The sequence below is a fragment of the Manis javanica genome, chromosome 2 (assembly GCF_040802235.1).
Source record: "Manis javanica isolate MJ-LG chromosome 2, MJ_LKY, whole genome shotgun sequence".
NCBI lineage: Eukaryota > Metazoa > Chordata > Mammalia > Pholidota > Manidae > Manis > Manis javanica.
This window is the reverse complement of record NC_133157.1, coordinates 99,653,560-99,797,738: the sequence shown is the minus strand read 5'-3', so window position 1 is coordinate 99,797,738 and position 144,179 is coordinate 99,653,560. Positions and strand designations below refer to the sequence as shown.

General features: G+C 40.5%; 1 long non-coding RNA gene across 2 annotated transcripts; it reads right to left on the bottom strand.

Annotated features, from left to right (window-relative positions):
* Window positions 1-28,071: 28,071 nt before the first annotated feature.
* On the bottom strand, window positions 28,072-107,202 carry LOC108397020 (uncharacterized). Of its 2 annotated transcripts, none has more exons than XR_012127920.1 (3): window positions 107,087-107,202; window positions 34,851-35,767; window positions 28,072-32,213 (listed from the first exon to the last, which is right to left on the bottom strand). It is a non-coding gene; the product is annotated as an uncharacterized lncRNA (long non-coding RNA). The 2 variants fall into 2 exon arrangements; XR_012127919.1 differs by lacking the exons at window positions 28,072-32,213; window positions 34,851-35,767 and adding exons at window positions 35,810-37,248; window positions 40,010-40,075.
* Between the last annotated feature and the right edge of the window lie 36,977 nt (window positions 107,203-144,179).

Here is a 144,179-nt window from a genome sequence, read left to right as displayed (position 1 = left end):
CTTCAGAGTGTCCCATAGTTTTCAGGGTATATAGGTCTTTCACTTCTTTGGTTAGGCTTATTATTCCTAAGTATTTTATTCTTTTTGATGCAATTGTGAATGGACTTGTTTTCCTGATTTCTCTTTCTGCTAGTTCATCGTTAGTGTATAGGAATGCAACAGATTTCTGTATATTAATTTTGTATCCTGCAACTTTGCTGAATTCAGATTTTAGATTTAGTAGTTTTGGAGTGGATTCTTTAGTTTTTTTGTGTGTACAATATCATGTCATCTGCAAACAGGGACAGCTTAACTTCTTCCTTGCCTATCTGGATGCCTTTTATTTCTTTGTGTTGTCTGATTGCTGTGTCTAGGACTTCCAGAGCTATGTTGAATAAAAGTGGGTAGAGTGGGCATTCATGTCTTGTTCCAGATATTAAAGGAATAGTTTTCAGCTTCTCACTGTTCAGTATGATGTTGGCTGTGGGCTTATCAAATATGGCCTTTATTATGTTGAGGTACTTGCCCTCTATACCAATTTTGTTGAGGGTTTTTATCATTAATGGATGTTGAATTTTGTGGAATGCTTTTTCAGCACCTATGGAGATGATCATGTGGATTTTGTCCTTCTTTTTGTTGATGTGGTGGATGATGTTGATGGATTTTTAAAAGTTGTACCATCATTACCCTCCAGTGATGAATCCCACTTGATCATGATGCATGATCTTTTTGATGTGTTTTTGAATTTGGTTTGCTAATATTTTGTTGAGTACTTTTGCATCTATGTTCATCAGGAATATTGGTCTGTTATTTTCTTTTTTTGTGGTGTCTTTGCCTTGTTTTGGTACTAGAGTAATGTTGGCCTCATAGAATGAGTTTGGGAGTATTCTCTCCTCTTCTACTTTTTGGAAAACTCTAAGGAGGATGGGTATTAAGTCTTCACTAAATGTTTGATAAAATTCAGTAGTGAAACTATCTGGTCCAGGAGTTTTGTTCTTAAGGTAGTTTTTGATTACCAGTTCAATTTCTTTGCTGGTAATTGGTCTATTCAGATTTTCTGTTTCTTTCTGGGTCAGCCTTGGAAGTTTGTATTTTTCTAGAAAGTTGGCCATTTCTTCTAGGTTACTCAGTTTGTTACCATATAATTTTTCATAGTATTCTTTCATAATTCTTTGTATTTCTGTGGTGTCTGTAGTGATTTTTCCTTTCTCATTTCTGATTCTGTTTATGTGTGTAGACTCTCTTTTTTTCTTGGTTAGTCTGGCTAGTGGTTTAGCTATTTTGTTTATTTTCTTGAAGAACTAGCTTCTGCTTTCATTAATTCTTTCTATTGTTTTATTCTTCTCAATTTTATTTATTTCTGCTTTAATCGTTATTATATCTCCCCTTCTACTGACTTTGGGCCTCATTTGTTCTTCCTTTTCTAGTTTCATTAATAGTGAGTTTAGACTGTTCATTTGGGATTATTCTTCTTGCCTGAGGTAGGCCTGTATTGCAATATGGTTTCCTCTTAGCACAGCCTTCACTGCATCCCATAGATTTTGTGATGTTGAATTATTGTTGACATTTGTCTCCATATATTGCTTGATATTTGTTTTTATTTGGTCATTGATCCATTGATTACTTAGGAACATATTAAGCCTCGATGTGTTTGTGGTATTTTTCATTTTCTTTGTGTAATTAATTTCTAGTTTCATACCTTTGTGATCTGAGAAGCTGGTTGATACAATTTCAATCTTTTTGAATTTACTGAGGTTTTTTTGTGGCCTAGTATATGATCTATTCTTGAAAATGTTCCATGTGCACTTCAGAAGAATGTGTACACTGTTGCTTTTGGATGGAATGTTCTGTAGATGTTTGTTAAGTCCATCTGTTCTAATACATTGTTCAGTGCCTCTGTCTCCTCACCTATTTTCTTTCTGGTTGATTTGTCCTTTGGAGTGAGTGGTGTATTGAAGTCTCCTAAAATGAATGCATTGCATTCTATTTCCCCCTTTAATTCTGTTAGTATTTGTTTCACATGTGTAGTGGATCCTGTGTTGGGTGCATAGATATTTATTACAATTATAACCTCTTGTTGGACTGACCCCTTTATCATTATGTAATGTCCTTCTTTCTCTCTTGTTACTTTCTTTGTTTTGAAGTCTATTTTGTCTGATACAAGTACTGCTACTCCTGCTTTTTTCTCCCTGTTAGTTCCATGAAATACCTTTTTTCATCCCTTTTACTTTCAGTCTGTGTATGTCTTTAGGTTTAAAGTGAGTCTCTTGTAGGCAGCATATAGATGGGTCTTGTTTTTTAATCCATTCAGAGACTCCATGTCTTTTGATTGGTGCATTCAGACCATTTACATTTAGGGTGATTATTGATAGGTATGTAGTTATTGCCATTGCAGGCTTTAGATCGTGGTTACCAAAGGTTAAAGGTTAATTCCCTTACTATCTAACAATCTAATTTAACTCACTTTGTGTGCTATTACAAACACAACCTAAAGGTTCTCTTTTTCTTTTCCTTTTTCCTCCTTTTTCTTCCTCCTCCATTCTTTGTATGTTATGAATCATATTCTGTACTCTTTGTCTATCCCTTGGGTGACATGTATTTAGTCTTAGGAACACTTCCATCTATAGGAGCCCTCCAAAATGCACTGTAGAGGTGATTTTTGGGAGGTAAATTCTCTCAACTTTTTCTTATCTGAAAATTGTTTAATCCTCCCTCAAATTTAAATGATAACCTTTCTGGGCAGAATATTCTTGGTTCAAGGCCCTTCTGTTTTATTGTATTAAATATATCATTCCACTCCCTTCTGGCCTGTAAGGTTTCTGTTGAGAAATATGGCAGCCTGATAGGTTTTCCTTTATATGTTATCTTTTTTCTCTCTCTCTGGCTGCTTTTAAAAGTCTATCCTTTTCCTTGATCTTTCCCATTTTAATTGTTATATGTCTTGGTGTTGTCTTCCTTGGGTCCCTTGTGTTGGGAGATCTGTTCACCTCCATGGTCTGAGAGACTATCTCCTTCCCCAGATTGTGGAAGTTTTCAGCAATTACCTCCTCAATGACACTTTCTATCCCTTTTTCTCTCTTTTTCTTCTTGTACCCCTATAATACAAATATTGTTGCATTTGGATTCATCACACAATTCTCTCAATATTCTTTTATTCTTAGAGATTATTTTTTCTCTTTGTGCCTCAGCTTCCTCGTATTCCTTTTCTCTAATTTCTATTCCATTTACCGTCTCTTCTACTACATCTAATCTGCTTTTAAATCCCTCCATTGTATGTTTCATTTCAGATATGGAATTTATTAATGGTTAAATCTCTGACTTAAATTCATTCCTGAGTTCTTGAATATTTTTCTGTATCTCCATGAGCATGTTTATGATTTTTATTTTGAACTCTCTTTCAGGCAGATTGGTGAGTTCAGTTTCATTTGACCCTTTTTCTGGGGTTTGTGAGATTTTGGTCTGAGCCATGTTCTTTTGACATTTCATATTTCTCTGTGGTGCCCACTAGTGCCCAGAAGCTCCAGTCTCTGGAGCTGCTCAGCCCCTAGAGTGAGGTTGGGGATCATAAGGAAGTGGAGCTAGTGCCTGGGGGGAGGAAAGATCTGTTTCCTGATTCCCATCTGCTGGGCCTGTCTCCAGTATTAGAACCAGTGGTCCAAGCACACAGGTGGAAGCCTCTGTGCTTTGCATCTTTAGCTGTTGTAGGCGGGGTCTCCCTTTGGCTGGCCTGATGCCAGCACAGTGACTGCAGGTTTGTGAACAGGTGTTGGCAAGCTAGGGGAAAGCCTCAGCAGGCTGCATGTCACAGTGGGGGGCCTCAGAGCTGAGTAGGCAGCCAGGGGGATGGGGCACCTGAAACTCCTCAATGTCCCCGACCAGCTGGGCATAGTGCACCCAGACAACCTTGTCCAGCTCTCCCCTCACCCGTGCAGCAAGCTCCGTGCTGACCCTGCTCCTTCAGCAGCCCTCTCACTGCTAGAAAGCCTCTCAGACCACCTTCCTTTCCCTTGTCCCAGAGCGGCTGGGTGTGGATCCCCTCCTCCACAAATGGCCGTAATCTGTCTCTCAAGCACTCCACCTGTCTGAGCTCCCCAACTTCCAGAGCAGCACACAGTGTAGGTTTCTGCTCCCAAAGCAGACATCCAGGGTTGGGTGTTCACCAGTCCCAGGCTTCCAACCCCTCCCCTGCTCCATTTCTTTTTCTCCCTCCAGTGAGCTGGGGTGGGGGAAGGGCCTGTGTCCCGCCTGATAAAGGCTTTCATACGTTACCCTGTTTCATGAGGTCTGCTCTGTTCGTGAGGTCTGTGTGCAGTCTGGTTCAGCCTTCTTCTTGTTGTTGTTTTAGGGTTAGTTGTATCAATTAACTATATTTTCATACTATCTGTGGTTTTGGGAGGAACCTCAGCCTCACCTCTCACACTTCCATCTTGAATATCCTCAGCTTAATTTTTATAGACAAAAGCCTAATGAACCTGAGGGGGAAAGCTGACATAACACAGTAACAGGATATGTCCCTAGCACATCTACTGCTAATGATGTCTACTTATAACTCTTGCTATCTTCCCTCACACACATGACTTACTTTCTACCAGACTCAGCAAGAAAGATTACCTCTTAAGAACTTGGTTTTGGAATTCCCAGGATCTTGATATTCCTGTAGCACACTGAGCTGTAGAGTGAGCAAATGGAAATGAATGTGACAAACTTCTAAGTAGAAAACTCTATTCCCTGGATTCCTGAATCTCCCAGCTGTGATCCAGAGGGGTGCCCATTTTGAGTATTTCTTCAGTAAACTTCCTTATTCTTTCCCAGTCTCTTCCTTGTGCTCTAGCACTACCAGCTTTGTTATGAAGTGACTCCATTTTTCCTGTGTGTTCCAGAGAAAAGATTGAAATGACCAAAGGGATAGACCAAAGGTCCCATGAAAAATGTTTAAAGGGATTGAGGTTGCTCCAAGCTTACTTAAATTTCATCTCCTTCATAAAAATTTATCTGATTACCCAACTGAGGATGCTTTTCCAGTTCTCTGAAATTCTAAAACCCTTGGAATATATTGCATATTCTGATTTTTAGCTTATATTCTTAGGCATCTTTTTCTGGTTGCTCTTGGTTTAGAACCTCATCTTCCTACCCAGAGGTTCATCTTTGCATGTTTATGGATGATAGTTCCCAGGTCCCAGGGCTGCTGAGCACCCAGAATGCTGGACACAGGGACTCAGTTAATATTGGTTCACTTGATCTCAGAGAATTGTCTTATTATTGTCTTCAAGACAACAAGTTTTAGTTAAAGAAAAGAGAGCCATTTTTAATGTCCACAGAGTACTAAACAAAAGGAGTTTGATATAAATCCAAGCAGAAGAGATTTCTTCAGTTAGGTCCAGAATATATGTAGAAGACATTCACAGCTGCTTGGTGAAAATAGAAATGCTTTGTTCTGCAGAGAGTTGGTGATTAATGGGATATTAACATAAAGTTTCTTGGGTGCATGTAAGGCTACTCCCCTACTGTTTGACATAAACCTACCTAAATCACAGGGTGGAAGTATAAGTGGCCAATAAAATGCTTAGAAAATAAATCCAGCAGAAGGAAATATTTTTTTATAAAGCAGTATTGAGATTGCTTTGCAATAAAATAGACATGAATAAAATGTTACTATTCAAAGTTTAAATAAGTTCAATATATTTGGACAAAGGTACACATTCATATACCCAAAACCACAACATATAGAACATTTTCAAATATCTGAAAGGTCCCTGTTGTTCTTTCTTAGTTAATCACAACTCGCCCCCAAGCTCCAACTGCAGGCAACTAATGTGCTTTCTGTCACTATAGGTCAGTCTGCTTTTTCTAGAGTTTCATGAGTTGAATCATAAAGTACATGCATTTTTGTGTGAGGCTTCTTTCACTCATTGCAGTGGTTCTGAGATTCATCTATATCTTTGTATGTGCCAGTATTTTGTATATTTTTATTCCTGAGTAGTATATCATTGTTTGAGTGTACCACATTTTGTTTATCTGCTAACAATTAATGAGCATTTGAGTGGTTTAGTTTTCATATAGTGGGAATAAAGCTGCCATGAACATTCATGCTCAAGTCTGGTTTATTTCTCTTGGATAACTACCTAGGGATACAATTGCTGGGTGTTTGGTGAGTATATTTGTAACTTTGTGGAAAACTGTCAAACTGGTTTTCAAAGTGGTTAGACCATTTTAGATCACTATATGAGCATTCCATTTGCTCTCCATCCTTGCCAACATTTGGTATTATCCTCTTAATTGAGCCATTCTAGTAGGTATGTAGTTCTGTCTCATGATGTTTTAATTTTTCTTTATTCATGAATAATACTGTTAAGCATCTTTCATATGTGTGTTGGCCTTTCATTTATCCTATTTTCGAAGTGTCTGTTCATGTCTGTACCCATTGTTAAGCTTGATCATTTGTCTTATTATTATTACATTGTACCAATACTTTATATATGCTGTATATAAGTTCTCCAAGAGGTGTAGCTATTGCAGATATTCTCTCCCAGCCACTTCCTTGTCTTTTCATTTTCTTAGTAGTGTCTTCTGAAGAATAAATGTTAGAATTTTAATTAAATCTAGTAGTTTATTTATATTTTATTTTGTGGATAGTGACTTTTGTATTCTATGAAATTATTCCTTTTCCAAAGTCACAAAGATATTCATCAGTGTGTCCTTTTAGTTCAGTGGACAGAAAACTTTCTCTGTAAAGATATCTTTTGGGCTTTAAGGAACAAATAATCTCTGTTGCAACTACTCAGCTCTGCCATTACAATACCAAAGCATCCATTCATAATACATAAGCAAATGGGAATGGTCAGATTTTGCCAGTGGGCTATAATCTGCCAACCTGTATCAGAAGCTTTATAGATTTAACTTTTATATTTAAGTCTATTTCAGAAAATATTGAAGTATGATGTGAGTCAAGGATTGATATCCATTTATTTTCTACATTTTTGGCATATATATATATATATATATATATCTCCATACAGCCCATTAACATTTGTTGAAAATACTATCTCTTCCCTTAAAAGGAATATTCACCAGGATCAAGTTGGATTTATCCTTTCAATGCAAGAATGCGTCAGCATATGCAACTCAATAAATGTGATACATTGCATTGACAGAATGAAGAATAAAAACCATATGATTTTCTCAATAGATGCAGAGAAAGCAAGCATTAGACAGAATCCTTTCATGATAAAAACTCTCAACAAATAAGCATAGAAGGAATCTACATCAACATCACAAAGGCCATATATGACAGGATCAAAGCTAGCATCATACCAATGGTGAAACGTGAAAACTTTCCCTCTAAATCTGGAATAAGATAAGAGTGTCTACTTTCACCACTTCTATTCAACATAGTACTGGAAGCCCTAGCCACAGCAATTAGGCAAGAAAAAAGAAATAAAAGACATCCAAATCAGAAACAAAGTGAAATTGTCTCTGTTTGCAGATTATATAATCCTATCCATGGAAAACCCTAACAACTCCATGAAAAAAGTGTTAGAACTAATAAACAGTGAAGTTGCATGATACAAAATCAATATACAAAAATCAGTTGCATTTATGTATACCAACAATGAACTATTTGTAAGAGAAATAATGAAGACAATACAACTTACAACAGCATGAAACACAATGAAATATTTAGGAAAAATTTAGTCAAGAAGGTGAAAGACCTGTACATTGAAAACTATAAAACATTGGGAGGTGTCTCAAGATGGTGGGGTGGGAAGGCAAGACAGAAACCTCATCCCACATACACACCAAGGAATCAACTACAGCAAATACAACTAAATCTGAAAATGAACTGAAGACTACAGTTATAGACCACCTACAACTGGGAAAGAAGAAAAGACCACACAGAAAAGGATAAAGTGGAAGAGACACCATTGAACAAAACCCAAGCCCTTCCCCAATCCCAGCCCTCAGGTGAGAGGAAGAGAAACGGAGTAGGAAGGGGATAGGCACCCTGGAACTTTGCACACCTGGCCCAGGAGATCTACCCTGGGAACATAAGTCCACATTGCACTGGGTTCTGGTGATTAATAGGACAGGACACCAGGGACAGTTGGAATACTCTGGGAGGCTGAGACACCAGCTGCCTGTGGAGTACAGGCATTCTCCACTGGTTCGACAGAGACCCAGCATAGAGGCAGCAGTTTGAAAGACGTGCCAACAGGAGCCAGAGGGGTAAGGGTTGGATGGAACTATCTGCAGAAGAAAGGGAAGGTGGATGATACCTCCCCAGTCCTCCCTCAGCCCAAGAGGTTGGGCACTCTTAGGAGCTCCAGATGCTCCATCCCACTTCCTGATGTCTCAGCCACAAGGTGTATCCCTGTCTAACACCAATGTCCACCAGAGTCAAATTTTGCTGCCTGGTGGGCAGAGGGAGACTTCCCAGCTTTCACAGCTTTGTTTCAGCCCAACTTGGGAGGCATCTGCAGGAGCCAGCTCTGAGAGCTCCTGCCTTCCCTACAGATGGCCAAGCCCAGTGCTGTGCACCTTGGTGCTGCTACAGGGTACCCGCTTGACTTGCTGCAGCAGATGTGCATGTCCACTGTTTGATTAGCTGTCTTTGCTGCCCCTGGTGTGGCCTCCCACCATGCTACCTGCTGCCTCCCTGCCTCTGCATGCCCTACCACTGTTCAGCTCACTGCTACTGCCAAGTGCCTGCATGTCCACAACTGGGAGACTTTCCACCATCCCAAGCCCATGTACCCTGCCATTGCACAACTCATCATGCAATTGCCCCACCCACCACCCAGTCAACCCAGTAACTCTATCATTGTTGTGGGCCAGGCAGAGTGTGGTCCTGCCCACAAAGATCCCAGCAGAATACCCTGTTCTGATCACAAAGGGCCAGCTAAGGGAAATTGAGATAAACTTCAGCAGACAGACAGAAAGGTGACTCAGCCCATTGCTCAACAGCAACTGGGGCTCCAATGGCAAAGGAGAAACAAGCAATGGAGAAGAAAGAGTCCTAAGCTTCTGGGCACCACAGAACATTCTCTTCATAAAGCCACTCCTCTCCAGACCAGGAAGCATAGCAGATACATCTAATACAAAGGAAGAAACACAGAAAACCTGACAAAATGAAGAGACAGAGGAATATGTTTCAAACCGATCTACATGATAAGACAACAGAAAGGGGCTCAATGAAACAGAGATCACCAATTTTCTTGATAAAGATTTCCAAGTAAAAGTCATAAACATATTCACTAATCTACAGAAATGTATTAAAGATCTCAGAGAGGACTTCAACAGAGATACAAGAGCTGAGGAATACAGTAACTGAAATGAAACATACAGTGGAGGGAATGAATAATAGATAGCTGCAAGTAGAGGAGACAATCAATGAGATGCAAATTAGAGAACAGGAACACAATGAAGCTGAGGAACAGAGAGAAAAAAGGATCTCTAGGAATGAAAGAATTAATTGTAAGAGAGCTGTGAGACCAATCCAAATGAAACAATGTTTGCATAATAGAGGTACCAAAAGGAAAAGAGAGAGACAAAGGCACAGAAAGTCTCTTTGAGGAAATAATTATTGAAAATTCCCCAATCTGGGAAAGCAAATAGAGTCTCAGGTCATGGAAGCACAGAGAGGCCCTAACTAAAGAAAGCCCAGGAAGACAACATTAAGATATGTAATAATTAAATGGCAAACATTAAGGATAAGGAGAAAGTATTGCAAATGAGAGAGACAGAAAAAATTACACATAAGGGAAACCCTATCAGGCTATCAGAAGATTCTCAGCATAAAATTCATAGACCAGAAAGGAGTGGGAAGAAATAGTTAATGTACTAAAACAAAAGGACCTTAAACTAAGAATCCTCTACCCAGCAAGATCATGATTTAAATTTGAAACAGGGATTTAAAAATTCCCAGATAAATGGAGACTCAAAGAATTTATAACAACTAAACCAGCATTAGAAGATATGCTGAAGGGACTGTTGTATATGGAAATGTTCCTAGGGCTAAACAGTTTTCACCAGTGAAAATAAGTCCATGGTAAAAGGTAGTTGACCAATTAATTATCAAACAAGTACAAAATTAAAACAAAACCAAAACAGCAAAACCAATGATACACAAAATAATTCAAGGAATACATAAAAAGTGCAGATTATGACATCTAATACATAAAGTGTGAAGGAGGAAGAAGAAAAAAAGTACGTTTAGGTTGTGTTTGAAATAGAGCAATCAGCAACTCAATATAGACTGTTATATAGTCAAGAAGCTATCCTTGAACCTTTGGTAACCACAAAACTAAAGCCTGTAATAGATACACAAAAAATTAAAAAAGAGGAATCCAACCACAACATTAAAGAAAACCATCAAATAACAAGAGAAGAATATAAGAGAGGAAGAAAAAAAACCAGAGAGAAATTATAAAAACAAACAACTAATACAATGGAAAAAAGTACATACCTGTCAATAATCACTTTAAATGTAAATGGACTGAATGCAACAATCAAAAGTCATAGAGTAGCAGAATAGATAAAGAAACAAGACCCATCAATATAGAACTTAGAGGAGAGTCATTTCAGACTCACAGGCATACACAGACTAAAGTGAAGGGATGGAAGAAGATATTTCATGCAAACAATAGGGAGAAAAAAAAGCAGGAATAGCAGTACTTATATCAGACAAAATAGATTTCAAAACAAAGAAAGTAAAAAGAGAAAAGAAAGACATTTTGTAATGATAAAGGGGTCAGTCCAACAAGAGTATATAACCATTGTAAATATCTGTGCACCCAACATAGGAACGCCTAAATGTGTAAAACAAATACTGAGAATTAAAGGGGAAAATAGATTACAACACATTCATGTAGGAAACTTTAACACACCACTCACATCAGTAGACAGATTAACCATACAGAAAATAAATAAGGAAACAGAGGCACTGAACAATACATTATATTAGATGGACTTAACAGATATCTATAAAACATTCCACCCAAAAGCAGCAGGGTATACATTTTTCTCAAGTGTGCATGGAATGTTCTTTAGAACAGATCACATACTTGGCCACAGAAAAAACCTCAATAAAATTCAAAAAGATTGAAATTGTATCAAGTAACTTCTCAGACAACAGTGGTATGAAACTAGAATTAAATTACACAAAGAAAATTAAAAAGCCTACAATTATATGAAGGCTAAACAACATGCTTCTAAATAATCAATGGATCAATGACCAAATTAAAACAGAAATCAAGCAATACGTGGAGACAAATGAAAACAAAAATACAACAGTCCAATATTTTTAGGACACCACAAAGGTGTCCTAAGAGGGAAGTACATAGCAATATAGACCTACCTCAAGAAACAAGAACAATTCCAAATAAACATTCTAAACTCACAATTAAAGAAACTAGAAAAAGAAGAATGAATGAAAACAAAAGTTTGTAGAAGGAGGGACCTAATAACGAGCAGAGCAGAAATAAATAATATAGAGAAGAATAAAACAATAGAAAAAAATTAATGAAACTAAGAGTTGGTTCTTTAAGAAAATAAACAAACTAGATAAGCCCCTAGCCAGACTTTTCAAGAAAAGAGTCTACACACATTAAACCCAATCAGAAATGCAAAAGCAATAGGCACAACACATACCACAGAAACACAAAGAATTATTACAGAATACTCTGAAAAATTTTATACCAATAAATTTAATAACCTAGAAGAAATGGACAAATTTCTAGAAAAATACAACCTTCCAAGATTGACCCAGGAAGAAACAGAAAATCTGAATGGGCCAATCACCAGCAATGAAATTGAATTGGTAATCAAAAAACTCCCAAAAAACAAAACCCAGGACCAGATGGCTTCACAGCTTAATTCTACCAAACATTTAAGGAAGTGTTAATACCCATTCCTCTTAAAGTAGTCCACAAAGTAGAAGAAGAGGGAATCCTTCTAAACTCATTCTGTATGGCCAGCATCACTCTAATACAAAAACTAGGCAAAGGCACTACAAAGAAAGGAAATTATAGACCAATATCCCTGATGAACATAGATGCAAAATTACTCAACAAAATATTAGCAAACCAAATTTAAAAATACATAAAAAGGATCAACCATCACAACCAAGAGGGATTTATTCCAGGAATGCAAGGATGATATTTTATTAGTAAATCAATCAGTATCATATACCACATTAACAAAAAGAGGGATAAAATCCACATGATTATCTCAAAAGGTGCTGAAAAGGTATTTGACAAAATTCAACATCTATTCATGATTAAAACTCTCAAAAAAATCAGCTTAGAGGTACATACCTCAACATAATATAAGACAAACCGACAGCTAACATCATACTCAGTCTCAAAAAGCTGAAAGCCTTTCCTCTAAGATCAGGAACAAGACAGGGATGCCCATTCTCACCACTTTTTTTCAACACACTACTGGAGGTCCTAACCATGGCAATCACACAACACAAAGAAATTAATGGCATCCAAATTGGTAAGGAAGAAGATAAACTGTCACTACTACTTGCATATGGCATATTATACATAGAAAACCCTAAAGATACCACTGAAAACTATTAGAACTAATAACTGGATTCAGCAATGTTTCAGGATACAAAATTAATGCACAGAAATCTGTTGCATTTCTATATTCTAACAATGAACTAGCAGAAAGAGAAATCAGGAGAACCATTCCATTTACAATTGCGTTAAAAGAATAAAATACCTAGGAAGAAACCTAACCAAGTACCGGCACAAGAACAGACCCATAGACCAATGGAACAGACTAGAGAGACCTGATATAAACCCAACCATATATGGTCAATTAATATATGATAAAGGAGCCATGGACATACAATTAGGAAATGACAGCCTCTTCAACAGCTGGTATTGGCAAAACTGGACAGCTACATGAAAGAGAATGAAACTGGATTGTTTTTTAACCCCATACACAAAAGTAAACTCAAAATGGATTAAAGACTTGAATGTAAGTCATGAAACCAAAAAACTCTTAGAAGACAACATAGGCAAACATCTCCTGAATATAAGCATGAGCAACTTCTTCCTGAACCCATCTCCTCGAGAAGGGGAAACAAAAGCAAAAATGAACTCATGGGACTAAATCAAACTAAAAAATTTCTGTACAGCAAAGGACATCATCAACAAAACAAAAAGGCATCCCACAGTATGGGAGAATACATTTGTAAATGACATATCCGACAAGGAGTTAACATCCAAAATATATAAAGAACTTACACCCCTCAGTACCCAAAAAGCAAATAACCCAATTAACAAATGGGCAGAGGATATGAAGAGACAGTTCTCCAAAGAAGAAATTCAGATGGTCAACAGACACATGAAAAGATGCTTCACATCACTAATCATCAGGGAAATGCAAATTAAAACCACAATGAGATATCACCTCACACCAGTAAGGATGGCCAGCATCGAAAAGACTAAGATCAACAAATGTTGGCAAGGATGCAGAGAAAGGGGAACCCTCCTACACTCCTGGTGGGAATGTAACCTAGTTCAACCACTGTGGAAAGCAATATGGAGGTTCCTCAAAAAACTAAAAATAGAAATACCATTTGACCCCAGAATCCCACTCCTTGAAATTTACCCAAAGAATACAACTTCTCAGATTAAAAAAGACATATGTACCCCTATGTTTATCGCAGCACTTTTTACAATAGCCAGGATATGGAAGCAACCTAAGTGTCCATCTGTAGATGAATGAATAAAGAAGATGTGGTACATATATACAACGGAATACTATTCAGACATAAGAAAGAAAGAAACAAATCCTATCATTTGCAACAACATGGATGGAGCTGGAGGACATTATGCTCAGTGAAATAAGTGAGGCAGAGAAAGACAAATGCCAAATGATTTCCCTCATTTGTGGAGTATGACAATGAGGCAAAACTGAAGGAACAAAATGGCAGCAGACTCAAAGACTACAAGAATGAACTAGTGGTTACCAAAAGGAACGGGTGTGGTAGGGCTGGTGGGGAGGGAGGGAGAAGGGGATTGAAGGGTATTATGTTTAGTGCACATGGTGTGGGGGATCACGGGGAGAGTAGTGTATCACAGAGAAGGGCATAGTGGATCTCTGGCAACTTGCTGCACTGATGGGCAGTGACTGCATTGCGGTTTGCATAGGGATTTGATAATATGGGTAAATGTAGTAACCACATTGTTTTTTCATGTGAAACCTTCATAAGAGAGTATATCAATCATACCTTAATAAAAAATTTTTAAAAAAGAAACCCAACCAAGGAAGTGAAAATTAATACTCGGAAAACTATAAGACATTCATGAAAGAAATTAAAGAAGACCCACATAAGAAGAAATCTATCCCATGCTGACAGATAGGAAAAATTAATATAGTCAAAATGACCATCTTACACAAAATAATTTAAAGATTCAATTCAATCCCTGTCAAAATACAATAGCAGTTTTCAATAATCGTGCACAAATAGTTCTAAAATTCACATGGAAACAACGAAAGACCCCAAATAGCCAAAGCAATCCAGAGAAAAAACAAAAATGGGGAAATTACACCCCCTGACTTCAACCTATACCATAAAGCCACAGGAATCAAAACAATATCGTACTGGCACAAGAACAGGCATGGGGGAGATGTGGTGATATGGGTTAATATAGTAACTGAAATTGTTCTTCATGTGAAACCATCATGAAAGATTATATAAATTATACCTTAACAAAAAAATAAATATATAATAAAAAAACTAAGCTTATGCAAAGAGATAAAAAGCATCAAAATTGGTAAGGAAGAAGTTACACTGTCACTATTTGCATATGACATGATATTGTACATAGAAAATCCTAAAGAATCCACCAAAAAACTAGTAGAACTAAAAACTGAATTCAGCAAAGTTTCAGGATACAAAATTAATACACAGAAATCTGTTGCATTCCTATATTTTAATAACAAACTAGCAGAAAGAGAAATCAGGAAAACAGCTCCATTTACAATTGCATCAAAAAGAAAAAAATACCTAGGAAGAAACCTAACCAAGTAGCTGAAAGATCTATACTCAGAAAACTGCAAGACACACATGAGAGAAATTAAAGATACCAATAAATGAAAAATCTCTCCCATGCTCATGGATAGAAAGAATTAATATTGTCAAAATGGCCATCCTACCCAAAGCAATCTACAGACTCAATGCAATCCCTATCAAAATACCAACAGCATTCTTCAATGCATAAGAACAAATAGTTCTAAAATTCATATGGAACCACAGAAAACCCTGAATAGCCAAGGCCATTCTGAGAAAGAAAAACAAAGCTGGGGGGATTATGTTTCCTTACTTTAAGCTCTATTACAAAGTTATAGGAATCAAAACAATTTGGTACTGGCACAAGAATACACCCATAGATCAATGGAGATAAACCCACACATATATGGTCAATTAATATATGATAACAGATTCATGAAAATACAATGGGGAAAAGAAAGCCTTTTCAACAACTGGTGTTGGGAAAAGTGGACAGTTATATATAAAAGAATGAAACTGAATTACTGCCTAACACCATACACAAAAGTAAACTCAAAATGGATCAAAGCCCTGAATGTAAGTCATGAAACCATAAAAGTCTTAGAAGAAAACAAGCAAAAACCTCTTGAACATAAGTATGAACAATCTCTTCCTAGCCATGTCTCTTTGGACAAGGGAAACAAAATTAAAAATAGTCAAATGGGACTACATCAAGCTACAATTTTCTGTGCAGCAAAGGACACTATCAGCAGAAAAAGAAGGCTACCTATAATATGGGAGAATATATCCCTAAATGATTTATCTGATAAGGGATTAACATCCAAAATACATCAAGAGTTCATATGTCTCAACTCCAAAAAAAGAAAAAAAAACAATAAAAAACGGACAGAACACCTAAACAGACATTTCTGCAAAGAAGAAAGAGATACAGATGGCCAACAGGCATATGAAAAGATGCTCCACATTGCTATTCATCAGGAAAATGCAAATCAAAACTACAATGAGATATCACCTCATATCAGTCAGGATGGCCGCTATCCAAAAGACAAGAAATAATAAGTGCTGGCGATGATGTAGAGAAAAGGGAAACCTCCTACACTGTTGATGGGAATGCTAGTTGTTGCTACCACTGTGGAAAGTGTATGGAAGTTCCTCAAAAAACTAAACACAGAAATACCATTTGACCCAGTAATTCCATTTCTAGGAATTTACCCAAAGAAAACAAAGTCTCTGATTTGAAAAGAATATGCATCCCTATGTTTACTGCTGGATTTTTTACAATAGCGATGATATGGATGCAACTTGACTGTCCATCAACAGATGAATGGATAGAGAAGATGCGGTACATGTACACAATGGAATATTATTCAACCATAAAAAAGAAGCCCTATGATTTGCAACAACATGGATGGATCTGGAGGGTGTTATGCTCAATGAAATAAGCCAGGAGGAGAAAGACAAATACCATGTGATTTCTCTTATTTGTGGAATACAAAAACAAAGCAAAACAGAATGAACAAAGCAGTAATAGACTCATAGACACTGAGAAGTGGCTGGTAGTAACCATTTGGTGGGGTGATTGGAGTCAGTGGTGGAGGAGACTGAGAGGGATAAAGGGGCACAAAAATTCTCAATCATAATGTAGGTTTGTTAGAGAGAGAGTAGTACAGCATGGAGAACATAGTGATTCTGTAACATACTCCTTTGTTGACAGATAGCAGCTATACTAGTGGGGTGGAGGATTTAATAATATGGGCAACTGTTAAATAACTGTGTTGTATACTTGACACTAATATAAGATTATATATCAACCATAATTCAATTTATAAAAAGAGAACTGTAAAACATTGATGAAAGTAATTGAGGATGGCACAAATAGAAAGATGTCCCATGTTCACAGATGAGATAAAATAATATTGTTAAAATGTCTATACTATCCAAAGCAATCTATAGATTCTGGGCAATCTCCATCAAATTTACATTGGCATTTTTCACAGTAATATAAAAATAATCCTAAGTCTTATGGAACCACAAAGGACCCTGAATAGCCAAAGCAATCATGAAAAAGAACAAAGCTGGAGGCATCATACTTTCTGATTTCAAACTGTATCACCCATCTATATTGATCAAAGCTGGCATAAAAACAAACACATTGACCAATGGAACATAGTAGAGAGTCCAGTTGTAAACCCAAGCATATACAATCAACTAATCTTTGACAAGGGTGCCAAGAACACATGTTGGGGAATAGATAGCCTCTTCAGTAAGTGCTGTTGGGAAAACTGGATAGTTACATGCAAAAAATGAAAACAGACCCCTATTTGATGTCCTTGTGTTGTAGAGGGAGTGCTATAGCTGATGTATTAAATTAAGGATGTGCAAATTATGACCTGCTGATTGAGGAGGCACAAGCCATCCACATGTGGTCTATAGGTAATTCCCTCAGCATCTGAGTTCCTACTCTGGGGAAGTGAAAAAAAGACCCTGGAACCATTTTGACCGAAGGCACAGTTTCAATACACTCACACAAAGGAATTAAAGTCATAGGATTTATTACTTATATATCCTAGAAATATTGGGGGATGGGGTGCAATGAGCCGTCAGAAGAGCAGTCCTCCATTCCAGGACATAAGCTAGCAGGAGATATCAGGTAGCAGACACCTGTTTCTTGGGGTAGTGGTCATTGACTTTTCACAGGCTCAACTCTAAGCAGTTCTCAGGAAAAGTAAAGTGGGAACTTGGGGCAGGAGTCCTAAGCTTGGGTCTTTATCTAAATGTCCAGACTCTGGGTGTGAGCAGGGTTGTCATATTGTAAAATGTATGGGCAGCAATTCATCAGCTGTTTTCTCATCACAACCAATTATAAAAATTAACTCAAAATTGATTAAAGACTTACATGTAAGACCTAAACTATAAAAGCTCTAGAAGAAAATATAGGGGAAAATATCCCTGGCATTGGTCTTAACAATGATTTTTTTTTTTAGTATGAAACCAAAAATATAAGCATCAAAAGCAAAATTAAACAGGTGGGACCACATCAAACTAGAAAACTTCTGCACAGCAAAGGAAACAATCAACAAAATGAAAAGGCAAGCTAGGGAATGGGAGAAAATATGTGCAAGCCATATTATCTGATAAAGTTAATATCCAAACTATGTAAGAAACTCATACAACTCAGTTGGAAAAAACAAATAACCTGACTAAAAATGGGCAAGAGACTTGAACAGATGTTTTTCTGAAGAAGGCATACAGATGGTCAAAAGGTACATGAAAAGATGTTCAACATCACTAATCATCATGGATATGCAAATGATAATGAGATATCATGTCATACCTGTTAGGTGGCTTTTATCAAAAAGACAAGAGATAGCAAGTGTTGATGAGGATGTAGTGAAAAGGGAAACTTTTTGCATTGTGGGTAGAAAGTAAGTTGGTACAGCCATTATAAAAAACAGTATGGATATTTCTCAAGAAAATAAAAAATAGAACTATCATATGGCCCAGCAATCCCACATCTGGGTATATATGTAGAAGAAACAAGACAGCATCTCAAAGAGATATCTACAGTCCATTTATTACAGCAGTATTCACGATAGCCAAGTCATGGAAACAACCCAAGTGTCCATCAGGAGATGAATGGACAAAAAAGATGTGGTATGGGTTATGAATTAGCCATGAGAAAGAAGGAAATCCTGCCGTTTGCAACAATATAAATGAGCCTAGAAGACATTATGCTGGAGGACATTATGAAAGAAAGAAGGAAAGAAAGAAGGAAAGAAAGAAGAAAGAAAGAAGAAAGAAAGAAAGAAAGAAAGAAAGAAAGAAAGAAAGAAAGAAAGAAAGAAAGAAAGAAAGAAAGAAAGAAAGAAGGAAGGAAGGAAGGAAGGAAGGAAGGAAGGAAGGAAGGAAGGAAGGAAGGAAGGAAGGAAGGAAGGAAGGAAGGAAGGAAGGAGGGAAAGAAAGAAAGAAAAAAAGAAAGAAAGAAAAAAAGAAAGAAAGAAAAAAAGAAAGAAAGAAAGAAAGAAAGAAAGAAAGAAAGAAAGAAAGAAAGAAAGAAAGAAAGAAAGAAGAAAGAAAGAAAGAAAGAAAGAAAGAAAGAAAGAAAGAAAGAAAGAAAGAAAGAAAGAAAGAAGAAAGAAAGAAAGAAAGAAAGAAAGAAAGAAAGAAAGAAAGAAAGAAAGAAAAGAAAGAAAGAAAAGAAAGAAAGAAAGAAAGAGAAAGAAAGAAAGAAAGAAAGAAAGAAAGAAAGAAAGAAAGAAAGAAAGAAAGAAAGAAAGAAAGAAAGAAAGAAAGAAAGAAAGGAAGAAAGAAAGAAAGAAAGAAAGAAAGAAAGAAAGAAAGAAAGAAAGAAGGAAAGGAGAGGAGAGGAGGGGAGAGGAGGGGAGGGGAGGGGAGGGGAGGGGAGAAGGAAAGAAAGAAGGAAAGAAAGAAGGAAAGGAGAGGAGAGGAGAGGAGAGGAGAGGAGGGGAAAGGAAAGGAAAAAGTCATAGAAACAGAGAGCAGGAGAGTGGACTGGTTGTTGCTAGGGTCTGGGAGAGTAGGGGAAATGGAGAGATGTGCTCAAAGGGAACTAGCCTTCAATTATAAAATGAATAGGCTCTGGGGACCTAACATAAAGCAGGACGACTATAGTCACTAATTCTGTATTGTATACTTGAACTTCGCTCCAAAATTTTTCTCACAAACTCAGTCCCCACACCAGCTTGCCATATTAATTCCATCATACTGTCTTGTCACCGAGGAACATTGTTTCTCCTTTGCTTGACCTTGAATCAGTCTTTTCCATCAGAATAACCCTATCACATTACAACTGTCAAAGGGAGTTTTCAAAAAGAAATTGAAAAGGATGTTCCAAACCTGAAAAGCAAATGTTCTCTATATGAGAAAGATCTTTCCCTAATCTGACCTCATGACCTCAAGATACCTTCTTCAGGCTTTTCCAACCTCCTGTGACTTTTGGATAAACTCTACAAGTTCAACCTGAGGATGTTCTTCTTCAGCTCCGGGCTCATTCTTCCTTCCCTAATGGCAGCTGCCCTGTGCATAATGAAGTTAGGTTCCCTCACTCCTGCTTCTAGAATCAGCTCTCGTATTTCTTAGCATGATCTCTGCTTGTCTGTGATCTGCCATGAGAGCACAATACTGAGTAGGAACATGCCTTCCAGCTGTCTGACCATCCTGTTCCACTCAACATTGATCTAAATGTTTCTTCCTTCTGCTGAATTTGTCCAACTGCTCAGACAATTAAGAAGTTATTTATTCAAGAGGTCTGCAGTGTCCAGATTCAAGTTGTTGTTTTCTAAACAGTGGCTACTAAATGAGCACCTGTGCTTATTTGGATCTGATCGCTCCACACACTTCCTATTCTGTCCATTAAAGGATGAATCATGTGTTTATTATTAGAGGCACACCCCCTGAACTGTGTTCAAATTATTAGCCCTATATGAGAAAAAAGGAATGGACATAGAAGTGTCTCCTTTTTGCACAATACTCTACACTCTCAGTTGCATGATCTCATTTCTCAGAAACCCTACTTGCTTGGCGACATACTTGCTGTTACCTCTACTGCAGTGCATGGAGAGACAGGAAGGTTTGGGGCCAAGCAATTCACCCAAGGCCCCATGGAAGGTCATCTGTGGAGCACAAACCCAAAGGCTGGCTCCTGCTTCCTGGCTCAGCCCTCCCTCCACCTCTACATGCTCTTAAATTACAGTGAGTCAGTAGGGTGGCAGTAAGGGAACAGAGTTTGGACAGAAGACAAGGAGGTGCTGACATCAGGGCCTGAAAGGAAGCCAAATGAAGGACTCATTCTCATTGCTCAGAAGGGATGAGGATAACATTGACGGTCCTTCGGGACTGAAGGCATTTGTCTCATGCTCACACAGAGCTTCCACCCCAGGATTCTCCCACCCTGGCAGATCGGGGGTTGAAGGTTTGGCTCAGTCTCCCCACTCTCTATCAGCCTAGAAGCTTCCCCCGCCAAAAAGCTGCTCCTTTCTGGTGTAATATCCTCGCCCTTTCTGCTTCTCTCCTTTCTGTCTATAGAGTACATGGAGTGCAAAAATGGCTTCAGATGCTCAGTTGTTCTCTGGAGGACAGGAATGCCTCTCCTGCTGGTTTTGTACTGACCTAGGTTTTCATCAGGGGGCTGGTGCCCATTGCTCAAGAGAAGAGGGGAGCTGGATTTTTTTCTAGTGCATTTTCAAGCCCTTACAGAGAACTATTTCTCTGGAGGGGAAAGGGTGATTATTAGTAGGAAGAAAGAGGTCATATCTGAGCAAGTCCAAACATGTCCTGCAGGAAACTGGCTCAGTATTTCCCCTAATTTCCTCCAGGGGAAAGAATTTGCCAAAGGTGGATCCAAGGTCAGACATTGGCAGCTGCCTTCTCTACTTTGAATGAGATTTTTGTGGTTCCACTTGGTTTTGGATCATAGGCAAAAAGGGAAATTGATGTTTAAAACTAACATGACAGGAATACCATTTGGGGAGAGGCCTAATTATTTGTACAGTTTCAGAATTGCAATACAGACAGCAAGGGGATCTCAGTAGTAACTAACATTTATAAGGATTATTATTACAAAGCAGCCACCACATACTAGGTACTCTACCATATCAAATATATATAAATGTATAAATTCCCAACAAACCATTAAGTAGGAATGAAATTCTTCATTATATTATTAATATCTTCTTAATATTCTTCTTTATATTCTTATTAAAACAAACAAACAAAAATCAGAAACAATTGCTCAAGCTCAGCAAGGCAAAATAACTTGCCCAAGGCCTAAAGTTTGTAAATAGAACAATGAGAGTCTAGAATTAGTTCTGTTTGGTCCCCCATTTTTAGTGCTGTGATCAAAGTGCTTATTACTTTAGCATTACAACACCAGGGCACCTGTGTCCCAAACTGAGCTTCATACAGCAATTGCATCTCATTGGGGTCACCATATATTTCAAACAATGAGAGTTCAGTAACTCAGCTACCTCCATTCATCCAATGGTGACAAAGCCGTGGTGAGTTTGATTTGCAATCGTCAGATTTATAAAAGCTTATTTACCAGTATACTGACTGCTCAGGATGACTTCACCTTTTTTGAGCATATATAGATGCATTCCTGAGCAAGATCAATCTAGCAGTTGGAGGTAGGTAGGACTGTAACAGACAGAAGTGGAAGATGGAGTGAACAGTTAAGAATAAAAGCAATGACTCTAAGAACCAGCACAATAGAATAAGAAAACTGATACTTATACTAGCCAGACCCTGCAGATTAACAATCCACCTGCTTGGCAGCTTTCTAACCTTGGGGGAAGCAAAAAAGGAGATTCAAAGATTTTTGAGGTTTCCAGCCTGGTGATTAAAAGACAGCCGATTCCAATTTAGGGAAGTAACTAATTAGAGCATGAGGTGCATTTACATTTGGACAAGAGCACTTTAAAGTTCAAGTAAATCCAAAAGAGGATGACAATTTAGCACCTAAAATTGCAGGTTAATTAGAATAAAAATATTTTCAGGGAGCACTGCCTCGATCAAAATGTACTGGGAGAAGGAATTGTGACTATGAGTTGTTTGTAGTCCTTTCCAACCATCCAGCCCCATGCCAACCCCATTCTCAGCAACCTGGATTCTACTGTGACTTCATGCCATGGCATTTTAACAAGCTTTGGTTGACTGCTGTAATAAAACAAATTTCCAGTGGTCCCTTTCTTCTCAGCCCTAGAGGAGTATTTCTTGTCATTGAGGAATACTGTCTTTCTTTGGGGGAAGATGTTTTCCTACTTAGTTTAGATACTGCGTGTTGCTATAGTGCCCATCTATCAGCTTCTGTCTGACCTAGTAGGGGTAGAGAAAAGAGACCCCAGAAGAGGGAGCAGCAGCCATGTGATATATTTGGTTGGTGTTCCAGGGACTCTGACTTCAGACACAGTTGGGAAAAGAAAAGAGGTTACGTACTGTGGGAAGAAGAGATGACTCCCTTCCCCACACAGAACTTCCAAACAAACTGGAAACGTTTGCAGGCCAGGCATCTTGCCATGAGTCAGGTTCCCTGAGGTTCTCAGACTACATGTCCAAAAGCCTTGCTTGGCTCCTTCTCTTCTCTAATCTGCTTGAGATTCCTAAAAGAAAAATCCCACTATGGTGGAAAACATAAGGACTGAGTAGGTGCCTCTCAGTAGGTGCCTAGATGGGAGCTAGGAAGTCTTTCTCTTGATTATAATTGTTAAAGACCATCACTTGGTCAGAACTACTCCTAGGACCTCTAAACCCATTATGCTTTCTTCTTATAAAAAGAATAATGGTAATAGAAGTATTATATCTTATTAATAATACTTATCTAATACTAGCAATAGTTGACACTTACGTGCCATACACTTTACAGTCATCATCAAAGTTAATCCTCACAGTGCTTTTTCATAATTGTCTTCTTAAGTGTTTTTTATCTCCATTAAGTAGGAATGAAATTCTTCATTATATTTTTGCTGTTTTGTAATCCTAGACTCTCAAAAGGGAGAGTATTTAGAGAATGCCCATGTCATAAAATTGGCTATGTTATCTAAGAACTGGCTTGTCTGTTTTCCACTTTTGCTAGACTCCTTAAACCTATCTATGGGTTATATGTTGGATCCTTTATCTCTGGGAGTGTCTGTCACAATCTTTGTTTTCCAAATGACGCCTAATCCTGCATCTCAGAGTCCGTAAGATTCTGGGAGTCCTTTCAGTCCATACAAAATATTAAACTTATTTCCATTAATCTCATCCAGCATGTACCAGAAACCACTTCTTTATTCTAAAGTTGCCCAAAGAAAAAAATAATGAAGTTACCCAAAGAGCCAACAGTTCCCCTAGATTATTTTGAATTAAAAACAATCTTGTGTCCTTCACCCTCTTTCACTGTATCTGGGCATCATTACTGAGTTCAGGGGAGGTGCATATTCTCCTTTATCAGTCTTAAGAGAGTCAGTAATAATCTAGCATTTCAATGAATAGCAAATGATGGCATTGACAAGTACACAGCCTGAAAGTACTCAAAATCTGAAGAGATTCAGAATCTTTTCTGGACTTTTAGGGTGTCTATTCACACGAGAAAGAAAGAATGTGAAATTTGACATCACAAAGGATTGCTTTGAAGAGATCTGTGAATGTCTTAACACACACAGAGCTGGCATTTCTAGGTTGTGAGTTTCATGTGATCTAGGTGGACTTTTACCTACAAACACTTTGCCCAGAGCCAAATACTGGCTTTTGTGACATGAGCAAATAACCTGTGTAAAATGACTAACAGGCATGTGGCATGAGCAACCGCGTCAGTAGGCACCATTGTGGGGAGTCTCAAGATGGAATGCAAAGAAAAAACCTCCATGAGTGGGAGCTACGTGCCTCCCTCACTTGTTGACACAGAAGAGGCTGTTGTGTCATTCTTCATGTGTCAGGACCATCTGTTCTGAATCAAGAGGAACCATAACCTACACTGTCAATGAATTTCTGTTTCTTGAGCACTAAATTCAAGGAATCTGATAGGCATTCACTTTACCTCTTTGCCACTGCTGGTCTATTGAACCAAATTGTTCTATTAATATTCATTCCTTTCTGCCATGGTGCTGGAACTCAGGCTAGAGGCAACTAAAGAATGCTAGAACTGATCACGCTGGCTCTAGTGTATTTTCACTGAAGATATATGAGGTGCTACTGCAGATTATATATTCTCTGCTTACAAATCACAACAGAATACCTTACTCTGCAAATCACAATGGCTAACTTCTTTGAGAAAATAAACAAAATAGATAAACCCCTAGCCAAACTTATTAAGAGAAAAACAGAATCTACACACATAAACAGAATCAGAAATGAGAAAGGAAATATCATAGCAGATACCACAGAAATACAAAGAATTATTAGAGAATACTATGAAAATGTACATGCAAACAAACTGGATAACCTAGAAGAAATGGACAACTTTCCAGAAAAATACAACCTTCCTAGACTGACCAAGGAAGAAACAGAAAATCTAAACAGGCCAATTACCAGCAACAAAATTGAATCAGTAATCAAAAAACTACCCAAAAACAAAACCTACAGGCCATATGGATTCACCGCTGAATTTGATCAGACATTTAGAGAAGACATAATACCCATTCTCCTTAAAGTTTTCCAAAAACAGACAAGGAGGGAATACTCCCAAGCTCATTCTATGAAGCCAACATCACCCTAATACCAAAACCAGGAAAAGAACCCACAAAAAAAGAAAATTACAGACCAATGTCCCTGATGGACATAGATGCAAAAATACTCAACAAAATATTAGCAAACCAAATTAAAAAATGCATCAAGAGGATCAAACACCATGATCAAGTGGGATTCATCTCAGGAATGCAAGGATGGTACAGCATTTGAAAATTCATCAGCATCATCCACCACACTGACAAAAAGAAGTACAAAAACCACATGATCATCTCCATAGATGCTGAAAAACATTCCACAAAATTCAACATCCATTCATGATAAAAACTCTCAGCAAAATGAGAATAGAGGGCAAGTACCTCAACATAATAAAGGCCATATATGACAAACCCACAGCCAACATCATACTTTACAGTGAGAAGCTGAAAGCTTTTCACCTAAGATAGAGAACAAGACAGGGATGCCCACTCTCCCCACTTTTATTCAACATAGTTCTGGAAGTCCTAGACACAGCAATCAGACAACACAAAGAAATAAAAGGCATCCAGATAGGCAAGGAAGAAGTTAAGCTGTCCCTGTTTGCAGATGACATAATATTGTACGCAAAAAAACTAAAGAATCCACTCCGAAACTACTAGAACTAATATCTGAATTCAGCAAAGTTGCAGGATATAAAATAAATACACAGAAATCTGTTGCTTTCCTATACACTACCAATGAACTAGCTGAAAGAGAAATCAAGAAAACTATTCCATTCCATTGCATCAAAAAGAATAAAATACCTAGGAATAAACCTAAGCAAGAAAGTGAAAGACCCTGAAAACTATAAGACACTCTTAAGAGAAATTAAAGAGGACACTAACAAATGGAAACTCATCCCATGCTCTTGGGTAGGAAGAATTGATATCGTTAAAATGGTCATCCTGCCTAAAGCAATCTACAAATTCAGTGCAAACCCTATCAAAATACCAACAAATAGTTCTAAAATTCATATGGAACCACAAAAGACCCTGAATAGCCAAAGCAATCCTGAGGAGGAAGAATAAAGCTGGGGGGATTATGTGTCCCAACTTCAAGCTCTACTACAAAGCCACAGTAATCAAGACAATTTGGTACTGGCACAAGAACAGACCCATAGACCAATGGAACAGAGTAGAGAGTCCAGATATTAACCTGAACATATATGACCAATTAATATATGATAAAGGAGCCATGGATATACAATGGGGAAATGACAGCCTCTTCAACAGCTAGTTTTGGCAAAACTGGACAGCTACCTGTAAGATAATGAAACTGGATCATTGCCTAACCCCATACACAAAAGTAAACTCAAAATGGATCAAAGACCTCAATGTAAGCCATGAAACCATAAAACTCTTAGAAGAAAACATCAGCAAAACTCTCTTGGACATAAATATGAGCAACTTCTTCATGAACATATCTCCCTGGGCAAGGGAAACAAAAGCAAAAATGAACAAGTGAGACTATATCAAACTAAAAAACTTCTGTACAGCAAAGAACACCATCAGTAGAAAAAAAAAAGGCATCCTACAGTATGGGAAAATATATTCATAAATGACATATCTGCTAAAGGGTTGACACCCAAAATATATAAAGAGCTCATGCACCTCAACAAACTAAAAGCAAATAATCCAATTTAAAAAAGGGCAGAGGATCTGAACAGAGAGTTCTCCAAAGAATAAATTCAGATAGCCAACAGGCACATGAAAAGATGCTCCACATGGCTAATCAGAGAAATACAAATTAAAACCACAATGGGATATCACCTCACACCATTTAGGATGGCCACCACCCAAAAGGCAAACAACAGCAAATGTTGGCGAGGATGTGGAGAAAGGAGAACCCTCCTACACTGCTGGTGGGAAGGTAAATTAGTTCAACCATTGTGGAAAGCAGTATGGAGGTTCCTCAAAAAACTCAAAATAGAAATACCATTTGACCCAGGAATTCCACTCCTTGGAATTTACCTTAAGAATGCAGGAGCCCAGTTTGAAAAAGACATATGCTCCCCTATATTTATCACAGCACTATTTACAATAGCCAAGAAATGGAAGCAATGAAGTGTCCATCAGTAGACGAATGGATAAAGATGTGGTACATATACATGATGGAATATTATTCAGCCATAAGAAGAAAACAAATCCTACCATTTGCAACACATGGATGGAGCGAGAGGGTATTATGCTCATGAAATAAGCCGGGTGAAATACAAGTATCAAGTGATTTCACTCATCTGTAGAGTTTAAGAACAAAGATAAAACTGAAGGAACAAAGCAACAGCAGAATCACAGAACCCAAGAATGGACTAACAGTTACCAAGGGGAAAGGGACTGGGGATGATGGGTGAGAAGGGAAGGATAAGGGGGAAAATGGGACATTATGATTAACACACATAATGTGGGGGGGGCGTGGCACGGGAAGGCAGTATAACACAGAGAAGACAAGTAGTGATTCTATAGCATCTTACTTTGCTGATGGACAGTGACTGTAATGGGGTATGTGGTGGGGACTTGAAGATGGGGGTCGTCTAGTAATCTTAATGTTGCTCATATAATTGTACATTAATGATACCAAAATAAAAAAAATCACAATTGCTTACTTGTATCCTAAAGCCCCATGACCTGCAAGAAGAAGAATCAACAGCCACCCAAACCTAATTTTCTAAGAGGCATTATATCTACTTTATCACACACATGAAGGTCGGGAGCAACATTGAGAGTGTCCAGCTTACTGGAAAAACTAGTCCCTGTCTTGAAACAAGATACACTTATGCTTAGCTTATTTACATCTGAGTTTTATTTTTCAAGAATCCAAAATTAAACCATTTCTGTAAGGGCATCATTCAGACATATTTCAATTCTGGTGGTTTCCATGTTTTTTTGTCTCTACTTTGCCTATTTTTTTCCACTGCAGAACATGGAGGGAGACAGATGGGGCAAACATGTGGAAGAAGGGGCCCCCTTGAAATGACAGCTCTGGGGAAGACAAAAATGGGCTCTCCTTATATTCATGGAACAGTAAATCTGAAGATCAAGCTGCTTTAGGACTAAAACGCTTATGGTAGCTCATAATGCATTGGGAGAAAATGTTAACATTAATAGGTTACAGGAGAAAAGTGTCCAAGATCAACACGTTCAAGGCCAGTACAAATACTAGCATATACATTCAGATATGCAATTACACCATCCGTGTGGACGCCCAAGAAAAGAAAATTCCAATTTGCACAGCTGTGAGGTTTCTTTGGTTGCCAGCAATTTTGAGAGTGTATTGAAATTTTCAAATTAACTGGGGACGTTTTACTCAATTTTATTTCTCAATGCTTTCATGTCACTTTTTCTTCACGGTCTATGTGTTGTACTGATTGAAATGCTCAAACGTTTCTTCATTTACTCATTTCAAAGAAACAGATCATTTTTTTTGAAAGAATGGTGTCAGAATTTTCTAATATTTCTTTGATCCCTTCTCTCCATATTCTTTCCCTTTTCATAAACTTTGCTCCCTTTATCTCCCTGCTCTTCCACTCAGGCCACAGCCTGCCAGTTCTAGGGGGAACTTTCTCAACATCTGATCTTTCAAAAGGATCCCTCCTCAATTCTGAACCGTTCTGTGGAGAATCAGCTTCCTAAAGTCCAAGTAAAATTTCCTGTGCATGCCTGGGTCAGGGACAGGGGTCAGGCAAAGCGGAAATGCTGGTATATAATCTTAAAATGCAAATGCTGTTCAGTAGCACCACACCATCTGAGCTAGCTGCAAACGGTAAATAAACCCAGCTTGTAACTTAATGATCCTTGTGTTTCTGTGTCTGTGAATACATTAAGAGCTCTCAAAGAAAAAAGTGTATTATCATAAATAAAGATAGCAGTGACTCAGAAACAGGACTCGATTCTCCTAGCCTAGCAGTGTGGATAGCAACGTCGGTTCTTTGCCCTTCCCACTTGCTATGGCAGCATGAAACCCTCTCTAGATGGAGCAGCACGGGGAGAAGCTTGAGGGTCTTCATTACGTATTGTCTCTCCTGCAAAACTCATCTGCTTTACTTGGAACTGATTTCAAAACCAGATTCATGTGGTGCCTGTGAGACCACAATAAACAAATAAATTAGCTGCTGCAATATGGAAATTTACATGACTCAGTGTACTTAAAAACTGTTAGCTGTGAACTTATTAATTGAAAACCACAGGACAATAATCAGCACGTCCTTCAGTGGAAAAACGAATCTCTTGTTAAAGTGAATTTGTAAGGCAATAAAGATGTATTTTTCAAATAATTCTGTGCCTCAAGCCACTTGATGTGTTATTTTTAACTTTATCTTTGGGCAGCCAATGCTTTGTTTGTGGGATACATATTGATTTGTTTCTCAAAAACATGTTGTATAACTCTACATCCCCATGTGATTTTTTTTTCACTGCTCCATGCAGGTTATATTCATTCCAGTCAATCTTTTTTCTGCCTCCTGTCTAGAGAACTTTAATTAAAATGGTCTGTGAAAGCTTGAATCTCTGAAAGGAGAGCTTGAAATTCTAAGCTGCATTTTCATCACATAACTCTGAGGGAACATATGCCTTCCCTCTCAAGCATATATTCCAAGGGGAATGTTGGTCTAGAAGCTCCTAGGTCGCACTGAGGACTGCAAGTAACAGACTCTGAGAGGAAAACAAGAATGATTCTTACATCCCAGCAGATATGTCTGAAACCAGGCAAATTTTGGAGGTTTGGCCAGTCAGAGCTGACCAATCCAGAATCCATTATCATCCCTGTTTGATCTCAAGAAGGAGATCAACATGTGCGTTGCCAATGAGTTTCAGCCCTGGACAAGTTCACTATGGATTCAATGGGACAAAAAATATGAAAATGGAATTTTCTTGGGATCAAAGGGATTATACCCAACTTTATTCCCACCATGACAGGTCAATCACTAGAATTCCATCCACTGCAGCAAGCCAGTCTCTGCATCTGGGCCTCTCTGCCTGTATGTGTACAAAATGAGAGTTCCTGTGGCCAGGATTCTCACCTGACCCTGGCTGGCTAGCTCACTACACGTGTGCGGGCAATACGTTGCTATTAAGTCTATATAAAGAGCTCGGCCCAGTGCTCTGGGCAACACGGTGGCATAGCTGCAAGGCTGCAGGAGAGCAGAGCAGAGGCTGGAGTGGTGGCAGTGCAGAGGACAAAGGCCCAGAGGATGGTTGTGCAGGCAGAGAGGCCCAGAGGACAGCTATGCTGTTAGAGAGGCCCAGAGGCAGAGACCCACTTGCTGCATGAAGACTTGCTCTCAGTGAACGAGATTTTAGTGATTGACCTGCCACCATGAAAATAATGTTGTGTGTAACCCAAGAATGTTCTACTGTCATTTCTTTGGTCACACTGAATCCATAGTGAGCTTACCTGGGGCTGAAACCCATTGGCAAGACACCCCACAGCCATCTCAGTCTCTGTCCTCAGCGCTGCCACCACTCTAGTCTCTGCTCTCCTGCAGCCTTGCAGCCATGCCATGGTGTCGCCCAGAGCTCTAGGTAGGGCTCTTTACATAGAGGCAATAACAATATATTGCTCCCACGTGTGTGGTGAGCCAGCCGACCAGGGCCAGGTGAGAATCCTGACCACAGGAATGTTCACTTTATCCATAACATGAGATGATATGGCTGTTCACAGAACCAACAGGCAGATGCATAGCCTCTTGGAGCTCATCTTTGAAAACCATCACACACACTGATGCTGCTTTGGGACACGGTGCTGGTGTTCACAGTGGCCCTGAGGACAAGGGTTCTAAACAGTAATATCATATGATGACCAAAGGAAAAAAAAACATGAAATCCAGCTTAGATGATTTAGATAAGAATTTAGCTTTAAGGGTTTTTTAAATGTCTTTGTTTTTGCTTTACCAATGTTGCCGCTTCCTATTGAAGCACCATGTGGAGACCCTCCCCTGAATCCTTAACCTTCTTCCTGCATTTTATGTTTTTGATTGCCTTATCATGAACTACTCATGATGTGAAGGTGCTTTCTGTTGCTTGTGACATCTTCCTTCCCACAGAATTAGTCTGGAGAGCTTCTGAGTGTTTCTGAGAGGCCTCGGTGCCAGAAGCCCTCAGCTGGCCCCTGGGACAGAAAGTGCATTTCCTCCACCTGTAACACCGCCCTTATCTGGAGCTTCCGGTTCCAAGAGTAATTCCACATGTGTGGTGAGCTTCATGATTGAGAACCAACCACTTATGAGAAGGCATGAATGAATTAAAGAAATTGTATGTATGGCGCATTAGGGCTTTTAATATCACATGCCACTGTAGTATACTCAACCCATCAAATACAATGCTTTCAAATATTCTACTCATCTTTAAATATGCCTCCAAAACTGGTAGACTAAAACAAAACCTCCATATGGGTTGAACATTAATATGTAACTCTTATGTGTGCTCATTCATGCTTTTTCTGTCTGAACAAAACCTTAACAAAAACCTTAAAATAATTTTCATATTATAAGGCTCAATAGATTTGGAGAGCTGTCAAATGTATATATTTTTTTAAATGCTCCTAACTTTTTTGACACTTTGTTCATTGAGAGATGGTGGGTAGGTCCTCTTCCCTTGAATCTGGGATGTCTTGTAACTGTTTCAGCCAAAAGAGTAAAATGATGCTTTGTGACCAGATCGGAAAAGGCTGTGTAGCTTCCCCAGGTCCTCTTGGAACGTTCTCTCTCTGGATGCTTCTTCATGGACCGGGCCCCAGGCTGTAAGAAGCTCAGCTGATCAGAGATGCCACATGTCAGTGCTCAGGGGGCTGCCCCAGCTGAGCCCATGTGCCAGACATGCGACTGAGGATACTTCCAGATGCTTTCAGCCCCAAGCTGTTTGAATCACCAGCAGCCATTCACGTCTTCCCAGCTGAGGCCCCAAACATCTCAGAGCAGAAAGAAGCCACCCTGCTGTGCCCTGTCCACATTCTTGAGCCATCATCAGTGAGCACCAATAAAGTGGTTGTTGTTTTAGGTCACCACGTGTACAGATAACTGGAACAGAAGAAATAACAGAGGATGAGGAGGGTGAGTACATCACAAAAATAAAGATGGCTTAATATATTCCAGCCAAATGATTTGAAAGGGGAAAAGTTACTCAAAATCCATGGTCATGTCCTGGATGATAGAATCCGTGACTTAGATGAAGAGGTAGAGGGTGGCTTTATTTGCTCTGCAGCTCATATAGGGTTTGGAAGGATAGAAAAATGTAGGGTTATGGAACCAGCTCAATAAGTTCTTGGCGCACTGATATAATGAACAGGATCTCATAAGATGAAATATAACAGAGACAAATGTAGAATTTTCCATTGCTGTTAAAAAAACAACCTGAACAATGTGGTATGGGGAAGATGTGACTTCATATCATCAAAAAGACAAAAGGTTTTTATGTTGAAAGTAAGCTTCATATGACCCAAGAGCCCAAGGAGCTTGCCTTGGAAAATACAGTGGTATGAGGCCACGTTACTAGGAAGGGAGTAGCCAGAACAAGGAATTGGATGGGGTAGTAGATGGGCCTCTTCTCCTTTCTGCAATCTGGAAGTTCATTCTGGCCATTTCTCAACAAGACCAAATGAAACATGTACTGTGATGTCAAGGGTAGTTACAGAAACATGTCCACTGGGGAATGGATGGAGAATCTGGGATATTTACTCGGAAAAGAGAAATTCATGATTTTCATAATAACTAACTTTGATTTTATGGAGGCAAGTGAAATTTTTCACTGATGCATCTTAATGGTGTGCCAAGATAGACACGTACACAGTATAAATATGAATCACATGTCACTACCTTATTTGCATCAGCTTCAGGCTCAATGTTAGGGTTCTGTTTGAAAAATACATGAAATCTATGTTAACACTTTGTTTTAGAATCACTTACTCACGTTCCCCAACCCCAGATTTCCTGATTTTGATCCCCAGAAAAAGAGACTTTCTCAATAGGAGGTAGTAATGAATTGGGAAGATTATTTATTGTGGGTATGGAGGAATGAATAGAAAAGCAGGACAGCCTTTGAGGTGTTCAGACCAGACAGACACAAGGATCACAATATTTACCACTATACTAATAATGTGCCACTCATTGTAACTACCACCTTAATGAGAGCTATTTTGGCTTGTCCTGGAGAACTCTCAGTATCATATAGATGTAAGAACTTATTTAAGGTCAGTTTAATTTTGAACATATTGTCTGCTCTCTTATTGTTGCAACGAAATCTCATTTCCCCGCTTGCAAGCTCAGACTGTTGGTGCTTTGACAGCTGACATCAGGGCTCTTCCCTGGCCAGTTGTCAGAGGCATCTCTCCGCTGGAGGCGGCATGCATTATGGAAGTGACATGCACGTGCTGCTCCTCACAGCACAGCAGCCAATGCAAAAGAAATGCGAGTCAGCAGCCCTGACTTCCCAGCGCAGCCAGCTGCTGCACATCCAGCACCTTAGTTTGTCATCTGGAAGGAGAACAAAATGCCAGAGGGGAATCGAGGATCACCTTGGCTTTTGGTTCCAGAGATATAGCGGTTATTTGCTTCCATTTCCCATGCACAGCTGGAATAATCGACTAACACGTCTGGAAGGTGACCACTCAGACCAGAGAGAGATCACTGCTTTGGAAAGCCTTACGTTCTGCATATACTGAAATAAGAGTGGGATGCCTAGAATAGCTCATACCCTCCCCAGTCTTTAGAACATGTGGAAAGTGGCTCATATGCCCACACCCCTACCTCTAGTCTTCCCTATCCAGGCTAAACAACCCTGGTCTCTCTTACCATTGCTTATGTGGCCTCATTTCCACCTTTTCATCCTCACTGTTGGCCACTGGAGCAGGTCCTAGTTCCCTGCTGGTCCTCTTCATGTGGTTTCCAGACTTTGAAATAATACTGCAGCCCAGTTTAACCTCTTCTGGGAACTGGGCAGCTACTACCTCCTTAAATGGGCCACATCTTTCCTAGATTTGACATATTTACCTCCTGGGTCTTCATTCCATGCCAATTCTAAGACCAAACCCAGGTCTATACAGGGCTAGACAGATAACCTGGTAAAGACCTTCTCCGTAAGACACAGATCTATTGTTCGAACTACATAATTCCACCTAACTGCATTGTCTAAACCAGTAGTTATTTCTCTTCTTACTAAGGATCTTATCTATCCACAAATTTAACAAATTTAACTGAGTCCCTGTTCTGTGCTACATTTGGTTTAATTCTTTGCTGAAACCAATTTATATTAAGACTGTGGCACATTTCCCCTTGGAGGGAGAAATGAGCTAGATTTGAGATGAGGGAAACTGTGCTGCTCCACAAGCATCCCACTTCTTCCCAAAGAACTCACAAGCTCTTAGGTAAAGCATGGAGGTCGGGATGGAGGCGAAACTCTATGAAGGTCACCAAACTAGAGTGGTCATTCCTGCCTTGCTCTGCTTTTCAAAAATCAGGGGGTTTGGCCGTCTCCAATCTCCTGACTCTCAATCTGTGTTCCCATAAATCCTGGGAGGTCGTGCACCTGCACCTACGTGTCTGGACCCATTTTAAAGGTTTGATGATCTCCTTGCTGAACCAGTTTTCCATTTTCCCCAGTTCCTGAAGGAGAATAGAGAAGCAAATGGGGGCTGGAGGCTGTTTGCTCTGAGCTGTTACCTTCACATCATCTGCTCTGATCACAGGGCCTGATTCCTTTCTGTGTTTCCTCCAAGCAGAAGGGAAAGTTGTTTCTGTTGCCTTTGACTTCAGCCTTTCCTGATACATGATGCTCTTTGATAATTGTATTGAGTATATTCTGGCTTCCCTATTTTCTACACGTCCCCTTTTCAAGAAACCACTCCAAACAGCAGCAAAGATGTCTTTGGACATCAACTCCTTCCTTTTCTTCCTTAACGTAATCATGTATGGTGTGCTGTCAGAATTTGATTTTCTTTTAGATCCTTTCCTCCATAATGATCCACATTCACATTTGCAGTCTGTAACCAAGAGGCTATATTTTCTTCAAAGTCTTTGAAATCTGCTTTCCTAAAATTCAGTGTTTATGCCTAACTGATGAATATTAATTTCCTTGCTCCTCTGGACTCCTTGATAATACTTTTACTTAATTCCAGAGTCTCTCTCATGCCTTCATCCTCAGTAAGACCAGAGTAAGTCTTGAATGGGCTGCACTTTTTCCATCAGCTAGGGAAAAATCACTTTATCAGCCTGGCACTGCAGTCATAATAAAGGTTAGGAAATTTAATTCTAACAGCCTTCTGATGATGCAGGTATAATTATTCCCATTTTATAGATGAGGAAACTGAAATCAGCAAGGATAAGTTACTTGCATGAATTCAGGCAGGTAGTTTGGTAGAGACATGTTCACCAAACTTGTTTCCTCTTCTTTCTGGGGATTGGCCATATTTCTCAGCCTCCCTTGAAGTTCAAGCCAGTAGAATGTGAATGCATGCCATTCCAGGCTGGACCATTAAACAATCCCCCTCAGCCAATGGCCCATGTCTTTCTTCTTCTTCCATCTTTTTCTGGCTACAGAGGCAGGCTGGCCTAGGAAGCCAATGAGGAATACGGCAGAGCTACAGGAAAGAAGGAAGTTGGGTTATGGAAGCTGTTTGAAAAAAAGCCTCCCTTCCATTAACCAGGAACACCCTTTTTGAACTTTGCATAAGTAAGAATGAATTTTTCATAAGCCATCAAGACATGTGATTTTATCTGTTACTGCCACCAATGTTACCCTAATTAAAGCAGTAAGAGCAATGAAAACCTTCTGGAATGAATATCCATGTTTAGTTACTTAACCCCCTCAATTTCCCCCCTGTAAAATAGGGATAATGATGTACCAACCTCATTGGGTTGTCGTGTTATGTGACATGATGCAGGCAAAATGCATAGCAGAGTTTATTTATTATCTACTCGGTAAACACACCACAGTGACTAACATTACTACATTGCTCTCATATGGAGCCATGTGTGCCTCTAGATCCATTCTGCAGTCTCTTTACATTATCTATGCCATTCCTTTGGCCGAGTGGTCTATATGCTAATCCTGGCAAATTTTTTCTAATTATGCTTCCTTTACCTACACCTGGATGTTCTCTGTGATTCCATCCTTGGGTTGAAACAATCCTGTATAGAAGAATGAAAACCTTTTCACTGATTGTGTGTAACCTATTTCAGATAAAGTATTCTCTTCCTTCTTTGCCATCATCTTAAAGCTCACATTACCAAGTACAGTAATATTTTGCCTTGGAGATAAAACTTGTCAGCTTGGCTAAAATTTTCAAGTAACTATCCCAGCTTCAGAAACAGTTGTTCCATTTAAGGTCTGTGGTATTATTTTAGAGCACTGCACACCTTAATTTGTACATTAATTACCTGGGCACCCTTAGAGTGCAGATCCTCAGTCAGTGGAGCTGGGACTGGAGACTTTACAGAACCAGCCAGTCCCCAGTAACACTGATATTGTCCTGCTGAATCAGGGCCACACTTGGAGTAGCAAGACTCCAGAGTTTTGTAAAAATATTCATCAGCCACCTATTAGGTTGCATTTCATTTAATTCATGCCAGGTGATAAACTTACTCTGTGGTAAAGCCAAAGAAAGAAAAAAGAAAGCCATTCAATAAAGGAGAGGAGAATTTAATAGGTCTCTCAGAGCCAGAATAAGAAAAGTCAATGCAGAAAACAGAACTCCATTTTCAAAAGATTTACAGAGAAACAATCACATAGTCTTTTAATGTATTACCTAAGGAAATAGGGAAGTATATCAAGAATGAAAAGGAAAAGAGAAAATGCTGCCTTTTATTAGAGCAGTAATTCTCAAATTCTCAAATTTAGCACACATCAGAACCACCGTAAGGCTTATTAAAACATAGATTGATTATTCTGTGGTCTGGGACTGTCTGGTCATTTGCATTTCTAACAGCTTCCCAAATGCCACCTCTGCTACTGGGCAAGGCACCATGCCTTGAGAACTCTGTATTAAGGAGTGGGAAAAATTGCTGGCAGACGACACCAAGAAGTCAGGATACTCTGTTTCAGTCTCTATGCAGAGAAACCCTGTAATAGGAGGAAAGAAAATGAGGCAAAATAAGAGACACAGTTAAAATCCATTCCAGGCCCTGACAACTTGAACTACAAACACTTAAGAACATGTCCAGAGTAATTTCAGTATCATCAGGTACCATTTTAAAGATTTTTTTGAAGGGTAAACGATTTGACAAAGTAGGAATGGAACAACGTGGTTTCTTTTTCTAAATGGAAAAAGAAATGACCCTAAAAAACCCTGGGCTTCTAAGTTTAACTTTGCTACATAGGAAGTTAGGGGGAAAAGATAGAGGAAATAATCACAAAATCTATTGTCGAGCACCTTGAAAAGAACAGGGCATTGAGTAATAACAAGGATAGCTTTCCAAAGAAAACGTTCTTTCAAATGGCTTTAGATTTGGAAAGGATCTTAGGATCACATGACCCGAGCAGCTTATTTTTGCGATAAGAAAGCTGACATATAAAGAGATGTTTTGTGGCCAAGGTCATGCAGCTAGTTAGCAGCGGATAAAGGAGAAGATCCTGGTCTCCTGGGGTGTTCCTGAAACGGTTGTGGGTTCTGCTGCCTTTAACTGGTAGGCGCAGCCACACCTGATTCCTGAGCCTGGCTGATGAGGGGAGGCCATATATTGGAACCTCCAGTGGGAACTTGTGCATCGGCCAAATTGATCTGAGGAGTCAAATCCTAAATCCTGTTCCCAAGCTTTGTCCTGTATGCACAGGACCATGCAGAGTATTCCAGTCATATGGGACAGACGTGGCTGAGAGGCAGAGAAGCACTACATCTAACCTCCATGACTTTAAAAAGGCTGCTCATTTTGTCCATAATAGTGACTCATCAATACCCTGGGAGAGAATAATCTAAAGTACACACTCATCCAGCCAGCAATAGTAAGTGCTTATTGCTAAGGAGGCATTGCAGTAGGCACTGTGGGGCATCAAAGGAGAAAAGGTCTCCTTATCTCCAAACGCTTAGGTTAGCAGCTACATCGTCAGAGGTACCTCATCTCCATACTCACAGATTTGAGCATCTGGAACAGTATTAGGCACACAGTGGACAACTCCAGGGAAGTTAGACCTCTTCAAGTCTAAAGCCTCCAGGTTATGGGTGAGAAAATGACAGTGCAGAGAGGTGAAGCAGTTTGCATAAGATAATAGCTCTTTGGGGAAGAGTTTAGACTAATCTCTAATGTTCTGGCCCCTGATTTAGAATTCTTTCTCCTTTACTGCACTGCCATCAAGACAGATCATCTTAATATAAATTAAAGGCCTTCATATTATTGTCAAACTGAGGGATGGAGAAAAGGTCATGGAATATGTGTCTAGGTCATTCTGTTCTATGATTTAAAAGGATTCTCTAGAGAGAGCAGTTTCTCAACTTTAGCTGTACCTTAGAATCACCTGGGGAGTCTAAAACAACACCACCTTCCACCCCAGTGATTTGTATTCAATTAGTCTGGGGTGCAGTCTGAGTATTGGGTGCTTTAAAAGATTCCAGATGATTCTAATGCGTGGTCAAAGTTGAGACAATCATGCCTGTAAAAGAATTTCCTTGAGCTTAGTTTGTTGTAAGAGAGGCAGAAAGCTTCAGAGATGCTGGCGACATGGCTTCTTACAAAGAGAACACAGATTCTGACAAAGTAACAAAATCCAGAATCTCCTTGAAAGGGAATTCCAGGCAAGCGGAATGGCCGGCAGACCTAGGGTCCCCCATTTTCTTACCCCGAGTTTTGCCTCTCCCAGACTCTCCGTTTTGATTACTACTACTACCACTATTAGGAGTTCAGATCCAGCTGTGGCCCAAAGCCATTTTCGTTGGTTCCCTTTTGTGTGGCTGATAGAGGTTCTAACTTCCTAAAGGCATTAGTAGTATCATAGAGAATAAGAGGATAGATGCACAATCAATGCGTGGGATATAAATATTCTGGCTTCCAAAGTAGTGCTGAGCCTCTACCCGAGCTGGCTTGCTCCCTGAGATTTACAAACATCTTGCCATTCTTGATGCGAGTCCAGGGAAGAAACCTCTTCACCAAAAGAACCCCCTTTCGTGCTTCATTTCCTTCCCAATTGAGATGGGGCCTTACACACAGCTCTCTAGTAGAGCTTTCTCTGGTGGCAGAAATGCCCTGTGTGTGCCCCATCCAAGGCAGCTGTCACTAACCAACCCCACAGGAGGCTGCTGAACACTTCAAATATGGCTGGTGCCGCTGATGAATTGAATTCTTACTATTTTTCATTTTAATTAGTTTACCTTTAAATATTCATGTGGCTAGTGACCAACATGTTGGATGGCATAACACAAGGATGCCATCTAACACATACTCCATTATGCAATGCCCTATAAGATTGCTCATGTAAAAATAAGTCCACAGTACTGAAGTGAGACAAAATAGTGCCCTTTTATGGAGTTGTATCAGAAAGCAGGGGCAGTGAAATACACTCTGTGACCCCAACATGTGCTAGAGGCTCTACCATCTGGCACAGCCTTGGCCCAGGTAAAGGTTAAAATGCATTTTCATTATTGACAAAAACCTCTGTCAAACCAACACTTGAATTGGACTGGGAAAAAAACTCAGGTAGAAATGTTGCAAGAACCATCTTTTTTCAACAGTTTCCAGGTCTTTCTTTCTTATTTCTTTTGTATCAAATTACTCTACCCATCACATTCCTGTTATATTAGCACTTTCTGGTTCCATAAATACTAGAAGTAGACAGTTGGATCCCCAAAACCAAACAAAGCAAAACACGAAGGTTTTGTTTTTAGTAACTTAACCTTTTGAACCTCCTGGAGTGTTCATTCAAATGAGTAACAAGCACTGGGGTTAAATCCTCAGATATTCTGAAAGACAAAGCAAGCAGCATTTAATTCAGGGAGTTAATAAGTAAAGGATTAGTTAAAATCTGCTATTAACATCTGAGCTCATTAACCCCATAACAGTTGGCTTGGTCTGAATTGGACTGTCCCCACTACTTCATTTCCCACCCTCTGCTTCCCCATCCCTCAGTCTGGACCCCAGGGCACAGTCACACATGGTGAAAGCATGGTCTCTGGACTCAGACCCCCTGCAGCTGAAAACTCACATCACCAGTAAATGTTTGACGTTGGGCAGGATATTAATCTTCTGGCTGCATTTTCCTCACATACTAAATGAAGATAATAATAATCTTATCCATATGATTTTTGGAGAAATAGATGAGTTAATGCTTAGAAAATGTGTAGAAAAATGCCTAGTACATACTCATTTCTTAATGCATTTAAGCTATAACTACTACTAACGTTAAATTCATACTCAGGTCTGATTTCAAGACCCTCCTCTGTGACCTAGTAGTTATGTAACTTTGGTCTATGTATTGCCCTTCTCTGACCTTTTGTTCATATCCATTGAAATACAAGAAGACAATCATCATTCTCAGAGGGCTGCAGTGAATATCGAAGGGGAAAGTATCTATGAAAGTGACTTTAGATGAGAAGTTTATGGAAATTCCCAGAGGTAAAGGGTAGTGCTTCTCACATCCGCAGGGAGAAGGCAGCTCCACTTTCTAAGAGCCTCAGGTCCATACTCTGGCTCTTGGCTTTGCAGACTCAGAATCTAGGTGGTCAGCTCATACTAGTTGATCCATTACAGACTGCAGTCAAGCTTACAGGACTGAAGAATGCAGGCAGAATGCCAGTTTTCTCATTTGTCATTGGAAATATGACCACCACCTCAGACACAAGAGGTTGTCTCAGAACATTCTCACTTTGTATCCACACTACAAATAAAGCCAGATCGGAATGAGAGCTGCTTGAAGATCATGTACCCAAGACAAAGGGGTTTTATGGGAGCAGGAGGGACCCCAGGTGTGTTCCTGTGCAACAGGATGCCAAGCAGGGGATCAGAGTGGTTCCTTGCTGGGGCCTGAGCACTCTTTCTCTAGTTCATTGCCCAAATCTTGCCTCCAAGACTCCCTTCCTCCTCTGTGTTTCTAGAACCCTGTACTAATCACTGACCAGCATATTGCTTCCATTGATACACAAATGCCTGTTCGTAGTTTTCTGATCCTGCTGACCTGGAAGGCATTTGGTCCCTTTCCACTATCTCCACTCTTATCCATTAGATGTTGATGTCACTGTGTGATGCTCATGGGGTAAACTTTTATCCCTCATCTCTCAGGGAGGGACTGCTTCCCAAGTTCATATGACAAAAGGCTGAACAAATGTATTAGTGTTTTTATATAACTAGTGTCTAAAGGTTACAGTTATCTAATGAAAGAGTTTGAAACCATTTTGCCCCTAGGTTGTGTTTGTTTATTTTGTTTGCATGCTGGACATCTTCTCTTTGATCCTCTAGATTCACTTCCTGCTCCTCTCCACCCTCCTTCCTGCCTCAGAAGACTTACGTATATGGATTGCATCCGTGGACCCCCCTCCTCTTGACTTCCAGTTGAGTTTAACCAGGGAAGAACTTTGGCAGAAGATGAGAACAAGGGAAGAGAGTACCCTGGTATTATTTATTCACCTTGGCTCCCTTTCTGATATATTACCTTGGGCTATTTCTGTTGCTCAAGCAAATGTCACTGCTCTTCTCTAAAAGGTCTCTTCTGTAAGTCTTGAAAATTCAGAACATGAATCTCTCCCCTCATCTCCTCAGCCTTAGTCATGGGAGCTACTCCTCTACTGACCCCAGGTTACAGCAGTGTTCCTTGTGCTTCCCCACATTTTCATAAAGAGTCTCTTTGTAAATAAACTTTCTTTGAAATTCCCTAATTTGAGTGAGCCATCTGTTTCTTGTTGGTGTCTTGAATGATACACTTTGTCTTGGTTTTTAGTGTTTGATTTTCCATGTAGATGTATGGAATGTTAACACTTTAAGTGGTGAGTGAATGACTTAATGGCAGAAATACTTCAGTGGCATGGGAGGCATGGACTCCGGGTTCCCTGGTTCAGACCCTGATGGCATCACTCACCACTCAGCAGCCCCACCCACAGCCCTATGCCTTCCCACAGGCCTCAAGCTGCAGCTACATGGGGAATGAGTGACAGGGATGGAAATGCAGGGGAACAGCTAATTAGTGCACACAGCTCCTCAGCATTTAGGAAAAAACCAGTTGGGAACGTGAACAGCAGCAAAAGGAGAATTCACAACAAGTGCATTTTTATAAATTATAGCCTCATAATTTTTTATGAAGTTTATTATAGACTCCTAACCTTTCATTGTCAAGAAACAAGCCCATCCCTATCAAGCCACTGAGATGTTTCAGAGAACCTGGCCAGGGGCTCAGATCGTCATTCCAGTCCAGTGACTTTCAGGAGAAGGAGAAGTTTAAGGAGTAAGAATTCCATTAGGGGTTGTTAAACATTTAAGACATTTCATTTGCTTAATGCACAGACTCTATCAGTTTGTTTCCAACTTAAGTTCCATTAGAGCTCATCAAAAAAGTATGGAAATAAAAAGATTTTTTACATATGCACATACATATACACAGATGTGTGAATATCCTTATGTTCTTATATGCGTATATACATATACGTGTGTATATTTCCTTTTTATAGCCTTATACTTGGCTCTCATTAATGTAGCTCATTCTAACCCTGGGCATGTGCTTCTTTCTCTTCACAGCTCGTTTAGCATTAACATGTTGGGAATTGTGACAGGCTCTTTTAAACTATGAGGAGAGAGCTAGGTACTCAATAGAAAAATACTCTATCAAACCACATTTTTCCTGATGTGAGTTAACTCACAGAAAGGTAGAAAGAGTCATTCCTTAAATTTGCTTTCTGAAGGTAAAAAAGTAACAAAAGGTAATTCCAGAATATTGAAATTCAGGCAAAATAGAGATTATTGGGTTCACCAAAGCCTTGTCATATATACTTTGACATTTTATTCATGTTCTCTATGGAGTAATGTTTATAAATTTTAAGTTTCATTTTCTCATTTAAGAATATCAAACACAAATGTTTTCCATGTTTATATAGTTTTTTTATTTGGACAAAACCAAATTTAAAAGGCCAGATTGAGTCCACAAAGGAATATTGTACTTCAAAACTCAGGACCCTAGCTAAGCCCAAACAAGACACCTGGGGATCTAAACCCCAGCAATCAAGGAGTGAGATGTCTTCTTGGTGATCTGCCAGACACAGTGCCACCTCAGCATGCAGAAGGTGGTCAGCTCTTGATAGTGTAGCAGAAAAGGTGGCACTTAAGATAAAAAGCCAGGAAGGGTATTTGCTGGAAGGACCGGGGAGGCTCCAGGAGCTGAAGGAGTGGCTGGGAAGTTGGCAGCTCAGGCAGCTTGGGTGGTCCATGGGGAAGGAAATGTAAGAAGTGCCTCTCAGCAGAAATGGTCTGCCTAGGAAACTGGCAGGAAATTCCAATTGTCCAGACCCAGGCCACTTGCATGCATGAAGCTTGGCCTCCAGGGATGTGGGGATTCTCCCACCTTCTCTCTGCTTTCTATAGTGGGAGGCAGAACACCACATCTCACCAAAAAGGCACATAATTGGGGCTTCCCTGATTATTCAGGGTGGCTGGGTGCAACCTAATATTAACAGAAACAACTGTCCACCCTGCTTCCTAAGGGGACAGGCCCAGGGTCAGTATTCCCCACCCAAGGCATATGGTCAAGAAAACCTTGTGATAATGTATTCTTTGAGTGAGAATTCTCAGCCTCCTAACTTGCAAAACTAGAAGGGGAGTATGGGTAGATTTCCAACTGAAGTGGGAGATAGTGGACTTTTAAGTGAGGGGACATGGTGAGTCTGCTGGCCATGCTATGCCTCAGCCATGTCTCCATAAGCAAGCCATTTCACCGGGATGGTCCCAGTTTCCTCCTCTGTCAATGCAGCTGACAACTGCTGGCCACTTCTGGGTTGGTGTGAGGATTCAAGAGGTAATGGCCAACTGTCCAGGGCACAGACTGTAGTCCCATTACTGGAGCTCTTTTCATTAACATGAGTCTCTGAAGGGAGGTGTACATGGAGTTCAGAATCCCCTAAAGTAGGCTGTCATCAGATCACATGACCACTTCCCTAGACTCATCAGTCAAAAAAAATATCACCATGTGCAAACATGGTCATTCACATCATCCATTAGCATTAGATGCAGCTAATCTCCTGTCACACTCCTGTCTGGGTATGTGTATCTCCCAGCAGCTATGCCAGAATGGGTCTCCGTGCATCAGTATATTTTTGTACATGTTTGGCTGAACTTATTTGAAACCTAAATTTAAAATGTAATCAGTTTATATAACAGAATTGTTTACTAACCCCTCAATGCTGGAGAAGTTCTTACCCTGGGCTGAATATGATTATTCAGCAGTAATGGTTTGAGATGTGAGCAGTATTGGTTTGAGCTTTGGGGAGACCACTGTAAGATAATCTCATTGTTTCTGCTATCGCAGAGAGTATGTGCAGGGAGTTAAGCTCAAGCATCTGGCTGAATGAGATGCATCACTCATTCACACAGTATCAGAAGAGGGAAAAAATTAAAAAAAAAGAAAATACCGAACAGTAGGAGTGTCCAGTGAACTAGTCGGTGAAGGGTAGAGGCCACCGAAAGCCAAGATGTAGCTTTATAACAATACCTTGGGCTTTTATCAATGATGCCAGCATGATTCCCAGCAGCTTCTTCCTATTGATAAATGAGGCATCTTGGTTCATGAAAAGAAAATTAAACCTGACCTTTATGTACATTTTTCCAACTTCCGTCCAAGAGTAGAGCTGCTGGGCTGGGATCTCAAGGATCTGGGCTGAGTATACAGATGGCTTTAGAAGGGGCATTGAGACTGATCAGGGACAGAATCGAGGACAAAGGCACCACTGAAAGCCAGCTGACCGGTCCAGCGGAAGCATCAGCAGATGCTAATGGCAGGTACAGGTGTGAAGCGACAGACACAAAGTTGACCCAAAACATGAGTGAAGGGTATCATGATGGGGACAGGGGATGGCGCTTAGAAGGGCACCTGAGCCTCTGGAGCACAGTGAGGTTTTATGGAGTGCTTAGCTTAGGGCTACCTCAGAGACAGAAGGTCTTCCTTTATGAAGCAGTGTTTCTCTGCCTGGAAATTTGTCCTTCTCTCAGTTAGACGTGGACATCTTACCTACTTAGAAAGCCAAATAAAACAAAGGCACAAGGGGAAGTCCAATGCTGTTATGAAATTGTATGTAGTTCAGGTGACATCTGGAAAGTAAGGGCAACATGAGGTCAGACCCTGAGCAGGGCAGGCCCACCTGCAACACAGTGGTCTTGAAGCATTATAAAGAAGTAACCCTTAAAAATCCAGAGATTCCCCTATGTTTATTGCAACACTATTTACAATAGCCAAGAAATGGAAGCAACCTAAGTGTCCATCAGTAGATGAACGGATAAAGAAGATATGGTACATATACACAATGGAATATTATTCAGCCATAAGAAGAAACCAAATCATACCATTTGCAAAAACATGGATGAAGTTAGAGGGTATTATGCTCAGTGAAATAAGCAGGCAGAGAAAGACAAGTACCAAATGATTTCACTCATATGTGGAGTATAAGAACAAAGAAAAACTGAAGGAACAAAACAGCAGCAGACTCACAGAACCCAAGAATGGACTAACAGTTACCAAAGGGAAAAGGACTGGGGAGGATGGGTGGGAAGGGAGGGATAAGGGGGGTGGAGAGAAAGGGAGCATTATGATTAGCATGTATAATGTGGGGGAGGGCTGTGCAACACAGAGAAGACAAGTAACGATTCTGTAGCATCTTACTACACTGATGGGCAGTGACTATAATGAGATATGTGGTGGGGACTTGGTAATGGGGAGAATCTAGTAACCACAATGTTGCTCATGTGATTGTATATTAATGGCACCAAAATAAAGATAAAATAAACTATCTAAACATAAACAAAGAATACCAAGTTGGTGTTAAAATAATCCTAAAACTTTTCTCCCCCAAAAGATGTGAAACTTTTAAATAAAACATACATTTATTTTAAAAAAAACTGCCGAGATTCTTCAGTGGCAAGTGGTATATAAATCTATAAGTATCTAAGTTTTATCAATTGGACTCTCCTCCCCTCCATGTACCACAGTGGAGAATCACTGTAACCATGAGGCACTCAGTGAGGGGAAGACCGCCTTATCCCGGCAGGGACTTTGGAGCACAGAAATGGGTGATAACACAGCTTCCATCAGTTGCATCCCTGGCTTCATGGCTTTCTGACCTTTAGACTCCAGTCACATCCCCAAATGGAGAATTCAGCCATCTGCTGACCCTGAGACATTGGTGAGCTTCATAACCAGGAACTGATTCTTTAAAAATGACCTGAACCTGCCATCTTCCATTTTCTTCTTTACAGTTTTACATTTATTTATTATACTGCACCCATATTATTTCACTTCCAACACTGATAAACAAAGGTTCCACCTATTTGAATTTTTTTTCCTCCAAAACGATACATTTTGGGAGAGGATACATTTGGGAGAGATCATTTCAAGTTGTGCTTCCTAAATGATAAGTTCTGAATACATCAAACTAGTGCTGGGAGCCTGCCCCTGAGCTCAGGATGCTGACTCCAGTTCTGAAAGACAGTCGGCTGGGTTTGTGTCCATCTCCCCCATGCGCTGGCTGCTAAAACTTCTTCCAAGTTACTAAATCTCTTAAAGCCTCAGTGTCTGTTTCTGTAATATATCATATTATATTATATAACACAATAATGACAGCATCAACTGATGAGGTCCTTGGAAAGATTAAAGGTGTTCATCTTTGTCAACACTCACAATGGAGCATGGCACAGACGAAGTGCTGGCCAGGGATTGGTGCTGGTGATTCTACTCTGTTTCAATGCTAGGATTTTCCTGTGTTCCAGAAGCACTGAGTTACAAAACCAAACAAGCATAGAATAAAGGGAATGTCTTCCCTAACGGTGGGAAGGCCCTCATGGTGCATAGTCAGCTTGAAAACTTGTCCTGCCACTGGACCCATGCATGCCAGAGACTTTACAGCAAATACGGATAGTGTTTAGGGCTCTGAGCAGTGACTACTAAACGACCCTATCAATTTCCTAGGGATGTTGCTGAGTATCAACGCCTCCCCCTCACTTACGTGCTGACGTTTTTCCTTGAGAAGTCCTGAGCCCTCTCCCAGAATATACCAGCAAGAAACCACCAAGGATTCTTTGAAGAACCCATGTTTATTAACATATCTTCATCTTCAGTTCAGAATGTTTTTAATCTTGTGAATCAGTAACCAACCAAGGTGATTGCTGCTGATTTTAAATACTTCATGTTGTTTTTAATGGGTTTTACAGAGATGGGATCTGATGAGCATACATGTAATAAAAACACATCCTCCTATCATTTTTTTTTCTTAAACACATTTTCCTTGTACGATTTGCAAAAAGACAGATACTTATAGAGTAAGTTCTTTTGCTGTTTATATTTCTCCTGGTAGAGTTCCAAAGAGCATTTAGCAATGTATTAATCAGCCAGAATGTGAGCTCAGCAGACCACTACATTTTCCTACTGCACCTGAGAACTCCAGTTGAATGCTCAGCACTCTTGTTGAGCCAGAAATGTATTTTCAAGGTATATGGAATTCATTGATTGCATATTACCACCTTTGGCTGCCAGGTGGAGGTGGAGATTGCTAGCAGGACTTCCTAGCCCTGGGAACGTGGCAATCAGGGAAATTATTTTGCCCCTCTAGACATCAGGGGCGAGGAAATAGTGAATTCTCTCTTGCTCATATTACATCTTAGAAATGTCCACCAGAATTGCCAGTAGGTTTGTAAGATGGGGATAGCCATGAAAATGGTACTGCGTGATTAGTGATCTTCTCTTTGATGATGAATTCTAACAAGGTGAAAGGGGCAAGCTAGATTTGAATGACACTTGAGTTGCTAAGATTTTTTCTTAAAGTAGACATGGAATAAAAAGCTGAAATAACTTTTGGATATTTTTGTAGAAGAAAATCCAATAACTCAATTTATCTTCCTTTATTAGATTTGATGCAGATCTAGGAAATACCATAAATTTAAACTAATCCAGCAGCTTTTCTCAATGTGAGGTGCCATGTTTTAGGTCTTCTGAGGAAAGGGCTGCTTCTTGCCTTGCCTTTTTTTTTTTTTTTGAGGCTCTTTACATAGTAAGTTCAATGTGTGAGTTGCTAGCTCTCAATTACACAAAAGGAAGGGGGTGCTGATTTCAGAGGTGCTGGGAGCTGAAGTGATTGTTTCGAGGAATATGAAGTCGGCACCTCACCATGAGGGCACTTATCTAGCACACTGTATGGTGTACCCAGCTCTGGAAGGTATAATTCTAGCAGGACTATTTGCCTTTTGATAGCCTTGAGATATCGGCAAAATTAAACCTCTGAACATGAGCATCTCTTTAATTGCCTCACAGCCTCTGCTTTCATATTGTACATGTGTGTATGTGTGTGCATGTACATGTGTGTGTATGTGTGTTGTTAAGGGCATTTGCATGCAAACAAAACATACAGTATTGGCTTACAAACTTCTGAGCATAACATTTCCTTAACGGTATGTCTTGCATATGAGAAAGGCTCATATATTTGTATATTTTCTCTGACTTTGTTTTATTCTCAGAAATCTGAGGAGTTTGTTTCCAGGAGCCTATTTATAATGATCCTTCAGGTTCAGCTGTGTGTCCCCTTTGGCTTTCCTCCTGAAACAGAGAAGCATTTGCACAGAGCACACCAGCTGTTGTTTGATGTTCTCAGACATACTAGAATACATTAACACAAACAGTAAATCAAAACCCAGCAGAGTTAATGATCATTGCCAGGGTATCTAGACCGAAGTCCTTATGACCATGCAGGATCTGCCTGCACTGTGGCTCCGTCCTCACTGTCCTCATGACTGGACAATCTGATACCAAAATGAATCAGTATTTTAACTGTTAGTCGATGTTCACATAAATTATAGACCAAAATTTATCTCATTTAGTCAGCATCATGTCATCTATTTCCTTTGGCTTGTTAGATAATGACATGCCAAAGACTGAGTTCTTAGGGGGTTCATTTAGCTGGCCTGGATCCAAAGAAAACTCAGTTCTCTGGCCTGAGCCCCTATTTCATGCTTGGGAGCGAAAGCACATGACAACCGTTCATCATTCCCCATAATTTTTTTCTCTTTTACCCCTTATTTGGAAACCAGTTGACAGAAAGAAACTGGCAAAACTCATTTGTAAAACATTCAAGAGACTGAAGAGTGTGAGTGTAGCTTTTTTAAAGATGCCACACTGCTGAACGACCCAGAGTTTCCAGACTTTCTGCTGACCCATTTGATTGTATACACACCAGCCAAGCTGCATTCATCCACAGTCCTCTCAAAGACAGACTGCAGTGCATGCAGTAAAAGTAAAAATAGGAATTTCCTGCCACTTTTCTATTCTTTTATTGTATTCTTTCATTAACACTATGCAAATATTTCTACATAAAATATCATCTTTCAAACTATACTTTCTGGGTTCAGGCAGGGTAATCAAGCAAAAGGTTCTATAGATGGGGAAAACAAAATAACTCTAAGGTATCTTGGCTTACCAAGCTTACAGAAACCACAGAAGTGAATGTGCTCGATTGCCTTGAAGAGAGCCAAACAGACAGATAAACTGCATTCAAATTTCTCAGTAAGTTTTCCCTTTCCGCCAGAGGGACAGACAGTTTTCCTCTTATGATGACAATCAAGGGTAATGAAGACCCTGTTTGCCCTTGGAACAAAATACTGGGAAATGATTTCTTCTACAGGATCCTTGGGAGAATACCTTTCCAGAATCCAGGTGCATTTCTCTGTCCAAGATAAACCCAAATGATGTTCTTGAGAAAGTTCCTGAAAGGACAGTTTCATACGTGGAGTGATAGGTGACTGGAGGAGACCCGGACTTCCCTAAAGAAAGCTGGGAAAGATTTATTTATCACAAGGGAGGTAGGTATTGCTAAAATGATTGAGTTAAAACTTTGCCCTTTAGTTCACAAAGGAAGTTGGGGAGAGACACCAGAGGCAGACGGTAATTTCCCAAATGAGAAGAGAGGAAACCCTGAGCAAGAACGTAACAAATGTTCTGGTCTCACAAATCAGCCAGGGACTTGGAAGTCTTAGGACATACACAGTTTCATTGCCTGCTATGCCTAGCTCTAGATTATAAAGCAAAAAGAGGAGGAAATTAATGCAACCCATTTAAGCTTTCATGGGTAACTATTAGCTTGAGAAAATATTTCAATGGTCTGACTGGTAGGACAAAGAATGAGAAGAGTGACAGGTCACTGGATTAATGTGGGGTCAGTCAGTAGTGCTCCTGTGTAGCTGCTGCCTCAATTCCCTAAATTCTCTTTCTCTGTTCAAAATTCACTCCCAGGCACTCCCCTGGGAAGTCGTTAACATTTGGTTCATTTTCTGTTTCCAAAAAGAGGAAACCTACAACAGACCTGTCTGCATCAGAAATTGCTCCAGGTGATTCCTTCACACTCTTTCAACGGGATTCACTTCAGTTCAAACCGTAAAGTGACTGAGTGGGCCCTTGGTGTGTGAGGTGGGACAGCGCTGGGCAGGACCAAGTCCTGACCACAGATGCTCAGAATGTGGTGGGGGCAAGAGTCAAAGAAACTGTCAAACAGCTGATTAGTGTAATAATGGTTATTAGAAGCAAGAAGAGCAGAGAAAAGATGAATTCTAATTCTGCATAAAGGAAACCAGGGAAGGCTTCCCAGGGTGCATCAGAGATGTATCTCAACACAGGTAGTGACGTGTGGGGATGGCAAGGTGAGGAATGCATTCCAGAGAAGAAAGCATCACAAAGGACACATTGTGTTCTAGAAGCTACAGGTAGTTTGATGCGGGTAGATTTTTGTCTACCGGGGGAGCAAGAGGAAAGAAGAGACTGGACAGGAAGCAGAGTCCACATGGAGCCAGAGCGCACATGCAGACTGAGGAGCTTGCATGTATCTACAAATGGCGAGGAGCCATGAAAGGGTTGTCCGGCAGGAAAGCCACCCACCCCGTTGGCTCTGTGTTCCCATGTAGTGTGTGAGCTGGAATAAGGCAAAACTAGAGTTGAGTAGATGTAAGGTTACTGCAACATTCCAGGAAATGCAAAACTACAAATTGGCCAACCACCAAAAGTCCTTCTGTTGACTTGACTTAACAGTTTGAAGCAAGGGCTTTGCCATGTGCCAGGTCCTGCTTGCCTTCATGGGCCAGTACTGTGGTTCTCCAAACTCATGTAGCTTATGCAGGCAGGTAGATTACCTGACAATATGGAAAAAGAGTGAAAATTGGCTGCATATCTGGGCTGCAAATGATGGAAGACTGCCCCAATAACAGTAGCTGCCATATAGTTCCACTGGTAGCAGCCCTGGAGGTGACCAGAGACTGCAAGAGCCCTCCCCCTAAGACTGGCACTACACAACTCAGGCACATGGCTCCACATCCTGCCACAGCACTCGTGAGAGAAAAAGCTCACTTGCTTCTAGGGCAGAAAGTGCAGCATTTTGAGCACTGGCTAATTTAAATATATAATTCAACTAAAGAGCAACAATCAAACTTTTTGGAGATTTTCTCTTAAGGTGATTTTCCAAGGTTCAGAATCTCCTCACCCACCAACCTCACCACCAAAGTCAAGACCTAGAACAACATAAAAAACATTCATTTTTCCTGATTGCTTAAATACAATTGTTTTTTTCTACCAGAATTTACTGATGCTCTGAGTCAACATTTCGAGGTACAGTTAGCCAATATGACATAAATTAAGGCAGGTTTCAACAGTCAATAAGTTAACAAACATTTATGGCCTTCCTCCTGGGCCAGGTTGTTTTCAGTTATGGAAAATGAAGACCCAATTAAAAGTGGCTTAATCAACTATGGATTAAGTTATGTATTATCTCACATAAGAAGTCTGCAGATGGGGAGGTTCCAAGGCTGGTTAATCTGTAGCAACTCAACAATGTTGCCAAGACCACAGAATATCTCTCTTTCCCACTCTGCCATTATCAGGTTACTGGCTTGTGGTCTTAAGTTGGCTTCCCTCATGATGCCAAGATGGCTGCACAAATCCAGGCATCACATTGATCTTCTCTAGAGACAAGGACAACTGTGGCAAAAGCACAGAACATGTCCATTCCTAAACCAATCACTAGTAATAAGAATAGGAAAACCTAGGACTGGCTTAGAATAATTATAATATACTCTCTGGGTTAGGGTAAGACAAATCAGGGTTTTATCAGACAAAACAAGGCAGCAAGGGCAGTAGTTGATAGATAGGCAGCTAACAATGTCTACCAGTCCACTATCCTAAGTGCCAGACACATCAGCACACAAGCCCCACAAGATTCTTACTCCCAAGGGATGGGACTGATAATGTCCTGCTTTGAAGGAGACAGAGGAGCTCAGCTTTAGAGGAAATCAACCTTGAAAAATAATGTGACATGATGCACATATCTCTCTGGGTGGCTTTTAGTACCATTGGGTGTCTATTAAATGTATTAGGTATCAGTAGAATAGACTTGACCATTATGAGAGATGAGCATTGTAGACATGAGAAGGTAATGGGCAAATAGGATGGGAACAAGTCAACCCCTTCTGAATATTTACCACATGCAAAGTTTGTGTGAGACTCTGAAAAGGTATAAGACACAAGCCTTGGCCCTGAGAATGTCAGGGCAGTGGGGTGAGGATGTATGTGTGATGGTACCATTGGAGGTCCAAAGAGGACCAGAGATAATGGTTTTGCTGGAATGCATCTTGTCAACTTTGTATTCTGAAAATAATATAGGAGCAAAGAATATAAAAGGAGTGTTTTTTTAATTATATAAATTGAGGAGTGGCTAAGAAGGAAGGTAACAAAATCAAAACTGAAAGGACCAAGAGTGAAAGCATAAGGATGGAAATAATCCCAATGCTGTTACTGCCTAATACATCTAGGCAAACCTAGCTATACAAAGAAATGTTCAACATGTATCAGGCAAGATTCAACTCAGTGGTAGCTACTGGGTGAACATACTGATGGTGATGACAATAAGAGCTCACACTTACTTAGCATTTACCATACATCAGCCCTGTTCCAAGCATCGTTCTTATTAGCCCATATAAGCACTATATCAACCCTAGGAAGAGGTGCTCCTTTTATGCTTATTTTACAGGTGTGAGAAATTTGGAAGCAGGGAGGTTCAGTAACTTGTTCAAGGCAGTTAAGTGGCAGAGTCGGACTCCCAAGTCTCTGATTTCAACCACTGCATTAGGATGGAAACCAGCCCTGAAAAAGCATGAGTATTTTAGGCAAAATAAAGCATACCTGGGAAGTTTTCTTCTCAAGGTGCAGAAGAGGCCAGAGTGAATCTGGAGTACTATTCTTTGCAGCTCCAGCCACCTCTGAAAAAGCTGCTCTAAAAGTGAGGTGTTCCTAGGAATTCCCCACTGCTCCCAGGAAGGATGGGGCAGCAAGCATCCTAGTTATACAAAGCAATCAGCAAGATGAACTGAAGACTGTTGGGTGGTCCTGCACTGTGCCAGGGGAAGGACCTTAGGGGGTAAAAGAACAGTGTTTATGACAAACCATCAGGCCTTAAAGGATGGTTCTCAGGTCGTTCTTATGGAGAATCACAGAATAAAAGCCTAAGTAACAATAACAGGGACATGCCATGTAGACAGCCTCCGGGCCAGCCTACCACAGTCAGGAGGCATCCTGGAGAGTGTCGGCAGCCTACACAGAGCCTGGCCTTCCTCACAGTTTCATGGGCTCCCCATCTGGTCACCATGGGCTGCTTTTTGGGCTTCTTTGCCACTGTTTCCTGCAGTTATCATCTTTGTCCTCCCCCTAGCTTCTCTCAGCTGTTTTGCAAATGTGAATGAAGCCCGTTGCCATCATACAACTGCTTACAAACACAAAATGAACTTCAATTTTTGCCAGCCCAGCATAGGTCTTTTGGCCCACCCCACTTGAAGATGCTCTGGCATGGCGTAAAGGACACTCGATTGGTATTTCAACAGTCCTCAAGTACAGACTCTCAGGGTGATTTCAGGCATATTACATTAAGTATAGAGCCTTTTAATATCTCAGTTTCATCAGCTATAAAATGGCAATAATATCGCCTGACTCCTGCAAAGGGTCATAAAGGTGTTAGGAACACCAAAGGAAGTACCATGCATGAAAGCCATTTGAAAGGGACAAATCTCTGTACAAGGGCAAAGGGCTTTTGTTCCTTTACTCCTGTTACAACAGCACTGGTATAAGAAAACACCTGTGACTAGGGCCAGAGGTTTGGCCCTTCCTCCTACCCATTACCTCACACATCCAGCTGAGGACTGAACCTGTGTTAATCAGCTCAGGCTGCAATGGCAAGACACACAGACTTGGGGGCTTAAACAAAGAAATGTATTTTCTCACAGTTCTGGAGGCTGCAAGTTCAAGATCAAGGTGCCAGCAGGAGTGGTGTCCAGGGAGGGGTTTTTTCCTGGCTTGTGGACAGTGATCTTCCCACTCTGTCCTCAGGCGGTTTTCTTTGAGCAGAAGCAAGAACAAAGAGAGAGATCTCTGGCATCTCTTCCTCTTATTGTTAGGACACCATCCCGTTAGATTAGACTCCCACCCTTATAGCCTCAGTTAACCTTCCTGACCTCCTTAAAGGCCTTATGTCCATACAGTCACATTAGGGGTTAGGGCTTCAGTATATGAGCTTTGGAAGGACCCAGATGAATCAATCACAGATCTCCAGAGAGGAGAGCAGGCTTGCTGCGTCTTTGTAGGTGGTCAGGTGGCCTCTGTACCGTACAGAGCAGTTGTCTATATTGTCTACAGTAGCCAAGACCCTGGTGGGATTCTATTTCGGCTGTTTCTGGAACTGGGGACTGGTGACTGTTCCAGTGTCTATTAACCTAAATCAATATGCTGGAGGATGCCATGTTTTTAGATGGAAAGAGGGGGCTTTCTGTTCACTTTTTTGTTGTTTTATTCCACTTCTTCAGGACCACCTGAGGACAGGTAGAATGATATCTGCCCCAACTTAAACTTGACGATTGGCCTTGAGTCCTACACCGAGAGAGTTAAAAGCATGGCTGCAGGAGGGCTTGGAACCCATTACTCCTGCCCCTTTGTATGTGGACATCAGCACTCCTGGGCTAGGCAGCCTCTCAGTAGAGAGGCTCCCTCGGGCAGGCTCACACCCAGACAACACAGGCAGAGTCACTGAATAAGTCAGGAGTCGAGTGGTAACTGTTAGTTTACACATGTGAACATCCTGGACTTCATGGGATAAATAGCAGGACAAGGACATGGAATGGACATTGGCTTTACATGGACAAGAGCAAGAATGCTTAAATATCTATCTTCCTATTATTTGTCTCCGCAGGCTGGTGAGGCAAGAGACATTTGGGTTAAGGGCTCAGAATGCTAGATCAGGGGCACAGACGGGAAAGGGTATGAGAAAAGCAGCAAGGAGGAATTGCTGAGGGTGACTGGGATTAATCATAGGTACCATTAATTTTGTAGTTATCAATGGAAATAGGTTTGAGGTGGATGCTGCTGGCCCCTCATTTCCTGGACAGGACGTCCTGCCAAGCCCAATGAAACCATGTGCTAAGGGGACCAGCCAATTTAAGAATTCTTGCCAAATAAAGGAGCCTGCAGGCTCTTTTCTCCCCTTGAACGACTTCAGTGGAGTCAGAACACCTGTTCTAATCTTGGCCTTTTAATCTGGCCAGAGTAGTTAGTACTTGCTGCATCAAGGATTTAGCTGCAGTACCTACTCCCCTGAGAGTCCATGGTGTAAGGACACCCTTAAGCTTTGCTAATGCTTCAACAAGAACAGTGATTTCCATGCTTGTTCCCCTGTTCATGCGAACACCATCTGAACAAAGCTCAGGGTAGGGGCTACCTGCTAGGAACGGAGCTGCCCAGGTGCCTGGGATGGGGCCTGAGGACTACAGCCCTGTCACAGCCTCAGCCATCTCCCCAGGCAGGGCTCTGTCCCCAGAGGAGCCCATCCTGAATGTGGGGTGACTTAATTAGGAGCTAGTGCTCCTGCCAACATGTCAGGTGGGAGGATGTTTAGAAGTTGGCCTTGGGAAAAGCCAAAGAGAATAAGTTTGCTGGAGGATTCAGACCTTCCTTGCAGGCAGGCAGGGAGGCTGGACTCAGAATGAGACTCATATTTTCCAAAGGAAAGAAAAAAAGTATCTTCATTAAGATCTCATGCTCACAATCTCTGAATGAGTTCCGATTTATTTCAAGAACACATTTTCCCCCAGCCCTGAAATAAGTGTGAACCCAACTGTGAAAAACAGACCTTGACCATATTGTCGTCACTACCAATTCACAGCAACAATCTTCCGTTTTGAATTATCACCCTCTCTTTCTTTTTTGCATTGAAGGATTTGAAAGATTTAAAAAAAAATCTCTTGCCAAGATGACTCAAAAGATTTCCATTTTTGAAATCTTGATCATTCTCCTAGAAGTGCAGGTCTTCGGTGCATCACCAACTCCCAACAGTGGTGCTCACTGGGATGTGCCTAATGAGAGGCAGCCCTCCCCTGGGCTTTCAGAGAGGTCCCGGCAACATAGCTGTGCCCTACATAATGAGAGAGAGAGCTACCTGGGGAATTCCAGGCCTTAGCAAAGCTCAAGTACAAGCCAAACATGTTCTTTTCCATCATGTTCTAAGTCAGTCTGAATGCATTACAAACCACAGGGATGCAAATTGTATTTGATTATTTATAACCATGAAATAAATGGAATAATACAGGTCTTCTGAATTTTTTTCATTGATGTATAAGGCAAGGGACAGAAAATTCCCTGGTGGGGCTCAATGATTAATGTTCAAGGAATTCATAACATTCTTGCATTCAACAACCTTTCTTGAAAGAGTGGAAACCAGTTTCCGGGGTATGAAACCTGCAGTTTCCAACATTTTTAAGTTTCCCAGCCCTGAGCTTATTCATAAGCCATGGGAGTTCAGAGAAAGACATAAATTTTGAAGAAGGATACATGTTTCTTTTCTCTGGGCAACTCATCTCCTCGTGGCAAAGGCCAAAAAATAGCATCCTTTCACCTGCTTCTAATTTGGCATAAAGGCAAAAATAATATGCCTGGGTATTTACTTCTCAAATCATGCTATAAGAGTGCTTTGAGATGAAAGGGAGTCTTGTGAGTTACTATCAGTCCTTGGCTTCCCATGATTAAAGGTAGGTACCTATGCAACCAGGGTGAACCACATCAAAGACTTCATTAGGCCAGCAGGTCCTGTGTTGAGTGTCTGACTACAGTGCTCTGAAGTTAACATGATCTCATCTGATTAAAGTCCAGACTTCTAACAAAGTAGCAATATGCAAACAGTAATGCTGTTTTTCTCTGTCTTTCCTCCCTTGGATGCCTCTCTCCTTTGTGAAGCTTCGGAGAACTGGACAACAAAACTTGTTGTTACTGCTGTTAAAGGCCAACATTTGTCAACTATGTGCTCAGTCTTGTGCTGAACCCTTCAGACACATTATCTCATTTAATCTCAGATTGAGACTGTGAGATAAGGAAGGTGTCTAATGTCTCATGGCAAGGGGCACAGCCAGGGTCCCCAGGCAGGAGTGTGGAACCGTGGAGCCCCACTCGGCTAGATTGCCCTGTTTCACCTTCCTACTGTCCACTCAGTGAGGGGGAAATCCCAGACCAGGCTGGCTATTAAGTTTCTTCAAATCAGTGAATGCCCTCAAAGACTCCCTTATTGACATGAAGTCATGGAAAAGCTACGTTAACCTGAGAAATGGTAGCTGCTCTAGTCTGGAGCAAAACCTAAGGGAAGAAATGGACTGATTCACTTCTTTCTGCCCCTGAACCTCAAAATCTTGGTAAAGCAGTCTAAGTGAGCCCAAGCCCTGTCCTACCCCTTAAAGCATTCACAGTTTCATACTGTTCCCCAAAAGGTACAACCACCAAGATCTTACACTGCAGCAGAGTGGAAGGGGAAGCAGTAAATATGAGAAGCTCTCACTGCTCCCCCACCCCCATGCAAGAACCCTCTTCTGGAACACCTGCATTTCCACGGGCGGACACAGAAGCTGTAGGTAACTGCTTATAAAGTAGACATTAAGGCTATGAGCCCTGCCAAGCTTTCTGTCTAACATTTGCAAACAGGTTACACATAGATGTGTGGAACTATCCCACTGAGGAAACCTCTGCCGTCGGCCGTGCAGGCACAGCCTAGTTCACCGTCTCCCCTGAACAGGTCTCATGGCGGAAACTCCCCCTTGTATGCAAAGAGAATGTGTCAAGAAACTTGGGACCCCAAGAATACTTAGACTTAGGAACAGCGTATCCAGCAGGCTGGCATAGATAGCTGAGAAGTCTGAGCTCAGACAGCGAACCGACCTGACATCGCTGCAGAAACAAGCATGCTCACCCCAGAGAGCCACTGTGCCTATGACACTTTTTTGAAGTAGTAACAAAACTCTACAGCTTCACAATCAGACATGCACCATTTGTGGCCCCTTATGGCATTCCCTCAAGTTAGTCTACAGTAAACTGTCCACATTTTAATGTTTCTCATTCACTTTATTCTCTAGAGTTGGGGCAACATTACATAACTTGCCTGAAACAAAATTCAGTCAGCAGCTATCAACACACACTGGGGCTGTCCTCTGACTGGCATTTCATGCTAGGAAGACAGGAAGGTATGCAAAAGACAGCCAGGGCTGCAAGGATGCTGATTTCTCTGAAATTTGGACTTTTTTTCTTGTTTTATTGCTAACTTTCAGAAGTAATTAGGGCACTCATTTCTAAGCTAATGCCTTCTAATGGTCACTTAATTCTGGACAAACTGCCAAGTAGAATGCTTTTGAAACTAGAATTAATTGTTTGAAGGACATTATTGGGATTAGTCTGGTAAATGTAGAGAGACAAAAAGATCTTTTACTAGGACATTAAAAATAATGAAGTTCCCTCCAGTTCCAGACCTAATACATTTTGTGGGTTTTCTTTCTTTTTTTCTTCCTTCCTTTCTTTCTTTCTTTTACTTTTTTTCTGAAAGTAATTGGCCAAGAGAATGAAGCAATACGAGAGACTTTTACCCTGTTTATGGGCATTCGGTAATGTTTCTTCTCATTATATCGGATCAGTCAGACCAAGAAAAGAACGGGAACACACAGAGCCAGAATGTGCCAAGCTGTGATTATTTCTCTCTCTTTTCCTCTATTGTTTCAAGAACATCCATGTAATCACTGCTGGGCTCAGATTCTCAAGAAAGCAGGTATACCGCACGAAGAGGAAAAACTTTCAGTCCTCAAAAGCTAAAGTCTATTGAAAGACAAAGGAATAGAACAGCAAAGGACACTGAGGCAAATGTACAAAAGAAGCACAGAGAAGATTCTATAAGGGTCAATCCAGTCAGGGACTTTTGAGTGTGAAAAACTCCAGGGAACAGGTGGAATGAAGGCCCCAAAGTAGGAAAGTCAGCATGGAGCATAGAGGTATGTGAATGGAAGAGGGATAATGTCACAGGATATAAAGTGAGATGGTGGCCATGTCAGCAACACTCTGAATGCTATATAAAGAGTCAGGACATTAGTGTATAAATGATCCTGGACCATTCATGGTTAAGTGGGAAACTGTCATAATCAGAGCTGTGGCCTCTTGTTAGTATGTTGTGTCTTCACTTAACATCACTTGGATCTTCTAGATCACTCAGACTGGAATTACGAAAGGCACCTTACACAATGCTTACCCCCAAGCTGTCAGCATGTAACACACAGTTAGATCTTGTTACAAACCTCTCCTAATATCTATGCATCCATTTCTTTTGCTTCATGCGCTCCTGCATGGGCCTATTTCAAGTCCACTGGCTTCAGTTCATCTTTGGACTATTAATCTCCTAATTGTTTTCCCTGTCTTCAATATCTTCCCTCATCCTTCTATTCCGCTGTACGCAGCCTAGAACACAGATCACATGGCGTTAGACCTTGCCTCCCAAATCTTTGTTTTCCCTTCCCACTGCCTACATGATGGAGTCAACCACATGAGTGTGACATGCAAATCGTGAATGATCTGGCCAAAACCTCCAACCCATCTCCATGTTTTTGGCATTCCCCATTCTCCATGCCTATGATCCATTTTCTTGCCTTTGCCTAGATGTTTTTCTCTAGAGTTGTTTGTCAAAGTTCTACTTATTTTTTAAGTCCTATATCATATATTGCTTCTTCAACAAAAGCTTTCTGATTTCCCTATCTCAGCTGAATAAATGGCTACTTTCTCTTTGCACACACACACAATTCCTTAAGTGTCTTATGTCTGTCTGCCATTTTTTTCTATGCATTTTCTCTTCTCAATTATAACTCCCTTGAGTACAGAGTCATGTTACATTTATCAATATATTCTCTTCTATCTAGCATAGAATTCTTCAAGTAATGGGCACTGAGAGAATGAAATTAGATTTGATTGATTCTTAAATTTGTTCCCAGGTATTAAAATTTCTAGGGTTGTAATTTTCCTGAGCAGGAATCAAATTAGCCTTTCTAAAGGAAAATTGTGTCCTCACTAGTTTGTTAAGTAAGTGATTGGGTCCCTGATTTTCCAATTGTTAATCAAATATGTATTGGGTCCTAACTATCCATTCTAATTAATAATTTATGCATTTACACATTAACCAAATATTTATTAAGTATCTACTTGGTTCCTAGGACTGGTCTAGGTGCTACAGATATGATGGATTTGAATGAGTGGATTTGGTTCAGTTTCATCTAGTTTATATTCTAATGGGAAAACTGATTTTTTAAAGTAATAAAGCAAAAGTTGAAAGAAATACATTGTGGAACAAAGGTCAAATTAATAATAGGATAATTACTTGTGTGGTTAGGAATAGCCTCTTTAAGGAGTTAACATTTGAGCTGATAAGCATTCTGTGACCTTGCTGGTAATAGGGGTGCATGATAGATCCAGTGACTAAAAGGAACATCAGACTTTTTGGTTTTTAAGTGAGTTCCTGGATCAGAAGCAATGTTGTGCATTGGACGATGATGACACTTTCCTCCTCAAGATGGAAAGCTTGCTACCAGATTACTGCTGTCTGCCTGTACCTCCGCCCCAGGGGTATAATACTCTATCAAGGCCTCAGGATTGCTCAACAATGCTAATTAGGCTCTTAGGGATGGCAGTATCCAAATAAACTTCACTGACACATGTCCAAGTCATTGAAACTGTGCTCTGCCTCCATCCCTGGAGGTTTGTGATAAGACATGCCGGGCACACCTGATTTTATGGTAATGGGGATCCAATATTCTTTACTCCATCATGGACAACATAGATCACATGGTTACTTGGTGTTTGTGAACAAGCATTCAATCTACCAATTCCCAGTATTAGAAAAATTTATTTGTTTTTCAAAAGGAGAGTAATATTTTCTAAAGAAGGCATGGTTTTACTACAAAAATCTCATGGCTTCCCATTAAGTATTGCCAGTGTTTCATGTAATATTTCTATTCTCTGAGACTGAAAGCACCAGAATTCTGCTGGGCCACAAAGACTGAATACTAAACTGGTTGTCACCCAGCTTGCATTGGCCAAAGATCAATCTCTTGCTTTAGTTTCCACTTAAGTCTTTCAATTCACCTTATAAATGGATTAGAGTGGTATACACACAAATATTGTATATATTATCTCCAAATATATAAAGAGGCTCCCTTTAGTGACATGAAGCATAAGGTACACTGTTTTTCTGGAGCATCTGAAAGACAGCAGTCCTCATAATGCCTTCTATTTTCAAGGGATTTATCTTAGCTCCTCTGGTTTGCATGTATCTTACTGATGCATATAGATCAGCTACTTTCCAGCAGCTAAACACTATAAATTTGATGAACTAGCATGATACTATGTGGGATGGAGAGAAGATCAGTTTCTGGACCACATATGGCTAATGTCAGAATTAAAATAGTAATTCTGAGGTTAAAGTAACACTGAGGCAAATTTTTGAAGGTGTATTATAATCTCTGCCAGATGAAAACAAATGAACTCTGGTGTCCTTTGTTTAATGAGACTGAGAAAAAAAAATTCTTCAACTTAATATTGTATGGTAGGTGGCAGAGATGCAATTATCTGCTTCAGTAAAGAAAACACATCTGAAACAGCTGCTGAAATTTGAGTCACTATTTAATTAATAATAATATTAAAACAATAACCATTATTCTCCAAAACCCATCAGCAAGCCATAGTGGAACATGAAATTAGGACACAATAAAAATCACCATACCTGTGCATTTTTCAAGCCTCTAACAATGTAAGATTGCTTTTGGAATGTGATTTTGGAAAATATCCAGGGATACTCACTTGGTCCTCCCTTCACAGATCAGGGAGCTGATGTGCATGGATTTTCTCAGTGGTTGATGTTACTCTGTGTGTTTGGACTGGGGAAAACACATGGTTTAGGGTCCTACTGGGTCCTAATGAGACCAAACTTTGACCAAGCTTGGATCAAAATTCAATTGGTCACCTGACCTACTGCTGTTTGTCCTGCTTGGGTGGCTTCTTCCTCTCATCCAGGTCTCTGTCAGAATGCAGAGAGCTCCAGAGCTCGGTTTGGGGCTCAGCCCCCTTCTCTTTTCAATGTATACTTTCTCCTTATCTTACATGATATACAACTCTAAAGAGTACATAGACATGTATGTGTTTATATGTATATGTACATATAAATGCATTTGCATGTAAACACATATGCTTGAACTTATCCCTGAGCTACATATTCTCCTACTATATCTCTCCATTTGGATGTTACTATCCATCTTAAACTAATAAAAAAGTACAGTCGGATCACAGGGGGCGGAGCCAGGATGGCGGCATGAGTAGAGCAGTGGAAATCTCCTCCCAAAAACACATAGAGCTATGAAAATATACCAAAGAAAAATCTTCCTAAAATAGAGACCACAGGACACAGGACAACATCCAGACCACATCCACACCTGCAAGAACCCAGCGCCTTGCGAAGGGGGTAAGATACAAGCCCTGGCCGGGCGGGACCCGAGCGCCCCTCCCCCCCGCTCCCAGCGGGTGGAAAGAAACCGGTGCGGTTTTTTTTGGCGAGTGCTTTTTGGAAGCCTTAAAGGGACGGGCCCCCGTTGCTAGGGAGGCAGGGTGGCGGGACTGGTGAGCAGGTGCCTGGGACCGGCGCCTGAGGACAAAGAATATCCCGCGTTTCTCCCTGCGGGACCGGCGGGCGGGTGCCTGAGACCAGCGCATGAGGACGGAGAAAATCGCGCGTTTTTCCCCTTTTTTTTCTCTTTTTGGCGAGCGCTTTTTGGAAGCCTTAAAGGGACAGGGACCCCGGTGCTAGGGAGGCAGGGTGGCGGGACTGGTGAGCGGGTGCCTGGGACCGGCACCTGAGGACAAAGAATATCCCACGTTTTTCCCTGCGGGACCGGAGGGCGGGTGCCTGAGACCGGCACTTGAGGACAGAGGAAATCGCGCGTTTTTCCCCTTTTTTTTTCTCTTTTTTTGCGAGTGCTTTTTGGAAGCCTAAAAGGGACAGGGACCCCAGTGCTAGGGAGGCAGGGCGGCGGGACTGGTGAGCGGGTGCCTGGGACTGGTGCCTGAGGACAAAGAATATTGCGCGTTTTTCCCTGTGGGACCAGTGGGCGGGTGCCTGAGACCAGCACTTGAGGACAGAGGAAATCGCGCGTTTTTCCCCTTTTTTTCTCTCTTTTTGGCGAGTGCTTTTTGGAAGCCTTGAAGGGACAGGGACCCCAGTGCTAGGGAAGCAGGGCGGCGGGACTGGTGAGCGGGTGCCTGGGACCAGTGCCTGAGGACAAAGAATATCGAGCATTCCTTCCCTGCGGGACCGGTGGGTGGGTGCTTTTTGGAAGCCTTGAAAGGACAGGGACCCTGGTGCTAGGGAGACAGGGCAGCAGGACCAGTGAGCGGGTGCCTGGGACCGGCACCTGAGGACAAAAAAAAAAAATCGCGTGTTTCTTCCTTTTTTTTCCCTTTCGGTTCCCTCTCTCATTGTTGCTGTTGTTGTTTTGGTTTGGAGAGTGCTTTTTGGAAGTCTTAAAGGGGCAGGACAGGTCACTTAGACCAGAGGCAGGGAATCTGGGGATCTCTGGGCACTCTAACCCCCTGGACAGCAGGGAGCACAGAGGCCCCTTACGGAGATAAATAGCCTCCCGGCCGCTCCCCCTCCAACGGGGCTCCACATTTTGGAGGAACAGCCCCAGCCAGGCCAAGCCCACAGCAACAGCGGAGATAAACCCCAAAGCAACCGGGCAGGAAGCAGAAGCCCTGTCTGCGCACAGCTGCCCAGCACAAGCCACTAGAGGTCGCTATTCTCCCAGGAGAAGGCCACAAACCAACAAGAAGGGAAGCTCTTCCAGCGGTCACTTGTACCAGCTCTGCAAACTATCTCTATCACCATGAAAAGGCAAAACTACAGGCAGACAAAGATCACAGAGACAACACCTGAGAGGGAGACAGACCTAACTAGTCCTCCTGAAAAAGAATTCAAAATAAAAATCATGAACATGCTGACAGAGATGCAGAGAAAAATGCAAGAGAAATGGGATGAGATGCAGAGAAAAATGCAAGAGCAGTGGGATAAAGTCCGGAAGGAGATCACAGATGTCAGGAAGGAGATCACAGAAGTGAAACAATCCCTGGAAGGATTTATAAGCAGAATGGATAAGATGCAAGAGGCCATTGAAGGAATAGAAGCCAGAGAACAGGAACATATAGAAGCTGACATAGAGAGAGATAAAAGGATCTCCAGGAATGAAACAACACTAAGAGAAATATGTGACCAATACAAAAGGAATAACATTCGTATTATAGGGATACCAGAAGAGGAAGAAAGAGGAAAAGGGATAGAAAGTGTCTTTGAAGAAATAATTGCTGAAAACTTCCCCAAACTGGGGGAGGAAATAATCGAACAGACCATGGAATTACACAGAACTCCCAACAGAAAGGATCCAAGGAGGACAACACCAAGACACATAGTAATTAAAATGGCAAGGATCAAGGACAAGGAAAGAGTTTTAAAGGCAGCTAGAGAGAAAAAGGTCACCTATAAAGGAAAACCCATCAGGCTAACATCAGACTTCTCAACAGAAACCCTACAGGCCAGAAGAGAATGGCATGATATACTTAATGCAATGAAACAGAAGGGCCTTGAACCAAGGATACTGTATCAAGCACGACTATCATTTAAATATGATGGCGGGATTAAACAATTCCCAGACAAGCAAAAGCTGAGGGAATTTGCTTCCCACAAACCACCTCTACAGGGCATCCTACAGGGACTGCTCTAGATGGGAGCACCCCTAAAAAGAGCACAGAACAAAACACACAACATATGAAGAATGGAGGAGGAGGAATAAGAAGGGAGAGAAGAAAAGAATCTCCAGACAGTGTATATAGCAGCTCAATAAGTGAGCTAAGTTAGGCAGTAAGATACTAAAGAAGCTAACCTTGAACCTTTGGTAACCACGAATCTAAAGCCTGCAATGGCAATAAGTACATGTCTCTCAATAGTCACCCTAAATGTAAATGGACTTAATGCACCAATCAAAAGACATAGAGTAATAGAATGGATAAAAAAGCAAGACCCATCTATATGCTGCTTACAAGAAACTCACCTTAAACCCAAAGATAAGCATAGACTAAAAGTCAAGGGATGGAAAAACATATTTCAGACAAACAACAGTGAGAAGAAAGCAGGGGTTGCAGTACTAATATCAGACAAAATAGACTTCAAAACAAAGAAAGTAACAAGAGATAAAGAAGGATACTACATAATGATAAAGGGCTCAGTCCAACAAGGGGATATAACCATTCTAAATATATATGCACCCAATACAGGAGCACCAGCATATGTGAAGCAAATACTAACAGAACTAAAGAGGGAAATAGACTGCAATGCATTCATTGTAGGAGACATCAACACACCACTCACACCAAAGGATAGATCCACCGGGCAGAAAATAAGTAAAGACACACAGGCACTGAACAACACACTAGAACAGATGGACCTAATAGACATCTATAGAACTCTACATCCAAAAGCAACAGGATATACATTCTTCTCAAGTGCACATGGAACATTCTCCAGAATAGACCACATACTAGCTCACAAAAAGAGCCTCAGTAAATTCCACAATATTGAAATTCTACCAACCAATTTTTCAGACCACAAAGGTATGAAAGTAGAAATAAATTCTACAAAGAAAACAAAAAGGCTCACAAACACATGGAGGCTTAACAACATGCTACTAAATAATCAATGGATCAATGAACAAATCAAAATAGAGATCAAGGAATATATAGAAACAAATGACAACAACACTAAGCCCCAACTTCTGTGGGATGCAGCAAAAGCAGTCTTAAGAGGAAAGTATATAGCAATCCAGGCACACTTGAAGAAGGAAGAACAATCCCAAATGAATAGTCTAACATCACAATTATTAAAACTGGAAAAAGAAGAACAAATGAGGCCTAAAGTCAGCAGAAGGAGGGACATAATAAAGATCAGAGAAGAAATAAACAAAATTGAGAAGAATAAAACAATAGCAAAAATCAACGAAACCAAGAGTTGGTTCTTTGAGAAAATAAACAAAATAGATAAGCCTCTAGCCCAACTTATTAAGAGAAAAAGAGAATCAACACAAATCAACATAATCAGAAATGAGAATGGAAAAATCACGACAGACTCCACAGAAATACAAAGAATTATTAAAGACTACTATGAAAACCTATATGCCAACAAGCTGGAAAACCTAGAAGAAATGGACAACTTCCTAGAAAAATACAACCTCCCAAGACTGACCAAGGAAGAAACACAAAAGTTAAACAAACCAATTACAAGCAAAGAAATTGAAACAGTAATCAAAAAACTACCCAAGAACAAAACCCCGGGGCCGGACGGATTTACCTCGGAATTTTATCAGACACACAGAGAAGACATAATACCCATTCTCCTTAAAGTGTTCCACAAAATAGAAGAAGAGGGAATACTTCCAAACTCATTCTATGAGGCCAACATCACCCTAATACCAAAACCAGGCAAAGACCCCACCAAAAAAGAAAATTACAGACCAATATCCCTGATGAATGTAGATGCAAAAATACTCAATAAAATATTAGCAAACAGAATTCAACAGTATATCAAAAGGATCATACACCATGACCAAGTGGGGTTCATCCCAGGGATGCAAGGATGGTACAACATTCGAAAATCCATCAACATCATCCACCACATCAACAAAAAGAAAGACAAAAACTACATGATCATCTCCATAGATGCTGAAAAAGCATTTGACAAAATTCAACATCCGTTCATGATAAAAACTCTCAGCAAAATGGGAATAGAGGGCAAGTACCTCAACATAATAAAGGCCATATATGATAAACCCACAGCCAGCATTATACTGAACAGTGAGAAGCTGAAAGCATTTCCTCTGAGATCGGGAACCAGACAGGGATGCCCACTCTCCCCACTGTTATTTAACATAGTACTGGAGGTCCTAGCCACGGCAATCAGACAAAACAAAGAAATACAAGGAATCCAGATTGGTAAAGAAGAAGTTAAACTGTCACTATTTGCAGATGATATGATACTGTACATAAAAAACCCTAAAGACTCCACTCCAAAACTACTAGAACTGATATCGGAATACAGCAAAGTTGCAAGATACAAAATTAACACACAGAAATCTGTAGCTTTCCTATACACTAACAACGAATCAATAGAAAGAGAAATCAGGAAAACAATTCCATTCACCATTGCATCAAAAAGAATAAAATACCTAGGAATAAACCTAACCAAATAAGTGAAAGACTTATACTCTGAAAACTACAAGTCACTCTTAAGAGAAATTAAAGGGGACACTAATAAATGGAAACTCATCCCATGCTCATGGCTAGGAAGAATTAATATCGTCAAAATGGCCATCCTGCCCAAAGCAATATACAGATTTGATGCAATCCCTCTCAAATTACCAGCAACATTCTTCAATGAATTGGAACAAATAATTCAAAAATTCATATGGAAACACCAAAGACCCCGAATAGCCAAAGCAATCCTGAAAAAGAAGAATAAAGTAGGGGGGATCTCACTCCCCAACTTCAAGCTCTACTACAAAGCCATAGTAATCAAGACAATTTGGTACTGGCACAAGAACAGAGCCACAGACCAGTGGAACAGATTAGAGACCCCAGAAATTAACCCAAACATATATGGTCAATTAATATTTGATAAAGGAGCCATGGACATACAATGGCAAAATGACAGTCTCTTCAACAGATGGTGCTGGCAAAACTTGACAGCTACATGTAGGAGAATGAAACTGGACCATTGTCTAACCCCATATACAAAGGTAAACTCAAAATGGATCAAAGACCTGAATGTAAGTCATGAAACCATTAAACTCTTGGAAAAAAACATAGGCAAAAACCTCTTAGACATAAACATGAGTGACCTCTTCTTGAACATATCTCCCCGGGCAAGGAAAACAACAGCAAAAATGAGCAAGTGGGACTACATTAAGCTGAAAAGCTTCTGTACAGCGAAAGACACCATCAATAGAACAAAAAGGAACCCTACAGTATGGGAGAATATATTTGAAAATGACAGATCCGATAAAGGCTTGACGTCCAGAATATATAAAGAGCTCACCCGCCTCAACAAACAAAAAACAAATAACCCAATTAAAAAATGGGCAGAGGAACTGAACAGACAGTTCTCCAAAAAAGGAATACAGATGGCCAAGAGACACATGAAAAGATGCTCCACATCGCTAATTATCAGAGAAATGCAAATTAAAACTACAATGAGGTATCACCTCACACCAGTAAGGATAGCTGCCATCCAAAAGACAAACAACAACAAATGTTGGCAAGGCTGTGGAGAAAGGGGAACCCTCCTACACTGCTGGTGGGAATGTAAATTAGTTCAACCATTGTGGAAAGCAGTATGGAGGTGCATCAAAATGCTCAAAACAGACCTACCATTTGACCCAGGAATTCCACTCCTAGGAATTTACCCTAAGAACACAGCAATCAAGTTTGAGAAAGACAGATGCACTCCTATGTTTATCGCAGCACTACTTACAATAGCCAAGAATTGGAAGCAACCTAAATGTCCATCGGTAGATGAATGGATAAAGAAGATGTGGTACATATACACAATGGAATACTACTCAGCCATAAGAAGTGGAAAAATCCAACCATTTGCAGCAACATGGATGGAGCTGGAGGGTATTATGCTCAGCGAAATAAGCCAAGCGGAGAAAGAGAAATACCAAATGATTTCACTCATCTGAGGAGTATAGGAACAAAGGAAAAACTGAAGGAACAAAACAGCAGTGGAATTACAGAACCCAAAAATGGACTAACAGGTACCAAAGGGAAAGGAACTGGGGAGGATGGGTGGGCAGGGAGGGATAAGGGGGGGGAAGAAGAAGGGGGGTATTAAGATTAGCATGCATGGGGGGGAGGGAGAAAGGGGAGGGTGGGCTGCACAACACAGAGAGGACAAGTAGTGACTCTACAACATTTTGCTAAGCTGGTGGACAGTAACCGTAATGTGGTTGTTAGGGGGGACCTGATATAGGGGAGAGCATAGTAAACATAGCATTCTTCATGTAAGTATAGATTAAAAGTTAAAAAAAAAAAAAAAAGAAAGAAAGAAAGAAAGAAAAGGGGGATTACTCCTTGATAGGATAAAACTATTGGTAAATCAAAGATCAACGCATGCTTTAAATATCCTTAATGTTGATCACTTAAATGGTGTCAGATGATCAGCTATATAGGTACTCTTTTCTGATAATATTTCTTTCTCTTAATAAAAAAAAAAAAAAGCAGGTACTGTGTGCTGACCTCCAATGAGTTCTGCACAGTGGTATAGAGGGCATGTCAAAGTGTGGGCAAAGGGTCTGTTTGTTTCTATGCAGAAGATCAAGGCCTAGCTTGGATACCCAGAAAATGAACGAAGATACGATATGAGGAGGAGCTTCCGGCATCAGCACTCTCTGGAGGACTTGTGCAGGGGGATGATCATCAAAAAGCCTCCACAGGGATCCGGACGATGCTGCAGTTGTGGCTGCATCCAGCCCACCGTCTCCTGGACTTGCCATAGGAATGAGGAGGGAGATGTCTAGGCTGGCATGTGCATACAGTGAGACAACGAATTTGACCAGATCTGTACTGTTGGAACTCAACCAGGAGTTGGGAGGGGTGCAAGGTGTAGCACTCCAAAATCTCATGACTATAGACTATCTATGGTTAAAAGAACATATGGGATGTGAACAGATCCCAGAAATGGGCTCCTTTAATTTGTCTGATGGTTCAAGTACAGTTGGACAATATCCATCATATCATAGATAAATTTTCACAAATGCCTAGGGTGCCTAAATGGTTTTCTTGGCTTCACTGGAGATGGATGGTAATTATAGATTTGCTTTGTTTATGTCACCGTATTCCTATTATGTTAATATGTGTGTGCAAATTAGTTAGTAGTTTAAAACCTATACATACTTAAGGCACTCTACAAGAAGATATGTCAAAGAAATAATCAATCCTCCCAAGTTTCCTTCATATGCTACATCTATAGCTTTTCTTCTTCCTTCCTAATTACAACCCTTAAATAGAATTCGTGCCTCATATCGAATTTACCGAGTATCATAATTCCTCCAGGTGGTAAAGATACCTCGAGACAAGTGCTGGGCATAGAAGCCACAGGGCATAAATCTGCAAAGAAGGAAAAAGCTAACCTTTGCAAACAATATGGCTTCTCTCTCACTTACCAACTTTACATTTCCCTGTATGGCCCCGGAAGATGACTGGTTAGCCAGAGACGGGTAAGATTCCTCAAGGGAGGAACAACCTAAGACAGGCACAGTCGCAGGGGGGCCATCAGGTGAGAATTTGGGGATCAACAGAGGTGAGGCTCAGAACCTCACCCCCCCTGCTTTGAGAGAAATCTTCTGCATCCATGGATGTGTTGCTGCCCTTGTCTAGCCTGGATTAATACTTAGTCCATAGGCACACACCTGATCATCTGATCATCTACATTTGCCTTCTTACAGCACTAAACTATGTTTTCTACCTTTATCTTGCATCTACCTACCACTTCAGCATTTTATTAAAAATAAAAATAATAATAATAATAGGAGAAATGTGGGATCAACATATAAATCAAGTACAAAAATCAAACGAATATTCATATTTGACCTGATTGTTTATAGGTCATAATGCGTGATCAAAACCGAAAGTTTCTGTGATGAATGCCCTTGTACTGTTCACCATGTAAGAATTTATTCACTATGTAAGAATTCGTTCACCATGTAAGAACTTGTTTGTTATGCTTCAGAAGATTGGAGACTGACGAGAATTAGGCTTGAGATGGATTAATGATTGTACATTGAGTGTTGACCCCCCTATACTGAATTTTATTGTTGTTAACAACCATTTGATCAATAAATATGAGAGATGCCCTCTCAAAAAAAAAAAAAATACCCGTGGCTATGTAGAAATAAAGATTGTTATTATCTCTGAAAAAAAAAAAAAAAAGTACAGTCGATTTGTTCTCTCCACTAGGTAAACTTGTTCTTTTCAAGCATGGCTTTTCACCATCCATATAGTTTCTCAGACTAAAAATCTTGTTTATTATTTTTTATTTCACTCCTGTGTCTACATTGAATTCAGCCTTAAGTTCTACCTACAAAGTTTATCCCAAATCTGGTCATATTACATAATCACTGCTACAACACTTGCCTATACCACTGACATCTCTTCTTTGACTAATGTAATAGGACCCTAAGTAGTTTTCACTGTTTCCACTCTTGTCTGCCCACAGTCCACACTATAATCCCAAGAATTGAGGATAATTTTTCTAAACATAAATCAAATCATGTAACTCCCATGACTACAATCCTCAAATGGCTTTCCACTTCAATTTCTTCAATGGCTTTCAAATCAGGCTGTGCAACACAGTCTAAACTCATCAAAGCCTAAGGGTTTCTTCTGACTCCAAACAAATCCTCTTTTACCAACTCTTTCCATTTTTCCCATCTTTTATATACTGCAATCTGCACTAGTCATGCTTCTCTCCCTGGAGACATAGACAAACTCATAATATGTCAGGATCCTTGATCATCTCTTTTCTTTCTTTGGAACTCTCTTCCACAAATGTGTCTTCCTCAAAATTCAGGGCACAGTTCCACAGCAACTGCCTCCAAATCACTGTTTAATATCATCCCTCTTATACCCTTTTTGGAACATTTAGGAGCTTCTAAAATTTATTTATTTGTTTGTTTGTTTGTTTGTTTATTACCTCTTTGTCCAATATAATACAAGCTTCTTGAGGATTCTATTTTGCTCAGCACTGTATTTCCTGCATTTAGAACTGTGCTTATCACAAAGTAGGCATTCAAAAGTATTTGTTAATTGAATTTACTTGATAGACTGCAGTGTTATTTTGGACTCTAGAAATGAATGTTCAATCTAAGGTCTGATGGCCCCAGGAATTGGTGGGTATTTCCTTTCCTTGGTGCACAGTTACTCTGATTAACATCACCATGCATCCCTGAGGAAAGATGGGGGATATTTCCTTATCCCTAATTGTGATTTTCTTACGCAGTCCTCAAGGATTCTGTCCTTTCCCTTCACCTGAACAGCTCTGAGAAAAAGGTAGAGGGTTTTAGCTCTCTCAGTGTGGCTCAATTCAGGCTTTTCTTCATGAATCCTAGGGTTTTGTTTTCTACTTAATATAAATAGGGTCTTTAATATAAAGTAGGACCTTAAAGGAATGCATATCTCTCTCATTCCTAGGATCTATCATTAATTATTATTCCATATCCCTGCTAATCAAACCACTCTGCTCACCAGGAAGGACCCCACAGCAACCTTTCCCACTTTGCCTCTGGCGGTTACTCACTATTTGCATAATCTCTGTCACCTAAGGATCCTTCGCCCATATTGAAATGAGGAATTTTAATGGTAGGAGTCACAGAACACAGGCACTAACATATTTTTCAAAGACGATGGTACAATTTTTCACCAATATATTTCTCAAGGCTTTCGTGAATAATGTCTTAGAGGCTCTCTCAAGGGGAAAAAATAGGATAAAAATAAATTCAAGTTTAAATTACAAGAATAAATTCACTCCAGCATTTCTCACTCTGAGGAATTTGAATTCCTTACTGATTGTTTGACCAAAGTCTATCCCTTCCCAACTGCATTACAATAGTTGAATGTGGATTCAGTCATTTAAGAAAGCATCTAAGCCATTATCAGGGCTCATACAAACTCACTACAGGAAACACAGTCCCATCTGCCAGAAAGATCCATGCCACGGCAGGTTTTCACCTAGGTGAAGAAGGGGGATTCATGTTCTAAGGAGCTAAAAATGTCAAATACAGACTATGCAATTTTTTAATTTTATTGTAATTGTAATGAAATCTCCTGAGGTGTTTTAAACAGGATTGGAGGGCAAGGATATTGATCTTTGTAGAAGGTTGATTATTGAAGGAAATGAGTCAAAGCAGGAAACCAGTTGGGGGAGATGGCAGTTGGCAAGAGAGGATGGTGGCTTGGTTTAGGGACATAGCCAATGAGCTTGTGAAAAGAGGGATGACCAGAAAATGTATTTTGGTCACAGAAATGACTGGATTTACTCTTTGGATATAAGCAGGTAGTAAGGAGAGGCTGATCAACAGTGGCTAGATTTTTGGCTTGGTTACTAGGTGGAGAAAACATATGCTTATGGGAATTGAAAAGGGTATTCCCCCTGCCTCAGTGCTTCCAACCCATCTGTGGCTCTCAACAGACACACCCAAACAACTAACAGAGCACCAGTTGGTCTGTACCCAACTGGTGACTGAGGTCACCACAGATACAAAAGAGAAGTTACAGCAAAATTTGTTAGAAGGGTTTCACAAAAGAGCTGAAACTAGAAGAGCAGGATTTCAACTGACAGGGATGCGAAGAAGGTACCTGACAGGGGAATGGAAGCCAAGCCATTGCATCCATTTCTGCACTGTACAGTCTGTACATAAGCTCAGACTTAGAGGTAGGGAAATTCCAGGCATGGGGTTGGCATGGCAAATAAACCAGTGTAGACAAAGCAAAAGGTAGAGTTAAGGACACTTAGTGGGATTAAGACATTAAATGAGCCCATAATCCAGTCATTTCATTTTTTAGGCATATTTGAATAATCATTATGCCACAGAATACAACAGGCATGGGAAATGTTAGTAGGCATTCTGAGTTTCCTAAATCTCCTGTTAACTAATTATCAAATAATAGTTCATCCAAGCTCCAGTAGAAGAGGAACTATAAACGCATTTTATGAGAAGCTTTTCTTTCCTCTGTTAAGGTGAGACAGATGAATCCTCTAGTCCATGTTCCAAGAATGTACTCTAACTGCTGAGACTAGACTTGGTTTCATCAATAAATGAGCTGTTAAAATTGATTTCTCCTCATTGAAAGGCACTTCATTCACAAATACACTCCGTCACATGGAAACCATTTGAGTCCACAATCTGGGCTGTTCCACGTGGAACCCTTTCATTACAAGCATGCCTTTCAGAACTCTTACTAGTCTTGTCACTGTGTAAAATCCTATTTTCCACATATTCACAATACCTCAAACCTGAATGTCAGTCAGGGTTTTAGGGCTTTTTCATCCTTAGAGACAATACTTTCATATATAGAAAGCATTTCATTCCTGTTACAGACCCCAGTGAACTATTTGGGAAGGATAAATATCACATAAAGAAAGATGGCTTGTGATTGCCTTTTCAAAAGCATTACCCATGGGTAAGGGAACATTTACTATATTACTGTCCTTTTCAGGGAAAAAATACCTGTACTGGAATAACATGGATCATATTCTTGGAAATCAGGGAAAGATACAGAAATATTGCTTTAGAAAAATATGTGGGCTGTTGAATAATGTCTTATTGTTTGACAGGAGATAACAATAAATTAACAAGCTAGCACAGGCAGATCTCTGGGGTGGGAAATGCCTGTGGACAACATGTGCATACCCCATGTCTTCTGACTGTCTATTTTGTTTCACTCTGAGGTACAAGAGCAAACATTTAACAATGCACAAATGCAATGGCAAACACATTCAAAAAGATATGTGAAATCAACCTATTATGAAATAAATGTGATTATGGATAGAGTCTTGAAGCTGCCTGGCAAGAAATATTTAAATTTCTGAGTCAAGCTTGTAAATACTCTTTTGTTAGGGCAAGATTCTGGACTCAGAAAACTGCTTGCGGAGTTTTCCCCCAGCAGTCTGAGGTGGACGTTCCCTCTATTCTAGCTTCATCCACAAAAAGTGCTCTGTATTTGCTTGTGGCTAGTTCCATATGTTTCTCGTGACATCTGCTAGTATTTCCATTTTAAATAAAAAAGATTGTTTTAATTTCCAACCATATCTGTTCTCATTTGGGGTAGTCAGCCACTTCTCAATGCCTTCTCCTTGCTGGTGCTTGGGTTCCATGCACAGCATCTTGTTTTCTTTAAAGTGTCTTTTTTATTTTTTTCAGAAATACTTGAAAATAGGCAGGAGAGGGGTAACAGCTGTAGCTCAAGTACTGGGGTAGACATTAGACAATGGAAGTCACTCTTATTCTTCACTTTTTGCTTTTTCTCAAACTCTGCAGTAAGAAAGAGAAGGCAAGCTTTTGTTCCTTAGAAATTAAGAAGAAAAAAAACTGATTATCCTTTACAGAAAATGGGTGGTTAGCAATCACATAAAAATGGCATAAATTTTCAGATGGCCCAAACTACTCTATCAGCACAGCTGCACAATGACAGCCGTATGCTCTGGCCTGAGGGGTTAACTATTACATTGGCACTGATTAGAGCAGTTTATCTTCATAGAAAAATGACTCCCTTTGAACTGATTGAACTGATCGTTACCAGCAATAGGTAAACATCAATGGGGTAAGAGTTTGCTTTACATGTCTCCAACTACTTTCAGAACAATATCCAGGTTAAAAGAAATTGATTATCCAATCAGACATAAATTTGCACACTAAGCTTAAGCAAGTTGGTTAATATCATGAGGTCCTGGCCAGCTGAAAGGAATGGGGAAGCAACAGAAGCTAGAAGGCTGTCTGTGAAAAGTTCCGATTTGTTGGAATACTATGTTAGGGCAGTGGAGCCCTTAAGTACCTTCGACAAGTGGTTCTCACTGATGTGAGAGATTAACAGAGTTATCTGCATAGCTTTTTCAAAGTCTGCCTACCAGCCTCCCCAGACTCCAAATCTGGTATGTCTCCATATGGTCATGCTAGTGTGTGTGAAGACACGTGCATACACCAGCCTTCTCCCAGTGTTTACTATATTCCCCAGAATTGCAAAATAGATGTGACCCAAAAGAAAAGCTGCTTTTTTTTCCCCATGGATTGACTGATTCATGCACTCATTTACTGATATCTATTGAGAAATTGTTTTGATGCTGGGATATAGTAGTAAATAAGACATAAAGGCACTACATAAATGAAACATAGCGATGTAGACTTATCTTGAACCTAAATTAGGACATAAAGAAGGATGGAGATAATTTCTAAAAAAATCTGTATGATGAGTGGTAAAGATGATGATAATGCTTATTGTTAATAGTAACATTTTATGTTGTGAAATAATCCAATGTTTACAAGATTTTAGTTTTTTGAACTATAATCATGAGGCATGGCATCTGCCTACAATATGTGCATCAATTTATAATGACATGAATGACTAATTGTCTTATGTGTCTATATGTGTGATCTTCCTACACAGGTTACGTATCCAGCACAGATGGGTAATGTGTCTTTCATTTCTTCAACTTCCATAGTGACTGTGAGGGTGCTCAGGTTGAGGCAGGTATTAAACAACTGCCTCCCATTTATATGTCTTAATAGTTTTCAAATACTTCCTGTAATTATCTCGTTTGATTTTTATAGGATCTTGTTTATGCATTTTATTGATGAGAAATGAGAGGTCCAAAAAGGGCATATTACTTATTTACTCAAGATCACATAATTAATTAGAAGCAAAATCCTACATTTTTTTGCCTTTTTTTCTTTTTGTCTAATGCTTTTTTTTCATTGTACCATGTGGCCTCTCATATGCTATGTGTGGGTATCAGATTTTTCAGGCATATGATATGTCAGATATATATCAAATATGTATTTACTGTGAGGAATGAAATCATTTTTGAGAACTGGGATGAAAACAGAGAAGATTAGATGGCTTGATACACATATCAAGGTGCTATATCTGGGTGACTAGATGGTCTAACCAGAATTATGTGAACAGAGGTGGAGATGTAAGTTCACCACAGCTGTGGTTCAGCAGGTGCAATGAACTGAGGACTTCCTTGGGGTGAGTCATGGGCACTGGCAGCGGGGTGCAGAGAAAGTCGGACCATCAGAGTGTGAGCTGTTGGGGTGCGGCAGCACCGAGCGGTGGAGGACTGCCAGAGCACAGTGAGGAAGTCCCCCCGGCCTGCGTCCCAGCCAAAGCCTTATGCCTTTGCCCTGCCTTTCTGAAAATGAAATGCCAATACTATTCTAGGACTTCCTAATGCCCACTGGTAGCCCCCGAGGCTTGATACAGAATATGTCACTATGTCTACAGAACATGTAGCCTGTGTGATTACCAAGCAAGAGATGTAAACACAGTTAAAGCTACCTTCAGTTCTAGAACTCACAACAGGGAACAGGACACAAACTGATCACATTCTACTCTTTCTGAACACCACAGGATTCTAGCTATGCTCAGCAGTATTTGTTGGCAAATGCACACAGGAAATCATTTGGATTCCTGTCTTGTTTTCTACATTTGACAGCAGGCATCAAATGTCAGCAATGAGACATAACTTTTGTGCCAATTTCAGCTGTGCCCTACAGTTTTTTCTCAAATCAATAAAGTCACAAATACCTTCACCTTCAATAGCATAGCTTAGATGTTAAAATTCCATTTCCTCTATCCCCTCCATTCATAAGGAGCAATTAAAGTAGAAGATCTAATATAATCCATGATGCTGGTGAGGGCATTAGTCTTCATTTTCAGTTGGCTATGCCAAAATATCTCTTTCATTTATTAAAGCCATTTGTGACTGCCACCTATTCTGAGCTCTTCCCAAGGCCAAATTTGCTCATTCATCCCCTTGCTTTAAGAAATAAAAACCACTAGAGTAACCATTGATTGATTAATGTATAGCAGTTGGTTGTATTAAGTATCTTTATCTGCATGTTGAAACAAAATGTATAGTAAGCCACTGTGAAATATGCAAATCTATGCCAGCACCTGCAGGGACATTGTTCTACAGCTTTAGCTTTATGTTCAGGAGACCTGGAGTGTGACTACCTCTAGTCACACACCCTCAGGAACCTCCAGAGAGCATCAAGCCAGGCTGTCTCAAAAGTAGTAGGAGGTCAAGTGCCCGTTGTCCTCAGGCTGCTTGTCAGTGCAAGTTCGGAAACAGGAGAAAACATCTAGAGTAGGAGAAAGGCCTAGGGAAGAAGGCTCCTGGTTTCACCTGGTGGAAGGCAAAGAAATATACACCAGTTTTTCTGTAATTCGTCAGAACCTTTCACATATATTTTCTCATTTATTTCTTACAACAGTCATGTGACATAGGTATTATTACCCCATTTTGCAAATGAAAAAACCAAGGCTCAGAAAGTAAGTTGGCCAAAGTCATAAAGCTAGGAAGTTCTAAGACCTGGCTTTAAACCCAAGCCTGGCTCACTCCAGAGCCGCTTTCTATTTTAACAGTCTGCTTGTGAACTCAGTAAGATCTCTGAGTCATAAAAAAGCATTTATACACATAGTACCCAAACAGTATAAGAACTCTAATGTAACACCCGTAAGCACAATGTGAAAATGTGGATACCAGAGTAGAGAAATATCTGCGTTTTCCAATGTTATCTTGGATAGCTAGAGAAAAAAGAAGTATTTTTAAATATTTCTTTTAGCTCCAAATGTCAGCTTTGGTGGATGATAGCCAAAAAACACTATCTTAAGGGTAAAACCTGGGAAAGGTAGCCAATCAGAATCCTGTATTTTATGGTGATTCCCTGAATGCTTGCCTGACGTGGAGTCCATACAACCCAAATGGAAACTACCCAGCTTCTGAGAACTCTCAAAATGAGTCTGCTAATGACTTGTTTCAAGTATTTCCATGTTAAAATCCCCCAAAATATTAATCATATAGTAAACCCACTAGACCGTATGTCTAATGAATAATGGTCATGTCTAATTTATTTTTAAGTACTTAATGCCTTGCATATATCTTGTGTAGAGTGGGTGTTTATTAAGTATCAGGTTTAGGGAAGGGGAATTAGCTAAGGGAGACTTACCATTAGAGAGTTGGTGTGGCATTCGCTGGCTTGGCTAGTCAGGCCTCTACTGAAGTTCATCAGTTAAGCAGGACAGAAGCAAGGACATTCGGCCCCATTTTACCATGGAGAAGCTTAATGTTCCAGACCAGGATAGAAACGTAGTTTTAAAAAATGTTCACTACAAAGAGCCAATAGCAAAAATACCTATCTGTAGAAAGAACTTGTAATGTTGGGGGTATCTTCTCAGCTGACAGTGATTTCCCCTTGTCAGGGAAATGAGTTTGCTCGGACCTTTCTCCAGAGAGAGCAGATATGTCTCTACATTATGTCCTGTCCCCTTGGCTCTATAACGTCATGCAGGACGGGACAGTTGGACAACCAGAGCTAACCTGGGTCAGTCAGATTCTTCTCTGTGGGAAGTCAGAATTTGCAGTCAAGTCTCTCACGGGGTGGGAGTCCTTGCAGATGAATAACCTTGGTGGCGATACTCTGGTGAGGAAGTTTATGCTGTCTCTCACTGAAGTCACTAAATCAGCCCTTCCTCTCCCCTTTGGAAGTTTTCTTTGTTCAGTTCTTCCTGGAATTCTATGATATATCCCACTACCTTTCCAAGGAATTCTTTCTCTTACTGGAGTCACTCAGAGGGGATTCCTATTACTTTCAAAAGAAACTTAAATTATTCATAAGTGCAGATGGATGACTCTAAGAACTGGTGCAGGCAGAACTAAGGGAGTTGAAATGGGAAACAACACAAAATGCAAAGTTGGGAAGAGGAAGGAGTATACTTGAAAAACAACAGAATAAGGAAAGCAACCCAAGTGAAAGAGTGGACATAGAGACATGTACACAGCATGGAGTCACCTGGGAGGGAGGAACAAGTTCCTTTGCCAGGAGAAACATGGGATGCATGCCAATATGCAAAAGAAGTTAGTGATGAGGGCGACTGCCCAGATAGTCAGGTTATATGGAAGGCACCTTCTTTTTTTCCCTGGAGTTTTAGGAAGTAACATTCGATTACTACAGGTGGAGACCACAGTCCCTTTGTGCTGTGGTTTGATATCTCAGAACACTATTGGTTTTGGCGATGTGCAAGGACATTTAATGAGGAAAAAGTCTTGAACAGAACTTTAAATTTGGGAGACTTTGAGGGACTCTGGTGGCTATCACTGGGCAGCTGAACCCAGCCTGCCACACGGGACAGCTTGATGCTCTGGCAAGACTTTCCATGCCATGGCCCTGGGTCTCCAGATCCTTCTGATGGCTGGAACTGGCCAAGGACTGGAGGGGACAGTCGTGATCAAACACAACACCTCCCTAAGCAAAAGAGTCTCTCTGAGCCACACACACAAAGTTGGGGGAAGTGAGCTTTAGTTTTCTTTTGAAAGATGCACATGAAGGGTTTTGTTGGCCCTGAGTGATGGACGAGTCTAGCCCATTTCAGTGTCAGGATGAGGCCGTGGCACTCATGGAAACAGCAACTCTGACCTCACAGCCTACCAGGAATCTGGTTTCTTCAGACTGTCACCCACCACTACAGCTTTTTGAGTTTGGTTCTCTGGTGCTGTCAGCAGTGAGGAATATGAGAATTTTATTAAGTTTGCTTATCACACTCAATGATACCAGAGTTAGAGGTAGATCACATAAGAAAATCTTAGTTCCAAGGTTCAATTTTCATAAACCACATTAGTACATATCAAGATACCAAAATATATTATGGTCTTTTGCCACATCTTCTATTCAATAAAGTATTCTAATATGTTCTTTGAACTCCTCTAGTTAACTTTCTTAACCTTAGGAGTCTGAGGACAGAAGGTAATTTTGAGATTGATGGTTGAGGATATTTCACCAGTTGCAACTTACACAATTAAAGGCTGAGGCTGATACAGAATATTGTATATCATGTAAAAAGCACTTAAGAAAATGGTTGATGATTATTTTTAAAATGGTGAGCAGCCATTTTCCTTTTAGTAGGTGGCTATGAATACAATTTTTGCCAAGGACTAAAATTTTGCTCTATAAATTTAAGTGCTAAATAAACCATTTGCGGTAATGTCCAGTACAGGTTCAGTGCTGGCCCAAAGGAATTGAATGAACAAATTTGCATTTTCACAACGCTTTACCTTTTCTTTTAGTCAGAATCAAAAGTAGAGCACAGAAATATCCCCAAAAAGTCTATTCTCTTGGTATTTGCAACCTGGCAGGAAGCTCTGGACATCTCCTTAGGGAGAGGTTCATAAGTTCCATGAATTTCCAGTGTGTTATAGGATATTTATCCCAATCTAAATTTTACTTTTAAAAAAAAATTCATTTATTCCTGGTCTCAAGTTTTACACTGAGCTTTTCCACTGACCACAGAAATGTAGCAATAATCTTTGCCTGAGCCTTTGAAAGAATTGTTAGCATCTGAAGAAGAATCATGAATAGTAATAGCTCTTCAGCAACCAGTTCCTCTTAATAAAATATCTCCCTTCCCATCAGCTGTCCAACCATTCCAAGGCATTTGGAGCTTGTCTTTTAGCACTGTGGCTTTGAGAACCAAAATTTGTCTGAGTCCCTCTTATAAGATCAATTTAAATGGACATACCATGGAAACATAGACAGGACTAGAATTTCCTTAATATAAATGCTTGTCATGACAACATTTACTCTAATGTCATCATGACATTTTGCTTTATTTCTTTAAATATTAAAAAGTAAATAAGGGAAGCAGGCTTTTACTGAAAATAGAAGTCATACCAGCTCCCTTCTTTATCACTAAGATAAAGGAGTGGTGGGCTGAAAATCTCTCACCATTCTCTAGAATAAAAATAGGGCTAAATAGAAAAGTCTGGCATTAATAAAACAGAATCATTAGTAGTAATCAATATAGAAAAAATACTTTCTGAAGACCTATGTTTAGCAAACCATGTGGGCTACAAAAAATAAGCTCTTCTAATAACTTACCTGGGGCGTAAGAGTTAAGAATATGGGAAAAATTAATTATGAAATAAATAAAAATAAAATAATATTTAATATGTAACATAATAATAATTTAATAATAACAATAATAATATGTGAAATGATATATAAATAAATAATAAGTACTTTATGAAAATGGGCTTGATTCCTTAAGTTAGGATAATTGGAAGACACGCCGGGAAGGAAAAAGGGGGTCTTGAATATTATGTGCACAGTCAGGGAGAAATGGAGAGGATGCTCAAGAGAAACAGAAGGTCCATTTAGTGGAGAGTGAATAAACCATATACATTCCACTGTTCTCTCAATAAATATTTATGTAAATGCTAACTTCCTGCCAGCACTGAGCTAGGCATCAAAAATGAGAACAGTCCTAAACCTCAATCAGCTCCCAGTCTAATGGTGGGAAACACAGAGTACAAAGTAACAAAATAATGTAGAATATGCTGATACAATGTGGGCACAGCTAGGACACGAGGGAGTCACAGAGGAGGAAAGAGTAAACAAGGTTGTTTGGTGCAGAGGGAGCCACCCAGCAAAGATAATCCCATCTACCTGGGGAGAGGGACAGCTTGGGAGAAATGAGCCGGTTGCCATCACAAAGGGCCTGTGTGTCACACTAAGAACATCAGACCTTGCCTAGTAGGCTATGATGAAACACACAAAGATTTTGGCAAAGGAAGGGGTCAGATCACATTTCATGTTACAGGGATGGCCTGGCAACAGAATGGAAGAACATGGAGGTGGGCAGCCTTCCTCCAAGCAGGGAAACGAGCTGGAGACTCTGAGAGCGGTCACGTCTGTCCCACGGTGTGGACAGTGGGATTGGAGCTTTGATGGCAGAGCTGTAGACAGGGCTGAACTCAGTCAGAAGCCTGAAGGAGGGGATGCCGAGGACAGCTGCCATCACACTAAAGGGTCAAGCAGAGGAAGCCTCGCATGAAATACAGAGCAAACAGGAGCATTAGAGGACTAAGTGCGGGATCTTAGGAATCACAGGGTCTCGCTCTCTCAGTGCAAAGAAGAGAAACAAAGGCCAAGAAATGTTAAAGCACCTGCCAAAAATCACACAGCTAGTTAGGAGAGCTGTGAACTCAGGTGCCCCAGCCCCTTGTTCTTGCCATCAGGCTGTACCTTTGGTTTGACTGAGCCCAGGCCTCACTGAGGGAGTATCGGTGAATAAGGCTTAGAAAGAGAACTCCTGGCTGTACTGGAAAGATGTTAAAAAGAGCACTTAAACATTATTCTAAAGAATGGGACTCATAAAAGGTTTTGACAAGGAGAGTCTTCATAATCAAAGAGGGAAATTTTATGGGCTAATTTTCATGCATATTATCAATATTTTGCTTATATCAGTCATAGATTAAGTGATTGTGAGATAATTGTTCTGCAAAGTAACTGAGTTTTGTTGAATAAAACTCCTTAATTATATCAGAAATTAATAACCAATAAATAAGTAAAACCTCCATTATAAATTAAGGTATCTATTGCTTCGGTCTCCCATACCATCACAGAAACATCTAGAAATGTAATGAAAGGTCCAGTGATACGTGGAACTTCCCTAAGCCTTCCATGAAGCCTGCCTCTGTCCTGAGTACACTATAGCCCACCCATGCATACTTCCATGACTCTATTAAGACCAATAATTAGCACCAGATAGAGGTACATTATTTTATGTGATTCCTTCCTTTTCCTTTTTTTTTTTGTTCTTTACATATACATCTGTCAGAAAGATGAGTAAAATATTATTCCTGTACCTTAGGAAGGATGACTTAGGAGAACTGCCCATCAAGCAGGGCAGGCTTTCTGGGAGGAAGCTGCCGTTGCATGTGCCAGTTGCACTTGGTGCAGCTGAAGCCACAATGTGAACTATGTCAGAGCCTGCTGAATGACACAGGGGCGCTAGCAACTTTGTCCTCTCTCCCAGCTCAGAGCTTGAGAACCTCAAGAGCCTACATAATGGTCTGCCTCCCAAGTGGCAGTACACTGGAGGGTAGGAATTGACCTAACACTACTGCAACTCTGAGGTCCCATGGCCCCCAAAGTCTGATTAGGCAGTTCATTGCAAGACTAATGTGAAGTGATGGAACACAGAAAAATGTCACATACAATGCCTGAAATTGATTTGAGGGTCATGGCAACCTGCTCTCCTAACCCTACTTTAACTCCCTCACATCTTGCTCCATCTCTGCTCTGCTGATTGTGCAAGCTCTAAGCAGAAAGACCACTCTAGTTTACACATGTCCAGGCAGAATACTACAGTCGTATCGTTGCTGGGCAACAGCAGCCAGAACAATTTGTTTGGGGAGCATTTTGAGAATGATTACACTTGCAGGGTTGGGGTGGGTTGGCTGTGTGTCGTTTTTGTGGTTTTTTCCCCTTCCTTTGGTACCTATTCCTGGATGTTGTAAATATTCATCTGATTTTTGCATATATGAAGGGAAAATGTTATTTAAATGAGTTTGTGAGGGTAATTTGCTTGGGTGCATCACTACACTCCTTTATATTTTGCAGGCAGTCTACTGCAGAAGGAGAAAAGGCAATTTTGTGACCGTTATTGACATAGATGACAATGCTATGCTGGCTTGTTTCAGTTACACAGAACAATGGGAGCAGAGAAAGATGCAGTTGAGCAAAGGCATTTCGTAAATCGTTGGTAAATGGAAGGATACTAAATCCCCAGCTAGTCATCAGGCACATTTCCTCTCTAATGGGGCTGCTGTTAACTCTCCTAGACCCTTCTGTCCCCTGCTCAAAGAGGGAAACTTCCTCTTCTCTCCTTCAGTGATATCAATACATTGAAATAAAGCACCGGCAACACCCAGGAAAGCTGAGTTTGAAAGGTAATGGGAAGAAACATTTCCTTTCGAAAGGAATCTGGCAGCCAGTAAAGATTTGCAGCCCACCAATTTCAGGTGAGTCAGAGCAGGGTAGGAATGGCAAATACTTAAGAAATAGTTGGTACCAATATTGCCCACACCCCTGAAATAGGAATATGCACACACACCCACGCACCCCCCTGGAGATGTGAATATTTCACAATTCACAAATGGTAAAGATACCTTTCTGAATTGTTTCTTAGAGGCTTGGAGAGCCAGCATTATAAATGTAATTCTTCCAAATGCTTTCCCATATGCCTTAAATATTCTCATTAAAGTCAATTTCCACACACAATCCCTGTGTCTTACTGACCTCCTCCCAGCCTCACCAAAGAGAATCTTTCCTTGAGGCTGCTGTGTCTGCTCTTGGCTACAGCTTAGTCAGGAGCCCCTGGTACCATGTGGCAGTATTAGAGAATTCAAGGCTGTATCACCTGCCAAACACAGCAACTGTTTGTATGGCACAGCCAGTTATAGTCACTACCTCTTCACCCTCAGGGAGATGTCTATGGATATAAAATGCACCTCTGGGTCATCTGACGTTATGGGCCCTAAAGCTGTTGGACTTCCAGTCTAAGCTGCATGTAAGCAGATATGTCATCTAAAGGATTCCCATTCATGACATAATCCCAGATCCTCAGGCTAATTTCATAGGCTTTCTTGCACAAAAGGCAGCCTTGGACAAAGAATCCAGTAAACCTCTTTGCGGTTCCTATTCTTCCTCAGGAAGATAAATTAACTATGCAGCTTCATTTTTGAGTGAGATTGCAGCACACAGGTCTTCTCTCGGCTTAGGGAAGAGAGTTTGACCCTGTCAATTGTACTGGCTCTCAAGCAAACACTACAACATACCCCAGCCTCTAGGATGAGAAAAGTCACTCTAACTTACAGAGTACATCTGACCCCACTGAAAACATGCAGCCCCATTCACTTTTGCTTTCCCTTGAAAAATATCCTAAGTCTCCTAATTTGAAGTTTGCATCCAAAAACAACGCCTTTCTTTCACTACACCTCTAGGCAAAGAACATATGTCCCAAATGCCAAAGCCATATTTAGACATTGTCTGTTGTTCAGCTTCACTGAGCCTGCAGCCAAGTTACCTTTCACATGGCAATTACTCATGAAATACAAACGCTTCTGCAAATTAGTGTTAGGTTGCTGTCATTTCCCAATTAACTTCCCACCTGCTAGTATAAGATTCAAGTTAGTCATAGTCAACCTTTTCCCCTTCAGCCTTTAGGAAGATGGGGGAAAAAAGTAGCCAAGTTCTTTATGCAGAGAATAATTGATGTGTGAACTGGTCCTCTGAAGGTAACAATGAAACCTGCAGCTCTGAGTACATTCAAAGGAGAGCCGGACAAGGAAGAAAAAAATGCCATGATACGAGCATTAGATAGACAGGTGGATGGGTTTGGGTAGACCATATGGCCTCCTTCTGTCTTGAAATGTACTGTGAGATCATATTTTGCAAAATCCATTTAGAAACCAAGTTGATCTCTAAACAGTAAATTATGGCAATGAAAAATACTCATGGCACCTCAGTCTTGTCCATTATTTCAATGTCAATTTTGTATTTCTGGAGATATGTTTTCAAGACCAAACTAACTCACTTGTCATAAAGTAAATGAGGTGGCAGAGGGTAAATCAAAAGACAGGGACAAAGAATTTTTTCTTGTTTTCTTTTCTCAAGAGAAATGGATATGTGCCTTCCAAACTCCTAGCAAAGAAAAATGCTGGTACCTCCCTGCAGCTTAGGGAAACAACCACAGTGACACGAATCCAACGTATAGAGCTGAACGACATACATGAAATGCACTGGATAATGAAAAACAGTGTCATTTTTGGAAAACATTAGAGACTATTTTTCTCCCCCTTAGGAAAGCAGAGCATATGATTCCCATTCTCACATTATGACAGAAATTCTACATGCACTGTGTATAGAGGACTGCTGCTTGAAATTCCAAGCGCCAGTATATGATGGGGGGGTGACGAACATGCTTCTTCAAGCCCAGTTTAATTGACACTCTGGCTGACAAGATCACACAGTTTTGGTAGCAACTCTGCAATAAAAGAATTTCCCTTTGCGTTCTCAAAAATTCTTGCCAACACGTTGGGAAACAAGAAATTCATAGTCTCTCAGAGCAACTGGTCTACATCTTTGAAACACAGTCCAGCCTCAGTGACACTACTGAAGCCTAGGAACAATGGGTCACTCTAGTCATGACACAGTGGTGCTTCTCTGTCTCTACTTTCCTTTGACTACCCACCACTACATAATGGGCTGTCCCCGCAAATGCTCATGTCCCTCCTTGGGGACTCTGGGGTTACTTCCTGGGTGCTTGAACCTGCTCAAGTACTGTGTGGCACCTGCCACTGCCCTTTAATCTGGCTTTTGCTGAGACATCATCAGTTACTACAAAAGAAAGTTGCCAATGCTACAGTGTTGCCAGTGGGACCAATCCTGCCACCAGAGCCTAAAGCCACTGCTGCTACTCTGATCCTTCTGAGATGGTACCAAATATTGCAACTGTCAACAGAAGGCACCTGTCTGAAGGCACCTGCACTTTGCTGCCACAGTGTTGTAGCAAAGGCCCTTTGGCTGGAGGTGTTTCAGGTCCCAACAGTAAGTTTATCATGATAGCTATGCTGTCATGTGGTCCCAAGGTCGTGACTCCTAGTGCACGTTACAGGCTCTTAGGGACACAGCTTTCAGCTTTTTTCTCTCAGCTCTCTTATATCTCACTCTCCCTGTCTTGTCTGAGCCCTGGGGGGGGCTTGGGTGAGTGAAACTAGAGAGACATATATTTCAGTGCACTTAGAAATCTTCTACCATGTGCCTCAGTGTATACTTCATTAGGCTAAGACTTTTCCCAGGAGGACTGCTGCTGTAATGCAACTAGATGCCCAGCAGAGTCACACCAGGAGTTCTCAGGACACGATCATCTTTGGGACCAAGCTGGGGCTCTGTGTCCCAGTGTTGATAATTGGACAGAATAGTATTTCTATAGTCCTTTGAATTTCAGTTGTATATAAACCAACACTAAACATCCAATGTCAACTTTCAGTAGGTGTTTAGATGATCATACTGGAAGTAAAAACAATTCATGAATCTATAAATTGGGATTATTTCACCTTTTTCTCTATTCACATCTTGTAGATGAGACTATGGGAGAGCATTGCAAGCTAACTTGTTCCTCCTGAGCTTAGGAGAATCACATTGTCCCCAACAGAGAGAAAAGCAAGCAAGAGGACACTGCAAACAGGAAAAACAAAGAAGCTGATCAGGTAGTCTTCCCGATCAAGTAAAGCCCACTCTTCCCCCAGCATGAATTTGGACTACAGCTGTAAGATACCATGAGAACATATTGGCCATCAAAAAATTAGATCATTCCACCAATTGTTTTAGCTATAAAAGGACAAGCAGTTGGCTTGACCCATTTTTCCCCCCTTAAACTACTGATTCATAGATTTGCTTGGCAGGGTGGCATTTGATAAACACACATTTAATAGTAGACTCCAGAAGGAACTCATCACTAGTCTCAATTTTAAAATATCCTCTTTCTTTCTTAATGCATCAAATACAATAAAAATAATTTTGTAGGCACTGTTAGATGTTTTCTCAGTTCATTTAATCATGCATTCCATATGGCTCAAGAAATAGGAGGCATGTTTATAACCTTTCAGCGAATATGATACTCTTCTAAACTTATAAAATAACTTCCAAACTTATAAAAAAAGTTCAAATCTGGATAAAAGACGATGGCTTTTAAACTATTTCTCATTATGAAAATGCCAACAGTACAAACGGTCTTGTTTTATTTTATAGCTTAGCATTACTGAAGCTACCCAAAATGATTGTAAATGTATTTGTTAGAACACAGACATAAGAAAGCCATCTTTCAGACCCTTAAAACTACAAAAGGGTGCTTGCCTCACCCCCAAAAAACCAACCTAAAGTGTAACACATTTGAGTTCATCTTGAGGTTAGAAATCTGCCAACTTCAGAGATAGATAAGCAACTCCTCCCAAGTATTTATAGTCTTTGCAACATTTCCTTGCATCATTTTACAAAACAAATACAATCAACAAATACACCCCAGGAAAGAATATCAATATATTGCTTTTTCAGTTTCTTGTGAATTCTAGGCCATTAAAGATATAATTAAAACACTTCCACAAAAAGAAAGCCCAAACTGAGACGGCTTCAATCCACAGCAGCCTGTCTCCTCGGAACCTATAATTACTCTGTTTAGCTCAGTGCATCAAAAACAGTCTCTTGTTATTTGGGGACCATGTTGTTTGGTGTGTGTACAAAGAAGCACCTGTGTTAAATAATACCCAGTTTTACAGAATGGCAGCTCTTCCTGCCCTACGCAAAGGTGACAGATCAACCCTTCGTCATCTTGATGTTGTCCCACGATGGGAGGATGTGAATGATTATAATACAGAAAACTCACCCATTTTTATAAACTTAACTGAAAAGATAACAATAATTTTAATTCTTTTGGCCTTCTAGCTCATGGGCATAAAATAAAAGCTCTTAGAAAACAGGAAAAGTTGAGGACAGCATAATCCCGATATTAAAGTGTGACCTTCCCAAAGGATTAGGACTCCCTGGGGGAATTTAATCTTTCAAAAAGTAGTGGCTTTATTTGGGAGGCCTGTACCAAACAGTGGCTTCTCAAATTTTCCATCATTTCCAATTCCTCCTGAGATATGGGCCTCATGGGTTAGGGAACGTAGTTCAACTGTCTCTGCCAGGTGCCTGGTGAAGTGCAGAGTTTGCGGGGATGATTTCACAGAGACCCCTCTGCGCACATCTTAATAGTGCAAAGGACCAGAGGAAAAGGCTGTACTGAAACACAAGCATTTATGTTCATCCAGTGCCCGTAAAACATTCAAAGCACCAACCAGAGCACTCTCTTCGTGCTAAAAACTGTGATAGACAGTTGAGATGAGAAGCCTTCAAATGTGCATTACAACCATGTGCTGGCACACGTCCATTATTGGTGAATCTTTCATTTCTCAGCTACTCTCTGATGCCTAAGTGTGAAAAAGTCAGTACGCCTGAACTGAATTTTTAGATTGCTTTATGTCAATACACATTTGTTTGTTTTCAAAATCAACAACAAATGCAACACTAAATGCTTTTGGCTGCTCAACTGCGCGGCCTTGCCATGTGCTGAACCAGGATTTGGGATGTGCTCCGGAGGATTCTGGGTTAAGCCAGTGGTGCATGCAGAATCGTAACTCAATGAAGTGAATTAAGTGATAAAATACACTTGCCCTCCAGTTACTCATCATTTTCCCTAAATAAAATAAGCATCAATGTGTGTACATGCCTTGCTGTGTGTCTGTGTGTGTATATGCATGTGTACACATGTAAGTAATTGTACCCACATAGCTCAGAAATAGATAATGAGACAATCATGAAAGGGGATGACGGGCACTGTACCCAGGTTTGTCCAGAGCTATCATATGGAATAGTTCTGGTTTTGAAGTAAAGCAGTGTGTACGGTCCATGAGCTGGAGAAAGTTGTAATCCCTCCAAAAAAGCAATCATGTGGGAAAAGGCTGACTGGATTACATATCAGAAACTTTGTTTACAATTAGTTCCACAAATCCCACGGATATAGAGTTTTAAAAAAAAACTAGGAATAGGTAAATATTAAAAAATCCATACTTTCATGAAGACAAAATCCCCCATGATTTCTGGGAGGAATTTCTTCCTACCCAAATGATAAAAGGAGTACCAACTATTCTTCCTGTGTGAGAAAGACTGCTGTCCTCCTCAGGACCAGGGAGCACACCTGCTTCTTAGAGTACCACCCACATCCTCTCTTCCTTCTCTTTCACCCTCAGAAAGAGGTTAAGTTGAGAAGCTTCCACAGATTAATTTAGGGTTTTAAATATTTCCATTCACCCATTCTCTGACTCATCCCCTCAACTGTATATTAGTTCTTTATTTCTATATGCATCCATACAGGCCTCCTAAGTGCCATAGGCACTATAAATAAGGTGTGTGGATTTAAGAAACTTTACAGTATTTCTTTGAACCAAAGTCAGGAAAGTTACTGTCTATGGATAGTTGAAGAGAGCAAAAGAAAGAAATAAAAGCAGAAATGGAAATGTATTTGAATTTCCTATTGTTCTAGTACAGCTACAAAAATCTGACCTTCAAGGCTGAAGCCCTCATGCTTTACGATGGACTTTGTCTCAGTCCACAGTGGTAGAACAGTGAGTGAGCAGTTACCTAACGGGACTGTTTCCCATGGCCTGGAGGTTGGTGACTTCTGTTCTTCCACAACCTTACCAGAGACAGGTTTCCTCTGAGGACACCCTTCTTCTGGGGCACCCAACCTTCCATTCAATATCCACCATAAATATTTACATTCCATGGGGGAAAATTATGTGGATGCCATACTAGATAATCCGCACTTGCCTGTTTTAATTTTTGCTTCAGTTTACATCATAAATCTTTATCTGACCAGCTAATATTCACCACCTGGGAAGCAGATGCCCCATTGTAAGAGGTCATTATGGTCTGAGGGAATCTGCATTTTTTTCTGAACCTACATTCTCTGTGGTCTCCAGGGCTAGACCCTAAATACACAAAAACTCCTGGTGAGATAGAGGTTACTGAGGTGGGTCTGGTGTGTGCAGAGGAGAGTGGATGGGGAAGGAGGTAGAGCATGGGTGGTGCTCAGGTTCCTATAACAAATTACTTAAATTTGTGATAACTTAAAACAACATAAATTGATTGTCTCATAGTTCTAGAGGTCAGAAGTCCAAAATCAAGGTGTCACAAGTGGTGGCACAAGGTGTCTGGAGGTTCTGAGGAAGTATCTGCCCTATACTTGTCTCCTAGCTCCTGGTGGCTCCTGGTGCTTCCTGGCAATCTCTGGCATCCTTTCGCTTGTAGCCACATCCCACCAGTCTGTGTCTATGGTCACATGGCCTTCCTCCCTCTGAATGAGTGTCTCTTTGTCTCCCCTTCTTACAAGGCCACCATCATGTTGGGTTAGGGGTCCACCCTGCTCTCCAGTGTGACCTCATCTCAGCTAATTACATCTGCAAAGGCCCTATTTCCAAATGAGGTCACATTCACAGGTATCAAAAATAAGACTTGAGTCTTTCTGGAGGACAGGATTCATCCCACAATAGGTGGTAAGGCAGATTGTGAAGGATCCTGTATACTAATATTAGGTAATTTTAATATCATTCAGTAAGTAACACAAGAGACATGGGGAAAGACACAGAAGGATAGCAAGAGAGGAGAAGCCTAGAAACTTAGAAGGAAGCCACCATGGCTGAGCGGACAGAGGAGGGGTCCTAGAGCAGACTCCTACCATGGGGAGGAGAGGAGAGGCTGTTACAGCTACAGCTCTGTGACTGTTTGCCTGCTCTGCAGCCAGGACGTTCCACACAGTGGCAGGGTGGGTGGTTCGAGCCTAACAACCTGCTCATCTCACCTCCAAAGTGTGATGTTTGGACATGTCACAAGATCACTGAGGCATGGTGAACCTATAGTTGGCTACATGCTCATAAGGCATAATGCAGTATCTTATAAGACAGAGACAAAATATTGGTGAAATTTCCAACTAAGAGGAGGAGGAATTTGACTTTCAGTAACTCTAGGGGTGCCTTACAGTTCAGGTGACCCTGACTTGGAAAGAGGGGCATGTGTATCTCTCAAGGTTGGCCTGGGATGGAGGAGGATGCAGGGCTGTGGGGCTGAGCCCATCTGGGAATCCTCCAACTGGACCTTGGAGAGCAGCTGCAATGGCCAGTCCCAGACTGGGGATGTGGCCTTGCTGTCACAGCAAGAAGAGTACATAGCATCCAGCCAGGCCCTGGGAGAGCAGAATTTCCACTGCTACTGGGAGTCTGCTCTGGCCACGCCTCGGTCCACTCTGCCATGGTGGCCTCCTTCTAAGTTTCTAGGCTTCTCCTCTCTTGCTGTCTTTTTGTCTTGGCTGGCAGTACCTCAAGCTGGTCTAGAAGGCCTGGACAAGGCAATGCTTTATTCCCAAGAGCTCCTGTCTCCTGTTATGTTTTGTGCTATTTAGCATATGCTTTTCATCAATTTGCATGGATGGAAACCATCTAAGAAAGACAATTTTGAAGTGTTAGGAAATTACCCAAGGTGAGAAAGGTTCTAGAACTTGTCAGTGATGGCTATCCGTTTAACATCATGCTAGCATTCAATTGTCTGGGGCAGGGGTGAGACTAATATTGTTTGATATGAGGAATACAAATGGTGAAATGAAAAACTGGGCACCTTACCTTCTCTATGAATAGTTTCCCATGGATTCATCTTGCTCCCCCTGCCCTCTTGCCACCAGCTAGCAATGGAATCTTCTATTTGTCTCTCCTCACATTGCTCCTCACTTTTTCTCTACTTGTGTAAAATTTGACTCAGGTTATAGAATTATTCAGGCTGCTGACTTAGAAGTAAGATAGCTGTTTTCATGTATTTAAAATACTTGGATCGACAGTTAACATAATTTATGGTGAACATGCTCCCCACTGAGGATAGATAAATATATTTGGCTTGAGTTGCTAAATTTCTAAATTTGCACATATGCATTGATATGCAATGAACTGCAGAGAACTAATTGTCCACAGAATAGTTTGACAGCTCATGTTCAGTATGGAAACTCTTTCCTAGGGTCAATCACTTTAAAAAATAAAAGGAAATATTAATTTTTTCTCTCTCAGCCAACAGGGACCACTCCTGTGTTCTATTGATAAGATGTGGACAGATCCTGTCCATGAGCACTCACACCGAGACTGAGCAGGAGTCACGCACACGATCACCTGTGAGCACAACCATCAGCCAGCTCAGTGAGCTTCAGAAGCTGAGAACCTTCTCCCAGCAGGGGAGGAAGGGAAGCTAGCAGAATGTAAAACAGGTCTGTCAGAGGGCTGGCAATAGGCAGGAAATGCTGGCCATGCTCTCTGAATTTTCAGAAGGCCCAACAGGAGGGCCCAATGGAAAAAAATAAACAGGAGCTTGAACTAAATTGGAAAAAATTTCTGCTTGACAAAAGGAAGGTCTGTGACACAAGGATACAACAGACACTGAAATGGTGCACTGCGGAAGACCCATCACCGTTTGACAGTGTCTATGACAGCAGATGTTGAGCACTTGCTGTATGCTTTGCTCTGAAGAGCTTTTCTTTTACCTTTTTAAAATACATGGGTAAGAAATAAATAAAAGCTATAATGAACTAATAAATCAATATCAGAAGTTAAAAGCAATAAATAAAATATATAAGTAATAAGTATCAGTTATCCAAATTTTAAACATTACAAATAAAGTTCCCCTAGTCGCCCCCATTATACCTGATTTACATTTCGAAAAGTACACAACACACTAGTCGACTTGCTCTGTTTTTCTCCAGACTTTTTCCAACACAGACATACACACACCAGTACCTATATCTGGTGGGCAGATTCTCTTCACATGTGATCCATACTATCCTACATACATGTTTACACTTACCACTTCTCATTCCAAAAATATAATTCTTGCTTACCAATTACAAAACATTCCATAATATGGGTCCAAATAGTTTATTCACCTCTTCCCTTATTGTAGACACATAGGATATTTATAATTTTTGCTGTTATAGGCATTGCTGAAAGTACCAGCTTATAGCTTCAATGGGCCAGAGAACCCATTTCCTCCCACATTTGCCAACATTTGATATCATCATGGGGCTCTTTAAGAACAAACTAGACAGCTTCATCTGTCCTGGATGATTTGGTCATTCATTTACTAAAAGAACAGAAAACAAGATGATTCCAGTTCCAAGGCAGCTTCTTGATTCAATGACAAAGGTTTAAGAGGATTGTATGTGATGTTTTATAGAATGATGATCTGGGACAGGCATATTTTTAGAAACTGTGTTCTTGCTTTAATTTTAATAAACATAGTAGAGGGAACAAAACTGGCTAAAGAGATCAGTGACTTGCTTCAAGATTAGTTAGTGAAGCCACCTCCTCCCAGGTCTTTTATCCTAGTACAAATCTGAGTGCCATGGGAAATATTTGTTATTTTAAGGCCCTTTCCCATGGATTCCCTGTCACGTTGTGGGCTCTGCCAAATGCTGGACTCTGGGAATAGGGGGAGATAAAGGAGACTGCCTTCACATGCACAGCCAGAGGCCATTATCTTCCAACACTAACCAGAGAGAGACACGGTGGAGTCCATCTTGCTGAGGCAAAACACTGCAATTTGGGCCATGAGGATGCTTCCACGCAAGTTCCAAGTGCAATAGCAAATATTAAGTGCCTGAATGTTTCTTACTATTACATTGCCAACTGCTTCACCCCCAGACCCATCCTTTCCCTGGTCTGTATGTCCAATATACCAGGATTCCACACTGGCCTCCATTCCGAGCTGATGTTTCAGGGCAGCCTGGGAAACCAGCCAGTGCTGGAGCAGGGCTCCCTCCAGCCCTGAAAATAATGTATAATTGAAACAAGGCTAGGTTTATTTGTGACTCAGAGGAAAACAGATGTATTGGCCAATGACCCTAGGTTCTATCTCCTTTACACTTCAGTGTCAAGTAAGATACCAGTTTTTTAGCTTTGAAAATCAAAAGAAAACCAACTGTCCTTTGTTGTAAGGATAAATAACAGGCACCAACTTTATAAATGAGCATACTACCTAAATTGGTATTTAGGTACTGATTCAATTAACTGCACAGGTGGTAAAATCTGTATGTGCTGTAGACAGAGTGATTTATCTATAAATGTACACGTTTTGCCAAAAATAGAATATAGCATCTTCCACAGACACACTTCCCACATTAGTTCTTATTTTTCTAAAGATTAATTGCTTCATCTAGTAGACATTCATTATCCTTCTCCCCCCATCCAGAGAAGGATATCTGCGGGGTGAACAAGGGGTTCCCTTGGCTCTTCAGAGGCAGCTGGTGAACTGAATGAGAGACACAGCCGTCTGCATAAAGGTGACATACCCAGCTAGCATCTCAATGGCTACCACTGTGTTCTCTGCCCACTGGAGGCTCATTGTGGATGGATGGGCCTTTCTCCAGGGTCTGTAATGAACTCAAGGCAGGTGGAAGTAAAATAAGCCCTGGATGGAGCCAATCACTGCCAAACTCACAGAAGCTTGTACGTGCCAACTGGGATGATACCCATCATAAATTGGAATTGCCCATTATGATGGTCCACTCTCGCCAAAGGAAACTGGCTGCATATCAACAACTCCTGGTATGGATGCCTTTGAAAAACTGACGTAGGATTCAAACTTGAATTTCAAAGATGCTCATAATCTTCAACCTAGTAATTCTTGTAGGAGACATTATCTCAAGAAAAAAGGATCTATGAATCTACACAGAAACATAAAGATAAATAAATATAATAAGATTGTTCATTAAGGGTTATTTTACTAACTAAAAATTGGAAACTCCAAGTGGCATACAATGGAGTATTGGTAACATTAATTTTTGGGTAGCCATAGGATAGGAATCTCTTTGGTCTTTAAAAACCACATTTCTGATATATAGTCAATGCATGGTAAATGCTCAAGATAAAAAATGTTAAGTGGAAAAAAGTGGGAGTATAATTGTATATTTAATGTGATGCCAATGTAGTTCCTTTTACACTTGGACCTGTATTTCTCTGCCAGACCCCCAAAATATTTAATGGGGGTAAGATTGTGAATAATTCTATCAAGACACTCTTCTTCACACTCTTCTATATTTTCCAACTCTACAACAAACATATATTACAGGTAGAAAATAAATATATGTTTTAAAAGATTTCAGTTTTACAGATGAAAATTTGTTTTTTTAAAAATATTTCTTGTTTGAAGTATAGTTGGTATACAGTATTATATTGGTTTCAAGTATACAATATAGTGATACAACAGTTATATACATTATTAAATGCTCACCCCAACTAGTGTAGTTACTATCTGGCAACATAGAAAGGGTTTACAGAACTACTGACTATATTCTCTATGCTGTACTTTCATCCCCATGACTAATTTATATTATGACTGAGATTTTGTACTTCTTTATCCCCTTCACCTATTTCACCCACCCTACCCCAGCCCCACCCCTATGGTAACCACCAGTCACTTCTCAGTGTCTATGAGTCCATTGCTGTTATGTTTGTTTTGTTTTTAGATTCCACATGTAAGTGAAATCATATGGTATATGTCTTTTTCCACCTGGCTTATTTCACTGAGCATAATACCCTATAGGTCCATCCATGTGGTCACAAACATCAGTATTTCTTTCCTTGTCATAGCTGAATAATATTCCATTATGTATATGTACCTCATCTTCTTTATCCATTCATCTACTGATGGCCACTTTGGTTGCTTCTATCACTCAGCATCTCCTGAAGACATTTACTCCACTCTTAATTGTATTATATAAAAAAGTACAAACCTCAACTGTCTCAAACTAGGCTGAGCAGTTCATGATTCTATCTAAAGATATTTCTAAATCTATGGAATATCAAATTTCATTTTATTAAAGCCTTAATTCTACTTTTGAAACAATAAGCAGCTTCAAATGCCCTTCTATCTAGAAAGCTGGCACAATAAAACAATCTGCTTCCACTAAGTTCAGATACTAGGAGTAGCCATCTCAAGGATCCAGTTTTCAAAGGTTTTACTTATGTCTACTTATTTGTATTCCTCATAAAAATGCCCCTAAAGCCAGCAAGAGAAACATTGCTGAGGAGTTTATTTTTATGGTACACAAAATTTGGGGAAATTCATCTGCAGACTTTTGTAAATGTTCCTGTGGACCATCGATTATATTTGCAACTATCAGTTGCTGTTCCACTTAAGAAATTAGTGCATAGTTTAAAAATACTTCTTTCATGTACATTAATTAATTGATATGTAAATTATAGGACAATGCAGGCAGCAAATGGTGAAAAAGAAAAAAAGCTTATAGTTTCTGAAGGGAACAGCAAAGTTTCCAAATATATTACCCAAATGTTCTCTAGTTTATTTTTTTCTTCTTCTTGATTTTACCCCTCAAATATCAGTGTTAGGTTCAATAGTGGGCCCAGGAGAAAGCAGCCCCCTGGTGGGAATAAAGCTGTCCTCAACTGGGACAGGACTAAACCTTTTCCCTCAGAGTCCGTGGCTCCATGCCTCTCTCATCAGTACTTCTGTGCCTGCTGAATTCAGGCTTCTGGAGCCTTTACCACTTCTTTCCCCCAAGCCCTATCAAAACTCTGCTTTCGGAAAAAAACGAAAGTAAATAAACAAAACCCTGAGACAAATTCACTCTAAGTACAATGGAGAGGGACAGTTAAGTTCAAGAATCAGCCAATGAGTAGGGAACCATTTTGAGAGGCACAGGGGACAGAATGGCAGGAAGGGACTAGGCAAGAAGGGTGGGAACAGCTGCCCCAAAACTACACTGCCCAGAGTGGGGCAACCCCATGGGACCCCAGAGCGTGAGCCTCAGCAGCAGCTCAGTGAGAGGGGACAGATTCACATTTCCGTGCCAGAGAGCCCTGGTTTGAATCTCTTAGGACCTTGGACAAACTAAACTATATGAGTCTCCATTCCCTCATCTGTAAAATAGGCAGATTAAGTAGGATTCTGTACCAAAGGCCCTAACCCAGGAACTGACACACAAATAGGTACTCAAAATGGCTAGTGTCATGATGATGCTAAATATGATTATGTGCATATTTGTAATTAAAAGGGAAAAAAAGAGGAATTTTCTCTCTTCAACTTTCCGATAGGGAATTCCAAACCCCAGCCACTACTTTGTAAGTTATGAGAAAAATAAATATTTTTGTGATTGCAAATAATCCTTTTTTGCTACAAGAAAACTATATCTATTAATAAAATGAAAAGCATGTATATCTATTACTTTCTAAGGGAAAGGCCTAAACGAAACAAGAATGAAAATGAAAACAATAGCATCATGCCCAAGGAGAGTGCTGTGAATTTTTTCCTCTCTGCCCAGCAGTTGCCATTGCTAATGAACCATAGGTTTTGGAGCCACTATCTAATTTCTGTTACCATAGGGGCAGTTTTTGAATCCCACAGGATGTGCCCTTCTTCTCCTCTGAACACCCACAACTTTGTTTTTGTGCACAATTTATGATGATAATCACATTCTGCCTCTGCTTAGGGTCTGCTCCCAACCTCTAACCTGGCCATCTTTCTGCCACATCCCACCAGCCAGATTGTCTTAGTCTGAAACAGGCTTTGGTTCCCTGAGAATCTTCAGCACCTAGAAAGGGCTTCGGGGCTCAAGGTAAGTAGATGAGAAGGCCACTGGGGCGGGAGGTAGTAGGGTGCGTGAAGGACCTGATGTGAAGAAAGAAAATGAAGAGTGGATATTTGGCATCTAATATTTTTCCATTTATAGACTTGAAAAGAAGCTTTCTGGATGTTGAGTCTAAAAAGATGACAGAGTTTCTGACTCCTCTGAGTTTTATTTACACACCTGATGACAGCAGGACCTTCTCATCATTTCATTTAACTCACTTCTTACTCAGACCCTTTGGAAGCCAAGGAGTGAAGCGCATGGCAAATACAGAAGCCGCCATCTCTGGCTTGTCTTTTATACCAGCTGGGAACCCTTCAGCTCAAACTGCTTTGCAGAGCCCAGGACGGCTGAGCTCATGTCCAACAAGCAGTTTACTTGGGGGTTAATACAGCATTTATAGTGACTCAAGACATTTACAATGGGCTGGAGGCTATAGTATAAAGCACCTTGTCATTTTGATTGCTTCTCTTTAAAGAAATATTTGCACAACAATTTTTATTTGATAAATAGATATATTTTCTTGTATCAAGAAGGGATTGTTTACAGACACTAACATATTTATTTTTCCCATAACCTTCAAAGGATTGGCCTCAGGTTTGGAATTCACTTTCCCTATCAGGAAAGGAGGATAGAGACGATCCCTCAGACGTGACCCATGAAGATAAACAGGCTAGTTTGGGAGCTTGCTTGCAACATGCCAACCGTGCTAACATCTTTGCCTTGCCAGAGCAGAGAGGACACATTTTGACCTTCTGTACATTGCCCTCTTTCATTACCACACCTCTCTTTTAAAGGAGTCTAGGATGCCCATATATTAAGTCAGGAAAGAATCTAAAAAGACTACTGACAAATGTCCCAAATTGATGAAAAAAGATATGGCAAATAAAAAGGAAGAAAAAACTCATGTTTGTTACTGTTACATTAGACTTTAAAGTGTGCTATTGATATCAGAGGGCTTTAGTGCAATTGCCTCCTTCAGTTTGGCAGAGAAAGCATTAATTCGACTTAAAATTTATACAGATTGTTGAACAACTGAGCAGCACTAGGCCTAAAAGTTGGTGAACCAAAAGGGAAAAGGAGAGAGAGAGGAGAGAATGGAGAGAGAAGAAAAGGGGTAATTTCCTCTTTGCAGGCCACTCAGAGCAAACCCTGCAGTCATGGTTATTTTGAGTTCAGTCTCTGGATTCTTGCCTACCTAACTGGCAAGAGTTTAAAACAGCTTGCCAGACCCAACGATAGAATTTACTCTAGTATCAAGCAGCTTTTTTAATAGATGTGAACTCAGAGCAGATATGAGTGTTGCACGACTTGAGGGCTTATGGTGCCACTTGGCTGTTATTTCATGAGCTGCCAGGTCTCCCCTGTCATCATTGGCCTCTGCCGAGCAGAGTCCAGATGCAGAATGGTGTCCAGGGGAGATGACGGTTCTGCTTTAACGGGCCTTCAAAAGTGTGACTTCACAGTATTCAATCCGTGTGCCTTGCAGGTGAAACAGCTCCCCTCCTGCCTCCTCCGCAGCGTACGCAGACACCATGTTCTGCTTGCTCTCGCTGTTGGCCCAACAGTAGACTGAGGTAGAACCAGCACCCCAGGCACATACTGACAAGCAGATCAAGTGAGCTAGAGAAATACAAGTCTATCAGAGAAAAACATTCTTTGGAACATGAAGCTTGGGCGTGACTGGCTATCTTACATAGTGGCAATTGTCAGTTGCATAGACCTTCAATAGCAAAGCCTTGAACCAGCCATCCTGGACCTGTTTGTCTTACAACTGTATTATTCAAACATTCCCAAATTACACAGGTAATTACTCACCAAATTTTTTTAGTACCTATGCACTCAGGTGAAAACACTGTAAAAATACTGTGGGAGCACAGAAATGGATGAGATTTGGTCCCTGCCATGAAGGACCATGTCCTTACCAAGCTTACTGTTTATTCTCTAGCAGGAATTCCTAAATTGCCTCACCCTCAAGTCAAAAACCACCTGTATTACTTTCTCAGGCAATTTGAGACTCTTACCATCATCTTAGCCAGCATGAGTATTGAGCCATTACCAGCCTTCTTTATCCACCCACCACCCCCTTGATATGTTTCCCTTCCAGATCTCCAGTCCATCATTTCCAGCCCACACACTCATTGCTTCAACAGCAATGGTCTAATGTGTCTCCAGAAGTCAGAATCCAGCAATCATCCTGCAGAGTCCTACAGGATTCCTTTTGCAAAAATTCAAACTCCATCGTATCATCATCCTGAAAAACTCACCAAAGCTCCCTGCCACCTACAAGATCAAGTCAAGATTCCAGCATGGGCATCAGAACAGGACTCCATCATGGCACTGATGTAAAATTAAGAGATGCAGCATAACTAAAACAATTTAGTCAACAGAGTTCCCAGCCAGGTCTGAATGTGTTAAGTGAAAATCACAGTTGAGCTGGCCTCACCTGTGGTATTTGGAGCTACATTAATTTTTGTGAATGACAGTCCACCTTTGTGCATATAAATTGGGTAATTACACTAGTAAATAGGAATTTTTGCATTTAGAATCAGCACCTGTAAATATCAGGAGGACAGGGAAAGCAGGCCGATGGGAACTTTGGCCCATAACAGTTGAAAGCAGCATTTGGAGCCACCATGGAGACTGAGAGGAATGAAGGGACCTCATGGGAGAAGAGTAGGAATTAAAAAAAGTGCCTAACATTTTGTTTGTACATTATTTTCTATTTAAAGATAGTAAGGCAGTGCAGAAAAGTTGAAACATGAAAATTATATACTTGGTTGTCTCATCTCAACTTCCAGCCGAGTAACAATTGTGGCGAAATTACTATACTTGTGTTGGACCTAATTTGTTAGAACTTGCTGGCCCGAAAACTCACAGCTACCCTGAGACCTGAGAAGAACATGTCACAGACCAAAACATGCTCTCTGTCTTTCCAGAAAGAGCATGAATGGTAAACATACCTTTTTGGGGGCCAATTTTGCCAATGAGGATAATTGGTAAAATACTGCTTACTGATAAATAGAAATATCTTTGTGTTGGTCTGGAGTAAATCATTTAACCTCCCAAAGCCTCCTTTCTGCCATGTGGAAATTGACTATGTAGGAAATGAAACTAATGGTTGTAGGAATATCTACAAGGCAGCAGGCAATTTACATATACTATGTCATGTCATCTTAACAACACTGTGAGTTAGATATTTTTGTCCTGTTTTGCAGATTTAGAAAACTAGAAGGGGTTAAATAACTTATCCAAACTCCTTCAGTGGCAAGTGCCATAGCTAGGACTCAAAGCCAGTTGATCTAGGTGAGTGACTCTTAACCAGAGATGAAGGAGCCAGAAGGACACCTGTGTCCTCATCAAAATCTTCCCCTGAGCTGGATGCCTGTGGAGCGAGGATGGAGGGCAGAACGGCACAGCCACCATTGGTGCTGGGAATATAGCACATTCCTCAGTGATTCTGCTAAGCAAAGCAAGACTGAGAGCCCTTCAGAACTCTGAGACCATGTGTCTCCCCACCACCTTTAAGGTTTTGTCCTCCAATACAACATCTAAAGATTTTTAACCAATAGTCATGAAGCTTAGTCAATCAGCACCTTCGGACTTGGTATATGCAGCATGTGATATATAACATCACTGTTAAAGCCAACATAATATTTGAACCACTCTTGACAATGTCCTAGGACCTGAGGGGCAGTAGAAACAGCCTCCTTGGACAAGTTTCCCCTCCTGATTCTGACACTGTGCCCCTCCATGTGATTCTCTTTTTGGATTAAGACTTCACCGATGTTTACTAAAATGTAAATTAAATCTGGGAGCTTAACAAACTCAATTATTAACATCCTTCGCAACCCTGCACTTGTGCTTCTGCACATGCACATGCACACACACACACACACACACACACACACACACACACACACACACGTACATGAAATCCATGGCAACTAGAATTAGTTTATCAGATTATTCCTAGCAGATTCCCAAGGGGGCAGGCAAGAAGGCACTTTGGTTTGGATGGAAGATGAGATCAGGGCAAATGCAGAGCCCTAGGCAGCTCTAGGGGGCCAGCATGGAGCGGGCTGGGGAGTAGCAAGAATGGGGGAGGGAGCTGGAGCCAGGAGGCAAACCCTCCCAGTCCCCAGCCTTTCCCAGAGCTGCCTCTAAGGAAGCTATGACTGAATGGGTCTGGCTTTCCAGAGTTGGGCTTTATAGCTCTTCACTGTACGGTCAGTTCTTCTACATGAAAGCAAGCAAAGCGTCTTCACAGCACCTAAGTGAGGCTTTGACAAGGGGGTGCAGACATACTCTTGGTAGCTTGTGACCCAACTGATCAAGAAAGTTTACTCAGATGCTCCCCCAGCTCTTAGAAGCTACCTTCCACAGAGGGCTGAGTGTGTTTGTGCAAGAATACAAGCTCTGCCTGAGCCACAGTTTATCAATGAAATCCTCGAGGATGATGAAGAACAAAAGTTGGTCCTAATGGAAGAACTGACCAACTATTTATTGGACTAGTTTAATGCTACATATTAAAGAAACACGTGGCTATTTGTAGGCTTTGAAGTTATATTTTATTCCAGTAATCGCATTTGCATTCTGCACAACACACACTCCCAAGGAAAACAAAGGGAGCTGTAGGCCAAGAAGGTACTCCAGAACTTCAGAAAATTGCTGGAAGAGAGGCCACAGATTTAAATCAGTCATTAAGTAAGACACTGGGAACAGCTAAAATGATGACAGTGATCTCAGTGAACCCAGCCACATGCACTCTAATACTATGCATTTGGAAACTCTTTGTACTCTCCCAGCAACCATAGAAGGCAGGGATTAATATTACCTTTCTTTGGTGGATAAAGACACCCAGGTACAGGAAGACTAAGTCAGTTGCCCACAGTCACACATTGAGTCAGAGGTGAACACAGATTCACACCCAGGCAGCTGGTTCTATGTCCTCACCCTCCTGAGGTCCCAGTGACACATGGCAAATCTGGGCTAAGTCATCTTTTAGGGGTCGTTAAGCCCCACTATTCCACAGGAGAACATATGTTCCAGTGGGAGCAGGGACAAAGGTATAAAATTAGAAGATAATGCAAAAGGCCCATGTCAGTGTTATTACTTGCCAAATAATGGTGTTGAAAACTTCTGGAAGATCTAATTTTTCACTTTCCTTCCACTTGTTTGGCATTTTCCAGCAAAAGGTTCTTAAACAGTGGGCTTCTGGATGATGGAAGCCCTTTTTGTCATAAATAGCCCAGAAAACATCAAACAGGGACAAAAAAAATAAAGACCCTTATGAATAGTTTTAAGATTTATCTCTGGGAGCTAAAGTTTAATATATGCAGGATTTCTGTGATCTCTGGCAGATTTTCACAATAACCAACAAAAGATCTCCTTCTCCCGGAAATCAAAAGAGGACTGGAAATACCAGCTGTCTTGGGAGAGGACTGCTTTAATCTGAATCTCTTTTCCTATAAAAATAACTACTATCGCCTTAAAGTAGTTTGGCCCCTGAATGTCCATGACAGCTCTCTGATACATGCAGGTAATCACTTACTATAGGTCTCAGCACACATTATTCATATAGAGCTATAGACTGGGCATGAGCTGGAAAGACAAAAGGAGGCTATTTGAAGAGAGAGGACTAAAACAGTATCTGAAACCTAATTTAAAATAATAAAAATACTCTCTTCCTTTATCATCAGGCAGCATATTTTCTAAAGAGGTATTGGGATAATGATCTTGCCTTTGAATATATATAAAGTTTATGCTCAAAAGCAACCACAACATTCGGTCACTGTATTAGAACCTGAATCCAATTTTGAGAATAGCCATTACTGGCATAGTGGTCTTCCATAAACCATCAGCACTGCCCCAGGCTTCACTGGCCTAAAAGGCATCATTTGCTCCCTAGAGTGCTGGCACTTGGCCATATTTGCTCTCTCAAATTCACATTCACATGTCTGTCTGCTGATTGGGTTTTCCATTGTCTCCTCCTTGCCCCACATTGATGTGCCCTGTCCTATGGCAAGTGTTTTTAAACTGACTCTCAAATGATCCTTAAGGTAGCTCATGAAATAAGACCTAGGGACTCTGTATGAATTTCTGAACAGTTTTGGGAAAAGATGTGTGTGTACCCATGTTGCATACAAACATGTACTCGTGTGTGTGTGTGTGTGTGTATAAACTAATTTGAGCATCACCCAGCTTGTATTCCCCAGGACCCCAACAACTCAGGGTATGTTTCCTATCAAGGATTTAGTTTCCTCCAATAAGTGATCTCTCTGGCCCCTGAAAGATATTCTTTTCCCATTTAATGCCTGTTAGAAGCTCCCTGAGATTGGATTGAGCAGGTGGTCTCAGAATACAGGTTTCAAGGCACATTATTCATACAGAAAACAAGATCAGAGTTGGGAAATCCAGCTTTTGAAATACGTGAGAAGGAGTCAGGCTGTCATTCTTGTCTGACCTTGGGTGTTTCACTTAAGCTGTGTCTTTACCTCTTCCAGGTAATATAGGGAAATAGTTTCTTCCACCTTCCTTCCTCACTAGAGCATTTTGTGGGCAATTATCCAAGGCTTTTGGGATTTTTCTGTACACTTGCCTTGGAAATACAAGAATTATTAGTGTTATCATGATTCAACCCTCAGTAACGGTCCTATGTGAGATGGGCATTCTCTGACTGGCATGCAAGTAATAATGGGTTCAAATTTTTTCCAGGTGCACCAAGTCGCAACCTGTGGATAAACAGAAATCCAGAAGTTCCACACAAGCTGGCCACAGGCAAACCATGGGTTACACTCTATTTTTAGTTACTAGAGTTCTATTGAAATATGTCATCCAGTGCAAACCTCATACAAATTTTCTCACCCGTGGCTCAGGCTTGATCACATGCAATGGCAATACAGAGCAAGAAGGTCACATTGAGCCATGTTAAGTTATAAAAGAAAAAGCAGCGAGCCCGTGGTCCGGATCCAATGGCTGTACAAATCTGAAAGTCACTGTCTCCCTCTGGGCAGTAATTTATCCAACTATTTCCACAGTATTCTCACCAGGAGACCTCACCAGCTGCTCAAAGTTAACACTAAGAGGACTGAGCTCACCCATCTTTCTGCTAAGACCCCACTTTTCTCACACAGGTACACACTCTGTTTGAGGCATTATTGGGAATTTCACTTCTTTCAGCAAATTGTCTCAATTTGGTTGGTTCAGCCTTCCTGCCACAGCCAAGCTCCTGCCTATTGACTCTGATATGTCTTTCACAAAAACTCATTTTCATCCCTGTCACTAGAGTCCAAATGGCAGCATACTATTCTTCTGGCTGTGACAGATACAGTATTTCTTCAGCAGCCTCCTCAGGTCTTGTTCTCCCAAAAAAAGAGCTCCCAGCTCTGCAGCCTTTTCATAATGGTGCATGCAAAGTCCACCACCAGTCCCCTTCAATCCCCGAACAACTCACCCAGAATATTTTTCATCAGTCCTGAAATGTCATCTTTTCCTGAGTTCTGCTTCCCCTGTTTCCTGCCCGTCTGTGTGCCTCTAGGCCATGCTTAATGTTAGCACCCACAAGTCACAGTAAACCCTGCTCTCCAGATCAAAGTGTTCTGCACACTGGCAAAACTGGGGATGATTCTTCATGACACAGCAAATAACCTCAAAAATTTCTTGTGAGTCAGCTAAGGAGCACTTAGGCGTACAAAATCACAGGACGAGTTCGCACACTCAAACATAATGACTGGGAGCTGATTTAACATGAAAGTCATGTTCGTGCTTCAGGCAGCCACAGCGAGCCAGGCTGAAGGACAGACTTCTGCAGAGATGCCTTTTGGGAGAGTGCCACATTTTAGTATATTCCGAAACACCCACACTTGGGCAAATGTGGCCTTTGTCATATCAGTAAATTTGGTGTCCTTTTGATAAAGAAGCTGAGTATCTCCAAAGCACAGAATGCCTGGTGGGTCTCAATGGTATGGATTGAAAATCAACTGAGGTTTTCTATAAGCATTATAAATCTTATTTCTCTCTGTTTTATATATGTCTGCTAAAATCTTCAGCAAAAAGATGATTCTGGATTTGTATCATTTTATTAGCCTATTTTGCTGTTAAAAAATGGCTGGGAAGCTCTCATCTTGCCTCTTTCCAGTAGCACTTGGGAGAGTAATGTGTACAGTCCATTACTGTCTGTTCTCTTAGAGTATCTTTGGTATCCCAAGAATTTAAATGTTAGGGATGTTGACAGGAGGGCTGACATTTCCCATCTGAAGCCTGGAAGGAGATCAGTCCTGTAAAATAGACAGGCTGATCTTGAAATAAAGTTCACTGGAATATGATGAAGGGAAAGATTCATAGGCCAAGTATTATTAGGTAACAAAAGTGATGGCAAGGCCTGATATGGGCCATTAAAAAAAAGATTTTAAAAAGTTGGTTTTTGTTCTTTTTTCACATTCCCTTCCTTTAAGTGGAAATGTTAGGAGGTAGACCATTTGCTCTTCTTCTTTCTATCCTACCTCCTACATATTTTATTTGTTATCTTCTTAATATATTAATTTTATTGCAGAAATATTGTGAAGTTTCAAATTAATTAAAATTCAGTGAAAGTAATATGAATGATGAAATACCCAGAACCATATGGCAAGGCCCACCGAGTTCCAGCACTTCTCACAGTACTCACGAAATATTTGTATGATAAATGAATCAGCAAAGGAATTGAAGAAATTCACTCCACAATCTTGGGTTAATAATTAAACGAGATGATACTCATTCCTAGCACAGAGTAGGTATTCCATATCTTTTCCTTTCTTTCCCACGAGTAACTAGACCATCCGTCTCTGTCGCAGACTCCCCATGGGTTTGTACAGACAGCGGGTCAAGAACATTCAGTTCATTACTTCTCTATTCCACCAAAAATGTCCAGGTCTACAAGCAAAGCCCAGAACCCCCGAGGGAAAGTGTGCATTCAGATCACAAAATCAGGTACTGCTCCACACTGCCTTAGCTCGAGAACCTCTGTGAAGGGCCCAGAAAATACCTCCCTGTAGAAGTAATGGGTTCAAGGGATGTCTCCCCTTCCTGAAGGGGGAGTCCCAAGGTTCACCCCACTCAGCATGCCCTTGCTGCCCTCACTGCCTCACGATCTAGGGAGAAGTCTGAAGAAGGACTCCAGTTGTGGATGACTTAGTCATCAAGAGCTGAGCAAGAGGGATACTGAGTCATTCAGTTTCACTATACTTTCTATTCTAACACCAAGATAACATTTTCCTGCAATGGTTTGAGTATAATTCTTACCAAAGATATGGTAACAAATTTTGGACCTCTTGAGTTCTTTCCATCCCTAGAAATCTTTCACAAACTTTAATATGCTCACATATCAATCTAGAAGGAAAAAAATAAAAACCATGGTTAAATAAACTTTCACTATGAACTCTTAAGAACAATTCCTACCGATTACTCATCATTTTTATCAAATAAAATGGCAAGATCAAATGCAAGCTTTATTTAAGTAGATGTTTGGCAAACTACTAAAATATAAACATGTAAGGTCAGAATATTTAATGTAACCTTGGATCAGTATTTCTGCTAAGGAATTAATGAGAAATACAACTACTTTGTAACAACTTAATTTTTTTCGTGTAAAGTTTAATTGATGGATTATGTTTGTAATCCATATTTACATATATGTATATAACTCATTTTATATACATATATATGAACATTCTTATTTGAAACTTTGTTATCAAATTCAAGTATCATTTCGAACTACATAACAGTCCTTCTGTAAGAGCCTATTCTGACACCAACTGCCATTTGACTCTGGCATAACCACCTGGAATTAGCACAGACCTACAAGTTAAAGGGCACCATACCTAAGAATGCCCTCACTTCAGATGCCAGCCACAAGTCACATCCCCCAGCCACCTGCACTTTTATCCAATTGTCTACAAATCCAGGAGCTTCCCATGACCAACTCCCTCACCTCAAGTTTAATAATTCACAGAACTCAGAAAAGCACTGTACTTATGACTATACTTTTATTATAAAGGATACAAATCAGGACCAGCCAAATGAAGAATTGCATAAGCAGAGTCTGAGGGGGTCTTAAGTGCAGAGCTTCTGTGTCCTCTCTCTGTGGAATCTGAGCATGTCACCATGCCAGCACATGGATGGCTTCACCAGGAAGCTCTACTGAGCTTCATGTCCAGAATATTTACTGAGGTCTCATTACATAGGCATGATTGAAAACTCCATCTCCAGCCTCCCTGCCCTCCCTGGAGGTCAGGCTGCCTTAAAGCCCCAACCCTGTAATCACATGGTTGGTCTGTCTGGTGGCCAGCCTTCATCCTGAGCCACCTCATTAGCATAACCTTACGTGTGGTCCAAGGGAGCTGATGGTAACAAAGACACTCTTATCCCTTGAGAAATTCCAAGGGTTTTAGAAGTTTTGTCAGGATCTTGGAACAAAAAACAAATAAATTCTTTATTATACAACAGAGTCCAATGGCACAGAACCAAACACAATCAAGTAAAGCAATCCTATACATAGCAACCCTGTTTTGGTCTGGGTTCATGGTTTTCTTATGGTCTGTCTTAATAGAAGTGTCTATTTTAGAGCATCAAAAAGGATAAAATTACTTATTTATCTTCCAGGCTGTCCTTTTAATTATTGACTCCCTCAGCTGTATCTCTAAAATTCACATTATCTCATTAAGATGCCTAAAAAGCTACATGAGAGTAGAAACCTGGCTGCCATCACTATAATCAACTAATCCCAGCTAATATCACCAGTAATGGGGTAAGGGATATCATGTGCCTCTTTACATGACACATTAAAAAGAATACAACATCACACTCCTCAACAAACAAAAAACAAATAACCCAATTAAAAAATGGGCAGAGGAACTGAACAGACATTTCTCCAAAAAAGAAATACAGATGGCCAACAGACACATGAAAAGATGCTCCACATCACTAATTATCAGAGAAATGCAAATTAAAACTACAATGAAGTATCACCTCACACCAGTAAGGATGGCTGCCATCCAAAAGACAAACAACAACAAATGTTGGCGAGGCTGTGGAGAAAGGGGAACCCTCCTACACTGCTGGTGGGAATGTAAATTAGTTCAACCATTGTGGAAAGCAGTATGGAGGTACATCAAAATGCTCAAAACAGACTTACCATTTGACCCAGGAATTCCACTCCTAGGAATTTACCCTAAGAACACAGCAATCAAGTTTGAGAAAGACAGATGCACCCTTATGTTTATCGCAGCACTATTTACAATAGCCAAGAATTGGAAGCAACCTAAATGTCCATTGATAGATGAATGGATAAAGAAGACGTGGTACATATACACATGGAATACTACTCAGCCATAAGAAGAGGGAAAATCCTACCATTTGCAGCAACATGGATGGAGCTGGAGGGTATTATGCTCAGTGAAATAAACCAAGTGGAGAAAGAGAAATACCAAATGATTTCATTCATCTGTGGAGTATAAGAACAAAGGAAAAACTGAAGGAAAAAAACAGCAGCAGAATCACAGAACCCAAGAATGGACTAACAGTTACCAAAGGGAAAGGGACTGGGGAGGATGGGTGGGTAGGGAGGGATAAGAGGGGGAAGAAGAAGAGGGATATTAAGATTAGCATGCATGGGGGGTGTCGGGGAAAGGGGAGGGCAGTACAACACAGAGAAGACAAGTAGTGATTCTACAACATTTTGCTATGCTGATGGACAGTGACTGTAAAGGGGTTTATAGGGGGGACCTGGTATAGGGGAGAGCCTAGTGAACATAATATTCTTCATGTAATTGTAGATTAATCATAACAAAAAAAAAGAGAAAGAAAAGGGAGATTACTCCCTGATAGGATAAAACTAACTGCAAATCAACTATTAATTCATGCTTTACATATCCTTAATTTTGATCTTTTAAAGGGTGTCAGATGATCAGCTATGGAAGTACATTTTTCTGATAATATTCCTTTCTCTTAAAAAAAAAAGCAGTTCCTGTGTGGTAGTCTCCAATAGGTTCTTCACAATGGTATAAAGGTCATATCAAAGTGTGGGCAAAGGGTTTGTTTGTGTTTATACAGAGGATCAAAGCCTACCCAGAAAACGAATTAAGATACGATGTGAAGAAGAACTTCCAACATCAACATCCTCTGGCAGAATTATTCCAGAAGATGAACATCAAAAAACTTCAACAAAGCTCCTGGCACTGCTGCAGTTGTAGCTGCACTCATCCCACCGGTTCCTGGACTTGTCATTGGAATGAAGAAGGAGATATCTAAGCTGGCCTGTGCATACAGTAAAACAACAATATCCATCATATCATTGATAAGTTTTCACAAATGCCTAGGGTACCTAACTGGTTTTCTTGGTTTCACTGGAGATGGCTGGTAATTTTAGGTCTGCTTTGGTTATGTAGCTGTATTCCTATTATGTTAATGTGTGTGCACAATTTAATTAGTAGTTTAAAACCCATACATGCTTAAGTTACTCTATAAGAAGATATGTCAAAGAAATAATCAATCTTCCCATGTTTTTTTCCATCTACTACTTCTATAGCTTTTCTTCTTCCTTCCTAATTACAACCTGTTAGTAGAATTCATGCCTCATATCAAAAATTACCGAGTATCATAATTCTTCCAAGTGGCAAAGATACCTCAAGACAAATGCTGGACATAGAAGCCACAGGGCATAAATATGCAAAGAAGTAAAAAGATAACCTTTTCAAACAATAAGGCTTCTCTCTCACCAACTTTACATTTTCCTGTATGGCCCCGCAAGATGACTGATTAGCCAGAGACGGGTAAGATTCCTCAAGAGAGGAACAACCTAAGACAGGCACAGTCGCAGGGGGGCCATCAGGTGAGAAATTGGGGATCAACAGAGGTGAGGCTTAGAACCTCACCCCCCCCCGGTTTGGGAGAAATCTTCTGAATCCGTGGATGTTTTGTTGCCCTTGTCTAGCTTGGATTAATACTTAGTCTATAGGCACACACCTGATCATCTACATTTGCCCTCGTACAGCACTAAATCATGTTTTCTACCTTTATCTTGCATCTACCTACCACTTCAGCATTTTATTAAAAATAATAATCATAATCATAATAAGGGAGAAATGTGGGATTCACATATAAATCAAGTATAAAAATCAAACGAATAATCATATTTGACCTGATTGTTTATAGTTCATGATGCGTGATCAAAACTGAAAGTTTCTGTGATCTGACTGCCCTTGCACTGTTCACCATGTAAGAACCTATTCATTATGTAAGAACTTGTTCGTTATACTTCAGAAGATTGGAGACTGTTGAGAATTAGACTTGGGGTTGATCAATAATTGTGCATTAAGTCCCCTAGAAAGAATTTTATTGTTGTTAATAACCATTTGATCAATAAATATGAGATGCCCTCTCAAAAAAATAAAGAAAGAAATTTAGGAAAGTATCCATGTCAGCAAGTTATTCAGAGAAGAAGACTATGATTAGGCATCACTAAAAAATAGTCACCTCCCACTAAATAAAGGGAAGTGTTTCTTTATTCATATTACATATAACTTCTTTGTGTTTTGGGAAAATTTTAATTTCCAGTAGCAACTGGTATAGGTACTTTCGGAGTTTGGGTTAATGTTTATTCTTGAGAGATTTGTTTTGGTTAAATGTGAGTTAACTGCATTTAACCTGTTTAAAAGGTATAATTAAATAGTGAGGCTGTTGAGGCCAAACATTTTTGGAGTCTGTTGCTTTGGCATTTTAATTGAATGCACAAAAAAGAAACAATGAAGCCCGCTTAAATGAACACCTGCTTAAAGAATAGCTTTTTAGAAAAGATCATTTCTGAAATCAAACAAATGTAAGTTTTTAAAAATACATGACAAAATGATACATTTTGCATTACTCTAGGTATTCCTATAATGAAATAATGAATATTTATATAAGACAATGATGAAACAATATAGATGACCATGTGGTCATTCTTACTTCCAGGATCAATTAATCATAGTCATTCTTAGTAAAGCAATTTTCAACTGAAAATAAAAACAGATATAAAAACCATAAAATGCTCAATGCAAAAATCAAACCAGCAAGTGAAAATTTTCTGGAGATCTGCCTTATTAAAATAATCTTCAGTTACAGTATTTGCAAAGTTCATTAAAAGGTAGACTATTTTTTGTAAATCATTCCCATGGAATTTTATAGGTGTCATTTACTTTAATAAATTCAAAAATTCAGGAAAAATTTGGCTTAGCTGGTATATTATTTAGACACAGTTCCTCAAATCCCATTTTCTAATAGTTATTCAAAATATTTTCATTCTAAGAGTACCCTATTTTACATTATTTTTGTGTAACATAAGGCTTTAAATTACATTTAGGACATTCAGATAAGATTTCACCTTCTTGAGTATTATGATCACATCATACTTCAAACATTTCTCAAAATAGAATCAAAATTCTCTGGACAGAGCCCATGCATGAAAATTGGTATTTATTTCATTACAGAAATTATTTTTCTCATGTAGAACATGTAAAAGCAAAATCACTGTTTTGTGGCACATACTCTGTTTTTAATTATTAGTAGAAGATTCCTGAGTTGGTCTCTGAGATGGCACCTGAGTTGGCATCTATATCACACGAAAACTACAGGAGCATTCTGACCACCACATTCAGGAGTCCTATCAACTATGATTTCTACGGAGTAATGTTGTTGAAAAATGTGCTCTAGGAACATGTTTACAGTCTTAATGAACTGGAGTGATTCCTGATGACGTTTAAAGAGCCCATCCCTGCAGAAGAGGAAGTCTTGATAACATTTTGATATTAGAGGAATAAAGGCTTTTCTGGTGATTAGTGCAATAGAAACAGATGACAACTTTATTTTTATTTATTCCATTTTATTACTAGAGACTTTAAAAGCCTTTTTACTCCAGTTCTCTAGAGAATTTTGATTAGGTTTCCTAAGTAAACTGGATGAGGAGTGTCTGGCCTAGGTCCACTCCCGTTTGAAGGATTCCCATGAACTGGAACTGTAGCTCTGAGACTGGCACTGACCTAGTGGCCGTAGTTTCACAGGAACGCACTAAGCAGAGGGTAGGGCAGTTTGAGAGCCATAGGCAGTGGCTTTTCTTGTAACCTGTGCCATTCCTTGCTGCCTGGAAGGAAGCAAATTTGCCTAGAGAAGGAGTAGCCTTCCCACACGGCTGATGGAGGGGCTCATTTCTTAGATGTGTTGCTCAGCCTGCTTTTCATATTGCTTTACCAAATCCAAGTATAGTCTATTAAACCATATATGACCTAGATCATATGCTTGGATCAAACAACTTTATAAACCACCACTAGATCAAAGTGGGAGTTTACTCAAATGGCCCTAAATAGGGGATTTATTTCATGTTTGGGATCAATTTGGTAATACAAGAAATTGCTGCTCTACAGAAGTCTTTCATTCCTCTGGCCTGGACTGGCTATGACCAGGAAAGCCACAGTACAAAGTATGAGAGACTTCCAACAGGAGAGAAGCTTTGTCTCATTGTCCAGGTCCCTGCATTCAGTGCACTGTATGAGCTTCTGCTGCCATGAGTGTGTATTCTGTTCACTATCCTATCAATACCTCTATCTTGTGGGTGGTACTTGCTGGGTCTTTACACTTCTGTGAGTCCATTAACTCATCCAACAAATATTTATTTTCTACTCAGTACCTGACACTGGGAACACACACACAGGGATGAAGACCTGGTCCCTGCCCCCATGGGTGATTATCTCCTATTTCTGACTGTCTTGGAGGGTCCAGATTGGACAGAGAGCACATTACCCACAACCAGCAGGATGTGGGTTTAGATGTATGCAACCTGATAAAGGGTTAGTGGTCACTTCCAAAGCTGCAAGTTGCTATGGGAAGTAACAGTCTCCCTGCTGCAAGAAGGGTCAGTGTCTCTTGAAAAGTGAGGTTTCTCCTGAACATCTGGGCTTAGGCGATTAAAGTGTTTTGCTAAACTTGATGAATTGTGCTTTGGTCCTGGTTATTCTACACATGGACTTGAGGAAACCTTTTCATCTGACAGTGGAGGGGCTTCTGATACAGAATGGCTTCAATTCACATGGCAGATGATTTTCTCTGGAAAATGAAGAAAAGTGATCTGCTTGGTTTCCTTTGATGCTTTTGAGCAAGACGGATGATTGTCCTGGGTCCTGTGATTCAAGTGTGTGGGAGGCCTTCCTCTGTAGGGAGGAGTTGCTTTCTTCCAAGGTCTTCCCTAAATGAAGTTTTATCTTACAGCCCATCTCTAATTTGAAATTCCTTGTGAATGAAGTGAATAAACCCCATGGCTCTTGAACTGTGTGACCCTCTTGCCTTCTTCCATATCGAAATTAATTCTTGAGTAAGAGCTATAGGATGACAATTTGCATTAATTATGATCACACCTGAAATTCTTGTCTTGACCATTCACTAATCTAATTATTCCCATTTTTGTATTTAACCCAGAACAGAAAGAAATGACTTCGTAGATATAAGGGTGTGCACAGGAGGCATTTAGACCAGAATGATTTTGAAATGGATTCCTTTTTTTCTTTTCTGAAGAGTCTTTTCTTTCAATTATACTAGAAATTAATATATAAAACAGATAATAGAATTATTTTTATTGAAATGGAAAACAGGCCTTCTTCCATTTTGTCCCTGCTTTCTTTTCCCCCGTGCTCATTCCTCCCCCATTGTGTGGGATTCCTGGAAGGGCAGTTGGAAAATAACAAAACTAAGTTATCTACTTCAATCGTTTCTAGCTCTAACATGAACATCGTGATGCCCAGGTTGGCCACAGCCTTATGGTCATGTCTTTCCAATACTGCTATTTCAAGATGATTAGAATCTCAATCTATGTGCAGATTATAATTACCTTCAGTATCAGCTGTTCTGGCCTTGGCACCTGACCTGCCCCAATAAAACTGTATCTTTCACAGAACCAAGCACAGATTTAGATACATTATACATTTCTCAGTTCACAGATACTTGGCCCCCTGCAGTTGAAATATTTCTAAGGTCGGTGAGAGAAAAACCAATCTGTCTTCCTCACCTTTGTGGCCCCAAGAGCATATAGTAGGTGCTTGATAAATGTTTATTAAATGAATAAATTAATTAGTTTACCTTAATATACAAAAAATATTAATTTTATCTATCTGTTTTTGAATGTGTGTCACTTTATGCTTCAGTATTTTCATTTGCAAAACATTATCTAGCTCACCAGAGCTTGGAGAGATTAAATGTAAGGGATGCATAGCATTTGGTCCAAAGTCAGCACATAGTATTTGCCAGTTAAGTGAAGAATGTTGCCTTCTTTACACAGGTGGTACTTGAATTTACTGAATCAGTTATTTGCTTATTATTTAATGAAGTCGGTTTGTTTTGTTTTTTTCACTGGGAAACCGAATAATCCAGAATGAGTAATAAATTTGCCTTTTACATAACTCGAAGTGTCAGAAGGTCTCTGTTAGGGTAATTTTTATTTGTTGAGTTTTGCAGACATTATAAGATAAAGACTTTTACAATGGGAATAGCCCTTTTGATTACCAGTAACTCAGATGCAGCTGCAGGCAATTTTTTACTTACGTAACAAAAAGAAAAAAATTTGGCCTCAAAAGAAGCAAGGAAAATTTTAACCCCAAAGGATAATGTTTTTGGAAAGCTCCAGTGGAGTGAAACTTGGAGTTACAATAGAAAAGTCTTACAAACCTAAGTACAGCTTGCACTACCCTGAGTAGCATGATACATATTGTGGTATTCAACTTAATTTACTCTGATTGAACTAGACAGCCAACAGGATACAAACAGAAAGAACAATGACGCCCTTTAAAATGAACAGCTGGAAGGAGAATGTTGAGAAAGGGTATTTTTCAGCAAAAAAAGAGAAGTGAGACCTATATGTATCTAGCTCCTCCCTGTACTCCCTTACAAGGTATCCATTTAAAAGGCATTCTCTGTTCGCTCACGTAGTTTACTTGTCAGATGGTACAACTACAGTTATTTTGCACAATTTTCTGTTACATAATCACATAGACTTGTGTCTAATGCAACAGAAAATTGCCTGGGTGGAATAACTTTCAGGTGTTGGGTTGACTCTGGCGGTTTTGTGTTTGCCTTATTTTTTGGTCACAAAATTTTTTTTCGGTTGTTCAAATCTCTCCCAGAAGCCTTAGTAACCAATACCACTCAGGAGAAGCACAGTGTGTAGCTGTTAAGAGAATAGACATTAAAGTCAGATGAAGCTGGTGTTGAATTCCAGCTCCAACCCTTACCTGTTATTATTTGTGGGTACATCCCTTTCTGCCAGCATAACTTCCTGATGAGACAGAGCTGAGTGCATTGCTTTCCGCGCGGTGAGGGGAAGCGCCATGGCTGAAGAGCTCCAGGAGCATTTTCGAAGGAAATGGGCAAGGTTGAATCTTAATGAGAATCTGACGTTTGGCTTAAAGGTGGGATTTTCAAAACTAGGCCTTGATTAGAACTGAGTCAATCACAATTCAACAGTCCAGGCTTTATGAAAAGTGTGACGTGTGGATTTTAAGACCAAGGATTCAAGGAATTTTAGGGAATAAACTGTCTATTGATACTTCCCATTGAAGAGGTGATGTATCTTGCTGGTAAATTCCTGAAAAGAGCAATCCAACTCTTTACCTGGCAAGAGACCCCCTGGAAAATTAAGTTATACTTATTTTACACTGTTATAAACTTCTTGAAAATAGGCATTATGGCTCTATAAGGAACCAAACACATGGCATCTCAAGGAGCAGCTAATGATCAGAATGGGCTCCCCTTATCCCCACCCCAACACTCCTTTTATTCACAGACAGAGGGTAGAGCCACAGCTGAGAAGACACCATGTTTCCAAAGATATAGTGGAGCTGTATCTACTTGATATTTAAACAATTTAGTCAAATTCTATCTAAAATCAAATCAGTCCAGATGTGTTTAATTGGGGAAACAATGCCTAAGCCTTCCAACAATATGGCTTTGGGAAACATGCCTTCAAGACTTGCTCTCTTTTTATCCATTACTAAAATAACTGGAAGTTGGTGCAGGGAGGCAGCATTAATGTTAACACTGCATATGAGAGCCTCGGGTTTTCCTGCTCAGAAACAGTCCTTATTGTGGATCTTGGGGATTTCAGCAGGCGTCAAACTGACTGCCTGTTAGAATTATTTGCCAAAGATTTCCTGTCATTGCGCACTCCCCCTGAAAGTCACGTTCTTAACTGGCTGTAATACGAACAAGATGGAGTCGTTCTCCTCATTAGAAACTCTAATGTCCTGGGAGAAGAAAAAACTCGTGTGTCGAGCATACCTTGGAGCTGTCTGGTCCCTGCTTATTTCTGTCTATTTATTTCTCATGCTTTTTCTTTTTCTTGAGGCTCCTTGCTATTATTCCGGCTCCTCACAGCCTGCCTTCTGATATTTTCCCAAACAAAGCAACCTTTGTGTCAACTGTCAAACTTACATTTGACTTTGCTTTTTAGACAAATATGAAGAGGCTCTGCTTGAACTTTTTTTAGTTTTCATTATTTTAAAACAGCAATTAAAACACCAACCAGATCTCTCTTGTACTCCATTGGAAACAAACCCATCACCCTCAGCCTTCCCCATAACTGAATTATTGAAGCCTGATGTCATTTCAATTTCCATGCAGTACAAACCCTTAAGAGTAATTTCATCCTTTCTTGGGTCTAATAACCAGTCCTAGTGCCAATCCTCTAAGGTACCTGAGATGGAATCTTACAAGGCCATTATTTCATTTTCCTTATCTGTATTATATCATTTCTTGCCACATGACAGCACTTAACATTGTTTGTATTGTCTTTATTATACCTGCAAATGAAGTTGATAAAACTTATGCCATTTAAAATACTTGAAAGATTTTAAAATCATTTTTGTAAAATATTTTTAGCATGCCTAGCAGCATCAGCTTGATTGTTCCAAATATTACTGTAATCATGCCATTCCAAAGACTAATATTCATTCTTCATATTTTTCCTATTAATTAGTTGAAGTATTGTGATTAATTTTTTTTACTTGCTGTATATTATTCCTGTTAAATCTAAGAACATCAGCAACCACGTCCTTGACATGTTTTCTGCATTCATCCTTTGTAAGAGCCCCCAGAGTTGAAAAATCAGTCTCTGTTTTCTTCTAGGTCACCAATGTTCATTACAATAGAAAAATAATAATAATTTTAATTGTCCTTTCCCAGAAACATGAATCAATGGCTCTGGAACAAGTTTAATCTTTTTGGCTGTGCATTGAAATAACAGTCTTATTTTTACAGGGAGAACAGAACCTGGGCTCATTTTAACTCAATCTGAAAGGCAGAAAAATGTTCTAGAGATTATTGTCACAGAATTAAAGATTGTACTGCCTTGTGGCTAGTTTCTAGGGAACCAAGATGCACATCTGCTCCTAAAGGCTTGCTCTTAAACTTTTGCTGAGCACTTGAGAGCCCCTTAGAAGAGGGCAGGGGCAGGACCCCCTTATTATGCACCAGCTGCCACAGTTATCAGCCACTGTATTAGCATTCAGGGGAGCCAATGAAGTGACTGGTTGAGTTCTGGAGAACTATTTAATGAACTCTGCTATAGCCACAAGTGTTTTACGAATTCAGTTCAGGCACCATGTTGTGATCTGAGGTTGTGAGGAATGAGCTACACTCAGTCTTCAAATTAATTGTTTAATAGCAGAATCAGTATCTCATGGAACATTAATGCCTTGCAAATCAAAGCACAGTACTCCATCTCTGTTTGGGATCTAATGAAAAATACTATGCCTTTTTCCTAATACACTCAGCTTCCAACAGTTTTCACATATCACAAATTAACCTTTTTTATTTCTGGAACAAATCTGTTTCAAATATTTGTCAGGACTTATCTCTTGACAAAAAGGAATTTTTCTGGGACTTCCAGTGGAAAAGTAATATTCCAACTGAGTAAAAGTCTTTCTATTATGCAAGAAGAGGTTGCTCACCACTTACTGAAATGCAGAGACAAAGCTGAGTTCATTGCTGTGCAGAGAGATCACCACCTTCACAGAGCTTTGATAGCATCCTGAAGTGGGAATGACAAGGTTGGAATTTGTTTACATTTTTTAGTTTGGTTTGTTGAAGAGGAAAAAGGTTTTCCTCTACACCCTTATGTTCAGTCTTGGAGGTCTGCAAATTAAGGTGACAAAATATAGATTAGCAAGAGAAAAGACAGGTGTTTATTCACATGAATATGTGGGAGTTCACAAAAATACTTGTGACTCAAAAAGACAGAATTGAGGGCTTATATACCATCTTAATAGAGGAAAGGAGGGGAAGAAAGAGCAAAATAACTTCTAGGAAAAACAAGTGGGGCTTTAGAACAATAGGTGAGAGATCAGATAGTTTCATGACTGTTTAAGAGATTTCTTATACCAATACCAATTTCTCATCTCTTATTGTCCAGCGATAGAAGTCAGTCTTCCCTAACTACAAAACTCCCAGAAAGGGGATTTATGAGGAGCCTCTGCTTTAAGACAGGTAAGAATTCAGGAGAAAAAGCTCTTTATGGTGGTATATTCTGGATTCCTTCAGGTTTAACATAGGTCTTTTATAGTATGAAGGGACAGTGGAGGGATGTGCTCAATTAGGATAGAGTAAAAATCATGATGGAGTAGTTTAGAATTGGTGGAAGAGACAAGGAGAGGAATTTGGGGCAAAAGGTTCAAACCTGATATTAAATCTATGCTTTCTACAGAATTGCTGGTAGGCCCTGTAAATTGTTCTTACAGTGAACAATTTGCCTGGAAAAGTGTCTCCTGGAACAGTGAAGTTATGCTAATGAATACAATAGAATATTAAACTCAAATTAATGTAGATTGTAGGCTGAGTGGGAGTAGGTGGTTTCTGTTCTCATCAGTTAGCATATTGGACTCCTGCTATTTCTTTAGTTTACATACCAGCTAGTAGAGTCTTTGTATGTGTCAGCTTTTGGCAAGACCTTTCAATCAGTATTAATTGCTTTGGATAATAATTCCATTTATACTTTTGAAGTGTTCTACATCCAGTGTACTTAAGCTACATTTTACTCTGAACTGTAGTGATTTTACTGAGATCCCACACATAAAACATTAAAAAAAAAAACACCTTAATGCACAAGTCTCTCACTTATATTAGGACTCTGATATTTGGGTTATATTTCCTGGACCTGTCACACAGTAGGTACCTTGGAAATATTTTAATAATTTCCAACTCATATACTTCTAAAGCTCAAGAGCCTTTTCCTTTCCAGTTTAAGAAACTTGTAGCCATCTCAGCATTCATCAAAAGACCTCTCAGGAGAGACAGTCTTTCAGAAAGGGTAAAGAACAAGCCAGACTTGAAAGAGGCGACTCACTAGACCCAGACCACATTCTAAAAGAAAGAAGTTTGATTCTAATCATCTAAAATATGTCTTTATTCCTCCTTTTATTCTCCCATCTCCTAGCTTGACCTGTGCTGTTCCTGTCTCCTCAAGATGCTTCAGTATGGAACCAGGTCTAGGTCCACCTTTCTCAGCTCGCTTTTCCCTACTTCAAAAGCAAAATTAACTCATTTCCAACTTCTGCTCCTCAGGAATTTGCTCTAGGATAACAACTGTTAATAGATCAATAGATTATTCCTATAAGAGAACATTTAAATTGTCTATTGAAAAAAAACATTTTCCCTCCTGTGTGTCATTTCTTATTGTCACACCACCACCACACAACACTTCCCACACAGTGTATGAGAGATTTCCTCACACATGCAAAGCAACTCTGAGACACCAGCTGGGTGTCATCCAACTTAACTCAATTCTGACACTATCTACCTGGAGACAGCATCAGACCCTATAGGTGAAGGGCTCAGCCCCACTTCAGATGCCAAGCACAAGTAGTAGGTCATTCACAACTTCTGACTGGCTTGGTACAAATCAGGGGTTCCCCCAACCTTAGGCTCTGTGAGCAACTCGGGGAAAGACTAACATTTAATCAGTTTATTAAGAGATACGATAAAAAATACAGATGAACAGCCAGATGCACAAGGCAAGGTATGGGAGGGTCCTGAACCCAGATCTTCTGTTCCTGTGGAGTTAGGGTGCGTTGCCCTCTCAGTATGCGGATGTTTCACCAACCTGGAAACTCCTCCTACCCCATACCATTGGGATTCTATGGAGGCTTGATCACTTAGGTACGATCAATTATTAACTCCATTTCCTACCAATCTTCCCTCTCTGGAGAATGAGGGGTGGAGATGAAAATTCCAAGCTTCTAATCACAGTTTGGACTTTCTGTTGACCACCCCCATCTAGGAGCTACCCATAAGACTGCCCAGAGTCACCTCATCAGAACAAAAGACATTCCTATCACCCAGGAAATTCCAAGGAATTAAGGAGATGGGTGTCAAGAACCAGGGTCAATGGATAGATATGAGAACAAAAGATGCATTTAGGAAATTACAAGGGTATTAGGGGCTCTGTGCCAGGAGCCAGGGGCAGAAGCCAATATGTATATATTTTTTTACCTCATGCATATAAAAGCAAACACCCTCAGTATCTTCGTCCCAAAGAACAGAAGCTCAGGTATTCTGAGACCTGAGCTGAAGCTAATGTTCGTACAAATAGGACTGCTGTAGATAGTTGCACACATTACGTACTGCACAACATAAATTGAGTGTTGCCCCCTAGAGGTGTGCAGAGACTCTGTCCCAAACAAGCTTTTTTTGGCCCCTCAAATGACATGGTCTAGATGCTTCCATGTAGTCCTGGATTCACATGTTTTGCTTTTCTGTAGCTTTTCTAGCTAGATGCAGACTCACTGATCTGCACTCCCTTCATCACTTTGAAATTTAGTTGGCTGGCTTTTTGAGTTCAGAATCAAAATTTTCTCTATGCAAGACTCAGGTGAGGGGAAGAAACTTTTGATCTTCTATTATCAATAACATGCTTCACACATTAGTTTAAAACCAGTATGTCTCAAGTAGCATAAGTTGTGGAATAGGCAGGGACCAAGTCTTTAGTTCAAGAGAGGTTTATCAGAATTCTATGGAGGATGGGAAATTATGGGTAATTTCAAAAAGCTATAAAATAGCTTTTTTTCTTATTGGGAGAAAGTAGTTTTGATAACATAATCTGAAGAAAGCAAAGGTTGACCAAATTTTCACTGGGGGTAACAGAGGTGATTCTCAGCCAATGGGATGTAATCCTTCAGGAAAAATATTGGAAACCCTGGCAAGAAAAGGAGATACTTTTTAAAAGGCAAAATGGAGCATACGTTATAAAAGAAACACTCTATAAACTGCCACATATGAATTAACCTCCTACAGGGCTAGAGCTCATATTTGCAAACACGTCAAGGTTCCATCAGAACACAGTAATAAAAAGTAGGAAAGAAAACAGATTTGCAATTAGACAGACCCTTGACTCTACCATTCTTTAGCTGTGTGATCTTGGGCAAATTATTTAACCTCTCTGAGCCTCAGATTTTTCATTGTAAACTGGGATTAATTAGTGGTCAATATCTCATAAGAAAAATACTGTGAAGAAATAATGCATATAAAAACAAATCCCCAGAAAGCCCTCACTAGATGGTAGCTTTTATTATTATAACCATCCTGAACATATTAAGCCATCTTTTGATTTCACAACCATTACCCAAACTGTTCTTATTCTTAAAGAAATCAAAGATACTGAATCTGTCTATGCATGTTTAAGTATTTCAGATTGAAATGCAAGTGACATTTGCCTGTACCCACTGTGAGTGAAAAACCCCCAGTGGCTTTGCTTACCACCACAGGAGACAAAAGAGACAAGTCAGAATCTCTGCCCCTCCAGGAAGCCCTCATTTTTTTGTAAGCAAGGGAGCAAATTTCTTGGAGAGATAAATTACTGGGAACCTGGAATAGAGAAAAAAGTCACTGGGCAGAAAAGCCACCAGGCTCGTGTCCACATTCAAGACTGCTGCTTGCAGGACACAGCTCAGAATCATTTTCCAAATCCAGATAAAAGGGAAAGATTCTAAGCCAGCTCAGACTGTCAGTTTGACTCTCAACACCCACCCATGTTCAAAGACAGCCAAAAATCTGGATGTTTTGGCACCATAGAGATAAAATACTTCTTTTTAAATTGAATATTTCACATTTTTATTTGGATGTTTGACAGCATGTATTTATTTATTTATGTGTGCCCTACCTCCTTTCCCAAAGGGTTCAAGATGGCAACATCATCAGACAGCCTTAAGTCATAATTTGCTCTAAAACACTCTAACTCAAGCTCTACAAACACAGTGCTTGAAGAGGAGGATTTATGGGCATATTTAAATGTAACACCATTAATTTATGTAGTAAACTAAAGTAACAAACAAGATATTAGACATAAAATGAAATCTGCAATTGTATCTTAAAATACAGGCATGGAAACAATCACTTTAACCAGATGAGAACACTCTTCATTATAGTAAAATTAATCTGCAAATCTATTTGCATTAGTCCACATGTTTGACACCAACACAATTTCAAAAGCAGGCTTTCTAAGACTGAGGTTATTACCTCTAAAAATTCAGCTGATCTTTGAGTGAGAAAAGAAAGAACACATTTTATGGCATATCAGAACCAAAGCTTCATTTCCTCACACCACTCATATTATACAGACATAAAAAGAAATCATCAAATATTAAGTAGCAGCCCCAACAATGACAGCTACCATCTCCTGTGCAAATATGATGTGCCAGGTGTTCTAAATACATGAAACACAATGACACTGAACGAGGGCCTGCCCCCTAGTTTGGATTGAGTACTGAGTGTCATTAGACCTTCACTGTCATCATTTTATTAATAGTAAATTAAAAACTAAGGATGGGTTGTTTGCAAAGTATACAAGCATTTATGCCACTCTGTGGTGTAAGCAGTACTTTGCAAGGAATGTGCTTTCTCAGGCTAATATATATATATAAGCTCCCCTCCAACTGGATTTTGTGCACTTTGGCTACCTAACCATGATTCCATCAGACTCTATCCAGACTCACGCATTCATAGCTGCTGTTCTTGAACGCTCCTCACTCATGCCAGGCACAGATGACCTTGTTTGGTCTCCACCTCCAGCGGTGAGGAAGGCTTGTTGGTGCGTTTGCCCTAAAAGGGAAGACACTGGCTCAGGTGGCAGGAGGGTCAGAGTCCCACCCAACTGGCCCCAAAGACCTCTCTCATTGTCACCACACCCTCCAACCCTGTTTTAAGAGCCTTACTAATATTTAATCCTCATTATTTCTTCACTTGGCTTCTTATCCCCAACACCAAGAATCTGTAATGGAGTAAAGCTTGTTGTCAAGTTTCCATTATTTGTCTTGTGAATAAAATAAACATGTTAAAATCGTGGGCCTGCTGGTCAGTGTTCTGGTATACACTCCCTCCTGGGGTATGAACACTCCTGAAGGAGGCCAATCCATTGGGAAAATAATCTGATGATTGCCATGCTGATTTTTGATGACAAGAATATAAGCATCCCTGCTATTCACAGAACAGAACATCTTCCTCCCAGGGACTGTGAATTGAGAATAAGGACCACACCTTATTCTGTAATTCTCCCCAGATGCTAAAGCATGTCCACTTGCTTTGACACAGTGAGCATATATTATTATCTGACATGTTCAATAATAGATGCTGAACCGACTCTACCTGATCAAGACTGTGAGCATCTGCTCCTAAGCCTACCTCTCCATCTCAAGCCAGTTCAATGCCTCATGAAATGATGAGTGAATGGCAACAGGTATGCCTCACAGTTACTTGAATTTAACCTTTACTATCCTTCAGAAATCCACTACCATCACCAAAACCAGACTTTTTAATAACTAATTAGAATAGCTTCAGTGCTAAACCAACTCCTAATCTTCCTGCTTTCTGTCTAAATTCCTCCCTGTTAATATAACCCATCATTCAGCAAATCTTCAGGGAATTTTTGAATTCTGGGCAAACTTGGGAGGGAGGAGGACCCAGAGATGAAAAACTGCTGTGCCCACCTTCCGGCTTCATACCATCTAGTGGAGAAAAAGACAAGAAAACATCAATTGCAATCCAATGTGGAATAAGCCAGGTGCCTGGGGGCCACAGTGAGTGAGAGACTTCCTGAGAACGTCAGTGTGGCCCCTCCCCAAACCACCACTAGCCTGAGTCCCTCCTCCAGCTCCATCCTGCATCAGGTTAGCAAAACCAAGGGGACAGAGCCCCCCACATTGAGAGGATCTACATCCCCACCTGCCCCTCTCTCAGCACTTGGCTCAGCCCCTCCATGACAGAAAAGAGAGACCACCAGACACAACTCCCTAAACTTCTTATGTCCTGCAAATATACACGTGATGGTATACCCTCTCTTCTCTTGGGTGCCCCCACTGGGTACCATTTCAGGCTGGCACTCTCTCTTGCCTCCTCAAAGTGCTGGCTGCATTAGTAATGTTCCATTGCAGGAATCCAAGCCAAAAACCAGTCCTTCAAGATCTTTGCTTTCACGATCTCCCATAGAATCGATTATAATGCCTGCTTGAGTTAATCTCTTTCAAGAGATTTCTCTTGAATACCTCTCAAAACTGCCCCCTTCATCTCCAAAAGAGTAGCACAAGTAATGGAGGTTGGATCGTGAAACTTCTGTCCTTAACACACTTCAGTGACTCCCCATTGCTTTTAGATTGGTATTTATGTCTTTTCATCACTGGGCTCCTGCCCATTTTCAAGGCTTCAAGGCTGTTTACCTTTATTCAGAGCTTTTCATTATTTGACTCAGCCTTCCTCCTCACCACTTCCTTTTCCAAAAGCTAAGCTCTAGAAACCCCAGGACTATAGCAGTCGCCCTGTATTCACAGTTTCACTTTCCATGGTCTGTTACCTACTGTCAACCATAGGACAGAAGTAGATGGTCCTCCTCCTGACATATTGTTGGCAGGTCAATAGCAGCCTAATGCTACATCAGAATGCCACATTTTTCATCTCACTCCATCTCATCAAGCAGGCATTTTATCATCTCACACCATCACAAGAAGGGTGAGTATAGTACAGTAAGATATGTAGAAAGAGAGACAGATCACATTCACATAACTGTTATTACAGTATATTATTATAATTGTTCTATTTTATTATTGTTTTTGTTAATCTCTTATTATACATAATTTATAATTAAACTTTGTCATAAGTGTGTGTGTATCATTGGTGTGTGTATATGTGTATACATATATCATATATATATATATATATATATATGGTAAAGCATAGTATACATAGGGTTCTGTACTATCTGTAGTTTCAGGCATTCATGGGGTGTCTCAGAAGGTATCCCCTGTGGACAAGTGGGGGACTGCTGTATTCACAATTCCTTAGACCACCATGCTTTTCCACATTTTGAGTCTTTGTTAAAGTTTTTCATCTGAATTATCCTAGACCCCTCTCTCCTTCATTCTCATGTCCCTGTGGTCGCCAAGTGCTAACAATTTCATCTCTTTAATGTTTGCCTGAAAAATCTCCCTCGAAGCACCCACTCTTCTGGGAGCTCTTGTCTGGACCCTGGGGGGCAATTCTTGATCCCTGTGTCCCCAGGAGAACCTCAGCCTGGTGTTCTTGCCCACATGTCAGGTGGGGGAACCTTTGGGGTGACTCTTCTCTACAACCTCAGAGTCTATTATGGTGTCGGGAGCACAGCAAATGCTCAAACTGTTGCAGAGTGAATGAGTGAGATAGAATTAGGAAACAGAGTGAAATGAACTGAAGGAGATTTGGTCCTTTCTCCTTTCTGTCCACAAGCCATTTGGGTTCTCAGCTTCTGTTCTTACAAAAGAAATATGGAGTGCCGACATGTACCCAATCTCTGCCTGGCATCTGTAGCAGGGTTTTGTGTCACACACTCACCATTGAAGATGATCACACAGCTTAACTTGAAGATATGAAATGGGAGATGGAGACAAACAACATTTTGAGAGAAATTAACATGGTTTCATGTTTTTAGAATGATAAATTCAGTTTTTAAAAAATCAGTTTTAAAACAACTAAGCTATGTTACATCCTGATACCAATTGCCTTTATTTCCCCTAAATCCTAGAGATTATCCTGGTTTCTGAAAAATTCCTTCTGCTCAGGTAGAATTCTTGAACTTCTGTCTTCTCCATCTGCAAATGTGGTTTCTCCACCTTATCTCCTTTTACCTGCTTTCCTTTTAAAACCTGTTCACCTCATTCCATAGCCTTCCTTTGCTTTCATTGTGTAAGTCTCTTAATCCCAATGCCTTTCTGCCGTTTTACTTCACACACCATATATATATATATATCAAATGATATTCCTTTGCATTATCTCTTTGAGACCCTCAAAACATGTTTCCTTTTTGTGATATTGGCTATTCTTTTAAAGTGATTATGCTCTAGTCTTTACATCAAAATTAAGATAATTATGTCTATGGGTATAGGGGACCATTTCTAAATTCAAGCTACTTTTTAGAGAATTATTTTCATAGTCTTCTCTTCACACCATTGACTGTGGAGGGATTCCTGCCTAGGTTATGAGGATAACCAAACATGATACAGATGGAGAGCAGTTTATTAGTCATGTGTGCTTACTGCCCAGAGGAGGGGAACCTGCATACCCCACGGGCACACACAGCTCTGCTCTTGGAAACATAGTCAACAACGAGCAGGCTGTGGGAGGCTGGGCATGATGTATCAAGAGGATGAAGTGACCCCCACGGCCTTGTGTAAAGACCCCCAGTTCCTGTGAAGGGACCCGTTCCTGCATGAGTGGCCTGTTTGAATCTTCCTCAGGCGTCAGACACTGAAACTCGCTCTTCAGGGAAAGGAGGGAACAGCATGACCCCAGGATAAGGAAATCGGTTTGGCCAGGGGCCCTCATCCACAGGAACAGAGGACAGGCCCTCCAGGTTTCCCCAGATGACAAGATACACATAACGTCGGGCCTTAATTTTAGGCCTTACACCCCAGGAAGGGATATATTACCTAAGGACAAGAGGAAATTCTCTTTTCCCTGACACAGTAGACTATCATTACACAGTAAGTGTGAAAGAAGAGTTGAGACCCTTTGCATGATAACTGAAGGTCAGAAGATACCTGTCTGATCTGGAAAAAGTTTGGGAGGACAGGGGACTAGTGCCTCAAAGGTACATCAAGACGGTTCTTCCCCCAACACACTGGGTGGTGACATGAGAGGTGTGCTAACTGTCTCCCTCTGAGAGTGACATAATGTAACCTAGTCCAGTCACCCTGTATCTCCTTTATCTCCAAAAGTACCATGAGATCATGATATGAGTAGGTCCTCAGTGGGTGAGGCTCACGTCTAATCGTGGACAGGGTCCTTACATACAAGAGATACTTCATACACATTCAGGGAGGAATTTCTACCAAATAACCAGACAGAAATGGCAAATTTGCAATATTTCACTCTATCTGGTCCACATTTCTTTCTCAAACTGTTCTAGAATTTCTTTTTCAGAAATATTTACTGCTTGGAAAACACAGGCCTTAGATTGAGAGTGAGGTTCCCCACAGGTCCTATTCTGGCCTCTTCTCAGCCCTGGTGTCCCAGTGTTGCCTCTGCAAGCAGAGTGTATAAATGTGAGCCAGAGGCAACTATGTGGATGAGGAGGGAGGCACTGGCTCCGCTCCAGTGAGCTGACGGTGCTGTTATGTATGGTAACATGCACTTACTTTCCATTCAAGGAATAGAGGCTTTTTTAAAGCATTTGCCTTTTTCCATCAGTTTTTCTTTGAGAATCTTGAAAAGACAATGCAAAGCTGCTGCTAAACTGTGGGAACATGTAGATTACTCTGTACAAACATACTGTTTCCTTCCTGCCATTTTCTCCCCATTCTAAAAAATAGTGTTGTTTCCATTGTTGTTTTTGAAATGGTAGGAAGGGTTACCCTGAGTACCATTTATGGCGGCCTCACAGCCGAAAGCTTATAGTAACCGCTGTTCTTACAAGCCATATCCTGCCATTGATTTTTACATAGAACTCCCCATTGATTTCAATAGGGACTTTTTCCCTTAGATCGATGGCAGGATATAGCTAGTGGCATTAAGCACAGATAAAAGACCCTTGAGTTAACTGTCAACAGAACAAAAATTTAGATGTAAACTCATTTAACAAAAATTGGCTTTCAAAGGTTCATCAGAAAAGAAAGCATTTCAAAATGCCTCTCTCCTCTCTTAAGGTCAATGTAAATAAGATTCTTATTCCCAAATCATTATGTCCTTAGATTTGTCTCTCTGCATTTCATGTTTATTAAAAGCACATTCTCATAAGTACTTCTAAAAGATTAAAAAATTTTTTCTAAGAAATGTGGTTTTTGTCCTTAAATAGTATATTATCTAGTGGGGAGGAAATACAGATGTACAACTATCTCTAGTACAAAGTAAGAGATCAAAGAGAGAGAACAGAGAAGGAAGAGAGAGTTTTAAACTCTTGGGTATTAAGAAAGATGTAAGTAGAGTATGTATACATGTTCTCAAGTGATGGAAGTAAAAAATTAAAAATTTACCCCTCCAAAAAAAAGATATTCCATGCAAATAGAAATGGAAAAACAGCTGCAGTAGCACTACTTATATCAGACAAAATAGACTTTAAAACAAAGACTATAACAAGAGACAAAAAAGGACATTATATAAGGACTAAGGGCTCAAACCATCAATAAGATATAACAATTGTAAATATCTACACACCCACCAGAGGAACACTTAAATATATAAAGCAAATTATTACCAGACATAAAGAGAGAGACTGACCAGTAATATAATAAGTAAGGGACTTTAACACCCCACTTACATCAACAGAGAATTCATTCACACAGAAAATCAATTAAGAAACAATAACTTTGAATGACACATTAGACCAAATGGACTTAATAGATATCACTCCTATGTTTATGGCAGCACTATTTACAATAGCCAATATGTGGAAACAACTAAATATCTATCAACAGATGAATGAAAAAAAAAAAAACAGATGTACATATATACAATGGAATATGACTCAGCTGTAGAAAAGAATGAGATCTCACCATTTGCAACAATATGAATGGACCTAGAGTGTATTATGCTAAGTGAAATAAGCCAGGCAGAGAAAGACAAATATTGTATGACTTTACTTATATGAGGAATCTAAACAGACAAACAAACAAACATAAGTGGGGGGATGGGCAAAATAGGTGAAAGAAGTTTGGAAATTGTTATTCCATTCTGACAACATGTAAAAAGACAAGCAAATTGAAAAATCAACAACTCTTCCTAGGTGCATAAAAGATGGGTGGTCACGGGACAAACCACTGGTCCGGTAATCACAGAGACAGAAGGGCGAACACGGAAAACTACAGCCTCCTGGAGCAAAGACCCCCAGCAGCCACCGCTCAGGGAGCCTGTGTGGGCGTGGGAAAGCCCGAGCTCTAATTGACTGCCCTTAGATTGAGGTACTGTCGGCTCAGGGGTAACCAATCTGAGAGGGAAAAGCTCCAGGGATGCCCAGGCAGAGTGGGGCTCACACACAGTTGTGGGGTTTACCTCTGGCAGTTCCACCAGGTTCCCACAATGATGACCAAAGAAAAGACCCCATGTGCTTCCCACATGGAAGGAAAAAGCTTTCTGTGCTACACCAAGGCCCACCCTCAAGAGAAATTAGTTTACCTAACCTCTGGGGTTTTATCAATATCAACCTCACTGACCTGGAGGAAGGGAGATAACAATCCTGGCCACCACCTTGACCCATTTCAGGGTCAGAGGTCGAACACTGGGAAGCAAGTGTGAGGCTCCCAGACCAGAGGCACAAACTCACTAAAAGACAGTGAGACCCAATGGTAGGATGACAAAGATTTTCATCCCCACCCTCACCTCACCACCATGTGACCAAAGGCCTCCCTAGTGGCCAGGCTTTTACCCAGTACAGCATGTCTAGCTATCAAGAAAAAAATTACAAATTGGCTGACAAATTTGTGAATGTAACTATACAAACTTCCCTTTAAGTTTTCATCAGTCTGAATAACTTAGGTTATAGCCAGTAACTCTGAAACATTTTTCTAATTCATGGGGGATCATTTGTATGGGTTCATGTATATTTGAAATGGACATTAATCCCATTCTACCATGTTTAATGAACAATCATTAAAATTTGATATAACTAAACTTCACAAATCTAGTCAATTTTTAACAAAGGAATTGTCTGAGTAAAACACAATAAATAGCTGTGGTCTTTGGACATAACAATATCTGATTGACAGATTAAAAAGATTTTATCAGCCTACTCTTTAGAATATTTTTTTCTTTTTAGTTTGTTTCTTTATTTTTCCCCATGTCCTTACATCCAAGTAATGAATCTTGGATTTTACACCAGATAAACTGCTTATGTTGACATTCTGAAAGTGAAATCTAAAATTTGAGGAACTGGCTATAGAACCCAGAAGAACTTTTAGTTAATGTTATTTCAGACACTTGGCTTTCAGAAACTTCAGTTAGCAAAGGGAAGTTTATTTAGCTCTTGAAGTTATTTTACAAGCTAAATTGTATGACTTTTCCATCTCATTATATCCACCATCGCTGCCCATCACCTCTTTCACTGCACCCAGCAATTAAGAATAGGCCTAGATCTGGACATTTAGATGCAAGTATGGCATTTGGATTTAGTCTTATTTTGTAAGCAGCATGATTCACAAAAACCCATGTGAGTTACAAAAGGAAGCAGACACTGCAGTGTGAAGCTTTAATTAATGTGAAGCTAACCCAGGGATGTACAAACTGTCAATTTCTTCCTGCTTGCATGGGAGGCAGCAGCTAATGTCAAACGCCAATTCAAGAACAGTTTACAAGCTCAATAAAGCAATAATCATGCAAAAGACTGGTAGATCGAGAAGATGTATCAAAAATGATCACTCCCTTCTTAAGAATTATCCTCTGGGTGAGGAGTGACGAAAATATACTCATTTTCCCCCATTCCTTCTTTGCCAAATACAATCATTACACAAGATTATAAACCCAGAAGGTGGGAATTGCTTCCCTAGCAGAAAAGCCTTTCTGCTGCTCTCCAAGTCACCATGCTTCCTGCTGGTGTCCTGAGCGGACAGCTGCCTTCCCACCTCCTGAATAAGACAGTTCAGTTCCTCTCGCTCTTTCTCTATGGCTCAGAAAAGACCTTTGGTCACATCCAGAACCTGTCCCAGCTTGTTTTCAACCCAGCAGACAGAGGCTCTTAGGACATAAATTAAATAATTCTTCTGTAGTTAAGCATCTGGATGCATAGCAGCTTATTGGGGTCGGAGGTGGGAAGGGTAGTTTTCTTGCCTCAGAGTTGTCTATATTCAGCCTTAGCTCTTCACTTTTGTGTGCACATACATACACACACCACTCACTCACAAGAAATTTGAAAAGACTATCTGGAGTTTTGTCATCTCCTCCACTGGCTCTTAGAGTTCATCCGTATGCATTATTTAGAGCTGCCAAAGTCATTAGCGCTCTGTAGCATATCTTTGTGGATTTTCTTCCAAGTACTTGGTAAGATTGCAATTCCCTGCCCTCCTAGACAGGCATGGCCCTGTAATTTGCTCTGACCAGTACATGGAATAGGAATGACATGTGTCCCTTCCAGAGAAAAGCTTTAAAAGCCAGTGTGCAACTTGCCATCCTTATTTCTCCCTCTACCCCATTGACCAGCAATTTTTTGGTGGTGGCTGTTCTATCACAATGGGTCCTAGAGACAGGGCAGTGCAGAATAGGAAATAGATAGGGCATAGACAGGAAATACACCTTGGTTTTTTTTTTAACTACTGAGATGTAGGGGTCTGGTGTCTCCACAGTTTAACCTAGCCTCTGTGGCTGATATGTTAATCTCAAAAATCTCATGGACTTCTAAGAAATTCTCATATTTACGGAGCCTATCTTGGAACAGAGTCTCAGAGACCAGTGTGCTGTCTGTGGGTCCCCTCTGCACAACCCTCATGGAAGCATCTGTCATGCTGGGGACAGCAAGGCCTCCTCCCTGCTGGGTTCCACACTAGCAAAACACTTTTCTATGTCAGATCCAGGCTGTGCACCTCTGCAAAGAGAAAAGGTCACTTTAAAACGTCCTTGCTTTTTGTTTTTGAAACCAGCTCTTGATCTTTCTCCAGCTCCTACCTGAACTCACTCTCTCATAAACTCAAACAAGATAACTAGCCCATCAGACATTAATAATGACATAGGGCAGCCTATCCGTTTTGGGAAATATACACTTAGTCATCCATTTCTCCACCTAACTACTCATCTGCCCCCACTTCCAGGAATTATTTCTGTTGAGAGCAGCAGTTATTCATTCTCCATCCCGCAGTCTTCCTTGGCTGTGCCATCTCTCCACTCATCACAGGGCAGCTCGAACAGCAAACCAGCTCAGGGAAGGGGAAGTGGGCCGTCTCCAAGCCTGTGTGCTGCTGCCTGAATTTCTCCCTGGGTCCCTCTGCCGGGGCAGCCCTGTCAGCAACGTCAGCTGCTGGCGTAGAATTCTCACCATCCATCAGCACACAGATAATAAGGATAGAATCTCCAAATGCAGCTTTCTGCCAACTTTATTAATCCAAAGTTAAAAGAAATCCATTGATGATACCAGAACTTACTCACTCAGTGCTGAAAGAAAAGGAACTTAGGGGGAAAAAACAGAGTAGCACAGAAATGCTCAAATATAGGATTTGCATGATAAGGGGGAATAGATTACATTTTTCACCATTCTACCTGCTGAGGATTACAGAGCAGTATAATCATTTGCACAGCAAAGGCAAATCATATTTAGATTCAACCTCAAAGTTCAAAAGATTGATGGGATTTTTTTTCCTGTTTCCAAAACAAAGGCAACAAAGAATACCAGATATACAAGAGCTGGACTCTCCTTCCAACCGAAATGGCTGAGCTTTTCATCTCATGTAAAAGCCCTTCCTGCAGAGACAGTCTCTAAAACGGATTAGATCAGGCCAGGTTGTTCCAAAGATGTTTGTGTTTAGAAAAAGTGACACCTCCCTCTGGTCAGGCGCTTCCTCTTCATGCTTTCCACATACTCACTACATCCGCCTCTAATGTGCTGTTCATGCTGCATGCTGCTCGTCTTACCCCCTTATCAGACTGTGCATTCCTTAAGGGAGGCGCCACATAGGATTTCATTGCTGTACCCTTGGCAGCAAACATCATGCCTAGCATGGTGCAGATACTCAACAAATATCAAACGTTTAGGGCTTTTTAACTATGTTATTTTTGAGACTCTCCTCCTAGCCAGGACAGGAGTCGGTGGCAAGTGACCCTCCCTGGGCTCTCCTATTAGGATGGGAGAGGTCAGGAATGTGGAACAAGCCTCCCTCTGGCTCAGGCTTCTTATAAGATTCTAGGGGAAAGTCATAAGAATGGCCACTGTGTTAGGCATCTTAAATGTGTGTAATCACTTTGAAGAGCTTTACTCTTTTATCTTAAAGCTTGACATCTGCAATGAAAAAAAAATTATGCAAACATTTAATTCTGCATTTGGCAGATCAGAATCTTATACACACACACACACACACACACACACACACACACACACACACACACACACACACACCATTTATCAAAGGCTTCCCACCAGACTTCTAAAAATCCGGGCTCGTTACTGACAAGGCTCTCGTGATCTGAGTCCTGGGGCACAGCACTCTCAGCTCTATTAGTTCACTCCATTCCAGCTCCTCTCATCCCATCCACCCAGCCTTCCTTCCACCGCTGGCTCACACTAAGCACATTCCCAGTCCAGGGCCTTCACAATGTGAAGCTCGCTCGGCCTGGCACACTCTTCCACCAGAACTACGCATGGCCCGCTCCTTCCTTGGTGCTGCTTCCTCAGGGAGGCCCTTCCAAGTCGCCCTGGCCTGTCTCACTTTTTCACTCTGTGAAATGTGTCCCATTTGGGTTTGCTTTCACTCACAGTACTCCTGACATTAATTTTTTTTTTTTTCTGTCATGCCAGCCAGTTCTCCAGCTCTCTGGACACCATCTGGTTATCCTACAATTCAATTCAATTCTGACAGTGTTAACGCAGAGTGAGTGTCAGACAGGTGAAAGGCTCAGTCCCGTAAAACTGCCCTCATGTCAGAAGCCAATCTTGTGTTGCCAGGTACCCACACTTCTGTCCAACGTGTCTATAAAGCCCAGGGTTTCCACAGCCTCCCTCATTTCAGGGTTGAGAATTTTCTAGAAAGGCTCACAGAACCCAGGAAGGCACTTTACTTACTATTATCAGTGTATCTGCAAAGGATACGACTCAGGAACAGCCAAAGGAAGAGATGCAAAGGGCAAGAAGTCAGAGGACAGCTTTGCAGGCCTATCATGCCCCCACCAGCTCAATGTGTTCACAAACCTGTATGGGTTTTCATGGGGGATTTACTTCATTTTACTTTTTATTTATTTATTTACTTCTATAATTTTTTAATTGAGGTATGTACAATAAAATGCACAAATCTTAGTGTACACCTCTATGAATTTTGGCATGTGCATACACTCATATAACCAACCCAGACCAAAACATCAAACAATCCCACTAATTTTCCCCTCGCCTACTACACCCATCCCTCCACCCCATGAGAGCCACCAGTTCATTCTGTGTCGATGAGTCTATTTCTGTTTGTTTGTTTGTTTTGTTTTTCATATTCCACATGCAAGTGAAATCATGCGGTGTTAGTCTTTCTCTGCCTGACTTATTTCACTTAGCATATCTTTGGGTCCATCCATGTTGTTGCAAAAGGCAAGACTTCATTCTTTTTTATGGCTAATATTCTATTCTGTATATGTACCACATCTTCTTTGTACATTCTTCTGTTGATGGACACTTACGTTATTTCCATATCTTGGCTATTGTAAATAATGTGGCAATAAACATAGGGGTGCATATATCTTTTTAAATTAGGGATTTTGTTTTCTTTGGGTAAATTCTTGGGGGTGTTACTATATAGGCCTGTAAGATTACATCACTGCCCATTGGTGATTGGCTTAATCACCAGCCCTCATTTTCTCCCCATTTGGGGGTGGGGCTGAAAGTTCCAACCCTCTAAATCATGCCTTGGTCTTTCTTGCAATCAGCCACATTCTGGGGTTGGATCTGCTATATGGCTTGTATCTGCCCCACACCAATCTCTGCCTCCATGCCCACATGGCCTTCCCTCCTATGTGTATCTGTGTCTTCTTCTTATAAGGACACCAGTTGTTAGATTAGGGCCCATGTCATAAACCAAGATAACCAGTATGACCTCATCTGAACTTGATTACATGCATAAATGCACGATCCCATTCACAGGTACTTGGGGTGGGATTTCAGCATCTCTTTTTGAGGAAGATAATGCAACCCAAAAGTGCTGAGTAGCTTATTCACACAGAACACTTGGGAGCCACTTTAAGAACAAACCAGTCCTTCTGGCTTGGTCTTCAATTCAGGCCACATAGGCTGGGATATAGGCAAAGGAGCCTCTGCAAGTTGTCTTTTTATCAAGAAGCTCACTGACCTTAGACACGTGGGCTCCTGGACAGTACTCCAATAGACAGTCTCCAAAATCTTTAAGTGCCAGGAAGGCATAAAGAGAACACAGTGTATTAGGGGATAGAAAATTGTAAACAGGAGTGAGGAAACCAGTGTTTTTAAGAAGGCTAGGATTTTAGAAAAGTGAGGGGTTCACATTTAAAACAGAAAAGCAACTAAGTTTAATCTCAGCAGTAAAAATGTACTCAGCAAGTGCACACATTTCTGGAGCAGAAGCTCAAGAATGACCGCAGATGCCTAGACTGCAAGTGACTATGCTCTTCACAAAACCCTAAACCCGCACCCCAGTAATGCCCAAATCACAGGACGATAGTGTAAAAATGCATGGAACAGATATTTGCTCTATGTGATAACAAATGTCCAACTGTCATGTGGTGGTGGCGGTTGTTTTTCTGCAGAACTGATAGTTCAACCTGGTGTCATGCCAAGTGTGTGAGAAATCAGGGTCGTAGGTGGGCTTTCCCAGAGGGAGATCAGTCATCTCCAACACAGCTAGTCTTTGAGTTTCTACTTTGGCCTGGCTGAGGACTGCAGAAGTCACACTGTTACCTGCCACTGCTGCTGAGGGACAGTCATGTGAACAGCACCAAGAAGACTGCCGATGATCAGGAGAGCCATGGATTTACTGAAAAATCAAATTTAGCAGAGGGCGTTATGTCTGTTATTGCTAAAAGTGAATGTGTTCTACTCCTATGCTAACAGGCTGCTTGATTTGGGACTCAGGAGACTTTACCGAGGGAGGAAGGACATGCCACCTACCACTAAGTCTCCCAGAAGTGGAACTCCTTAAGAAGAAAAATGCATTTCATTTGGCTCAGCAGTGCACTCTTCAAAACTAAAATGCACCTCCACATGAGATCCGGGGTGCCTAATTTTTGAAAATATGTAAGCAGCAACTGATCAGGATACTATAAAATGAATTCCTGTAAAATTGTGGGAGACAATCTCTCACATTCCTTCCAACTCTAAAACTTGTACAACTTGGAAGATTTATTTCAGGTTCAGAGGATTACAGATGTACAGCTATTTCAAGTCCATTGAAAGAGAGATCAGGAGAGAATAACATTATAAATGATGTAGACAGAATTTAATCATGGATACAGCACACAAAGTAAGCAGCTGATACTCCCAAGCAAGTGTCTGAGGACAGATGGAATTCTAGTCTCCACCTTCAGAGGCTGATCTATCCAAACGGGGCCAAGGTCATGGAACAATATCAGGGGGTGGCCACAGGACTACGTCCAAACAAATCAAGTTATCCTTCTAAAAGAGCCATAAGATGCTGTATTTTTTTTGAGACTTTGTATCTCATAGCACTGGCTCTAAAATTGAGAAAGAGAGTGCCTGAGTGGGGTGATGAGAGATATTGGATTTAGCTCTGGAGTCTTTACAAATGACATGTGCCCATCTTTCAGAAGAGGAGGCGAGGAGGCAAGAGATGGGAAGGGTGTCCAGGTAGGAATGCATCTGAAAAGGTTCTTCAAGAGACTCTGGTAACCTTACTTCTTTCAGAATCACGTCACATGAACTGAAACAAAAAAGTGTTTTCATTCTTGTACATCTGAAACCAATATAATACTGTATATCAATCATATTTCAATTTTAAAAAATTTTCAGGAAGGAATTCTCATTCTTCTCCATCTACCACGGTTAGTGATTTTTCCTCCCAAGTTGGCTTTACTTCTCATGTGGCCTTACTTCTCTTCTGCCTGGCAATCTGTATGGAAATTCCTGTAACAAATTTACTTGGGGAAACTATCTTAGCCAAGTTAAAAAAGGTTTTTATCCTCAATCTCAAAAACTCTATTAATGTATGGTGATAACAATCTTTCACATCCTGAGAGTTTGGATGCAAAAATCCAGGAATATATGATTGCCAAAAAGTGTGGTAAATTCCCTTTTGTGTTGCTGCACAGTATGAGTGTATCCGAGCCAGACCCCCCATGTTCAGGGACTTTCCTCAAACCCCTCAACTTTTTAAGATTATGAAATGTGCTCTGGGTACAGCTCCCAGAAGGCCCCACACCCTCCCACTCTGTGGAAGAGACAAAACATCTGCTCAGCAGCTCTCTGGGAAAGTCTGCTTCATTGTTAGATGCTCTCCTTTCCAAAATGGTGCTGGCTTTTCCTTTCTTTTTTTTTAGCCTCCCGGGCACAAACACAATAAAATCATCCCTTCAATGTTTAAATCAGATAATAACATCTGCATCAACAGAAATAACAGCTAATCGCCTGAGACTGTGTCTTCTGAATTTGCTGAGAAGCAATAGTCGGTATCAGGCATTGGTTCTGTCAGCATCCATATGATGAATTCACCTCAGGAGGCTTCTAGAAGTAAGGGTGTGCTGAAGACGGGACAGCCAAGGATCAAAAAAAGCTTATGGAATCTTGCAGACTTGAGAACACGTACAATGATCACTTTTTGTTTCTCAATCCTGGAAAAAAATCTGTCAGAGAGGTGTGTGTGTGTGTGTGTGTGTGTGTGAGAGAGAGAGAGAGAGAGAGAGAGAGAGAGAGAGAGAGAGAGAGAGAGAAAGGAGATGTTTGGGAAAGACAGAGAAACACACCCAGCATATGCAGGTCTTCTTCCTGAGAAAACTTAATAATGTCTTCCACATCATAACACTGATAAATTGAGAAGCAGGAATTTCACAGGAGCAAATATTGACCAAATAAAAAGTAAAGCAAGTGTGGGTCTGGAGTCATTCACACTTAAATGGCAACCAACGACCAATATTATCCGCCTTTGTAAGAAATTTTTTTGCAATTTTATAATTTTCCTAGCATCTTGTTTGTTCTAAAAATCTGTTTCCTTAAAAACAAACAAAAACTAGCCAAAGAAGTTTGTTTTTGTTTTAGCAAGAGCGGAAAGGAAAAAAATTTCAATTCAATTCAATCAAAAGAATATTTTGCAAACTATTTTAAAGCCAGACAGAGTCCCTGTCCTCAGAAAGTGGACATTCATGGAGAAGACATACAACCAAGGCCAGTGCAGTTCAGTTTGGTGGGGAACCTCCAGCCAGAGGACCAGATCGGGGATGCTTGCCAGAGAAGTGATGTGGTCATGTGGTTCCCACATCCCTCTACTCTTCAGATTTTCCAGGGGAGCCTTTTAAACTATGCATTCCAGTATCATCTCTCTCTCTAGATCTTTTGAATCAGAATCTCTAAGGGAGGCCTGGGTGTTTACAAGTTTCCCTGGGTGAAGCTGAAGCAGTGGTGTGACCCTGGGTTCTGGGAGGAGAAGGAGAGGGAAGGGTGTCCAGGAGTCTGGGGGAGAGAGAGCGAGGCAGGAAGGGCTGGGACCCACTGGCTGTGGCTGGCACGCAGGGCTAGTGAGCTGATGAAGCTGCAGATGAGAAGCAGCCAAATCATGAGGTCCTTCTGCGTAAAGTTAAGGAGGGTGGTCTTAGCTCCTCCCAAGGACAATACAGTTGGATGGATGGGAGGTAGCAAGTGGGAAGGAGCAGAGAGGGATCCAGGGGAGACGATCAGGGAGCCAAACCAGAGCCGCATCCTCTTCCAGGGGTTTTAGGTAGCCAGGGACCAGTTCCACTGCCCTTGTTGCATTTTTTTTCCACCCCTTCCCTCCTTCCCCTTTATCTATTTCCCCCAGATTCACCACCAGAGAGGAGAGATGAAGAGGAAATATGCCTGTGCTTCATGATCAGCTGGCCCACCCCATTATTTCACCTGCACAAACAGGAATGAATACAACTCCACAAAGGAGAAACTGAGGCAGCCCTAAACCCTTTCCACCATCCCTCTGTCAGGTTGCCCTGTATGACTTCTTTCTCTACCTGAGGTTACTTCTCTTAACTGATCTCACTTATAAGTAAACACTACAGTTTGTTGGAGCCCACTCTGACTGACGATGTCCCTAAAACATGCCATGTGATGATGTCCTCCCTGTCATGTGACCATATGTTCAGGTGGCAGATCTCCTCCCAGGCTTCATTAGAGAGTTAGAATGTCCTAAGAGTTGGAGTGGATGCAATAGTGAAGACCTGTTACCTAACGGGGAATGCAGAGGCTTTGATCCTGTGTTACAGTCAGCCTGCCCTCTCCAGGGCTGCTTCTAACAGCAAAACTGGCAATCGGGCACAGAAGTCAGTGGGAAGATTTAATAAAAACATTCAGCGGTAACAAATCAAGAGATGGATCTTTGAAAAAATCACAAATTTCTCCCCAAGCATCTGTTTAAGTGAATACACTTGCACTAAGCAGAAGTGAGTTTTCCTAAGCAGAGGAAGTAATAAGAAAGAGAAAACCAACCCATTGGTAACATAGGTTATTATCTTTACCAGGAACCACATGTAAAATAACCTGCAGTGGGGGACAACTTAAGGAACTCCCTTCATCCATCTCATTTTTTAACAGGATGTTACTGAAAGAATCACCCAATGTGGAGAATCTCAATTTAAACATTACTGAAGACACTGGCCAATAGATCATCCCATTCTCTGCACAGCTTCTTATAGCTCTGTCTCTGGTGTTTCCAATTTTATAAGCCCCCAGGGAGAGTTGGGAGGCCAAGATGAACAGTGACTAACCCAAAACTTTGTTTTCTACTAAATCTCACCCAGACAAGACTCAGTTGAATCCCAAAACAAGAGAAAGCCCAAAAGCCCTACTCAGAAGTGTTTTCTTTTACAGCCATGTCAATATGATGGAAAGAATATTTAGAGATTGAAAACATCTAATGAAGGTCATTATTAAGATCTAGAAATTTGCTTTGGAGGAAAAAGGTTTTAATAAAACAAACAATCTTGAGGAGTATGTAGAAGTATCTTTACATTAGATTCTTGTTTTTGGGAAAATACAATCCTTAAATGTTAATGGAGTTACCATTCCAATGCTGTAGTTTAATTTGTTGAATGAAGCCAAGATCCTGATTAAAAGCAAGCAATTTAACATACAAACCTAAAAGACAAGCTCATAACTGATCTCTGTAAAAAAGAGAAAGCCTAATGCAACAGAAGTATCACAGTTTTGAGCTCTTCTTCTCAGGAGAAGGAAAGAAAAATGGAGCAATAAACAGAAACAGAAATACAGGAGAGAAAAGGAAGCCTGAATATTCTGTTATCCATGGGCAGGTAGCTTGTCTGTATCTCATAACTTCAAATGAACCCAAATTCTCAATGTAAGTCAGTGAGAAAAATAACTCTCTCCTTGGGTGTTTGAGATAGTCTAGAGTTTGTGAATATGGATTCAGAAACATCTGTCTTTTGTGTCATCCATCTATAGCTCGCCTTAGACTAAAATTTTGGGTGGAACTAATAGCTCCAGTCATGCAAGCTAATGCCTGCAGGGGAAGGAGGTAAGAACAAAGAAATATTAATACAGCCATCAGAGAAATGACTCTAAGCCAGCAGCTGACACTGTTTAGTCTCATTGACTTACAAGGACTGGATAGTTTTAAAAGTGAACTATGAAAGTAGTTAAGGACTTGCTTGAGGAAAATGTTGGCAGGTATCAAAACCAGACTGCTGTGGCCACTTCTAAGATTTCAGTTGACATGACTTTGTGGTTGAGAAGTCAAGAGGCCTTCGCAACAACAAGAGTCCAGCCCTTCCTAGTCTGCTGCCAAATCCAAAAAGGAGCATGAAAACCAATTTTTATAAAGTCAAAGTCACCAGAAGTATATAAAGTTTTATAATCTAATGTCTACAACACAATGCTTGCTGTTTAAATTTCCATCATGTTGAGAATACAGAATGGAAGACACCACACAGGGGCAAGTCTGGACCTGCTCAGGGCCCAGGGGTTCAAAAGTTTATATGGGTAATTATTGAAGCTTTAAGTCTGAAAAATTCAATCTCAACTTCAGGGCTGGTCGTAAAGAGAATTGACCCAGGGCACTAGAGAGGCTCGCCAGCGAGGGAGGCTTGCAGTAGGTGCCTGCTCTCTAACACTTCTCTGCTGTGGCGCCTTGCTACATTGTTCCGTGGAAATCAGGAGAAGGACAGATGTGAGTGACCTGCCCCTCATGTTC